The sequence below is a fragment of the Microcaecilia unicolor genome, chromosome 7, assembly GCF_901765095.1.
Source record: "Microcaecilia unicolor chromosome 7, aMicUni1.1, whole genome shotgun sequence".
Taxonomy (NCBI): Eukaryota; Metazoa; Chordata; class Amphibia; order Gymnophiona; family Siphonopidae; genus Microcaecilia; species Microcaecilia unicolor.
Window position 1 is genome coordinate 294,712,775 of NC_044037.1, and position 137,354 is coordinate 294,850,128.

Here is a 137,354-nt window from a genome sequence, read left to right on the forward strand (position 1 = left end):
AGTAGCAGGTAACTGTATCCTGCAGTTCACACTCTCTCGTGTGACATTGTTGATACCCTGACAGGCTTCCAAGTACCCCTTGCTGAAAACAACAGACTCAGTATACATTTTGGTTATGTGAAAAACTGAGAAATTTCTGGAGTAGAATTAACCATACAATAAAACAAACAATGGAACACTGCTCTCTGAAACAATCTGTCAAATAAAATAAAAAAACAGAGCTTAGTATCCTTATGAAATGTTTAATACAGGTAATTAAATGGAATTGGAACGTGTGACTGGAATTCAAGACACAAAATGCGTAAGCTACGAACAAAGCTTAAATAAATCATAAAACAAAATGAGTGATTTATGAAGAGTATAAACAAATCAGATTAGAATAAAATTTAAAATATTACTTGAACAGATGTGATCATATATATTGTTGTACCAATACACCACTTAGTAAGCCATTTACTAATGGTCAGCACAAAGCAATGCTGTTATCATGCATTATTACCACCACACGAAGGAGAAGAGGATGACCAAAAGACCTCCAGCAAACAGATCAGGATGATACAATTCTTTATTAAGCAAGCACCATGTAAACAACCCAACACAGGCCTATGTTTCAACGGAAGCACCACCTGCCTCATGGGTCACATGTACTATATACAAAACAAAATAAAAGCGATGTGATACCCGCAAGCGAGCCTTCTCTGGAGTAGACCCCACACTCTGGAATGCATTGCCTGAAAGGCTCCGCTTAACACAAGACTATCTCTACTTCAGGAAGCAGGTGAAAGCTTGGCTCTTCAACCAGGCCTTTAACGGAAGAAGTAACTAACTTATTAGTCTCACTCACACAAGGAGTGACTTGGGCTGCATATACTGCAGCAGGACATGTTTATCCACTCCTACTCTAGTTGAGATAATATTTAACCATCTATCTGACCTCATGTGCAACTTTCTTTAAATCAATCACCTTACTTTCCAACTCTTCCTACTTTTTTACCCATCTATATGTTACATCTTTGCCCTACCCTTCACTATCAATTATAATGTTCCATTAGGCATTGTGTTGACGTTGTAGGTAGTACACCATGCCATACTTTGTATTGTTAGTTGAATATTTTTACTACTGTAATTGCCTATTGCTCATATTTGATCTATTCTTACTGTACATCGCTTTGAGTGAATTCCTTCAAAAAGGCAGTAAATCATAATAAATAAATATCAAAGCATAAAAACTACATAATCTGATGACTACAAGTACATCACTAATATATAAACATAGATTTGTAAGTTTTAAAAAAAATTGAACGTATGAATATATAAAAATAAAATAGACCAAAATGTGCATTGCTAACAAATTCACACACTAAGATATATTGCCATTAAAAACTATATAGTACAAAAGTAAAATAAATACATATATATATATATATATATGCACTACCATCTGTGGTGAAATATATCATAATTGCTAATTTATTAAACACTGAAAGGACTACAACACAGATAAAATTATGCTGAAACCAGGTGTAAATGCCAGCACCTAAATTACACACAGATCAAGTGTATTCTATAAAAATGTGCATAACTCATAGGAACACCCCAAAATGCCTCTTAACAGTATGCACTATAGGAGTTACACAACACGATGTGAGCGTAACTCCCAATTAAGGCCCACTAACATCAATAATTGGTTGCTAGCAGTCAATTACTGGCACTGACTGGCTCATTTATTTGTGACATTTATATGCCACATTATCCCAAAGAACATAGTAACATAGTAGATGACGGCAGGAAAAGACCTGTACGGTCCACCCCCAGTCTGACCAACAAGATAAACTCATATGTGCTACATTTTGTGTATACCCTACTTTGATTTGTACCTCTCCTCTTCAGGGCACAGACCGTATAAGTCTGCCCAGCACTATCCCCGCCTCCCAACCACCAGCCCCGCCTCCCACCACCGGCCCTGGCACAGACCGTATAAGTCTGCCCAGCACTATCCCCGCCTCCCAACCACCAGCCCCGGGGACATCTGAAGTGCTACAGCAATTTGTTTGCTTTCTGAATTCATGTCACTCTAGGATAAAATTTGAAGTCACTAGTCATAAACAGCATGTAGCCTTTTTAGATGTATGGGTGCAGAAAGAAGGAGGGAGTTTCAATACCATAGTATTTTCTAAACCAACAGATCACAACTACCTGTTACATTATGGGAGTATGCACCCTCCTCACATGAAGAAGAAACATCCCATACGCCCAAATTTTGCGGCATAGGTGCATATGTTCTCAAGAGAGTGACTTTAAAGCAAGTACCAAAACACTGAGTGAAAAATTCTTACAACCAGGTTATCAGAAACAGCTGATCAAGAAGGCAGCGAAGAGAGCTAAATTTAACCCGAGGGAAGCGCTATTAGAGTACAAGTCTAAATGTCAAGAAGACGATATATTGCCTTTTGTTCTAAAATTTAATGCAGACACCGGGAAAATAAGTAAGACCATTAAAAGACACTTTGAGTTACTTAGAACACACCCCGTGTTTGCACAGTCTAACACCTTGTTCTCATACCAAAGAGGATGCAATCTGGGAGATTTGCTAAGTGTCAATGATGTATGGTCACCCAATAAACCACTGACAAAAGGGGGCCATCATAAAAAATGTGGACATTGTTCGGGATGCCACATAATGGCTGAAGGCATTTAATTTATCCAGCCTAGAACTGGACGCAAGTGCATCTTGAAAGTAAAAACCACCTGTGAATCCAGTGGGGTAATTTATGTCATCCAATGCCCTTGTGGATTATTATATATTGGGCAAACCGCCAGGAGTTTGAAAGTGAGGCTGATGGAACACCGATCATGCATGGAATTAGGTAAACAAGAAGCACCGATGGTGACACATAATGAAAGACATCAACACAAATTTGACGACTTGTTATGTATGGTATTAGAACAAATCAAACCTTCACAGAGACGGGGTGATTTGAGCAGAATGCTCCGTCAGAGAGAACAAAAATGGATTTTCTATTTCAGCACTGTTGAACCAGAAGGGTTAAATGTTAGAGTGGAGTGGTCGGCTTTCTTCTGACATAGCAGTGATTCAACATTTGAGAACTGGGAATGACATACTGAGTGGAGGAGTGGCCTAGTGGTTAGGGTGGTGGACTCTGGTCCTGGGGAACTGAGTTCGATTCCCACTTCAGGCACAGGCAGCTCCTTGTGACTCTGGGCAAGTCACTTAACCCTCCACTGCCCCAGGTACAAATAAGTACCTGTATATGTAAGCCGCATTGAGCCTGCCATGAGTGGGATGCGGGGTACAAATGTAACTAAAATAAATAAAAATACATGGTATGATCCGTAGTGGGTATACCCAGCTGGAGGAAGTGACGTTATCTTGGTCCGAAGAAGAGAAGGGCGGAGCCGAGGTTGCTTTAAAATGGCGTCTGTGATCATGAGGGATTTACCGTTTCACAGCAAACCTTAGGAGGAAACGGAGTGGAATGACAGTGGATGCAATTTTGTGAGGAAGAATCTTGGAAATTACCCCTGTCGCAGCATCAGCGAAACGGGGGCTCCCTGTCGGGTTATCAAGTGTGAAGTGCCGCCTGGAGAAGGACACTACAGCGATAGTGATAACATTGAGCTAAGTGGTTTCAAGCAACACTTTCTCAAAAGACTTGTTTGATTTGCATTCCATTTGATTTGGGTAGCTTAAGCAATTCCACTTAGACTATACAGTACATTGACAGAAGTTATAGTGGGCACATATAGTAGACAGCAAGCTACAGAGCTACACAGTGAAATTAGTAAATAGTTATTTAACACACAGGTAGTAGTGATTGGTTATTTAATACAACAGGTAGCAGTGGAGATTTTTTGAAGCTACATGATGGCACGCCGAGCTCAAGCCTTATAGTCTGCTGAGTTGGACTGGCTGGGCGGCGACTCTGAGGCTTTTTTTCTCCACGTTTATAATCTTTGATTAAGCTGACCACTGTGAGGGGTTCCACGATACATTTACACAGGGTGTGTGAGCCTGTGTTATGATTTTCATTTATTTTACAAAGCTTGAGTGTACAATTATTCATTAGACGATTTATACTATTTACCATTTCAACATAATCTGTAATAGAACATTATAATTGGTAGTGAAGGGTAAGGCAAAGTTGTATCGTATAGATGAGTAAGAAAGTAGGAAGAATTAGAAAGGTGACCGATTTGAAGAACGTTGCACATGAGGTCAGAGAGATGGTTAAATATCATCTCAGCTAGGGTAGGAGTGGATAAACATGTCCCGCTGCAGTATGTGCAGCCCGAGTCAATCCTCGTGTGTGTGAGTGAGACTAATAAGTTAGTTACTTCTTCCATTAAAGGCCTGGTTGAAGAGCCAAGCTTTCACCTGCTTTCTGAAGTACAGATAGTCTTGTGTTAAGTGGAGCCTTTCAGGCAATGCATTCCAGAGTGTAATGTCTTTTGGAGAAGGTGTAGTTAGTGAAAGTCCTCGGGAGGACCTTACTGTCCTTGGCAGTGTGTGGAAGATCATCCCATTTTTCCAGATACTCAGGGCCATTTCCTTTCAGAGCCTTGAAGATCAGAAATAGAGTTTTAAATTTAGCCCTGTATTGTACTGGTACCCAATGAAGGTTTTGTAAAAATGGTGTGATATGGTCACGTCGCTTGTAACCTTCTATGAGTCTTGCTGCTGCATTCTGAATCAACTGAAGTTGGTGCAGGCCCTTTGTAGTCAGACCATTGTATAGTGTATTGCAGTAATCCAATCTTGATGTTATCATGGCATGTACAACTGGAATAAGATTTACTTTCTCGATGTAAGGAGAGAGGCAATGTAGCTGTCACAAATAGTAGAAGCAGCTCTTGAGGGTTGGTTGGATTTGGGGAATCAGAGTAAGTGTTAAATCTAACTGTATCCCAAGGTTCCTGACTTGTGATTTGAGGGAGAGCTCGTACTTCACAAAAGAGATTTTGATGTCAGGTATGTATCCACTTGTGTTAGGAACCCAGAGAAGCTCGGTTTTACTTTGGTTCAGGCAAAGTTTGTTGTGTTTAGCCCATTCTTCAATTGATATTAGACATCAGTTTATTCAAGGGTGTAGGTAAGTCAGATTCAATGGGTATAAGTAGCTGCACATCATCCGCATAGATGTAGAACTGAGTGTCCATTGACCGAATCAGCTCAGCTAGCGGTTTGAGGTAGATATATATAATTTTTTTATTTTGAAAAGAGAAAATCTATATAAATAATTCTCACCTTGAACATTCTGAAGCTCACTCTGTGGCAGGGACATACTGAAGTCCTGCAGTGTTGGTAGGCTAGGCTGTCAGCACCACTCACCTCATGCACCATTCACTCACTCTCAGTCAGAGACCCACCCACAGCCATGCCCCTTCCGGACATAATTTGCAACCTCAACGTTCTAAATGAAGCTGCAACTTCCACTCTTGCATGGTGGTGTAGATCGAAATTTGGATTTTTTACACAGGACTGTCTGCCCCGCCCTCCCATCACGACGTCATGACGTGAAGGGCGGAGCTATGACAATCAACAAATCGCATCGCACAGCAGCCCCGCCCTCATGTCATGACATCGAGGGCGGGTCATGGAAAAAACTAACGTACTGCGCTCTGCAATGCCTGCCCCATGCCGTTCCTCCAGCCTGCCACCCACGGAACGACGACAGAGAGACACAGACGAAGCGACGCCCCTTCCAGGCTCCAAAACACTCTGCCCGCGCCCCCCGCCCCCCCCCCCCCCACAGCAACATCAACCCCCTCGCCACCCTTCCCTCGCTGTGCCGCCGCTGCAAAAAACAGACATAACCTAAAGGTGAGAGGGAGAGAGGCGAGCAGGCAGGCAGGCAGCCTGAATGTCTGAAGAAGGGAGGGAGAGAAGCAACCAAACAACCAGCCAGCCTGAATGTGGGTGGAACGGAGGGAGCCAGCTTGATCATCGCAGTGCCAGGGATGAAAACCTTGCTAGCGCCCGTTTCATTACTCTCTGAAACAGGCCTTTCTTACTAGTATACAATAATTCAAGAACAACTCTTGTTACAGAAAAGATGAAATATTTCTACTAGGAATTCCATAATATCAAAAACTAAAGCAATATCAAGAAAAACAGAAAAAAAATAAAAAAGATAAGTTATATATTTTCATATTACATTGTATTATTCATCTTTAGTCCACAATTGAATGGAGGCATACCACTATATCTGTGGATATAGAGATTAGCCTCCTATTTTTCTTTTTGATTGGTAGAGTTAGAGGGAGACCCAGGATTTCTCCTCTTAAATTACGGAGTCGATGTAATTACTGCTCTTGGTTGTACAGAAGGAGTCACAACCATCTTGGAATCTAAAAAAGAACTAAAAATTGTTTAGGATCAAAAAACACATTTAACAGAAATTAATTTCATTATACATTTGCAGGGGAAATTCAACAAGAAAAGACCACCCAATTGTATTGCTCTTGGGTGTAATTTAAGAAATTCTTGACGCCTCTTTTGGGTCGCTTTAAAAACATCCGGAAACATTCTAACTTTATAGTTCAAAAAAACTGATCTCTATGAAGGAAAAATTGTTAACCCAGTCTCTTGTCAGGTTGTAAAACAAATGTCACTATAAAAGTTGCTGGTATTAAGCCCAAGTTATTGTCTTCCAAGGCCTGAGTTAAATTCAGATTCAAAGTGTCAAAAGGTACTCCAGCCCCTTCATCAGCCAACTGGCCCGTCTCCTTTTTTGAATAAGGTAGTAAATAGTACATTTTTTAGACCAGGGGGTATGCTTGTTCAGGTATCTTCAGAACCTCTGTCATATCTTTTAAAAGTTATAAGTGGAGCAATAGAAACCTGTTTAGGAAAATTTATCAATCGCAGTATACTGGATCTCTGCTGATTTTCCAGAGTTTCTATTTTATTCTGAAGATACAACTTTTCTTTTATTAAGTTAACTTGGGTTTGTTGGAGAATTTGTATTAGTCTCCAGCATTTTATCCATAGTTAACATATTTTCCTCTAATGTTGGTATTTTTCCTGATAAGATCTGGGATTGTTGAATTAAAGGTGAGAGTTTTTGAGAGAAATTTTTCCAGACTCATAAGGGCTTCCCAACTTACTTCTAGGGTAATTTTGTCTGGTTTCTTAACAGTAAAAGTAACTTACTTGGTGAATCAAGGTCTACCAATGATTCTTTAGGAAGTAGTGTCACCTTTCTCAGATGGTTTTCAGCATGAGCGTTCTCTTCCTGTTGATTCGCATCTGCTTGTGCGGATATAGTCGACGGTATTCTCTCTGAGCTGGGTCCCGCACCAGGAAGCCCTACTGCCTCTCGGGTACCAAGGGTTTCCTGGCCCCTTCTGTGTGTCCGCCGGCATGGGAGGTGGAGCCCATACTTCAGGGCTTAACGATGTCTCTGCTTCTAAGCAGAGGATCCTTTCCCCGCTCCCTCCAGCTGTGAAGGTATAGCTCCCGATGCCATTCCTGGGGAAAGAAAGCGATCCAAAGACCCCACAATTGGCGAGATTTGCACTGCGGGACCAGCGCGTTGCCCGCCCCTCCTCTTAGGCATAGAGGAAAGAAAATTTCGAATCTCAAGGAAAATGAGGTAGGTGGGTTAGGAGCGACTTCTCAACACTCTCTCTCAGCCGCCACCTTGCCTCCATTTGAGGTAGATATTGAACAGAATAGGTGACAGTATCGATCCTTGTGGTACCCCGCAGGTCAGTGTCCATGGTGGAGATGAGCTGCTGCCAAACATTATGGATTGTTGCCTGTCTGATAGGTAGGATCTGAACCAAGCAAGTACTGTTCCATTGATACCTGTTTCTGTCAGTCATGCTAACATGATATCATGATCCACAGTGTCAAAAGCTGCTGAGAAGTCAAACAGTACTAACACTGAGGCAAATCCCTTGTCTTGGTTTCTGTGACGATCATCTAGTAGAGATACAAGGACCGTTTCATAACCGGATCTGAATCTAGATTGTGACACGGATCTAGCCAGTTTCTCTTTTCTAGCCAATCATTAAGTTGAACAGACTGTTCCTTCTATGCCTTTCCCTAGAAACGGGATGTTGGATACTGGCCTGTAGCTTTCAAGTTTGTCCTGGTCAAGGTTGTTTTTCTTCAGCAGAGGATAAACCATTGCCCTTTTTAATACTGTTGGTAGTTGCCCATTAGAAAGAGAGGTGTTCACAATTTTTGTGGCACCTTCTATAAGGCCCATACTTGCTTGCTGCATTATCTTTGATGGGCAGGGATCGAGGGAGCAGGTACTTGGTCAAAGGTCTCTTAGGATTTTGTCAAGGCTCTCCTCTGTCATTAGGTTAAAAGTGTGCCATCTGTCTGTCAGGAGGGGGCGAGTTTGTGTACACCTGGTTGGCTGGTTGGGGACTGGGTAGGACTGCCTGTGAATCCTGGCGGAGACTTTTAATTTTGTTGGCAAAGTATGCAGCAAAATCATTGCAGTTCAGTTCAGACTGGGCAGGCTGATTCTGTTGTGGGGGCTGCAGTAGGCTGTTTACTATACTGACCAGCTGCTTGGCTGAATTAATAGAATAACTGGATCTATATGAGCACGTGTTTAAGCACCAGCACTTACATCAGAGCTGGTGTTAATTCTTGTGTCTAGAATTGGAAGATTTGTGTATAATGCTAAAAAGCCCATAGGTATAAAATGGGCTTCTTAACATTTAGCACACCTTAGTAATAAGACCCTTCCATCAGTGTGAAATCTGGAACTGATGCCTACACTCTGCTTTTCAATATCAGGTTGAATGGTAGATAAATTCACATTAAATTGTCAACATCTAGGCAACCACTTAGAATATAAGCGTTGCCATACTGGGATAGGCCAAAGGTCCATCAAGCCCAGTATCCTGTTTCCAACAGTGTCCAATCCAGGTCACAGGTACCTAGCAAATTCCAAAAGAGTAAAACAGATTTTACGCGGCTTATCCTAGAAATAAGCAGTATATTTTCCCAAGTCCATTTTAATAATGGCTTCTGGACTTTTTTTTTTAGGAAATGATCCAAACCCTTTTAAACCCTAAGCTAACTGCTTTCACCACATTCTCTAGCAACACATTCCAGAGTTTAATAATACACTGAGTGAAGAAGTATTTTTTCCAGTTTGTTTTAAAATTTGCTACTTAGTAACTTCATTGTGTGCCCCCTAGTCCTAGTATTTTTAGAAAGAGTAAACATTCACGTCTACCCCTTCCACTCCACTCATTATTTTATAGACCTCTATCATATCTCCCCTCAGCCATCTCTTCTCCACGCTGACGAGCCCTATCCACTTCAGCCTTTCCTCATAGGGAAGCCATCCCATCCCCTTTATCATTTGTGTCATCATTCTCTGTACATTTTCTAATTCCACGATATCGTTTTTTTTAAGATGTGATGACCAGAACCACCACACAAGTACTGGAGGAGCAGTTGCACCATAGAGTGACAGAAGGGAAAATTAGGTTCTTACCATGATAATTTTCTTTCCTTTAGTCAAAGCAGATGAAGCCATTACATATGGGTTGTGTCCATCAACCAGCAGGGGGAGATAGAGAGCACTCAACTTTTCACAGTGCCTCATGGCCAGCTAGCTCCACTGCCTCTTCAGTATTTGAAGCTTCCAAAGCAGTATGGCAAACCGCAATGGGAATAACATGAACTTTCCTCACAGCGTTCATTTTTCAATTCTATCAGTACTCTAGGAAAAATACAATCTGGTTCAGGCAGTTTTCTACTCTTTGTCAAATTGCCCCATTACATCTTACAAAGATTTTTTTTTTTTTTTAAGTTTCTCTGACTCATCAGCATTGAATATCATTTCTGGCACAGGTATCTTCCCCCCACATCTTCCTCGGTGTAGACCGAAGCAAATAATTAATTTAATCTCTCCTTTAGGGCCTTGTCTTCCCTGAGTGTCCCTTTTACCCTGGGTCATCTAGCAGTCCAATCGATTCTTTTACCAGCTTCTAATATACCTAAAACAGGTTTTGATACATGTTTTTGCCTCCAACACAATCTTCTTTTCAAAGTCTCTCTTTGTCTTCCTTATATTCCTTATCAATTGGTTAAGAGACTTCATCACAACCAGGTCTTATCAAGTTAAAGGAACCACAAATATATCATCCCCATGGTCGCCTGAATGCGGAGTACCACAGGGATCTCCTCTCTCCCCAATACTCTTCAATATCATGATGATCCCCTTGGCCAGATTATTAGCCAAACATGACCTTAATCCCTTTATATATGCTGATGACGTCACCATTTTTATTCCCTTTAAATCAAATTTATCCGAAATCTCTGATAAAATCACTACTGGTATGTCCACCTTGATCTCATGGGCCAATGCCTTTAAGATGAAATTAAATAAAGAAAAAACTCAATGCCTAGTCCTCTCGTCTCAATACTCCCCATCTCTCCCGGCCACCCTCAATATCCCAGATGTAATCATCCCCATCTCCAGTAGTTTAAAGATCCTTGGAGTTACAATAGATAGTCATCTATCCTTCGATAACCACGCTAAGCTGATCACAAAGAAAACGTTTAATATGATGTGGATCCTGAAGCGAGTGAAATCCTATCTTCCATTGAACACTTTCCGGAACCTGGTTCAATCCACAGTCATCACTCAGGTTGATAATTGCAACAGTGTTTTCCTTGGATGTAAATCCCAAGTCCTGAAAAGTCTCCAGACTGCCCAGAACACAGCAGCCAGACTTATATTTGGAAAGTCAAGCTTTGAAAGCGCCTCACCCCTTCAAGAAAGGCTTCACTGGCTCCCCATCAAAGAGAGAATATATTTCAAGGTCCATACAATTATCCATAAGATCATATCAGGAGAATCCCCCATTTATATGAACAACCTGATTGACCTCCCAGTTAAAAATAGAACAATGTCATCGCGAACATACCTCAATCTACACCTCCCAAACTGCAAAGGTGTCAAGTACAAAACATACTATGCATCCAGTTTCTCCTTTCTGGGTAGTCAACTTTGGAATGCTCTCCCAAGACCCATCCGAGCTATTAATAATTATTTACCTTTCAGGAAAATGTTGAAGTCCCAATATTTTTCAAGCAAGTTTACCCTAATGGACCAGCTTCTTCCCTCCATCCTTTACCATTTCCCTCCCATTCTCCTTCCCTTTCACCTATCATATCCTTGTCTACCTTCCCTATTCTAGTTCATTACGTTCTTTTCACATGTCCTTTGAATTGCCTTTCATAATGTAAGTAGTTATGATCATCACAATTTATAATACTGTTCCTACATTTCCTTGTTTTTACTGTATTCTTTACCATGTAAGATGCTTTCTTTTACTATGTAAGCCGCACTGGACCTGCTGTATGTGGGAAAGAGCGGGGTACAAATGTAATAAATAAATATGCTGTTTCTTATTATTTTCAGTCAGGTGCTCCATCAATTTTTTGCAGGATTTTCTTTTAGTTCTAATAGCTTAGTTTACCTCATTTTTTTAACCATGCCAGCTATCATTTGGTCTTCCTACTTCTTTTTTTAATGTAATCTGGTCTGGGCTTCCAGAATGGTATTTTTGAATAATATCCGTGTCTGGTGTACATTTTTTACCTTTGCAGCTGCTCCTCTAAGTTTTTTTTTCTTCTCTTTAAATCATTCTCCTCATTTTATCTTAGTCTCCTTTTTGAAAGATAAATGCTAACATATTAGATTTCCTATGTGTACTTATTCCAGAGATGATCACTGTTACCAAGTGGCAAAAGCAACATTACCTCCTGCACTAGATCATGCACTCCACTAAGGACTAGGACAAGAATTGTTCCCCCTCGTTAGCTCCTCAATCAGCTGCTCCATAAAGCAGTCCTTGATTTCATCAAGGAACTTTACCTCCCTTACATGCCCTGATTTTACATTTACCCAGTCAATACTGGGGTAATTGAAATCACCCATTATTATTATGTTACCCAGCGGCCCTTTTACAGAGCAGAGGTAAGCTCCACGTGGGCTTAGCGCTCGCTCTTCCGGGACTACCACCAGCCCAACGAGGACACCAGAAGTAGTCCTACCCTGACCACCATTTCCTGGAGAAAAAGAAAATCCCCGGAAATGGCTTGCACAGCGATAATCCAGTAGTAATCGGGCATCACCAGAAGCTTCCGGGTTGCGCGGGAGCCCTTATCACCATCCCAATGGGTGGCAGTAACAGTTCTCTTATCGCATTGTCTGGGTGTGTCTGGGGGCTTTTTTACCCGCTGCGCTAAAAAGGGTCCTGCTGAACAAGGAAAAACAACCCCCGCAGCTAGCACAGGGCCCTTTTTCCCAGTGCTTGGTAAAAGGGTCCCCCCCCCCCCCCCAGTTTGTTAGTCTCCCTAATTTCTGCTTACATTTCTAATCTGTCTGTTCATTCTGGCCAGGTGGACGGTAGTACACTCCTAGCACTATCTTTTTCCCCTTTATACATGGATGTGTTGTATGTCTGTAGAATTTTTAGTCTATTCAATTCAAGGGCCTCTAAAGTAAAACGCTACCCCTTCCACCAATTCAGTCCACCCTATCACTGCAATATAATTTGTATCCTGGTATGACAGCGTCCCACTGGTTATCTTCCTTCCACCAGGTCTCAGAAATGCCTATTATATCTATCTTTTTATTTCGTGCAATATATTCTCTCTCATCTTATTTCTTAGGCTTCTGACATTTGCACACAGACATTTCAAACAATGCTGGTTGCTCCTATTTACAACTTGCTCAGCAGTTGACAGTCATAATTTGCTATCTTAAATCAGTCTGATCTTTATTTAAAGATGACTGATCTACTATGGTCTTTGTTGCAACCTCACTATCAGAATGCCCTATCTTCCCTGTTTTGGCAATATCTTTTAAAGATACCTGGTTCCAAACCATGCGCTTTTGAGCGACTGTGGGCCTTCCCCCAGATTCTAGTTGAAAAGCTGCTCGTCTTTTTAAATGTTGATGCCAGCAGCCTGGTTCCACCTTGGTTAAGGTGGAGCCCATCCTTCCAGAATAAGCTTCCCCTTCTCCAGAATATTGCCCAGTTCCTAACAAACCTAAAACCCTCCTCCCTGCACCATCACCTCAGCCACACATTGAGAGTCCGGAGTTCTGCCTGGCTCGAGTCCAGCAAATGGAACAAGGAGCACTTTTGAAAATGCTACCCTGGAGGTTCTGGGTTTCAGATTTCTAAGAGTCTAAATTTTACTTCCAGAACTTCCCTCTCACATTTTCCTATGTCATTGATACCCACATGTGCCAAGATAGCAGGCTCCTCCCCAAAAACATTAAATACAAATAAAACAAGAATATTGACTAGCTACTGGAATAAGCATATGATTTTTTTTTTTTAGTACGCAGCACAGAAGTTTATTGTAAATGTTATTTATACAAGCACTGTAGCACAAAACTAATTTGTTAAGCTATGAAGGTCTAGTTTTATAGTAGCTGGAGACCTAAAAGAAGAGTTCGAGTTCCTGATAATTCAATTCCCTTTGTAATCAAAACATTTGTCCATTTCCTTTTTTAAAGCACTTTTCTATATATTTCATACAACTCAATAAAATAAACCTATTCAACTACCTTACTATAACAGAATAATGCTTATGTTTAACATATAGTATGGAGTGTGTGAAAGACTACATTAATTTGGCCTCAAAACCACCTAGATGAACATGTAGAAACAAACGAGAGTTTGCAAGTACTAAAGAGGGAATAAGATCCTGAGAAGACAGAGAAATTTATTAGAGATCTTGGATGTTGTTTTTTTTTTTTTTTTTTTTAATTATTTATTTATTGAATTTTTTTTTATACTTAAACAGAGAACATCTGTCAAGTGAAATACAGCCAGAATTACAAAAAAAAAAAAAGAAGAAACATGGTGCTTATAAAACATCATTATCATTCAAAAGGAAATTATTTTAAGCTTCATTAGACCACAATAAATGGAAGCAAAAAAGGGGGGAGGAATTAGAGAAGATTATTGAGGAATTAAACATCACATAATAAGGCACCTTTCTTCCCAGTCTATAAACTAATTTTACTACTTTGATAATTTAGAGTCTAGAAAGGATCTTAGCTGTTCTGGTACATAAAAAATATATTTTATCTGAACTAGCCATATTATACATTTGCAAGGGTACGCTAGCATAAAGGAACCTCCTATATCCTTAATTTTAGATCTCATATTCAAAAATTCTTTTCTCCTTTGTTGTGTCGCTTTCGTGACATCAGGAAATAACCAAATTTTTTCCCCTCCAAACTGAGAATTTGTAGTTTTAAAGTATAATCTCATAATTGAGTTCATGTCCTGTTCAAAGACAAAGGAAACTACCAAGGTAGCTCTTTCAGTCACATTTTCTAATGATTGTTCCAAAATTTCTGAAATATTATTCACATCAATATCTTCTTTTCCTGTGTCCTTTCCTTCTCCTTCTGCTCCTTTAGATTTATTTGGAATATAATAAATTTTATTAATTGGTGGAATTGCTTCTGAAGGAATTTTTAAATTTTCTAAAAGATATCTCTTGAACAAATCGAGAGGAGTAAAACCCAGGAGCTTAGGAAAATTAAGTACTCGTAAATTCAATCTTCTATTGTAGTTTTCCATATATTCTATCTTCCTTCGTAATTCAGAATTATCTTTAACCACTACCGACTTGAACTCTTGCATTTGTAGTACTTCTTTCTGTAAATTCGTAACTTTTGGTGTTAAGTCCTGTTTAACTAGTTCTATTGATTCTTTAAGGCTTTCAATCTTATGGTTTAAAGTTTTTACCTCTTCAGACGAGTTCTGTAAAGTGGAATCCATTTGTACCAGTTTAAGCCAGATCCTGTCTAGCTTCATCTCCGTGGTTCCCTCCAAAGCTTGCGAGGTCTTCAATTCTTTGGGCTTCAGCGTCTCCAATGGCAGAGTCGTTTCCCCAACTGGCTTCCCTCCGAACGCACTTCCGGCAGACGTTTGGGTTGCTTCACGACTCGCCAGGGTCGCTGGACACGGAGGAATTATCGATGTTGGTGGAGGAGAAAGGGATGTTTCGATCTCCAGCAATGTTTCCGCTTCTCCGGATACCACTGCAGCGGGTCCTAGTCTCCGTTGTTCCTGGGAGGACACGGAGAAGAAGCGCTCCAGGCCTGTTTGTATCGGGGAAGAAGTTGAGGTAGGTTGGGGCACTATCCTCATCGCCCCTTTGCGTTTTGAATGTGGCATTTCAATTGTGAAAATCTTCAAAAACAAGCCGAGAGTGTCTTACACTACTCGCGTTCACGGCGCCATCTTGACACGCCCCCAATAAGACCAGAGATCTTGGATGTTTGAATGAAATACAATACTCCTCTCCTATAAGCCTAAGGACATAGCTTCATTACATTCAGTAGTACACATGGAGGGGCATAATCGAAACGGGTGCCCAAGTTTTCCTGAGGACGTCCTCGCAGGACGTCCCGGCGAAGGGGTGGGGAAACCCGTATTATCGAAACAAGATGGGCATCCATCTTTCGTTTCGATAATACGGTCGAGGACGCTCAAATCGTGAAATTTAGGTCGACCTTAAGAGATGGTTGTCCCCGATTTTCGGCGATAATGGAAACCGAGGACGCCCATCTCAGAAACGACCAAATGCAAACCATTTGGTCATGGGAGGGCGCCTGCATTCGTACTGCACTGGTCCCCCTCACATGCCAGGACACCAACCGGGCACCCTAGAGGGCACTGCAGTGGACTTCATAAATTGCTCCCAGGTGCATAGCTCCCTTACCTTGTGTGCTGAGCCCCCAAAACTGTACACCACTCCCATAGCCCTAAGGGGTGAAGGGGGGCACCTACATGTGGGTACAGTGGGTTTCTGGTGGGTTTTGAAGGGCTCACATTTACCACCACATGTGTAACAGGTAGGGGGGGATGGGCCTGGGTCCGCCTGCCTGAAGTGCACTGCACTCACTAAAACTGCTCCAGGGATCTGCATACTGCTGTCATGGAGCTGGGTATGATATTTGAGGCTGGCAAAAAATATTTAAAAAGTTTTTTTTTAGGGTGGGAGGGGGATGATGACCACTGGGGATGTAAGGGGAGGTGATCCCCAATTCCCTCTGGAGGTCATCTGGTCAGTTCGGGCACCTTTTGGAGGCTTGGTCGTGGCGAAAAATGAACCAAATAAAGTCGCCCAAGTGCTCGTCAGGGACGTCCTTCTTTTTTCCATTATCGGTCGAGGACGTCCATGTGTTAGGCATGCCCCAGTCCCACCTTCGCTACGCTTCCGACACGCCCCCATAAAGTTTGGTCGTCCCCGCGACGGAAAGCAGTTTAGGACGCCCCAAATCAGCTTTCGATTATGCCGATTTGGGCGACCCTGTGAGAAGGACGCCCATCTCCCAATTTGTGTCGAAAGATGGGCACCCTTCTCTTTTGAAAATAAGCCTAACAAACATAAATCTCTTATATTGTAAACGGGTTTGATTTGCTAAACAGCTCTGCAGAGGTTGTTTTCAGCATTTACTTATCACAGGAGACCCTAACACTAAGTTTAGATAGGTAGACAAAACAAATATAACAATGTTATTTGAATGTTCTAATTGTGTTCTCATTGAACGTTCCAATGCTATTATGCTTACATCGTATTACTTTTCTGTTATTTGAATTTCAGTGCTGTTGAATGTATATATTTTTGATCCTGTTTCATGGTAGTCCTATTATTAGATTTCAATTTGCTGCTTTCATCTTTCACTGTGTCTATGTCTATACTTGTTCATTTTACTAACGTTATGCTGTTAATAAAACTGTAAGTCTGATGTTAAACTGTACACCACCTTGGGTGAATCTCTTCATAAAGGTGGTTAATACCAATAAACATGCATGACCTGAATACAATTTATTTCTAAAGAATGTGTAAATACTGTAATATAGCATAGTAAATGACATCAGATACATTCCAGAATGGCCCATCTGTCTGCCCAATTATGTAGCTAAGGATATACCTGTTGCTCCATGCGAATTACACCCTCTTGTCTTTACTTCCTTGCCCTTGGTAGTTATCTGTAGTCTTAGTACATAAGTACATAAGTAGTGCCATACTGGGAAAGACCAAAGGTCCATCTAGCCCAGCATCCTGTCACCGACAGTGGCCAATCCAGGTCAAGGGCACCTGGCACGCTCCCCAAACGTAAAAACATTCCAGACAAGTTATACCTAAAAATGCGGAATTTTTCCAAGTCCATTTAATAGCGGTCTATGGACTTGTCCTTTAGGAATCTATCTAACCCCTTTTTAAACTCCGTCAAGCTAACCGCCCGTACCACGTTCTCCGGCAACGAATTCCAGAGTCTAATTACACGTTGGGTGAAGAAAAATTTTCTCCGATTCGTTTTAAATTTACCACACTGTAGCTTCAACTCATGCCCTCTAGTCCTAGTATTTTTGGATAGCGTGAACAGTCGCTTCACATCCACCCGATCCATTCCACTCATTATTTTATACACTTCTATCATATCGCCCCTTTAATCACTAATTGCACTAGTATTGAGAACTTCAATTTTTGAAAGGTTAAGCAACCATAAATACATTAAAATAAGTATGCAGATAGTTCTTCCCCAAATCAGAAAGCACACATACGTTTTTTGTGCATCCTTCAAGAACATAAATCTGAATACACAAAGATGTTACTGGTTGCTAATACATTCACTGAGTACATTTCATCGCACAACACTATAAAATCATTCCAGTGAACTATATATAAATATATATTTCTTATTGTCCAGAAAAAAAAGTATTTTTCACGCTGTTTTTCTGAATTCCATTTGCAAAAGGCAGAAAACAAAACTGATCAGGACCGTTCAAACAAGCACATCTCAAAATGTAGTTCACAAGTTGCATGTGAAAATACACGCCGTCGCCTCTTCTCGAGCAGCACACACCTCATTCCAAGGAATAAGCAATAATATCCCTCTGTTCTTTACCCTCAAAATGACATCACAAGAGTTTTCAAAATATTTCAAGTGAAACACACACACTCACAAACAAAAAGAAGACAATAAGACAAACCCACTAAGTACGACCATCTTAAGCATATGTAAATCTTATTTTATCATCCTCACTTTAATATTCCCTTATCTCATGTTTGTCTGTCATAATTAGATTATAAACTATGTCAAGCACTGACTGTCTCTTCATGTTCAAGTGTACAGCGCTGCGTACGTCTAGGAGCACTTTAGAAATGATAAGTAGTAGTAATAATAGTAGTCTTTGGGATTCCGGAATCTTGCTACTCTTTGGGATTCTACATGGAATTTTGCCACTCTTTGGGATTCTGGAATCTTGCTGCTCTTTGGGATTCTGCACGGAATCTTGGTATTCTTTGGGATTCCGGAATCTTGCTACTCTTTGTCTTTATCCCTTATTTGTCCTGTTTGTCTGTCCTAATTAGATTGTAAGCTCTGTGGAGCAGGGACTGTCTCTTCATGTTCAAATGTACAGCGCTGCGTACGTCTAGTAGCGTTTTAGAAATGATAAGTAGTAGTAATAATAGTAGTCTTTGGGATTCTGGAATCTTTCTACTCTTTGGGATTCTACATGGAATTTTGCCACTCTTTGGGATTACGGAATCTTGCTGCTCTTTGGTATTCTGCACAGAATCTTGTTACTCTTTGGGATTCCGGAATCTTGCTGCTCTTTGGGATTCTGCACAGAATCTTGGTACTCTTTGGGATTCCGGAATCTTGCTATTCTTTGGGATTCCGGAATCTTGCTATTCTTTGTCTTTATCCCTTATTTATCCTGTTTGTCTGCCCTAATTAGATTGTAAGCTCTGTCGAGCAGGACCCTCTCTTCATGTTCAAGTGTACAGCGCTGCTTACGTCTAGTAGTGCTACAGAAATGATAAGTAGTAGTAATAATAGTAGACTTTGGGATTCCGGAATATTTGTACTCTTTGGGATTGTACATGGAATTTTGCCACTCTTTGGGATTCCGCACTGAATCTTCATACTCTTTGGGATTCTGGACGGAATCTTCATACTCTTTGGGATTCCGGACGGAATCTTGCTACTCTTTGTCTTTATCCCTTGTTTGTCTGCCCTAATTAGATTGTAAGCTCTGTCGAGCAGGGACTGTCTCTTCATGTTCAAGTGTACAGCGCTGTGTACGTCTAGTAGCGTTTTAGAAATGATAAGTAGTAGTAGTAGTCTTTGGGATTCCGGAACCTTGCTACTCTTTGGGATTCTGCACAGAATCTTGTTACTCTTTGGGATTCCGGAATCTTGCTATTCTTTGGAATTCTGCACGGAATCTTGCTACTCTTTGTCCTTATCTCTTATTCGTCCTGTTTGTCTGTCCTAATTAGATTGTAAGCTCTGTTGAGCAGGGACTGTCTCTTCATGTTCAAGTGTACAGCGCTGCGTACGTCTAGTAGCGTTTTAGAAATGATAAGTAGTAATAGTATGTAAAGCCATAAACGTTTCTGTACCAACATACTTAAAAACCAACTTTTCAAATATTTTAGGGGGGTGCAACATGCAACCCAACACAGTGAAGGCACTGGCACCTACGCCAAAGTACTTTCAAACGCTTATGAGAGGCTCTCATCCCCGACATCTCCATCATCATCAACCTGCCAGAGCGGGGAGAAGAAGCCCGGCAGCCTCGGCTGATCTGACCCCCGGAGGCCCTGCGTCTGCACCGACCCTACAACAATCCGGAAGTTACCTACCCTCTTCCCGAGAGGAGACAGGCTTCCTTCCTGGTTCACCCAAAGAGGCCAAACGGCAAAGAAGCCGCGGCCCCCGACCTGGCACAGAGGAAGGAGCCAGCGGTGGAGGCGCGGAGTCGGCCCCAGTGGACGCCGAGGAGGCCGCGGAATGGATGGAGGAGGCCGCCGGCGCGCGCGCGCTACTCCCCCCCCTCCACTGCTCGCCGTTCCGCTCTCTCTCCTCACACAGACACAGTTCCGACTCCACAGGAGCTGCTGTGGCAAAGGGAAAAGCACCGAGTTACGCGGCCACGGCGGAAACAGAACGAACCGTAAATAAATACAAAAAAAAAAGGCCAAGTGAAAGTTGAGTGAAAGCGAAGGGGCTCCAGCAAGGGGGAGGGGACAAGTACACACAACAACGGTGGTGGTGGTGCCCCCGCGCACCACGCAAGTCTCGCGCTGACTGACGTTACGAAATGAGCAGCGCCGTTGTACGCCGGGGCTCGCGCCCGGACGATGACGCGTCTCGCTCCTCCTCCTCCTCCTCCTCCTCCTCCTCTTTGGACGGCACTTGTTGCGCGCCCCCTTCACGGCTTACGGTGTGTAGCGCATTCTCGGGCGACAGCTTTTTGACAGTCAGCAGGGTCTCCAAGAAGGTAAAGCCCAGATCCTCAGAGTACAAAAACGGATCTCTAGTTTGTTTAGAGTGCAGCAGTCCTTTGCCAAATAAGGGAGGGAGACTTCCTGCTCCAGCACTCATTCGCATTGCTTTCCAAATTACTTTCTTATGTATATGTATCCTATACTGTTTATTGTAAGCCACATTGAACTACAACTTGTTTGTGATAATGTGGGTTATTAATATCATAACCCCCCCCCCCCCCCCAAGAAGGCCTGCATCCTCCTAGATTGTGAGCTCTTTGAGCAGGGACTGTCTTTTCATTTATTGTGTGCAGCGCTGCGTATGACTTGTAGCGCTACAGAAGTGATAAGTAGTAGTAGTAGATCCAGCATGCATTACCCCCAAAACGGCTGTGTCATCTTGGATCCAGCACTTATTGCCCCCAGAAGAGCTCTTTCCGCCTGGATCCAGCACTCATTCACCTCCAAAACTGCTGTATCTACCTGCATCCAGCACTCGGGCTGCTTCCACCTGGATCCAGCACTCATTCCCCCCCCCAGAAGGGCCCTAATCCCCTGGATCCAGCACTGTTTTCTCCCAGAATGGCCGCATTCCCCTGGTTCCAGCACTCCCCCCCCCCCCCCCCCCCCGAAGGGCTGCACCTCCCTGGATCCAATACTCATTCCCCCCAAAAGGGCTGCATCCCCCCCCTGAATCCAACACTATTTTCTCCCAGAAGGTCTGCATACATCTGAATCCAGCACTTATAACCCCCCCCCCCCCCCCCCAAGAATAGCTCCTTCCCTCTGGATCTAGCTCCCATTCACCTCCACAACTGCTCAACTACCTGGATCCAGCACTGTTTTCACGCAGAAGAGCTTCATCCACCTGGATCCAGCACTTATTCCCCCCAGAAAAGCACCTTCACTCTGGATGCAGCACTCATTCCCCCCACAAGGGCCCTTTCCCCCCACAAGGGCCCTTTCCCCCTGAGTCCAGGACTCCTTCCTCCAAGGAGGGCTGCATCTACTTTAATCCAGGACTTCCAGAAGTGTTGCTGCCTCCCAGATGCAGCAATCATTTCCCCCAAAGGGGCTGCACCCACCTCGATCCAGCACTAATTATTACTTTTAGAAGGGCTGCTGACTCCTGGATCCAGCACCAATTCTCTTTAGATGGGTGCCTCCTACATAAGTATTGCCATACTGGGACAGACCAAGGGTCAATCAAGCCCAGGATCCTGTTTCCAGCAGTGGCCAATCCAGGTCACAAATACCTGGCAAGATCCCAAAAAACTTCAATACATTTTATACTGCTTATCCCAGAAATACTGCCAAACAACCCAGCTAAACTCATTTTATATCTCTGATAACAACACAAAAAAAGTAGAGTGCTATGGGAGAATCACAATGGTGGAGTTTACGGGCAAAGTCTCATATTCAAGTCGCAGCTGATTTTAAACTTGTTCACTGCTAACGATCTAATCATAGACAAATGTCCTCCCTCCTACCATTGATCTCAGCTAGCAACAACACTAATTTCTTTGTATCACTTTTTTTTGTTTTTTTTATATTATTCTAACATGCTGCTAGCTTTCATATTACTGTAGCAAACTTGCTAAAGATGGCTTTAATAACTTATAACTTACCTGCATGCCGTTAGACAAGCACACCCCAACAGGAGCCTGTTTCACCCTCCTGGCTTTCTCAAGGGGAACTTAACGTGCAGGCTGTCAGATATTTATTCGCCAATGGTTGACCGGCAGGAAAAAGAAGGTGATAGTGCCGTTGTATAAGTCTCTGGTGAGACTTATACAACGGCACTTCTACATTTAGACCTGCTACCTGGGACATCTAGGTGTTAGGAAAATGCTATGAATGAGCAGCACTCCACTGGAGGGATTAAGGGAAGTCACCCCTTTAATCCCTCAAGGATTGATGTCACCCCCAAAAGTGAAACTGGCAAGAGATACCAGGCTCTGTGACAGTTTCAGGAAAAAATGGACAGTTATGTTTCTAAACCAGCTCACATTGATGTTTAGTACTGTACATGAACTAGGTTACCATTTCATAACATGGACATTCATATTTATTTATTTTTGTTACATTTGTACCCCGTGCTTTCCCACTCATGGCAGGCTCAATGTGGCTTACATGGGGCAATGGAGGGTTAAGTGACTTGCCCAGAGTCACAAGGAGCTGCCTGTGCCTGAAGTGGTAATCGAGTTCCTCAGGACCAAAGTCCACCACCCTAACCACTAGGCCACTCCTCCACTGTTGCTACTATTTGAGATTCTACATGGAATGTTGCTATTTCACTAGCAACATTCCATGTAGAAGTCAGCCCTTGCAGATCACCAATGTGGCCGCGCAGGCTTCTACATGGAATGTTGCTAGTGGAATAGCAACATTCCATGTAGAATCTCCAATAGTAGCAACATTCCATGTAGAATGTCCAATAGTATCTATTTTATTTTTGTTACATTTGTACCCTGCGCTTTCCCACTCATGGCAGGCTCAATGGGGCAATGGAGGGTTAAGTGACTTGCCCAGAGTCACAAGGAGCTGCCTGTGCCTGAAGTGGTAATCGAGTTCCTCAGGACCAAAGTCCACCACCCTAACCACTAGGCCACTCCTCCACTGTTGCTACTATTTGAGATTCTACATGGAATGTTGCTATTTCACTAGCAACATTCCATGTAGAAGTCAGCCCTTGCAGATCACCAATGTGGCCGCGCAGGCTTCTACATGGAATGTTGCTAGTGGAATAGCAACATTCCATGTAGAATCTCCAATAGTAGCAACATTCCATGTAGAATGTCCAATAGTATCTATTTATTTTTGTTACATTTGTACCCTGCGCTTTCCCACTCATGGCAGGCTCAATGTGGCTTACATGGGGCAATGGAGGGTTAAGTGACTTGCCCAGAGTCACAAGGAGCTGCCTGTGCTGGGAATCAAACTCAGTTCCTCAGGACCAAAGTCCACCACCCTAACCACTAGGCCACTCCTCCACTATCCCACAGCTACATCCATCTACCTTTTTTGCCTCATTTACATTTGAGACACGTATTTTTCTAAGATGGATTTCCATGTCACACAGAACCAGCACATGAATGTCCATTTTTCCATGTATTTCAGAACAGGCTCTGTGTCTCCTAGCCACTACTCACTTGCCCTGTACCCCACCTCTTTAATTCCCTTACCTCTTAATTGTTCTGTTTACCTGTCTTATTTAGATTGTAAACTCTTTGAGCAGGGACTGTCTTTTCGTGTATGATGTACAGCGCTGTGTATGCCTTGTAGCGCTATAGAAGTGATAAGTAGTAGTAATGTAGAAGCCTGCCCTTGCAGATCAGCAACGCGGTCGCGCAGGCTTCTGTTTCTGTGAGTCTGACAGGACGTCAGACTCACAGAAACAGAAGCCTGCGCAGCTGCGTTGCTGATCTGCAAGGGCAGGCTTCTAGATGGAATGTTGCTAGTGGAGGAGTAGCCTAGTGGTTAGTGCAGTGGAACATGGAATGTTGCTACTAGTTGAGATTCTGGAATGTTGCTATTACTTGAGATTCTACATGGAATGTTGCTACTATTGGAGATTCTGTTGCTACTATTTGAGATTCTAGATGGAATGTTGCTATTCCACTAGCAACATTCCATTTTTAGATTGTGAGCTCTTTGAGCAAGGACTGTCTTTTCGTGTGTGATGTACAGCGTTGCGTATGCCTTGTAGCGCTATAGAAGTGATAAGTAGTAGTAGTAGTGTCTGTAGATCCAATTCTAAAATACTGCTGGAACTTCAGCTGTCCCAACTTGGACATCTAATTTCCAATCTGAATATGCTTTCTATAATGTCACTCTAAGGGGTTATCTAGGTCAATAGGGCAGGAAGGCACGTATTATATAAAGATAGATAGGTGCCTATGTGTTAATAGAAAATGCAATAACAAATCCTGCATAAATTGCACCTAGATTGAAAACATGGATATTAAGTAAATGTTAACATGTACTTTAGGCATATATGCATATATTTTATAAAATATGCATGTACACCGTGACTCTGCCCAAACTCTACCCTAACTCCTCCTCCCTAAAGCTTTTTAAGGGAGGACCCCTTCTTAACAGACACTTAAGGAACGCATCGCATTCAAGATGTGCACAATTGTACACAAAATCATCCATGCAGACGCCCCAACCTACATGCTAAACCTCGTGGGCCTGCCTCCCAGAAACGCCAAAAGATCAGCCCGCAAATTCCTCAATCTGCACTTCCCCAGCTGTAAAGGACTAAAATACAAGCTGATGCATGCTACTACCTTCTCTTACACGAGCACGCAACTGTGGAATGCATTACCTAATGATCTGAAAACTATCGACGAAATAACCAGCTTTCGTAAATCTCTGAAGACTTACCTCTTCAACAAGGCCTATAAAGAAAACCCATAACCTCACTCAACTACTTCGCCAACCCAATCCAGCTAAGATAATCTACCTTCTATACTCACCTAACTCTTTTCTGTTCCCTCACTTAACCTTGATACATCACTAATTGTATTTGATATCCTGGAATGTTAATGCCATAACAAGACTCTGTAAGCCACATTGAGCCTGCAAATAGGTGGGAAAATGTGGGATACAAATGCAATAAATAAAAATATGATACACTTGTACTCCCCTGGGAGGGTTCTACGTTCCATTAACCTCAGTAAGGGGTCATTTTACTAAGGCGCACCGAAAAATGGCCTGCGCTAGTGTAGTCGCATGTTTTGGATGCACGCAGGTCCATTTTCCAGCGCACCTGTAAAAAAAAAGGCCTTTTGGGGGGGGGGGGGGGCCCGAACATGGACATGCGGCAAAATACAAATTGTCGCGCGTCCATTTTGGGCCTCAGACCTTACCTCCACCCGTTGACTTAGCGGTAAGGTCTTACACATTAACCCGGGCGGTAATCATCAGTGTAACTGCCGATTACTGCCCCATTAGCGCTGTGCAGTAAAAAATAAAAAATATTTTCTGCCGTGTGTATCAGACGTGCAGAAAAAAATGGAATTACCTCTCGGCGCATGCAGTAGCCGGGCGGTAGTTCCAAATTGATGTGCATTGGATGCGCATAGGGACCTACGCGCCTTTGTAAAAATCTATTCCCGCTTTGTCCAGGGTTCACATGGTGGCAACGCAGGAGATGGCTATAAGCAGGATTATTTTATTTTCCTTATCTTGGATCATTTATTTGATGTAATATTGTGGACGATAGTAAAAGGGAACTTAGATATTAGTTGTTATTTATAAGTGAAGACATTTTCTTTTTGTGTATTAACACTCATATAATTCATTATGTTTGTTAAAAACTATAAATAAACATTAAAATAAGAACACAGGAGATGGCCTTTTTTTTGGTATGTCCCAGCCTTGTGGAATATGCTGCCTTTTGAAATGTGGGCAAAAGAATCCTACAAGAACTTCAAAGTTAAGTTAAGAACTTTTTTTTTTTTTTTTCAAAAGCGTTTGGGATTGAGGCTCTAGCTCAGCGATATGTGACTTCTGAAGAGATTTGGTTTATGTGCATTTCTAGTATATTTTGCTGACCTATACGAATTGGAGTTCTTTTCATTCTTTTTTTATTGCAAACTGCTTAGACCTAGTATATCAAGTTGTAATAAACTCTAAGCATGCCCGCTGTAAAAATCACTCCAGCCTGCATCACTTTGAGGGGCATAATCGAACAGAAACGCCTATCTCCATGGGCGTTTATCTCCGAGAACGGGTCCGTGAAGGGGCGGACCCAAGCGTATTTTCGAAAAAATTAGACGTCCATGTTTTATTCGCCAAGTTGTGAGCTGGGCGTTTTTGCTTTTCATCGATAATGGACAATGAAATCGCCCAGCTCAAAAACGAATAAATCCAAGGCATTTGTTCGTGGGAGGGGCCAGGAGTCGTAGTGCACTGGTCCCCCTAACATGCCAGGACACCAACCGGGCACCCTAGGGGGCACTTTTACAAAAACAGAACAAAAGGTAAAAGAGCTCCCAGGTGCATAGCACCCTTCCCTTGTGTGTAGAGCCCCCCAAATCCCCCTCAAAACCCACTGCCCACAAGTCTACACCATTACTATAGCCCTAAGTAGTGAAGGGGGGCACCTACATGTGGGTACAGTGGGTTCGGGGGGGGTTGGACGACTAAGCATTAAGCAGCACAATTGTAACAGGTAGGGGGGGGGATGGGCCTGGGTCCACCTGCCTGAAGTCCACTGTACCCCCTAACAACTGCTCCAGGGACCTGCATACTGCTGCCAGGGAGGTGGGTATGACATTTGAGGGTCAAAATAAAAAGTTGTGAAACATCATTTTTTGTGGTGGGAGGGGGTTTATGACCACTGGGGGAGTCAGGGGAGGTCATCCCCGATTCCCTCCAGTGGTCATCTGGTCATTTAGGGCACTTTTTGGGGCCTTATTCGTGAAAAAACAGGGTCCAGGAAAAGTGCCCTAAATTCTAGCTAAAAACGCATACTTTTGTCCCATTATCTGTGAAATGCGCCCATCTCTGTTCGGCAGATAACCACGCCCCAGTTCCGCCTTCGCCACACCTCTGACACGCCCCCATCAACTTTGTCCGCATCCGCGACGGAGTGCAGTTGAAAACGTCAAAAAATCGGCTTTCAATTATACCGCTTTATTCGTTTTTGTGAGATAAACGCCCATCTCCCGATTTAGGTCAGAACTTGGGCGTTTTTCTCGTTCGATTATAAGCTGGATACTGTATTTAATAAGAGCCAATTTACATGCTTAAAGCACTGTTTTAGACATTAAATTGGTTTATAAAACTACCCTCCACATTCTCTTGAACATATATTTTGGTTTTGTTTGTTTTACTAGGGTCTGGTTAATATATATATATATATATATATATCAAACCTCCTCCCCTCCCCCCTACCACCACCAGCAAAATTCTCCATGACCATCACAGCTGCTCGAACGCTGATAGACAGTGATTTTGTTTCATGCTGTTCCCTTGGAGAATAACTTCTCATATCGTTGGCAATGTTCTATAATAATCATTAACTTCAGTTTGGAGATTGTGTTATAAATTCCAGGTCAAATCCTTGTTATTGCTATTGGATGACAGACCCATAATGTTCAATGGTTCAGGAGATACTGATGGGGGTGGTAGTGCCCAGCCTGTGATTAAAGGACAAAGTGCAAATAACTCTTCAGTGAATCACTTGACAGCACAGGTTATTGACATGCCAGTACAGGCATCTGCATCAAGATGATTAGAGCCAGACGGGGGGCAGACTGACAGTGATCTGGGCCCCTAACCACCTATCAAAAGTAATTAAATTAGATGTTTGCACACAGTACGTTGCTGTGCTTTGTGACACAGGTAACCATCGGAGAGGCGGAGGTGTCAGACCATGCCCCGGTGTGGATGGACGTCGGTTGGGGGCAGGGGGTTAGGTCCCCGCGGTGGCGTATGAATCCGGCCCTCTATCAAAGCCCTGAATTTAAGTCATATCTTAAGAAATTTTGGTTAGAATACTTGGATGAGAATCGAGTGGAAGACGTGGGTCCCCGGGTTTTTTGGGAGGCGGCCAAGGTAGTGATTAGGGGTAGGATAATCGCTTTTACCTCAGCACTTTACAAGAAACGGGAACAAGCTATCTTAGAGAGGGCGGATAAGCTGAGGGGAGCACGACATCTTTTACTTTCCCAACCCTCAGAACAGCATCGACTTGCATATTTGGAGTACAAAAGGAAGCTGCAAAAGCTATTGGATGATCGAGCTTTATATAATGTTAAGTTGTATAAGTATAGACTACATAGGTGGGGAAACAAAACCGGGAAGCTACTGGCCTCTCTGATGAAGCCCTGCTCCGCTAAAAGTTATATTGCTAAGATCAAAGAATCAGAAGGGAAATATCACCATACTCAGCTTGCCATACAGCAAGAGTTCTCATGTTTCTATATATCATTATATGATAAGGGTTCTTCCTTAGCGCCGTCATGAGAGGAATTTTTTCGCCGTCTAGTTACCGAGTCTCACAGAGGAGCAAGTGGGTGTGCTCAACGCGCCGTTAACCGGGGAGGAAGTCCGAAGGGCAATTGAAAGGTTTTGCCCCTTCTGTTTGTGCTTTCTTTGGAACCTCTGGCAGCTAAGATTCGACAAGCGGGGAATCTAGAGGGCATGAGAATGTGAATATCGGGTGAACTTATTCCCTGATATGTTGCTGCTCTTGAGCAACGCTTCAGTTACACTGTCCCTTGTCATGAAGATTATAAGTGCTTTTGGAAACTTCGCGGGATTACGAATTAACTTTGGGAAATCGGAGGCTCTACCTATTAGTGACCCCTGTAGAAGTAATAATTGGGATAAAATACCTGGGGATTTATTTGCCAATTATGAATGGATTTACAGGAAGAATGTTATAGAATCGAGCACATACGTCAATTGTGCGCGCACTTGAACGACCTTTCAGTGAATTTCTTAGGTCGGGTAGCGCTGGTAAAAATGGTGCTTCTACCAAAATTATTGTACCCTCTGCAGATGATACCCATATGGGTTCGTCAGAAGGAGGAAAATTTATACCGTAGTATTATTAGCTCATTTATATGGCATTCTTAGCAACCCCGCATTGCTTTCACAAAACTAACGCAGGATAGATCTAAGGGGGGTGTACGTCTTCCAGACCTAAGGCATTACAATGTTGCATCGTTGATGAGATGGGTACATGAGATCCATACGCTGACTGCTAAATATGCTATGCCAGGTTTCTGGCAGAGTTGGTGCACCCCTCTTGATGCATTCTTTGTTTTGCTGGGTCGGGGACAACGGGAGGGAGGTAAAGTTAGAAGGAATCAGTTTGTATTAGCTTTAAGTAAGGCCTGGAATTGGTGGAGGATCACAGTGGGGGGGGGGGGGGGTCGTCCTTCCCTACCTTTTGATCAAATCAAGCGAGCATGGAGCCTCTCAATTTTTTCAAGTCAGAGACTACTTTAACTCTTGGTGGGCTTGGTGATGTAACGTCGTCGAGGGCAGGACACAGGCAGAGAAGAAGGAAGGACAGCAGCTCAGCAGAGCTGTGTGCTGCGTTCCCTCGCTGTTTCAATAGCGGAGCGAGGGCCTGGCCGGGTGGAGGGAGCGTTAGCGACGGCAGTTTCGTCCCTCGCAAATGCGCAGTAGAGACCCTCTCTGTTCCGCCCCCATCATAACGTATTGACGCGGGGGCGGGGCAGAGGGTCTCTACTGCGCATTTGCGAGTGAGTACGACACTTGCCATTTATATGTTTGATATTTATACTTGTCTGAGAATGCTCCCAATGTTTCTAAACTGATTTGTGTTGCAAACCTGTAATTGAATTACATATGTTAAATTTGCAAGTTGGTAAAATTTCATTAACATTTAAATATAATTCAACTAATAAAAAAATATTTTCTTTTTATTGTTAAACTCCCTGGTTGGTGTTGAGTCATTTGGGGGAAACACTGTGACATATTTGGTACCATCATTGTAATACCTTGCTCGGCCACCAGGGGGTCTACAATTGGCTCCAAAAATCTTCTCACGTTGAGGCTCTCTGGCCAACTATTCTACAGACCCCCGGACAATTGGCAAGACTCACAAACATCTTTGTCACCACCCAGAACCTCCTCATAGCAGGAGACATTAATCTTCACCTGGAAGGTAAGAGGGAAAGGAAAGAGAGGAGAAAAATTGCACATGGATGGAGAAAATAGGCAAATGCTGGATCCACGTTATACCTCCTCCAGTCAATTCCACAGACGAGGACACAGCTTTTACTCATGGATGTAGGGCAAGAAATGAAGAAGAAAGGAGGAAAGTAAAGAAATAAATGGAAAGGAAGCCCTGGAAATGGAGTTAAGAGAACAGATAGAGAGCAGCAGAATAAGAGACTGGGACCAATATGGATAGAAAAACAAAGTCACCAGACAACAATGGTAGAAAAAATCATTTTATTTTCATTTTAGTGTTTGGAATATGTCCAGTTTGAGAATTTACATCTGCTGTCTTATTTTGCACTGGGTATACTGGAGCTGTAACAGCTTACAGAAATGATTTATAATTTAAAGAAATCACGTTATTTTTTTCTCCGATACTAGTATATTATTTTCAATGATGTCTGTTTATATGCGCCATGGCTGGTATAAAGGGTGTGGCTAATGTGGGTGTGGCTATCATATGGGGTGGAGCCATACGTGGTGACCCCACCCATAATGAGTACCAGCACCTTTTTTCTACAAAAAAAAAAAAGCACTGTTAAAAATTATTATTCTGGTTTTAGGTTTTGCTTCAATAAATTGATAATTTCAAGGGTAATAATCAACACAAGTAAACCCACGTGTACCAATGTAAGCACTCGGCTGGATAACTGTTCTCTTATTAACAGTGACCGAGTGGGTTATTTCGCTGCATGTGCACTTTTACCTGTAGGAAGAAAAGGGAAGGGTTAGGTCAGAGAATTTGAAAATGCGCTCACTGCATGTACATCCTTCTGGCATGTACTCTGCCTCCACTTTTTATGGGCAGTATGTGTCCAGTAGGAACAGAGAAAGTACCTGCACAGAATACATAAATCACTTTGGTTGTACCACAGAAAGGTGGTATATCAAGTCTATTATTCCCTTTTACCCCCTCGTTTTCAAGGGAAACTGGAGGGTGTTTCCCAGTACGAGTGAGTTTGCAGTGGACCTCTCTGCTGTCTTTTTACCCTTGCAAAAACCACTTAGCTTTCTTTTTTTCAATGCATTTCGTGTTGGTTTCTGTTGTGGCCTGTACGTTCCAAAAGTTAATCCAGAATGGTTTTAAGCTAGTCCTCATTTTCTTTGATTGTTGATCTTTATTACTGTGGATTCAAAAGGGACTAGTATGGTATAAGCACAATACATTCTCCACGGTGGTTAGAGAAACTTCATTGTTCAGAAAAGGAAGATGAAAACTTTTGCAGCACTGTGTATCGGGTCAGATTTGGAGAGCTGATATTCATATTGACTTGAAATGACTGAAGATCAATTAAGTTGGCAACACTATCCCATTTGTGGCCTATTTGAATCTCTATGTTTACAGTTTTGATGGAGGCTTGTCGGACAACATTTGTTTCAAGGCTTTCAAATTATCGCATTCAGGTGGCGGGGGCCACTTGTTATGATCTGTTGAGGAAAAACATCTGCAAGTTTACATGGAAATTTTACATTATAGACGTTCTTTTAGTCTTTAAATTTCAGATTTACATCTACAAACACAAAACCAAATAAAAATGAAAGAAAAGTGTGAACAAAGTGATTGATATTATCAACATTAAACAGTGTAAACAAATTACTTTCCAGGTATTAAGTCCTTAACTGGTAGCATACTAAACGGGAACAACAGGACAATTCAATGTCCACAGGGACAGGTGTGATGCCTGTAATATTTTGGCCTCTACTAATCCTCTGCTTCTCTTTTTTTCTCCCACGACATCAGGAGCCAAAAGGAAGAAAACTCTGGACGTCGGCAGATTTTCCCTTCTTTGTCCCAACTGTACCCTGACAAGCTTTTGCTCCACCCCCCTTCATTGACGTTTAGAGACAGAAAATTCCAGGAGGAGGAAAAATGTGGGTAGTAAAAGAGGTCTTTCTGTGCCTCTGCGACTGATTCCCTGCCTGATCATTTGGGTGCTGGTTCATTTAACACTGCCCCAAGGATGTCAAATAGTAGACAATATTTGGCAGAACCCCACTGTATAGATGGGTCCTTCCAGAAGAAGCAAATCACCACTTCGGCATTACCAGAGGAGAAGTGGGATTCAGGGGTAGTTAATACATGGTTGTGGATTGGTTTGCTAGCAGTCTGATGGCATAATGGGTTGGGTTTCATTCTATATGAATCTGAGATTTTTGATGTTAGATTCCAATTGTAGAATTTGTAGCTTTGTCCATTCATAGTGAGACCAGGGTATGGTAAAGTTAGGTTCCAGAATTATTTTAATGTATTTTGTAGTTTATTGCAGGGTCACATTACAATTATTCAATTATCATAATTCTCTACTGATTACTGTATTTAACAGATGTAAACTGCTCTAGTTGTTCTTTAGTCCGGGAAAGATGGTCTATAAGTGGAAAATAGCATAACATAGTAGATGACGGCAGAAAAAGACCTGCACGGTCCATCCAGTCTGCCCAACAAGACAAACATATGTGTAAACCTTATCTTGATTTGTACCTGCCTTTTTCAGGGCACAGACCGTACAAGTCTGCGCAGCAGTACTTCCCGCCTCCCAACCACCAGTCCCGCCTCCCATCACTGGCTCTGGCACAGACTGTATAAGTCTGCCCTCCACTATCCTCGCCTCCCAACCACCAACCTCTCTTCCCCCACCTGCTCCGCCACCCAATTTCGGCTAAGCTTCTGGGGATCCATTCCTTCTTCACAGGATTCCTTTATGCATATCCCACGCATGTTTGAATTCTGTTACCGTTTTCATAACAACAGCGTATTGTCAAAGAGGTCAGTTTAATTCTGTATATACTATACTTATCAGTGTAGTGTTGCTTTTGTGCTCTTTTCCAAATAAATTATACCATGAAAACAGTAATACAAAAAAACTTAACTGGAAAGAGGTCCAACACTAATATTTCCAAAGCAAATCAATTGCATGGTCACTTTAGAGAGTATGTAGGGATGGTTCACGAAAGAATGAATCATTGGCAGAGGTACTTATGACAGTGGGACAACAACATTCCATTTGCAGAGAAGGCATGCAAGGCACCAGAAAAAAAACAAAACAAATGGACTAGGTAATGAGGCCAGATGGGATCCAGCCAGAGACCTTCTGGCAGTTCTACTGACGGCTCTGCTCCATCACTCTTTGGAGACAAAGTGTGGTTGCAGAGGACTGGAAAAAGGTGGGGAAGGGAAGCAGGTCAGTAACTACAGACCAGTTAAGTCTAACCAAAAATGAATGAAGGCACTAACAAAAGAGAGAACTCAGTATCAAACCTGATGGGTTGGAGGATTCAAAGCAGCAAAAGAGTTCACTGTGTAACAGTGGCGTAGCCAAGGGTGGGCCCAGGCCCACCCACTTTGGGCTCAGGCCCATCCAGTAGCAGCACACTGTGTGGCTGGCAGGGATTCCCATGCCCCACCAGCTTAAAACTCCCAACGACTGTCCCTCCTGCATACTTTGTAAATAGCAGATCTTCGCCTGCAGCAAGCAGCGACTGATACATACTGCTTGCACCGGCCCCACAGCCTTCCCTCTGATATAAACAGGAAGTTGCATCAGTGGGAAGGCTGTGGGGCCAACATGAGCAGTGTGTATTAGTTGCTGCTCGCTGCCAGTGAAAATCTGCTATTTAAAAGATATGCCGGAGAGGGGGGATGCTTGAGAGACCATATGGCTTGCAGGTGAGAGGAGGAGAGACCAAATCACCTGTAGAATGGGGCGGGATTCTTCTGCCCACCCATCTTGGTTCCACTAGAAGAAAATAAAAAAATAAATCAGAGACTAGTTAAATACTTGGCAGATCAGATTCAGTACTCGGAAGCGTAGCCTCATGAACCTATGATGCAGAGATCCATCGAATCTTTTGATAAGAGTGGAGGTACTGATATGTACCAACAAAACATACCTTGGACTTTGATCCAATAATCTAAAGGTTGCAAAAAAAGTGCAAAAAGCAATAGTCAGAGCCAGACAAATGCTATGGATATAAGGAAACTTGAGAAATGGTCTAGACTTATCCAGCTAAGATTTAATGCTGAAAATGCAAGATCAAGCATTTGGGCTGCACAAACTCAAGGGAGCAGTACAGTGGAGAGGGAGAAGTTTCTGTGACCAGCACTATCTTATCTAACGATCAAATAGGTAGGAGGTCACAGCAAAGCCCATAAGAATGCTTGGGTGCAAAGAAAGAGACGGCCAGCAGAAAAAAAAAAAAAAAGAGACAGTATCATCTCCGGATGTGAGATCTCCTTTGGAATTTTGTATACAATTCTGGGCAATGCACTTTCAAAAGAATAGAACATGATGGTCCAAACAGAAACTATCAAAATAGTCAGTGACCATCATAAATCATAATGGGACAAACTAAAGATCTAAATATGTAAATCCTGGAGGAAAGCTGGGACAAGGGAGATATGGCAGACAAGTCCATAAACCGCTACTAAATGGACTTGGGAAAAATCCACAATTCCAGGAATAACATGTATAGAATGTTTGTACGTTTGGGAAGTTGCCAGGTGCCCTTGGCCTGGATTGGCCGCTGTCGTGGACAGGATGCTGGGCTCGATGGACCCTTGGTCTTTTCCCAGTGTGGCATTACTTATGTACTTAGGTCCTCTACTTGGCTCACTTTTATTACATAGAGCAGTGATTTAACCTATTGTGATGTCATAGTGGCTCATTCCACCAATAAGAGCCAACCTCATTAGTGATGTCACAATGGCTTGATTGTATAGAATGTTTGTACGTTTGGGAAGCTTGCCAGGTGCCCTTGGCCTGGATTGGCCGCTGTCGTGGACAGGATGCTGGGCTCGATGGACCCTTGGTCTTTTCCCAGTGTGGCATTACTTATGTACTTAGGTCCTCTACTGGGCTCACTTTTATTACATAGAGCAGTGATTTAACCTATTGTGATGTCATAGTGGCTCATTCCACCAATAAGAGCCAACCTCATTAGTGATGTCACAATGGCTTGATTGTATAGAATGTTTGTACGTTTGGGAAGCTCGCCAGGTGCCCTTGGCCTGGATTGGCCGCTGTCGTGGACAGGATGCTGGGCTCGATGGACCCTTGGTCTTTTCCCAGTGTGGTATTACTTATGTACTTATTTAAATATCTTCAAGGTATGAATTTACTTTAACCGGTTATAAGAAGTGATATATAAATGATAGAAATAAATGCACTGAAGGCAAGCCTCTTTCAACAAAATGGAGACTTTGGAACAAGGAGCTATTTCTTTGCAGAATAGAGCATATCAGATGGGGCAACCTTACACCCTCCCCATGAAGGTGGTGGAGATAAGGAAAGTGTGTGAAAGAATCTCTGAGGGCGAGGGCGCTGAGTGATGTTTGGATGAAGCTGTGATGTACACATATAGGTTTACTTTTATTTATTTGGATTTTTGCTCAAATCTTTTTTCAGTAATGGCTCAAGGTGAGTTACATTCAGATACACTAGGTATTTCTAAAATGACGTGTGAACGCACAGATTTACACCCTCTCACCAACTATATATTTGTATGTGAATACGTGTGAACTACTGAGGTCAGGCACATAGGCTTAAAATAGGTATCATTTTTCTACTTTTGACATATGCACCCGGTTGTAAAATTACTCCTTAGTGCAGTCAGACAATTTAGCTAAGCTGTATGGCCTGTTCTGTATTTCTAAATCTGTTTATCTGAAATTAGTCAGCTAATATTTTCTAAGCCATAGTATAGCTGAGTGCAAGATAATAGCATAGGAAAGAAAGGATTATCTTAATCTGCATGTGATATATATTATAACGCACAAATTTTAGTGCATTTCAAAGAAAAGCACTCTTATTTTAATGTGAGCATCGGGATCTGACCAGAAGATGGTGCTGAACTGCAGTGAAACCTGCTTTAATAAACTTGCAGTCCTGCTCAGCAATATGTCCAGTCACCAGGAAGAGAGCTTGAATTTTCCTGTGCCCTGCTACAGCTCTGAAACCTTCTTAGGTTTCTTATTGCAGGATCAGCATAGAAATACAGGTCTCGAAGGCGACTGTAATTACATTACTGCTTTAACAAAAGCTGCAAGCACTGCTAACTGCAGAAAATGCTTGGAAAGCTGCTGAAAACTTACCTCTTCAAACAAGCTTACCCAAACAACCCAACTTAGAGGCAGATGCAGCAACCAAACGTAAAAAAATCTAAATCGTTAAAGTCCCTAACGATTTTAAAATAACGAAGAATGCACCAAAAAAAAAAGTCACACATGCTGAAATCGGTATCGAAACGCACAATGTATCAAAGAATCACAATACACATCGTTAATCGGCCCCCAAATCATGCGCAGAGCAGCCAAGCGTTATGTTAGCTGCTCTGCGCATGCCACAAACAGTCAAAACACAGTCAAAACACAAGCACATGGCTCCCAAATCAAAACAAAAATTAAAAAAGGGTCCGGAGGGGGCAAAGGCGCTCGTCAGGAGCGTCCTGTATGGCCGTCCTTGCCCCCCCCCCCACCCGAGGTCGCCGTTCCCCCCTGCCCCACTTCCCCCTGCATTCTAAATTAAAAAGCAAACGTACCTTTAGCAGCCCCGGCCCCCCTCCCTTCCTCACTACTCTGTCTCCCCTCAGCTCCGCCTCCTGACATCCTCCGCCCTGTGCCCCGCCCCCACTTGGGGTCGTCGCCGCCATTCCCCTCCTCCATCGGGCCCCCCTCCCTCTTACCGGGCCCGTGCAGCGCCTCTCTCCTCTGTCCGAAGGCGCTGCACGGGCAAGAAGAAAGCTGATGCCTGCCTTCGCACAGCTTCTGTCGCGCGTCTCTCTCCTCCTGGGCCCGCCCCTGTCTGACGTCGGTAACCTACGTAGGTTACTGATGTCAGACAGGGGCGGGCGCAGGAGGAGAGAGACGCGCGACCGAAGCTGTGTGAAGACAGGCATCAGCTTTTCTTCTTGCCCGTGCAGCGCCTTCGGACAGAGGAGAGAGGTGCTGCACGGGCCCGGTAAGAGGGAGGGGGGCCCGATGGAGGGGGGGAATGGCGGCGACGACCCCAAGAGGGAGCGGGGCACAGGGCAGAGGATGTCGGAAGGCGGAGCTGAAAGGAGACAGAGTACTGAGGAAGGGAGGGGGGCCGGGGCTGTGCGAAAACAGGGTTGAAAGATCTTGCAAAGAGTGGCATGAAGTTCTGGGGACCATTTCTTCCTCCTGCCCCTGGATTTATTGCCATGAAAAATGTTCTCTGTTGCTGATCGAGAGACAGATGATGAAGCCTTTATTTTTTCTCCTTCTAAGCAACGTGTGTTTTGTTTGCAGTCTGAGGACGGGGATGCATGCCTAGAAAAAAAATATTTTTGAACTCCTTGGGGTTTGTAGAGGCTTCTGTTTATGGATTGTGCCTTTCAGTTTCCTTTTGACCAATCACAGCGCTATTAGCTCTGCTAATGCGCTGGGATTGGCTCACAGTTTGTTTGTTTTTTCACTTTACTATTTTTCCTGGCACAGAGCTGTCCTAACGAGAGGTCCAGACCTCTCGTTAGATTTCCTGCCTTTTTCCTGCGTAAAGGCAATCGGAAAAGGTTAGTGCATCTCGTTTCAATGGGGTTTTCACACTAATTGCTCATCTCCATTCCGTTTTCGTCTGCTGCTGGCTTCCTCGGTAAAAGCCCTTTGATGCATGCAACGGATCAAATTTTCCTCGTTGGAGGGACATTAAAGGCTCATTAAGCTTTAGTGCATCTGCCTCTTAATTCTCCACCAGGAGAATTAAGTTGGGTTGAGTGGAGGAGTGGCCTAGTGGTTAGGGTGGTGAACTTTGGTCCTGGGGAACTGAGGAACTGAGTTCAATTCCCACTTCAGGCACCGGCAGCTCCTTGCGACTCTGGGCAAGTCACTTAACCCTCCATTGCCTCCATTGCCGCATTGAGCCTGCCATGAGTGGGAAAGCGCAGGGTAGAAATGTAACAAAAATAAAATAGATACTATTGGAGATTCTACATGGAATGTTGCTACTATTGGAGATTCTACATGGAATGTTGCTATTCCACTAGCAACATTCCATGTAGAAGGCTGCACAGGCTTCTGCTTCTGTGAGTCTGAGTCCTGCACGTACGTGCAGGACATCAGACTCACAGAAGCAGAAGCCTGCGCGGCCACATTGGTGATCTGCAAGGGCCGACTTCTACATGGAATGTTGCTAGTGGAATAGCAACATTCCATGTAGAATCTCAAATAGTAGCAACAGTGGAGGAGTGGCCTAGTGGTTAGGGTGGTGGACTTTGGTCCTGAGGAACTGAGTTCGATTCCCACTTCAGGCACGGGCAGCTCCTTGTGACTCTGGGCAAGTCACTTAACCCTCCATTGCCCCATGTAAGCCGCATTGAGCCTGCCATGAGTGGGAAAGCGCAGGCTACAAATGTAACAAAAATAAAATAATTCTAACCCAGCACTATCCTACCCTCTACTATCCTACTCCTACCCTCTCCCCCACGTCTCTACCTATTGTCCTACTCTTTATACCAGGGTTACCTCTGTGATACTTTGTACCATACTTTGTAAGCCACACTGAACCTGCTATCGAGCAGGAAAGAGCGGGGTATAAATGCTATAAATATAATATATATAATACTAGTAAAAAAGGCCCGTTTCTGACATAAATGAAACGGGCACTAGCAAGGTTTTCCTCGGAGTGTGTATGTTTGAGAGAGTGTGTGTGAGAGAGAAAGAGTGAATGTGCGAGTGTGTGTGACAGAGAGTGAGACTGGGTGCGAGTGTGTCTGTGAGAGATAGAAAGTGTGTGTTTGAGCATGAGTGTGTGTGCCAGGGCCCCCCTCCCTCCCAGTTCCAGGATCCCCCCTCCCTCCCGCCCTCTGAGTTCCAGTGTCGTCCCCCTTCCTCCCTCCGAGTTCCAGGGTTGTTGTCCCCCTCCCTCCCTCCGAGTTCCAGGGTTGTCCCCTCCCTCCCTCCCCTGCCTCAGAGTTCCAGCATTGTCCCCTCCCTGCCTCCCTCCGAGTTTCAGGGTCCCCTCCCTCCTCTGCATTATGCTCTCTCCCCTACATTCATCCATATGCAGGCAGCGTCCTCTGTGCCCTGCCCCCTCCATCCATCCATGTGCAGCATCTCTCCCCTGCCCCTCCACCTCCCTCCCTCCCCCCTCTGAGTTCCAGTGTCCCCCTCCCTCCCTCCCATTTCCAGGGTCCCCCCTCCCTCTGTTCCTCCGGTCCCTCCCTCCCAGTTCCAGGGTCCCATGGAACTTGGAGGGAGGGGGGACAGAGAACTTTGGAGGAGTGACGTCAGCAGGTGGTTACAATCCCAGTGAGACACATTGGAATGTTGGAGGAGCAAATTATTATATTAGATAATATATATACCTGGAACTTCCCACACAGAATGATACAAGCTTTGTCCACCATCAACTTTCACCGTTTCTCCAGTTATAAAAGAGGCAGCAGGGGAGAGTAGGAAGCACACCATAGGAGAGATCTAATCAAAATAACACAAAAATAAACATCATAAAGTACCTTGGTCATTTAAGAACTGCACACATGCATTTGGCAAATTTTCTGCTCTTTAGCACGCTCGCACTGTATGGGTTAATTTACACAACAAATTATGCATATAAATGCATTGGTCTTCCTAACCCCACCCTTGGGAATGCTTCTGTACTTACACATGCATAGGCTGTAAGTGGAAACGTTTATCCAAGTACAAGCAAGCTATGAAGTTCAGGTTCAATTTATTTGATATACTACAAAATTTTCCAAAAGAAACCTAAAGTCCTTCCCATTTGTAGAGGAATTAAATACAAGACCTACTACGCATCCAGTTTCTCCTTTTGGGCAGCCAGCTTTGGAACGCTCTACCCAGACCAATCCGATTAATAAACGACTTCTTGCCCTTTGGAAAAATGCTGAAAGCTCATCTCTTTAAGCAAGCCTACCCTAATGACCCAACATAATCTTACCAACCTTCACTCCCAATTCTGTTCTGACTTAGATACTGACCTCCCATCCTTCTCTTTCCATCTCTCCTTAATTCTATCCCTCCTTACCCCTTTTCTCCCAAATTACACTATCCTATCTTGTCTACCCTCTTTTATCCTAGTCATATATTATCTAGCTCAACTTACCATACACTACTAAGCCCAACTTTACGTTGTTTTACTACTGTCTCATTGAAAAGTAGTGGACTTTGGTCCTGGGGAACTGGGTTCAATTCCCACTTCAGGCACAGGCAGCTCTTTGTGACTCTGGGCAAGTCATTTAACCCTCCATTGCCCCATGTAAGCCGCATTGAGCCTGCCATGAATGGCAGCAACATTCCATGTAGAAGTTGGCCCTTGCAGATCACCAATGTGGCCGCGCAGGCTTCTGCTTCTGTGAGTCTGACGTCCTGCACATGCAGGACGTCAGACTCACAGAAATAGAAGCCTGTGCAGCCTTCTACATGGAATGTTGCTAGTGGAATAGCAACATTCCATGTAGAATCTCCAATAGTATCTATTTTATTTTTGTTACATTTGTACCCTGTGCTTTCCCACTCATGGCAGGCTCAATGTGGCTTACATGGGGCAATGGAGGGTTAAGTGACTTGCCCAGAGTCACAAGGAGCTGCCTGTGCCTGAAGTGGGAATCAAACTCAGTTCCTCAGGACCAAAGTCCACCACCCTAACCACTAGGCCACTCCTCCACTGTTGCTACTATTTGAGATTCTACATGGAATGTTGCTATTCCAACATTCCATGTAGAAGTCGGCCCTTGCAGATCACCAGGACGTCAGACTCACAGAAACAGAAGCCTGCGCAGCCTTCTACATGGAATGTTGTTAGTGGAATAGCAACATTCCATGTAGAATCTCCAATAGTAGCAACATTCCATGTAGAATCTCCAATAGTATCTATTTTATTTTTGTTACATTTGTACCCTGCGCTTTCCCACTCATGGCAGGCTCAATGCGGCTTACATGGGGCAATGGAGGGTTAAGTGACTTACCGAGAGTCACAAGGAGCTGCCTGTGCCTGAAGTGGGAATCAAACTCAGTTCCCCAGGACCAAAGTCCACCACCCTAACCACTAGGCCACTCCTCCACTTCACTCCTCCACTCCACTTTTCTTATTAACAGGTCTTTTGTGGTCTCTTTTGAGGGCACTGTCTTCTCTCCAGCCTTTGAGATGCGGGGGTCCTCCAGGTTTATGTCTTCTCCTCCCCCACACTTCTCTTCAATATTTATCTCAGCCCATCTTAATTCAAAGATTTGGGCCTAAAAGCATATTATGCTGATCACATCATTGTTATTCATCTTACTGACTTTACAACCTGATTTCAGTTCCCTTCGATCTGGCTTGGACAGAAATTTGTATCTGGCTACAGCTTAACAAGTTAGTAACTTTAACTCGTCAAAAATTACAGCTTGCAAGGTCATGTAAACTAAAACTGCCCCTTCCCTTTTCTCCCAATTTAAAAAGGTTCTTTGCAGAATCTAGTCTCTCAGTTTAAATACTTGGGTGTTGTTCTTGACCGTGAACTATCTTTTGCCCCCCTCAAGTGGCTGCCCTGACCAAATCCCGCTTCTTTACCTTACACCAATTTCATGCTGTCCGTTACTACCTAGACAAAGACTTACAGATGACCCTCCTCTACGCTACACTTTCACGTTTGGATTACTGCAAAGCTGTGAATTCTGGCATTACACAATTTCTCCCTTCAGAGACTACAATCCATCCAGAATGCGGCTTTAAGATTATTCGCTTGGGCCAAGAAATACAATCACATTACTCCTCTCCTTATCCAAAACCACTGGCTTCCAGTTAGTTTTCGCATTCAACACAAGATCCTGACCTTGACCCACAAATCCCTCTTCACAGGTATCCCATTATATTTGTCCTCAGTAATAATCCAATATGCATCCTCTAGACTTCTTAGATCATTGCACGATCGACGTCTTTTTACTCCCCCCACCTTCTTCCGCAAGGTTGGACTCTACGAGGCAATTGGCTTTTTACTGTGTGGCTCCAACATTATGGAATTCATTGCCGTCTTCACTTCATCTTGATCTCTCGTTCCCTAGGTTCAAGACAGCCCTTAAAACCTATTTAAGGCCGCTTTGGGAGACAGTTACTGAGTTTGCCTGTGTTGGGCATTGGCAACCTTGTTTGCACTGCCTGAATATGTCGTAGAGACCTTTGTTTCTCTTATCTTGAATGACTGGTCTCTTCTTTTTCTCTTCCTCTCTCCCTTTCCTGTTTAAAATTTGGAGTTCTTCTGTTTCAAATATTTGTATCTGTATTGTGAACCAATATGTTGTATTGTGTATAAATAAGGGTATATAATAACATGTTTTAAAACAATAAAAAAATAGAGCAGAATCCAATACAGCTGTAATTAGCTTATTTAAACAGTATCAATTAGTAATTGCCAAATCATAATAAAACCAGAACAGACCATACCAATAGCTACCATTAGCCTACATAAATACTAACATAATCAATTAGTAAACAATCGCATTGTAACCATTTTCTGGAATTTCCTTCATTCAGAAAAGACGAAGGGAATTTCATAAAGCTGCTCACAATTCCCTGAAGTTTCATGTGTCAGCCTATGTCATCTAGAGGACTTTGTAGCCATGAAGAGCATTAAAATAAAAAAGGCCTTTCCAGTTCTACTACTAATAATTTCTATAGTACTACTACATAAGTACATAAGTAATGCCATACTGGGAAAAGACCAAGGGTCCATCGAGCCCAGCATCTTGTCCACGACAGCGGCCAATCCAGGCCAAGGGCACCTGGCAAGCTTCCCAAACGTACAAACATTCTATACATGTTATTCCTGGGATTTTGGATTTTTCCAAGTCCATTTAGTAGCGGTTTATGGACTTGTCCTTTAGGAAACCGTCCAACCCCTTTTTAAACTCTGCTAAGCTAGCCGCCTTCACCACATTTTCCGGCAATGAATTCCAGAGTTTAATTACACGTTGGGTGAAGAAAAATTTTCTCCGATTTATTTTAAATATTTGTACTAGATGTACACATTATATAAAGGTACTTTTCTGTGTCCCTAGGGGGCTTACAATCTAAGTTTTTTTGTACATGAGGCAATGGAGGGTTAAGTGACTTGCCCAAGGTCACAAGGAGCTGCAGTGGGAATTGAACCCAGGTTGCCAGGGCCAAGGCCACCTGCACTAACCATTAGGCTACTCCTCCACACTGGATTGCACAAGATCCTTAGCTTTCTATTGGGAGGGGGACTAAAGCTCTTAAGACGATTCATCCATCTTTTTGTTTCTTTTGATCCCAAGACGCTTGGGCTTGCTGTAGTCAAGCACACAGTATCCAAATTGGCTAGCGGATTTCATCTCTTTTGCTTATGCCTAGGCAGGTTGAACCTGGAGGAGCTGCAATGTGGAACACTGTCCACATGTTAACGTCTCATTACTGTTTGGAGAGGGCCACTCAACATGACAGCAGATTTGGTCAATCTGTCCTGCAGAAACTGTGAGGTATAGAATTCAATTCTAATCTTTGATTTCAGGGTAATGAAAATATTGTTGTTCACAATGCAAGTTGGCCCCTGTTGGCACTTGTAGGGAGAGAGGGGCAGTTAAGGAATCAGAGCCAGGGCTGTGGAGTTGGCATACTAAGCCTTTTGACTCAGACTCCAGCTACGACTGATATTAGGCTTCAGATTTTTTTAAATACACACACACACAAACACAGGGTGAGAGGAAAAAAAAAAGGTCACTTCCTACAGTTTTTTTGTTGTTTTCTCAGCAACCGCTTGGAATTTCAATGTGAAATTTTACAGCTTTATTTGTTATTTTCAACGTTTATATGCTGAGTGGAATGAGATCATCTTTAAACACAGTGAAGTAACAGGCTTTTTAGCATGACCACCCAGATTTTCATGTGTTCAAAAATGTTTGCACTGTAAAACTACCATTATTTAAAAAAAAATAATAAGGGGTACCAGCATACTGTGAATGAGGTCACCAAGCTTGCCCTCTGACCATCAGTAGGCCCTTGCCAGGACTATCTTAACAAGTGCTGGTGGTCTAGTGGCCTCTTCTGGGTCAGGAAAGAACACTACTCTTTCCTGCCGGTTTAAAATGGCTGCCGAGACTGCTGTGGGAGGTCCCAGCAGCCATTTTGAGATTGCTCTTGCTTATGCCGGTGATAATCTCAATATGGCTGCGGAAGCTCCAGTGGCAGTCTCACAAGACTGCTGCAGAAAGTCTCGGAAGCTATTTTAAACTAGTAGCATCACCAAACAGGAAATAGTAGGGTTCTTTCCTGCCTCCAGAGAGGCCATTAGACCACCAGGGCTTGTTAACGTAGGCCTGGAGAGAGCCCAGTGATGCTCACTGGGGCTGGGAAGAGGGCGGCGGTGGCCTGGAGAGATCAGTAACCTGCCAGGGCAGGGGTTGGGGGGGGCAAGCATGGCATTTTCGGTTTTGGCTCTGGTTCCAGCCGAAACTGAGCAGCGAATTTCAGTCATGGGTCCAGTTTCAGTCTTCCTCTATGGGCCCTGTATACATTCCTTTCAGATGCAGAAAACTGAAAAGAAAAAACCCACAAACAAACAAACAAAAACAACCCAACTTAAGTCACCAGAACACATTTTGACCAGGTACCTCTTCAGGAAGCCCCAGTCTTTTGGCAGGAATCTTAGGGATGTAGTCTTTAAAGAGATGGTTTCCTAGTTCTTTATAATTTGCAACAGCGGTTTCTGAAAAGATAGTTCCCTGCAATACAAGAAAAAAATATACAGTTATTAATAAATTGTAATATAAATATAGACACTTGACTATTTGTAGGACACTATTTCATATCAAAGTCAGGTTTTGTAATCTTCCTCTTCAGGTCTCTACCACCCTGGTAAATGAACATCCAAGTTCTAAGCTCAACTGGCACCTTCGGCAGTCTGGGCAGCCAGGATCTCTCTCCAATGATGCAGTAGCAAACGAACAGACACATAAGAAGTGAGAAAGGCTCCTACTAGTGCTACAGTGGCAGTGTGGTGGTCCGATGCTACACACCGTAGGCTTCGTACTTCTTTCCCATGCTTAATCCAACACTGAGGCCTTCCCATGTCTTACCACATAGTTCTGTAATCTGAACAGCTAACAAAACAAGTAAGGCTGTTGTCCTAACATCTGGTCACTTATGTCCCCATGGCTTGCCAAACAGTACCATTTCCTATGACCTTGCTAAATAACACCTACCAGCATCAATCCAATGGGTTTCTAGAGCAATCCTGTGGCCTGCGGTGTAAATCACAATAGCTCGTGATTCTTTTATTAACATCTTATTTTCTCATCCTTCCCCCAAGAGAGTGAAGGAGAAATTAGATCTTACCTGATAATTTTCTTTCCTTTAGTCCTTCCCAATATTCCAGAAGCTGTGGGATAGTTGTGTCCATCAACCAGCAGCTGGAGATAAAGAACTGAAAGCTGAGCTGAGACATCTCTTTTAGCATCCAGTCCAGCTCCTCAGTATTCACATAGACAAGGTACTGCTCGGAACAAACACAAATAACCTTGAACAACTCACTAACCTAAACACTAACCAGATGAGCAAACATGTGTAAACCTCTCTTATCTCTGGACAACTTGTAGAGAACAAGAGATAAACAGGAAGCACCATGCAAAGTGAGTGTCGTTATTTGAGCTATTACTTTGCACCAAATAAATATCTTGGAAACCTTAGTTGGGCCTCTGAAAAAGTGGGAAGAACTAATAGAAAAAAAATTATCAGGTAAGACCTAATTTCTCCTTCAATTACATAGCTTCCCACTATTCCAGAACCTGTGAGATGTTCAAAAGCAATCCCTAGAGTGGGTGGGATCCTGGCTTCACTGCCCTGAGGACCAAAGCCCCAAAACTGGATTCTGAGCGTACCATAATGTCCACCCTGTATTGCTTGGCAAAGGTGTGCAGCGTCTACCACGTCACCGCCTTGCAAATATCCACCAGAGACAGTAAGGTAGTTTCTACACCTCGTAGAATGAGCCCACAAAGCTGATACAATCATCTCCTTCAACCATCTAACAATTGTAGGCTTGGAGGCCATGAGGTCAAGCCTCCATTTACCAAAAAGCCCAAACACTGTGTCCGATTTGCGAAATTCATTCATGACTTCCAGATAACTAATGAGGACTCTATGTATATCAAGAAGATTCAATGAAGAATACTGAGTCTCCTCGTCCTCTCTGCAAAAGGACAAAAGCTCCACAGATTGGTTGAGATAAAATGATCTTTCAAGGAGGCTTTGTGGAGTGGCTCAAAAGGAGGTTTCTGAAGAGCCTAAAGGACTAAATTAAGGTTCCACTCTGGATATGGAATACGAAAGGGAGGTCGCTAACGGCGCACTCCCCACAAGAATCAAACAATATCTGGGTGAGCCGCAAGAGACATCTTCTGTAGTCAGCTCCTGAAACAGGCCAAAGCTGCAACCTGAACTTTTAGAGAACCCAATACCAATCCTTTCTGAAGGTCTGCTTGGAGAAACACTAGGATGTGCGTGATCCAAGCAGATAAGGGAGATAGGCCGTGCTCAGAACATCAGCCCTCGAATGTTCCCCCACACCCTCACATACGCCATGGATATAGAGAGTTTCCAAACCTGAAGCAAGGTAACAATGACCGAATTAGAAATGACCTTCTCATCTCAACCAAGCCCTTTCAAAGGCCAAGCCGTAAAACCAAAGGGCACGGTTCCTCCATGAGTGCTAGACCTTACTTCAGTAGGCCATATACTTGCGGAAGACAGAGAGGAACCCCATCTAGCAGTTGAATCAGGTTCATGTACCACGGCCTCCCTAGTGCAATGCAATCTTTTTCAACACATGGCCTACCTTGGGCTAAGGAAGGAAGATATACAGTAGATGCCCTACTGCAGCTCTGGCTGGAGATACATCGATCCCCATGAGGCCCGGTTCTTTCTGATGGCTGAAGAACTTGGCTACTTTGGCATTCCTTTTAGTTGCCATCAAATCCAGAAGTGGAGAACCCCATCAGTCCAACATCAACTGAAACCCCTAGCTGGATAGTTCCCATTCTCCCAGGTCCAAGATGTGATGTGAGCTGCCGACAAGCACAGAAGATTTTTCTCCTTCCAACTCACGAGAGTGGCTGCCTCCTCCACCACTAGATGGACTGTGGGTCCCACCTTGCTTGCTGATATAAACCACCGCCATTGTATTGCCAGAGGAAATTGTACCTGGGCCTCCGCTAGAAAGGGAGCGAAATTGCATAAGACATTCCACACTGCCCTGAGTTCCAGGCGATTTATCCACCACTGAGACTCCTGTTACTGTCCAGGTGCCCTGTGCCAGATGAAACTTGTAATGAGCTCCCCAACCTGACTTGCTGCCATCCGTTGTCACCATCTCCCATTATATTATCAGAAAAGGAGCTCTGACTGTCAAATTCCTGGGCAACAACCACCGCTGCATACTCAGTCTGGCAACCAGCATCCAAGGAAAATGGAAGGTTGAACTTCTGTGACGGTGGAGACCAGCAGCTGAGAAGAGATTTTTGTAAAGGCTGCATATGAGCCCTTGCCCGTGGCACCACTTCCATCGCTGCCATCACAGACTGCAGAACCTGAAAACAGTCCCAGAGCCTGGGACTGCCTTGACTGAGAAGATCACAAAGTCTACTGAACCAGCTTTAACCCATTAGTGCCCAATGTTCCCATATTTGTTAACACTGGGCACTAATGTGTTTATTTATTTATGGCATTTATATTCCACAATATTCCCGCCCACGCGCTGTATTAAATAGAACACCCACATAATCCTGCGTCTGCAGTGGAGTTAACTCTGCTCTTCTCAAAGCTGATCACTCAACCCAATGATTGCAGATATGGGTGAAATCTGATTCCCTGGTACTGAAGGAAGGACGCCACCACCACCACCATAACATCGGTAAACCTTTTCAGAGATGTGTCAAGACCAAAGGGCAAAGCCCTGAACTTCCTGACCACATGAAAGATTGGCGTGCCTGAAAGCGGGACTTCTGATCATATTGCTGATGACCAGGCCGTACCATCTGCAGACGAAAACGCAAGAGGCCCCTGAAGACGGATAACCAGAGGCTTTCAGCTTATTCTCCAGCAACTGTTGTGGCTTAGTTTCCCCCCAGTTCTTTCACCAAGCTAGTGAGCTCTTCTCCAAATAGTCACTTGCACCGAAAGGGCAGTTTAACTAGATGTGACTTTGACGATGCATCCACTGCCCAATGTCGCAACTAGAGTTGCTGTAACCTGTAACATATCATAAATAACATTTATAAATAGCATCTGCCAAGTAGGCCGACCTTGCTTACAGCTGGGTGTTATGGCGCCCGTCTTATGTTGCAGACTGCTGAAGCCACTTCAGGCATGCCCTTGCCACGAACGAACTGCCAGTTCAAAGGCTTGTTCCAGCTACTCTCCTAGCTTCCTATCCTGTAGGTCTTTTAGGGCAATGCTTCCTTACACTGGCAAGGTTGTCTTCTTAGTCACCGCTGTAACCAGGGAGTCCACCCTGGGAAGCTGCAATTTATTTTTCTCCTCTTGAACTAATGGGTAGAGGCAAGCCATGGCTCTTCCCACTCTCAGCCTCGTGTCTGGCGAGACCCATTCTGTTGTTAATTAGGTCCTGAATGACTGGATGCATTGAGAAGGCCTTAGAAGGACCTCCAAGCTCCCTCTTGATCAACAAGATGGAACTCCTGACGCCAAAGCAGAAGGTTCCTCAATGGAAAATACAGCCAGTGCCTCAGAAATAAGAATACTGATCTTCATCAAGCTCCTTCAATGATGGCTCCTCTGAATAGACCAAAGCCACAACAGATAAGGAGGGAGAAGCAGAAATAGCCTGAAGTCTAAACAAGATCTCTTAGGACCCGGAGGGGCAGTGGGGTGAGAAACTGAAGCACTTTGCAGCAACTCTGACTGTCCCTGCTTTGAAACATTCCATGTGCTGGACAATAATACTGCTAAGTGTTTAATGTTATTTTATTCTTAATTGCTCACATTTCTGGATAGAGGTTTAACTATATGATATATGTATTCTTTAGACTTTATTGCTTAATTAATTTATCCTGTGAATCTGTATTGTGGTGTACTTCTATATCTTCTAACCCAGACTCTAAAAAACAAACAAACAAACAAAAAAACACACCACACCCCAAAAAACAAACCTTTCCCTTTCTGCCTAGCTCTGACAGTAGAGAGGATAGGCTTTTCAAACTGTTTCTTATCTTTCACCCTGCTAACTCTATCTGTAGTATTCTAACTTTGGCTACTATACTGTAGACTAGATCTGCCAGGTTTATTTTCCAGTCAGTCCCAGGTTAAAAAAAAAAAAGCAGCTTTAGTCTTACAACTGGTTTCATTTGCATTTACACTGATGAAACTGCTATAATTCTTGGGAATACTTAGATTTGAAGGAGAAAAGTTAGTTTCTTGCTGAATTTGATTGTTGTATCAAACTGAATTTAATTGTTTTTAATCAAACTGCGTCATTGCTTGCCCCTCCCAGAGAACATTTTGATAGAGAATTTGGCTGACTCCCTGAGACTTATGCCACCCCACCCTCCCCAGGGTTTGCTACTCATATATAGACAACCCTAAAATCAATAACATTACTCCTCAGTCATGCACAGTCAATCTTGCAAGACTGTTAACCCTTTCATACCCATTCCAACCAATCAAGACGACTTTTATTCTGTGCAATAATTGTGGTGCTTTAGTTCCAAGGCACACCATCTGGAGGCTTAAGGCTTGTCCTAACTGTCTTCAGCTTGCTACTCTAAAACAGGAGTTCTGCATACTAAAGCAGGAACTGGATGCAATTAAAGCAGCTTCTGTCACTGACCAGAATCATACCAAGTTCTCACCAATGCCTCAGAGAATAAAACCAATGCCTCAAAGAATAAAATCACCTAAGAACAGATGGATCACAGTAGGCTCGGGCAGACTACGACATATGGCACAGAAGCATCCACCCTCTCAATTGTTGCCCCTACAAAATTCCTTTGCTCCATTACAGCACTGTGATGCTCTAGAAAATAGAACTGAGGTAGAACAAAAAGCAATGAAAGTGTCCCAACAGAAAAAAAAAAAAAAAGACCCCCCCCCCCCCCAAAGCACTAATAAAGAATATCGAGTGGGAAAGCGCGGGGTACAAATGTAACAAAAATAAATACCAGAAAACTGTTGCTGCTAGGGGATTCCATTATCAGAGGCATTAACTCTGGAACACAGTTCAAGGGGCTCATCAAAGTGAAATGCCTTCCAGGCTCCTCAGCTACCAGGAGTACTAGGCAAATACTGACTACACTCAGAGAAGAAACTAAGGAGTCCAACACTGATGTTGGTATCCACCTGGGAACAAATGACCTGGCCAATAATACCCCACTTGAAGCGCAGAGAGATTTTCAGGAGTTGAGGAAGGGGTTAAAGCCTTTGGTACAAACAGTAGTTTTTTCTGAAGTACTACCTACTTTTGGAAAGGGAGAGAAAAGTTTACAAGATACTGAGAATTTCAATAGGTGGCTCAAAGCCTGGTGTCATCAAGAAGGTTTTAGGTACATAGGAGGCTGGGGCAATACATGTAATGATGGGCTGCATCTCACTATGGCAGGAAAACAATTTCGTGAGAAATTCAGACAATAAGTTTCTAGGCATTTAACTAGAAGGCAGGGGTGGCATACAGAGGAAGGTCACTTCGAGTGGTCACCCCCAGCTAAAGACAAAATGTGACAGTAGTAAAGAAAGCAATGAAAACAACGACAATTTCAGCAAATCACTTCCTACCAACACAGCAGAAAGCAAGAGCAAACAAAAAAAACTAAACAGAAGATGAGACTGCCAGTGAAATGTAGCTGGAAAGCGATGACCACAAATGCTTGCAGTCTAAGCAACAAAGTTCATGATCTGCAAACCCTGATATTAGAGGCAGACTTAGACATTGTTGCTATCATGGAGACATGGGTCAATGATTCCCATTAATGGGATGCAAACATACCAGGCTATAATCTATTTAGGAAGGATAGAGATGGTCGTAAAGTTGGAGGAGTAGATCTATATGTGAGAAATGATATTGCAGCGACTGAAATGCCAAGGGTCTGGGGAAAAGAAGAAGCGAAATGGATCGCCTTGAAAAGAAATGATGGAACCTCTGTCCACATGGGTGTTTACAGGTCTCCAACACAATCTGAGGAACTAGATAAAGATCTGGTTACAGATATTCAAAAGTTGGGAAAGAAAAGAGAGCTACTGTTTGCTGGGAGATTTCAACCTGCCAGATGCGGATTGGAAAGTTCCACCTGCAGAATCGGAAAGACGCAGAGAGATTGTGGATGCCTTTCGAAATGCTCTGCTCAGACAAATGGTGACGGAACACATGGAGGGGGTGACGATGGATCTGGTGCTCACAAATGAGGAAAGTGAGTGGAGGAGTAGCCTAGCGGTTAGTGCAGCGGACTTTGATCCTGGGGAACTGGGTTTGATTCCCACTGCAGCTCCTTGTGACTCTGAGCAAGTCACTTAACCCTCCATTGCCCCAGGTACAAATAAGTACCTGTATATACTATGTAAACCACTTTGAATGTAGTTGCAAAAAAAAAAAAAAAAAAACACAGAAAGGCAGTATATCAAATCCCATTCCCTTTCCCTCTAATGTCCAAGTGGGTGCCCACCTGGGCAGCACTGATCATCAAACAGTTTGATTTGATATAACAGCTAAAATGAAGGGCAGCCACTCAAAACTCAAAGTCCTGGATTTCAAACATGCCGACGTTAGTGAAATGGGGGAATTCCTGAAGAATGAGCTGGTGGGCTGGGAGAATATACGAGAAGTGGAAAGGCAGTGGTCCAGACAGAAAGCAGCTGTAAATATGGCTACTAACCTTTATGTAAGGAGAGTAAATAAAAGCAAGAGAAAAAGGAAACAGATATGGTTCTCCAAGCAAGTGGATGAAAAAAGACTAAAGAGTTGACATTCATAGAATACAGAAAAACTCTAGAAGATGAATACAGAGAGGAATACTGGATTTTTTTTTTGTTACATTTGTACCCCGCGTTTTTCCCACTCATGGCAGGCTCAATGCGGGTTACATGGGGCAATGGAGGGTTAAGTGACTTGCCCAGAGTCACAAGGAGCTGCCTGTGCCTGAAGTGGGAATCGAACTCAGTTCCTCAGTTCTCCAGGACCAAAGTCCACCACCCTAACCACTAGGCCACTCCTCCACTGTTGCTACTATTTGAGATTCTACATGGAATTTTGCTTGGAAATGTAAAGGCGGACAAAGCCACGGGACCGGACGGGATCCAAAGCAGGATATTGAGGGAGCTCAAAAAGGTTCTGGCCGGTCTTCTTAAAGATTTGTTTATTAAATCCTTTGAGATGGGGAACGTTCTGTGGGATTGGAGAAGAGTGGATGTGGTCCCTCTTCACAAAAGTGAAACAACAAAGACCACGATCAAGTATATAATATCACGTTCATTCAGCAATAGGCAATTACAGCAGTAAAAATATTCAAATAACAATACAAAGTATGGCATGGTATACTACTTGCAATGACAACACAATATGTACTTGAACATTATAATTGGTAACATAGTAGATGATGGCAGAAAAAGACTTGCACGGTCCATCCAGTCTGCCCAACAAGATAACTCATATGTGCTAATTTTTGTGTATACCCTACTTTGATCTGTACCTGTGTTCTTCAGGGCACAGACCGTATAAGTCTGCCCAGCACTATCTCCGCCTCCCAACCACCAGTCCCGCTTCCCACCACCGGCTCTGGCACAGACCGTATAAGTCTGCCCAGCACTATCCCCGCCTCCCAACCACCAGCCCCGCCTCCCGATCTTGACTAAGCTCCTGAGGATCCATTCCTTCTGCACAGGATTCCTTTATGCTTATCCCACGCATGATTGAATTCCGTTATCGTTTTCATTTCCACCACCTCCCGCGGGAGAGCATTCCAAGCATCCACTACTCTCTCTGTGAAAAAATACTTCCTGACATTTTTCTTGAGTCTGCCCCCCTTCAATCTCATTTCATGTCCTCTCGTTCTACCACCTTCCCATCTCCGGAAAAGGTTCGTTTGCGGATTAATACCTTTCAAATATTTGAACGTCTGTATCATATCACCCCTGTTTCTCCTTTCCTCCAGGGTATACATGTTCAGGTCAGTAAGTCTCTCCTCATAAGCAAAGATGGAACATATAGATAGGTAAGAGAGTAAGAAGAGTTAGAAAGTAAGGCGACTGATTTAAAGAAAGTTGTACATGAGGTCAGAGAGATGGTTAAATATTATCTCAGCTAGGGTAGGAGTATGTGCAGCCCATGTCACTCCTTGTGTGTGTGAGTGAGACAAGTTAGTTACTTCTTCCTTTAAAGGCCAGGTTGATCCCAGGGGCTATCAGAATACAAGCCCATGGGGATCTTTGGGGAGATACGGGGGAGGTAATGGAGGGGGGGGGGGATCTTGGGAGGTGGTGGGTTGGTTGAGTTGTTGATATGATCGGTTAACAGGTATTTCTTAATTAGGATAAGGACAGTAGTTTTGTTCTTAGTCAGTTGGTGGTTAAGGGTTGGGTAGGGTGGATAGATATCAATAGGACAACTGATGACGCTCTCTTGAAATGTTTTGGAATAAGTGGTTACTATAAGTGTGTTACATGGGTGATTCTACACCGGTGATAAGGGTGTTGTCAATAAATAATTGCTGGAACTATAGAGAAGGTAGAGGTAGGTGGATATAACTGTTAAAAGTTTGATGACTGCCTTCATCATTCTGTCTTTATTGTATACTAGTAAATAAGGCCCGTTTCTCACACAAATTAAACGGGTGCTAGCAAGGTTTTCCTCGGAGTGTGTATGTTTGAGAAAGTGTGTGTGAGATTGTAAGCTCTTTTGAGCAGGGTCTGTCTCTCTTCAAGTTTGACTGTACAGCGCTGTGTAAGTCTGGTAGCGCTTTAGAAATGTTGAGTAGTAGTAGTAGTAATAGAGTGACTGTGTGAGAGAGAGTGAATGTGCGAGTGTGTGTGTGAGAGTGAGTCTGGGTGCGAGTGTGTCTGTGAGAGAGAGAGAAGAGAGATTGTGTGTGATTGTCCTCTCTCCCCTGCCCCCCTCCAGCCACCCAGCGATTCTAGTCTCCCCTGCCCCCCTCCAGCCACCCAGCGATTCTCCTCTATCCCCTGCCCCCCCCCTCGAGCCATCCAGCGATTCTCCTGTCTCCCCTGCCTCCCCCTCCAGCCACCCAGCGATTATGCTCTCTCAGAACGTTGGAGGCGAGTTCGTTCCCTCAGTCCTGCCTTCTGATTACCCGCCCTCCATGTCATCACGTTTTGATGCGAGGGCGGGGCAGAGAGAGAGGTTACACACCTACGAACCCTTCACTGAAGCCACAGAGTCAGCTTCAGAACGTTGGAGGTGCTTTTTATTATAGTAGATAATTTGTTTTCTTGATACTCGAAGTAAATCCACATTGCTTCTTTTGATTTGTCCTCAATAAAAAAATGTTGAAACATAAAGGTCAGGTTGAAGAGCCAAGCTTTCACCTGCTTCCTGAAGTACAGATAGCCTTGTGTTAAGCGTAGCCTTTCAGGCAATGCATTCCAGAGTGTGGGGGCTACTCCGGAGAAGGCTCGCTTGCGGGTATCACATCATGTAATGTCTTTTGGAGAGGGTGTGGTTAGTGATAGTTACTTTTTTTTTTTTTTTTTATTTATAGTTTTAATCAAATTAAACAAATTATTAAATTTGAACAGGTAATACAGATAAGAAAAAAATTTTTAAGCAAAGCATAATTTTCTCCCTAAAAGGGGAGGAAATTTAACAAAAGAGGAAAATTCTTAACTCTTCTTTAGACCACAATAAATGAGGGGGAGGGTCATAAACCAATATTCCAGGTAATTAAATAACAAAATATGCATAGCATGCAACCTAACTCACTTATTTTACATTATCTTCAAGTGGATTAACGGCTGGCCAATTTCTTTGCACTTTTTTTTTTTGGCTGCCACCAGCAGTATTCCCCAGTAACTCAATGCTAGGCCATATCTGGGCACCAGCAGTGAGTATCGAGGGATATGCAGCCGGATAATGCTGATCTGGTTAAGTGCAATATTCAACACTTAACTGGATAAGTTAAACCGGATAAAGACAGGACTGTGTTTTAAATGGCCCTATTTATTCAGTTAAGCAGTGAATATCGGCACTTAACTAGAAAAGTGCCGACTCCGCCCCCTATCTGCCCATAAAATAGCTGGTTTTGGCTTGGACGCTAACCAGGTATATTCGGCGGTGATAAGCCATTGAATATGCACAGTAAGTCCCAGACAAAAAATTTTAACAGCCAGGAGCCTCACTTCTGGCTGTTTAAATTGCTTTGGAATATCGACCTTTATGTTGTACGTTCACTCAGGTTCCCTTTGTCTACTACTATATTTTGTATAAAGATCAGAATCCATTCAATGTAACATTTATGCAATAACGGGAGGAAACTCAAGAAGGGAGCAAATACTTTTTCACATCACTGTAGTCAGTATCAACAATCTGTGCATGCTAATTCAGCACTGCTGTATACCAGTGTCTGCCTTCTGAGCTCCCTACAATCCTGATAGGGCAGCAGACATACTCCATGTGTTATAACAAACAAGAGGTATATACATAAAAAGGCTGCAGGCATGCATGCGTGCATAAATTGTATAGTGTGTGACCGACATAATATTGTTAATAAAAGAAAAAGGTCTTAGATAAGCATAAGTCAGATGACATGACAGCTCTCTAGGCTAACTCAGAATGCAGAACAGGCCAATGAGCTTTCAAGATCGGTGCTGGGGCCCATTATATTCAATATATTTGTGAGTGATATTGCCGAAGGCTTACAAGGTAAAGTTTGCCTTTTTGCGGATGACACCAAGATTTGCAACAGAGTGGACACCCCGGAGGGAGTGGAAAGCATGAAAGAAGATCTGCGGAAGCTAGAAGAATGGTCTAATGTTTGGCAATTAAAATTCGATGCGAAGAAATGCAAAGTGATGCACTTAGGGAGTAGAAATCCAAGGAAGACGTATGTGTTAGGCGGGGAGAGTCTGATAGGCACGGACGGGGAGAGGGATCTTGGGGTGATAATATCTGAGGACCTGAAGGCGACGAAACAGTGTGACAAGGTGGTGGCCGTAGCTAGAAGGTTGCTAGGCTGTATAGAGAGAGGTGTGACCAGCAGAAGAAAAAAGGTTTTAATACCCCTGTATAAGACATTGGTGAGGCCCCACCTGGAGTATTGTGTTCAGTTTTGGAGGCCGTATCTTGCGAAGGATGTTAAAAAAATGGAAGCGGTGCAAAGAAAAGCTACGAGAATGGTATGGGATTTGCGTTGCAAGACGTATGAGGAGAGACTTGTTGACCTGAACATGTATACCCTGGAGGAAAGGAGAAACAGGGGTGATATGATACAGACGTTCAAATATTTGAAAGGTATTAATCCGCAAACGAACCTTTTCCGGAGATGGGAAGGCGGTAGAACTAGAGGACATGAAATGAGAATGAAGGGGGGAAGACTCAAGAAAAATGTCAGGAAGTATTTTTTCACAGAGAGAGTGATGGATGCTTGGAATGCCCTCCTGTGGGAGGTGGTGGAGAGGAAAACGGTAACGGAATTCAAACATGCGTGGGATAAACATAAAGGAATCCTGCTCAGAAGGAAGGGATCCCCAGAAGCTTATCCGGTAGTGGGAGGCAGGGCTGGTGGTTGGGAGGTGGGGATAGTGCTGGGCAGACTTATACGGTCTGTGCCAGAGCCAGTGGTGGGAGGCGGGACTGGTGGTTGGGAGGCGGGGATAGTGCTGGGCAGACTTATATGGTCTGTGCCAGAACCGATGGTGGGAAATGGGGCTGGTGTTTGGGAGGCAGGGATAGTGCTGGGCAGACTTATACGGTCTGTGCCAGAGCCGGTGGTGGGAGGCGGGACTGGTGGTTGGGAGGTGGGGATAGTGCTGGGCAGACTTATACGGTCTGTGCCAGAGCCGGTGGTGGGAGGCGGGGATAGTGCTGGGCAGACTTATACGGTCTGTGCCCTGAAAAAGACAAGTAGAAATCAAGGTAAGGTATACACAAAAAATGGCACATGTGAGTTTATCTTGTTGGGCAGACTGGGTGGACCGTGCAGGTCTTTTTCTGCCGTCATCTACTATGTTACCAGGAAAAGCAGCACTAGCCCATTAAAGGCAGCTGCTATAGGAACTCTTAAAGACAAGGCAAGAATTTTGCTCTGCACCTGCAACCTTGGAACTAGCTGTGATGCCTGTCATTCTTACTTACTGTCTTTACTTAAGGAGTGATCAGAACCCTCTGACAAACAAGAATGGGGCCGTGCTATCTGACAAGAGTTCACCACGTTTATTCAGAAAGGTTTTCCATTTTCCTCCATCGACTGTCACAACTGCTCCCGCTGAAAGGAGAGCTGTGCAACTGTAGCAGTGATCCAGGCTCCTCAGGCAGAAGTACTGTATTTTTACACACACGACACAGATATGCCTATAATGCTTGCTATACCAGTGTATTTTTCTAAGGCACACTAATTTGTTTTTTTAAGGGCTTTTATTTTTAGGTTCCTGCAGGCATTATTAGTGCACAAAACCTGTTTTAAAAAAAAATCTAAAAAGCGAAAGCCTCAAAAAACCCAAACATGCAAATTTTCAATTTGTGCATCTTAGTAAAAATACACCGGTATAGCGAACCCCATGCATATAAGTTATTCATGTATTTGGGTTTATGGACGATTATGGGCAGAATGAAGGACGTTAACAAAGCATATAGGATTATCCAAATTGTATCTCTGCTGCTACAAATACCAAATGTTTACAAATTCACAGGTTACCAACCTAATGAACCTAAAGCAGCACATCCTGCTTGCCTATCATTCACCCTTCTGCCAAATACTATGGAATATTATAATAACTGTTCATATTACTAATCTAAAATCAACACAGTTCACTTTATTCCACATCAAATACTGAAGAATAACCCATCCGAGGAACTCAAACTCAATGTTCATCCAATTCACTGTTACCTACCGGAGAAACAGAATTGATTCTCACTCCACTGTGGGCCCACTCTACAGCCAAGCTCTTGGTCATGTTATCCACGGCTGCTCTTGCTGCTCCAGTGTGCCTTTCAAACAGCGGAAAACAAGAGCAAAGACTTATTAATTCCGTTACAGAAAAGGTACTGAGAAAGCCAAGTAGAATGAAAATTTGATTCTCTGCATACAAGCCACCGACACCCACTACGCTGTGGTATAATCACATTTTCCTTTTGGAATAAACGCTCTCAAGAAAAAAAGTAAACTGGTATACAGCTATCCAGTGGCATCTCTAGACAGAAATATCTGGGGTGGCAACAGAGAGGCAAATCATAGTGACATTTTCATACATCAATCATCCTCCACAATTTTAAACAAGCTATGAAAGGCGCTAACTCCCAAGGGGCTTCTATGCATAAAGAATCCCACCAGCTAGTTTCGGCCACCCCAAAACTACCGTTGTAACGGTCAGTATTATTTCACAAATCTTTCTATATGGGAGTGAAATCTGGATTCTAGTCTAAATTACCTAGTTCCAGCAGGGAGACATGGCCAATCCTGGATTTGAACTTAGAGCCTGAAGCAGTGTGGGAGTTGCAGTCTTCGATTACACCCTTGAAACCCGTGCTGCAAGTTCCATAATGCCTCAGTATAGGGTTGTCAGAAAGATAGAAATAACCTAAAATCGCTCTGTTTGTTGAACCATATCGGTTTCCCTTTTCTCTTGCTTTTATTTACTCTCCTTACATAAATGCTTGTGGCTCTATTTATAGCTTCTTTCAGCCTGGACCACTGTCCTTCCACTTCTTGTTCGTTCTCCCAGCCCATCAGCTCCTTCCTCAGGTATTCCCCCATTTTAATAAAATCAGCACGCTTGAAATCTAAGACTTCAACAAGGCCTGCCACGAGAATCCATAGCTTAATTATAACACTTCACTACTCTCCCCTTCTCTGAACGTCTTCCTTCTACACTGTTTGCCTAGCTCTTTTTGTCATCCTCGATCTCTTTGTAACACCAATTGTATTTCTACCCTGGAATGGCAATGCCATAACAGATCTTTGTAAGCCACATTGAGCCTGCAAATAGGTGGGGAAATGTGGGATACAAGTGCAATAAATAAATAAAATAAATAAATACCCTGATTGTGACCTCCTCTGCCCTGCTGTCCCCTCTGCCACCATTTTACCCCCCCCCCCCCCCGCCACCTTTGACTCCCTCCTCTTTCTGCCATCGCCGTGTCCTACTAACTTACTTGTCTAAGCCTTGCTTTCAGCTGCTTTCGTTACCTCCCGCGAGTCCTGTCGTCAGTTCGCCTCCATCGCTGCGTCCGTTTCCCTTTCAGTTCCGTCCCCACCTTCCCTCCCTCCTCCTCCGATTTCCACGCCCATGTCCAAGACTTCCTCCCTATTGGCTGAGTGCAAGTGCTACTGCCCTCCCTCTTTGGGCGCAGTATTCCACGCCCCCTCCTGCCCCACTTCCTCCCTCCCCTTCCGAGTTCCATGTTTGTGAGAGAGACAATGTTTGCATTAAGTTCGGACTGTTTTCTGTACTCTCCGCCCCTCTCCCCGCCTCTGACTCCTCCTACTTTCTGGTACAGGAGCTGGTGGAGGCGGGGCTTGGACTTTTGCTTTTCCAACATTCGGGCTCTACTGCTGGTGGAGGCGGGGCTTGGACTTTTGCTTTCTCAACGTTCGGTCTCTACTGCGCATTTGCTGGTGAGTCAGTCACTTCTCATTTATATAGACTGATGGACTCGGAGAAAATCCACTACTTGATAAGCAGAATAAAATGTATTGTACTGTTTTGGGAACTTTCCAGGTACTTGTGATCTGGATTGGCCACTGTTGGAAACAGGATGCTGGGCTTGATAGACCTACCGTCTGTCCCAGTATGGCAATGCTTATATTCTTATGTAATTTGTATGTACTGTAATACGTATGACAGATTACATAGAGGATGGTGCAAGATGTATGACAATTGCAGGGAAGGAGATACATACATTGACTTACAGTAGAGCTGACTGGTTGATAAGAATTTCACAAAAAAAATACAAAATCACAAAAACACACAAAGGTAAAATTATGTATCATACCTGATAATTTTCTTTCCATTAATCATAGCTGATCAATCCATAGACTGGTGGGTTGTGTCCATCTACCAGCAGGTGGAGATAGAGAGCAAACTTTTGCCTCCCTATATGTGGTCATGTGCTGCCGGAAACTCCTCAGTATGTCGATATCAAAGCTCCATCCGCAGGACTCAGCACTTAGAGAATTACACCCACAAAGGGACACTCTGCCCAGCTCACCACCGCCGAAACGGGGGAGGGGAAGTAACCCAGCTCATCCCCACACAAGTGGGGGAGGGGAATCCGTCCAGCTCATCCCCGCGGAGCGGGGGAGGGACACCACCCCGCCGATGCGGGGGGATCTGGCTTATCCTGCAACCGCAACCGCGGGAGGAGCTGACTGACCCTAACACCGCCGAAGCGGGAGGGGTACAAAGCTGCCCTACAGCCGCACGAAGCGGGAGGGAGTGCCGGCAGAATTTAAGTCTCAATCCAGCCCCGTAAAACGGGGGGGAGAGGAATGCAGCAGCTCACTGTAACACAAACTCGTCTCAACTCTTGAAGAATCCAAGTGAAAAAACTTGAACACGAAGTCCTCCTGAAGTAACTGAAGACTAAACTTGAACCTAAAATTCAACCAGAATATAAACAGTACAGATATCTGGGAGGGGCTATGGATTGATCAGCTATGATTAATGGAAAGAAAATTATCAGGTATGATACATAATTTTACCTTCCATATCATCAAGCTGATCAATCCATAGACTGGTGGGATGTACCGAAGCAGTACTCACCCAGGGTGGGACATAGAAATCCCTGACCGCAACACTGAAGCTCCAAACCGGGCCTCCGCCCGAGCAGCCACAGTCAAGCGGTAATGCTTGGAGAATGTATGGGCCGATGCCCAAGTTGCCGCCTTGCATATCTCTTCCAAGGAGACGGACCCGGCCTCTGCCATCGAGGCCGCCTGAGCTCTAGTGGAGTGAGCCTTCAGCTGGATAGGCGGCACCTTCCCTGCGGCCACATAAGCCGCTGCAATGGCTTCCTTGACCCATCTTGCCACTGTAGGCTTAGCAGCCTGCAGACCCTTACGAGGACCTGCAAACAGGACAAACAGATGATCCGATTTCCGGAAATCATTGGTCACTTCCAAGTATCTGATGATGACTCGTCTCACATCCAGATATTTAAGAGCAGAGTATTCCTCTGGGTAGTCCTCCCTACGAAAGGAAGGGAGACAGAGCTGCTGATTCACATGGAAGCGAGAAACAATCTTGGGCAGGAAGGAAGGCACTGTGCAAATAGTCACTCCTGCCTCAGTGAACTGCAGAAAAGGCTCTCGACATGAGAGCGCCTGGAGCTCGGAAACTCTTCTGGCTGAAGTGATAGCCACCAAAAAGACTGCTTTCAACGTCAGGTCTTTCAGAGATGCCCTCGACAAGGGTTCAAAAGGCGGCTTCTGTAATGCTCTTAGCACCAGATTGAGATTCCACGCAGGCACCACCGAGTGCAGAGGAGGGCGCAGGTGATTAACTCCCTTGAGAAAACGCACCACATCCGGCTGCGAAGCCAGGGAAGCACCCTTCAGGCGGCCCCTGAAACAAGCCAGGGCCGCTACCTGGACTTTAAGGGAACTGAGCGACAGGCCTTTCTCCAGACCTTCTTGCAGGAATGCCAACACTGAAGAAATTGGAGCAGTGAATGGAGAAAATGAGCCTGCTTCACACCACGCTGCAAATGTACGCCAAACCCTGGCGTAAGCAGTAGAAGTAGAGCGCTTCCTCGCTCTCAGCATAGTGGCGATGACCTTGTCTGAGAAGCCCTTCTTCCTCAGACGCTGCCGCTCAATAGCCAGGCTGTAAGACCAAAGGGGGAGGGATCCTCCCTCACCACGGGACCCTGATGCAACAGGCCCTGCTCCACTGGCAGCCGCAGAGGATCGTCGACTGAGAGCCTGATCAAGTCCGCATACCAGGGATGTCTGGGCCAATCCGGACCCACCAGGATTATCCGGCCTGGATGCTTTGCCACCCGGTCTAGCACCCTGCCCAGCATGGGCCAGGGCGGGAACACATAGAGAAGCTCTTGTGTCGGCCACTGTTGGAGAAGAGCATCTACTCCCAGGGATCGAGGGTCCCGTCCTCTGCTGAAAAAGCGCGGCACTTGGCAATTGGCCGATGACGCCATCAGATCTAGGCTCGGCTGGCCCCAGCGCTTCGTGATGTCCAAGAACGCCTGAGCAGATAGCTGCCACTCTCCGGGCTCCAAGGTATGGCGACTGAGAAAGTCCGCCTTGACATTCATGACTCCGGCAATGTGGGCCGCTGACAGCTGTTCCAGGTTCGCTTCCGCCCACTGGCATAGACTCATAGCCTCCTTGGCTAGAGGGGCGCTCTTGGTACCTCCCTGGCGGTTGACATAGGCCACAGCCGTGGCATTGTCCGACAGGACCCGTACTGGCTTCAACGCCAGTACCGGGATGAACTCCAAAAGCGCCAACCGAATGGCTCTGAGTTCCAGGAGGTTGATAGACCACTTTGCCTCTGCAGGAGACCAGAGCCCCTGCGCTGTCCTTCCCAAGCAGTGGGCTCCCCAGCCCGACAAAGAGGCGTCCGTCGTGACAACAATCCACTCCGGGGTCACCAGAGGCATTCCCGCAGACAACTTGTCTGTCTGCATCCACCAGCTCAGCGCCTTGCGCACTGCTGGGTCCAAGGGAAGGCGCACAGCATAATCCTCCGACATCGGAGTCCAGCGCTGCAGCAGAGAGTGTTGTAGTGGTCTCATATGAGCCCTGGCCCAGGGCACTACTTCCATCGTGGCCGTCATAGAGCCCAACAGCTGCACATAGTCCCAAGCCCGAAGAGGAGAGGCTACTAGGAACTGGTCCATCTGAGCCTGAAGTTTGACAATCCGATTGTCTGGCAGGAACACTCTGCCCACTTGGGTGTCGAATCCAACTCCCAGATACTCCAGGGACTGAGTCGGGCGCAGCTGGCTTTTCTCCCAGTTGATGATCCACCCCAGGGAGCTCAAAAGAGCAACCACCCGGTTCACAGCTTTGCCGCACTCTGCATAAGAGGGGGCTCGGATCAACCAGTCGTCCAGATAAGGATGGACTTGTACTCCTTCCTTCCTCAGGAAGGCCGCGATGACCACCATTACTTTGGAGAAGGTCCGCGGAGCAGTAGCCAACCCGAACGGGAGGGCTCTGAACTGGAAGTGTCGGCCCAGGACTGCAAAACGTAGAAAGCGTTGATGGGGAGGCCAGATGGGAATATGCAAGTACGCTTCCTTGATGTCCAAGGATGCCAGGTACTCCCCTGCCTTCACTGCCGCTATAACAGAGCGGAGAGTCTCCATGCGAAAGTGCCGAACTTTCAAGGCCCGATTGACCCCTTTGAGGTCGAGGATAGGCCGTACAGAACCTCCTTTCTTTGGTACCACAAAGTAAATGGAGTAACGTCCCTTGCCAAGCTGATTTTCTGGCACCGGAACGACCGCACCCAGGCGGATCAGATTGTCCAAGGTCTGCTGCACTGCCACAGCTTTGACCGGAGACTTGCAGGGAGAGAGTACAAACCCGTCTTTTAAGGGTCGGCAGAACTCTAGCTTGTAGCCGTCTTTGATGACTTCCAGCACCCAAGCGTCTGAAGTTATTGTGGTCCACTCGCCCAGAAACGAGGACAGCCGTCCTCCAATCTGCACTGGGGTGTGGACCAAGGCCCCGTCATTGGGTACGAGACCCTGGGGGAGGACCGGATGGAGCACCTCCGGGATGGCGGTCTCTGCGAAAGGAATGCTGCTTGGGGGAGAAGTTCCTCTTGAAGGAAGAGTAGGCAGAAGAGCCCGACCTGCCCGGGCGGAACCGACGGGCTTCCTGAAACCGTCCTCTGGAGGTACCGGGACAAGTACTAGCCCGAGCCCTGACCTCTGGTAACTTCTTGCCCTTAGACGTGCCGAGATCGGTCACGATTTTGTCCAGCTCGACCCCAAAGAGCAGCTTGCCTTTAAAAGGCAATTTAGCTAGGCGGGATTTAGAGGCGTGGTCAGCAGACCAATGCTTCAGCCAAAGCCACCGCCGCGCAGAGATTGTCTGAGCCATGCCTTTAGCTGAGGCCCTCAAGACATCATACAGCAAGTCTGCCAAATAGGCCAAGCCCGATTCCAGGGCCGGCCAATCAGCCCTCAAGGAATGATCCAAGGGGGAAGCCCGCTGCACCAAAGTCAGGCACGCCCTGGCCATATAGGAGCCACAAACTGAGGCCTGCAAACTTAAAGCAGCCGCCTCAAAGGACGACCTTAAGGCCGCCTCCAATCTTCTGTCTTGGGCGTCCTTTAGGGCCGTGCCACCTTCCACCGGCAACGCCGTTTTCTTAGTCACCGCAGTGATTAAAGAATCCACGGTAGGCCACAGATAGGCCTCACGTTCACTTTCAGGCAAAGGATAGAGGCGGGACATAGCCCTAGCCACTTTAAGGCTCGCTTCCGGGACATCCCATTGAGCCGAAATTAAGGTGTGCATGGCATCATGCACGTGGAAGGTTTTAGGCGGGCGCTTCGTCCCCAGCATAATGGCAGAGCCAACAGGGGCTGAGGGAGAGACGTCCTCCGGAGAGGAAATCTTCAAAATGCCCATGGCCTGCACTAACAGGTTGGGCAAATCCTCTGAGCTAAAGAGCCGCGCTGCAGAGGGGTCATCCGCTCCATCCGAGCGGGGATCTATCTCCTCCAAGGAATCCGCAAAGGACCGTTGGGAGACCTCAGACACGCTGCCCTCATCTACATCGGAGGAGACAAAGTCCTCCAAGGCCTGGAAATCAACCCGAGGGCGTTTACCTCTGGGAACCTCAACCTCTTTATCAGAAGAGGGAGCAGGGGCAGCGTTTTGCATGAGGAAAGCCTGATGCAGCAGCAAAACAAACTCGGGGGAGAAACCCCCCAGACAGTGCACTTCCGCAGCCTGGGCAACAGCCCTAGACGCACTCTCAACCGGCGCTCGCAATAGCGGGGGAGAGACATGCTGCGCATCCAAAATGGCGTCCGGCGCGAAACTCCGCGAAGGAGCCGCGCGGGAAGAACGGCGCTTAACTTTAGCCGCTTTGTGCCGTCGCCCAAATTAAGGGCGTTCATGGCATTAATGTCTCCAACCTCAAGGGCGGCCCACGAAGAAGCCGTCCGAGCCGCGTGGCCGGCCAAGATGGCGGAGGCGAGGAGCGGGGGATGGGCGTTTATGGCGGGAAAAAACCGCCACGCCGGAGGAACGACCGGGACATTCATCGGTCACTAAACTGTCACCCATCAAGGGCGAATCAGGTTGTAAAACCCCCGCATCCCCTCTAGAAGCGCTCCAGCGATCCGGGGAGCGACCCTTTGCGCCCTCGCCCTCCGAAGCCATATGCCACGAGGAGAAGAATCGGGGAACCCCCTGCCCGCTATAAAAAGGTAAAATTACCTGCTTGCCGCTCCGAGCTGTAACGAACTGGTGTCCCAGTGAGTAGCTGCAATGAACGTTTAAAGAAACGTCGAATTAAACGCCTTTAAAGACGTTTAAAAATTTTTTTTTTTTTTTTTAAACGGAGCCAGCGGGAGGGGGGAGAAAAGGAGGGACCTGGCACCACCAGGTTTGCACTTGCTCAAAAGAGCCCTCAACCCCAGGCCTCAACAAAACCTAAGGATTAGGCTTGGAGGCCTAGCCAGAGCTGCTGCTGTGTGTGACCACCACCTGCTGAGATAGAGAACATACTGAGGAGTTTCCGGCAGCACATGACCACATATAGGGAGGCAAAAGTTTGCTCTCTATCTCCACCTGCTGGTAGATGGACACAACCCACCAGTCTATGGATTGATCAGCTTGATGATATGGAATTAAGGGTTTTTGTTTTAATACTCCTAAATATACAAGGATCAAATTCATACGACTGCCTTGCTCTAAAGCTTTCCTCCGACAACCCAAAGGCAGAATTTCTTTAAGAAAAAAAACAGTAACAGAAAAACTGAGCAATTATAAAGCGCTTCTCCGTGATTTTGTTTTCCGAATTGAACAATACAAATTCTGTACTGATCCTTACGTCATGCCAGGGAATCCTTTCCATACGTCTGCCACAATGTTTACAATTACTCCTCCATGTTCCTTCATCCAAGCGTTGTAGACTGGAAAAGAAGGAGGGGGGAGAAAGGATTTGATATCTGCTTGAACTATTTTTTTTAATGACTATCTTTCAAAGTTTACAGCACTGCATAACGCAAACTTTTGTCCCTGTACATTTCCATATCATCTATCTGACACAATTATCTACTCGTTAATGTATTCTTTATCATGAAGGGGTCCATTTGTGTTACAAGACGTATGAGGAGAGACTTGCGGACCTGAACATGTACACTCTGGAGGAAAGGAGAAACAGGGATGATGTGATACAGACGTTCAAATATCTGAAAGGTATTAGTCCGCATATGAACCTTTTCCGGAGATGGGAAGGTGGTAGAACGAGAGGACATGAAATGAGATTGAAGGGGGGCAGACTCAAGAAAAATATCAGGAAGTATTTTTTCACGGAGAGAGTAGTGGATGCTTGGAATGCCCTCCCGCGGGAGGTGGTGCAAACGAAAACGGTAACGGAATTCAAACATGCGTGAGATAAACATAAAGGAATCCTGTTCAGAAGGAATAGATCCTAAGGACCTTAGCCGAGATTGGGTGGCAGAGCCGGTGGCGGGAGGCGGAGATGGTGCTAGGCAGACTTATACGGTCTGTGCCAGAACCGGTGGTGGGAGGCGGGGCTGGTGGTTGGGAGGCGGGGATGCTGCTGGGCAGATTTGTACGTTCTGTGCCCGGAAGGGGACGGGTACGAATCATGGTGGGGTGTACACAGGGGATGGCACATGTGGGCTTGTCTTGTTGGGCAGACTGGATGGACCGTGCGGGTCTTTTTCTGCCATCATCTACTATGTATTTGCCTTCAGTGAGGTTCCTTTTGGAACAGTAATAGACCGCTACTAGATGGACTTGGGAAAAATCCACAATTCCAGGAATAACATGTATAGAATGTTTGTACGTTTGGGAAGCTTGCCAGGTGCCCTTGGCCTGGATTGGCCGCTGTCGTGGACAGGATGCTGGGCTCGATGGAGCCATGGTCTTTTCCCAGTATGGCATTACTTATGTACTTAATTGTTTTCTTATTACCAGCTCTGTCTGGACTGGACTGCCAGAACCAACATAGACCTTTTTCTCTTCAATGTTGAACTGAAACAGTTGTGCAGTGACAGGCTCCATTCTTCCCTCCCCATTCCGAGTTCTTCCTCAATATATAGACAACAAAACTCAAATGATATACAATTATTAATCAAAGAAACCAAATCTGAATATTTAAGAACTACATGAAGGTAAAAAGACAGGAGGCAAGACTTGGTCCAGTTCATCTTGCAAGCAGATAGAAGGGGATTAGATAAAATTCTTACACACAGTCAGTCATTCTATGCTATGAGTTTATCTTGTTGGGCAGACTGGATGGACCTGTACAGGTCTTTGTTGCCATCATCTACTATGTTACTATATATCAGGGATTGGTAGCATGGAATGTTACTACTAACTGGGTTTCTGCCAGGTACTTGTGACCTGGATCAGCCACTGTTTGGAAAACAGGATACTGGGCTAGATGGACCATTGGTCTGACCCAGTATGGCTACTCTTATGTTCTTATCATGAGGAAAAGGTACTTTTTTTTACATGCACTCCGATAATAAGTACTACTACTACTACTTAACATTTCTAGAGCGCTACTAGGGTTACGCAGCACTGTACAAATCAACAAAGAGAGACAGTCCCTGCTCAAAGAGCTTACAATCTAATAGATAAGAGTGAGACAAATATAGGACAATCAAGCCATTGTGACATCACTGATGAGGTTGGCTCTTAGGCATTGGTGGAATGAGGCATTATGACATCACAATCTCAGCTCTGGTTAAATCACTGCTATATGTAATACTACTACTACTACTTAACATTTCTAGAGCGCTACTAGGGTTACGCAGCGCTGTACAATTTAACAAAGAGAGACAGTCCCTGCTCAAAGAGCTTACAATCTAATAGATAAGAGTGAGACAAATATAGGACAATCAAGCCATTGTGACATCACTGATGAGGTTGGCTCTTAGGCATTGGTGGAATGAGGCATTATGACATCACAATCTCAGCTCTGGTTAAATCACTGCTATATGTAATACTACTACTACTACTTAACATTTCTAGAGCGCTACTAGGGTTACGCAGCGCTGTACAAATCAACAAAGAAGGCCGGTCCCTGCTCAAAGGAGCTTACAATCTAAAGGGGATACTGGGTGGAAATGATGAGATACTTGACCGAGTTAAGTGCATTTAAACTTAGACATTTAAATGTTTCCACGGTATAAATGCGCTGCAGGCAAGTCTCTCAACTGAAAAGATGAAGTTGATGGGGAAGGAAACACTTCTTTATGGAAAGGGTGGTGAATGCATGGAACAATCTGCTGGTGGAAGTAGTGGAGAAGAGGACGGTACCTGAATTCAAGAAAACTTGGGACAGGCATGTGGGATCTCTTAGGGGGAGGAAAAGATAGCGGATGAAATGGATGGGCAGATCAAATATTAATAGTTATTAAATAATATACGGTGCTCCATACGCCCTTATTGTGTGAATGATTGTACACTGGATTTCCATTCCACAAACTTAATTCTATTTTTGTGTGTGTTTTTCCCCCAATTTCTCTTATTGGCATTTTTCTTTTGGGGGGGGGGGGGGGGGGGGGGAGGAGAGATAGAAGATGAGATTGCTTGGTAAATGGGATTGTGCTGTTTCATTGTATAAGTTTGTGAATGGGATTTTTGTATTGTTCTTAAGTTTAATTAAAAATAAATCATCTTTATAAATAATTCTCACCTCAAACATTCTGAAGCTCACTCTGTGGCAGGGAAACACTGGAGCCCTGCACTTGGGCTGTCACCACTCACTGATAGACCCGCCCTCAGCCACGCCCCTTCCGCACATGATTCGCTACCTCAACGTTCTAATGAAGCTGCAACTTCCGGTTTGTGAGGCGGCATAGATCGGAATTTATCCCCGTTACTGTTTGCCCCGCCCTCGTGTCAAACGTGATGACGTCGAGGGCGGAGCAATGACGACCAATCGCATCGCTCCGCCGACGTCATCATGTTTGACGCGAGGGCGGGGCATACATCGATCTACTACGTGACGACGAACGGAGGGAGTGTGAGGCAGGCAGGCTGTAGGTCACACGCAGCGAGGGAGCCAACCAGCCACTCTGTATGTTGCGGGGCGAGGCAACCACGACCACCCTCAAGCACGGAGGGTAAGTCCACCAACAAGGGGAGGGGGATGATAACCAACCTCCCCCTGCCTACGATTAATCAGACAATGCCCGCCCCACGGACCTTAAAACTAGCCCCTCCACCAAAACCACATAACTCCCCAGCCCACGCTGCCCAATACGGAGTCATCCTTCGCATTTGTCAGCCTTCGTATTTCGCATGTCGTTCTCCGCAAAAGGACTCACGTTGGACCACAAAAAACGGAGCATGCGCACACTCACAAAAGGACCAACACCATGTGCTGCGCCGCCGCTATCACAGCCCAAGAAAGGCTCGAACAGGGGCATGCACAGCTTCACGCCCACAACCGAACAAAATCCAGATTTACAGCAACGGAGCACGCCCATCTGCCGGCCCAAAACACAGAATTCAGTATAGACGCTGCAAAAGACAAACAGCTCTCCCAAACCTGCCAAAAATAACGACACTATCTCCAGGACCATCCAAGAACAGCTCAATCACGAACATGACTGGGTGAGACAAAGAACAGGGAGAAAGAGGGGGGAAGGGTCCTGCAACCACACAGAGGGAGGGGGGAGGTATCTCTGGCACACACACAGTGTCAGAACAGGGAGGAGGGGTCCTGTAACCACACAGAGAGGGGGGGAGGGGTCCTGCAACCACACAGAGGGAGGGGGAAGGTATCTCTGGCACACACACAGTGTCAGAACAGGGAGGAGGGGGGAAGGTTCCAGAGGGGGAAAGGGGAGGGGGCCAGAAGGGAGGAGGGGTCCTGTAACCACACACAGGGAGGGGGGAGGTATCTCTGGCACACACACACAGTGTCTCTCTCAATCTCATACACTGACCACCACACACACTGTCTCACACTGTGTCACATTCGCACACACTCTCATTCTCACACACACAGCCTCACAGACACGCTCGCACCCACACTCACATTTATTTATTTATTGCATTTGTATCCCACATTTTCGCGGGCTCAGTGTGGCTTACAATACGATATGAATGATGGAAATACAATTTGTTACAACTTAGTTATGGATTACATTGTGAAGAGTTATGCGAGACAATCAAAGTGTTGTTAAGGAATATAAACACTGGAACAAAACCTTGAAACATTAGAAGGAGACTGCGGGAAGCTAAAAGGGCATTATGTATGGTATACATATTTCTGTGAGTCAAGGTATGAGTGAGGTGAGATTACGGGGGATGAGAGTTCAGAAGTGGATGTATTGATGCATTAGTGAACAGTGAGTGTGGACTTTATGTGTTTTGGTTCTTTCCGTAAATTTTTTCAAAAAGATGGGTCTTCACTTTCATTCTCTCTCACACACACTCTCACCCAGGAAACCCTTCCTAGTGCCCATTTCATTTCTGTCAGAAACGGGCCTTTATTACTAGTAGTTGATAATGGAAGGGCAGACTGAATGGGCCATATGGCTTTTATCTGCACTGATTTTCTCTGTTTCTATCTATAGAAACAATTTTACTTGACAAAGTGGAAACCTTAGGTGTAAAGGGTAAGAGGCCAAGGTTGCTAGTTTGGAAAGCTAACTTAGTTTTTTTTGTTTTTTTTTTTGGGGGGGGGGGGTGGAGGGAAAGCAATTATTAAACACTGCATGGACAACAGTCCACCCTCATATTGGCAGTGGAGGACAAATGTACATATTCTTATGGGGTGGGAACAACAAATTGAAGAGCACTTTTCCAAATGTCGCTCAGTCCATCAGCAACAGTTTGGAGAAAATTAGGTAGCACCTCTTGAACACAGTGAGTTTTGTAAAGAACATTCAAGATAAGTCATTAAAATACCATAACTTAGTGAGGTTCGGCACAGGAATAAGCTACGGTAAATAAATCTTGCCTTGATAAACACAATTAATTGCATAACTCAATACTGACAAAAGATGAACTGAGTTCTGGAAAAGTGATCATCAATTGAAAAGGCCATCCTAAAATGGAAGAAGATGTTCCTTTTAATTTGAGATCCATGTATTAGGGAATTACCCACCAGAGTGTGCAGTTGCATCTTGAATACATGAGAAGGGCCCTGTACACGCTAGAGAGGTACAAGAGTGAAAGTTAAATAACATAAAAAGAAGGGCAGAGGGGGTGGGATAGAGAGTTGGCAGCACTTCAGGGATACAAGAGGACAAAGATAAAATAGTACCATTAACATTACTATCACAACTAGATTAATGCAACGCTGGATGTAAGGAAAGCGCCCTGAAATCGCTGCAAACCATTCAAAAGAAATCGGAATATGAATGAGCTACCCCACTACTCGAAACACTACGCTGGCTGCCAATCAAGGCAAGACTGATCTTCAAAGCGTGCGCCATTATCTATAAAATACTATTTGTTTGTCTCCAGAATACATGCTAAAAATGACAGAACTATCCCCAAGAAATACAAGCCCAGGAACCAGAAGATCTCCTTCTTCACCTACCCAACTGCAGAAACATAACCTACAAATCGATCCACATGGCAGGATTTAACTACCTGGTAAACCATCACAATAAGTCTACACCAATCTGTGGTGTAAAAGCAATATCAACTCTGGAGAAAACAAAGATCTCGATGCAGGCGAATGTGCCCTCGGGCTCCGAGGCTGTAAAATAGTGGCTCTGCTCCACGTGTGATCAGCCAGAGGCTGCTACTTACTGCCAGTTGGCCCAGACAAACTGGTGCCCGCTCCTTCGCTCTCCTGCATCAAACTGCGCAATGGCCCTGCCGGAGAGCCTGAAGACCCCGGCATATTCAGATGCTATGCCTAATCTGAAGATGTTTTCCCCACAGGATTTCTGGCTTCCATGCACTGCAATGCCCTGATGACAGCCGGCAGGTCTCACAGCAGGAACACAGCTTATCTGCCTCCAAGGGAGTCACCATTCACTCCATAAGTACATAAGTATTTCTATACTGAGTTAGACCGAAGGTCCATCAAGCCCAGCATCCTGTTTCCAACAGTAGCCAATCCAGGTCACAAGATCTCAAAACAGTAAAAAGGATTTTATGTTGCGTATCCTTCTCACCCTTTACTCTTCATCACCTATTATTACTTGTAAGCTCTTTTGAGCAGGGACTGTCTCTTTGTGTCGGGTGTTCAGCGCTGCATGCGTCTGGTAGCGCTATACAAATGCTAATAATAATAATAATTATCCTAGAAATAAGCAGTGGATTTTCCCCCAAGTCCATTTTAATAATGGTCTATGGACTTTTCCTTTAGGAAGCCAGCCAAGTCTTTTTTAAACCCCCCCAAGCTAACTGTTTTTACCACATTCTCCGGCAACGAATTCCACAGTTTAATTGCACGTCGAGTGAAGAAAACTTTTCTATGATTCGTTTTAAAATTTACTACTTTGTGGTGGTGGTGGAGATGAAAACGGTAACGGAATTCAAACATGCGTGGGATATGCATAAAGGAATCCTGTGCAGTAGGAATGGATCCTCAGAAGCTTAACCGAAATTGGGTGGCGGAGCAGGTGGGGGAAGAGAGGTTGGTGGTTGGGAGGCAACGATAGTGGAGGGCAGACTTATACGGTCTGTGCCAGAGCCGGTGATGGGAGGCGGGACTGGTGGTTGGGAGGCGGGAAATACTGCTGGCCAGACTTGTACGGTCTGTGCCCTGAAAAAGGCAGGTACAAATCAAGGTAAGGTATACACATATGAGTTTATCTTGTTGGGCAGACTGGATGGACTGTGCAGGTCTTTTTCTGCCGTCATCTACTATGTTACTATGTATATTCATCGCGTGCCCTCTAGTCCTAGCATTTTTGGAAAGAGTAAAAAAGCAATTCACATCTACCTGTTCCACTCCACTCATTATAGACCTCTATCATATCTCCCCTCAGCCACCTTTTCTCCAAGCTGAAGAGCCCTAGCCACTTCGGCCTTTCCTCATAGGGAAGTCTTCCCATCTCCTTTATCATTTTCGTCACCCTTCTCTGCACCTTTTCTAATTCCACTATATCTTTATTGAGATGCAGCAACCAGAATTGAACACATATTCGAGAAGCAGTCACACCATGGAACGATACAAAGGCATTATAATGTTCTCATTTCCGTCTTTCATTCCTTTCCTAATAATACCTAACATTCTATTTGCTTTCTTAGCTACTGCCACACACTGAGCAGAGGGTTTCTACATATCATCGACGACGACGCCTAGATCCCTTTCCTGGTCGGTGACTCCTAACGTGGAACCTTGCATCACGTAGCTATAATCCGGGTTCCTCTTTCCCACATGCATCACTTTGCATTTGCTCACATTAAACGCCATCTGTCATTTAGATGCCCAGTCTCCCAGTCTCGTAAGGTCCTCTTGTAATTTTTCACAATCCTCTCACGATTTAACAACTTTGAATAACTTTGTGTCATCAGCAAATTTAATTACCTCACTAGTTACTAGTCTGCACATTGCTATACATTGGGCAGAGATACTGGATGCCACATCAAAAGTCTCATATGCGCCCCTGGCCAAGAACTTACAACATGCCTTCTGCTGCTTGGCCAACTTGTGCAGTGACTCAGCCTGCTCCAGTGGGAGTCGGTCAAGTCTTGTGCACCGAGTACCACAAGTAGACGCTCCTGTGCACATCATGGCTCCAGCATAGGCAGCAGTGAGAATGGGAACTCAGAGAAGGTTTCTGCATGGGATTTAAGGCCTTCGCGCACAGCCTGGTTCCACATTTGTGCTCTCTGTCTGGTGTTGATGCTGCTCTCATTGAAGCCACAAGGTCCACAATGTTTTGTACTGTACACCGCTTTGACCTTCTGTAAGACAAGGCAGTAAATCAAAACCCTAAGAAACAAGAGGAATGGAGGGATTGCAGGTCTACAGCAGGGGAACAGGAGAAAAGAAAACATGGGCATAGTGGATGGACTACTGCTGAATTTAATTCACATTTTTGCAAGAGGACTTACAAGGGAGGTAAAAGTGACAGCAGAGTACCCCATTTGATTTGATTTATTCACTTTATATACCGCTTAATGCAACCAGGGTTTTAAAGCAGTTTACGATGAATACAAACAAATAAAACACTAATACAGTGATACTTCCTAAAAACCTGTATCAAACAGTAACAGAAAACTTACTTTTTTTTTTTTTTAACCATTTATTTTATTATTTTCATGTACAAACATGGCAACAAGGAAAACATTTCTAATACAACCAAATCGCTAACCAAAAATTTTTTCCATAACTGTTTCCCCCTCACCATGTCCGAACGTGTTCTTTTAATCTCACCCTCTCCCCGTCCCTCCCTCCCTACTTCAGTGTCTCATAATTCTATCTCAGCATTGTATTTTCTCCGCTAATGTCCAGAGATGCGTTGTGAGGATTGCCATTGTTCATAAGATTTCCAGATTTTTTGGTGCTGCATCAATCTACCTGTCCGCAGCGCAGTGAGTTTAGCCATCAGGCCAATGTAGTCCAGTTTCTGCAGGACTCTCGAAAGACCCGGTAGCACGGGCTGTTTCCAAGCTGCTGCCAGGACCAGCCTGCCGGCCACAAACACCTGGCCGGCAAATTGATGTATTGAATTTCGAACTCCTGCAGGTTTGAAATGCAGCATGCAGTGGTCCATTTTCATTGGGTAGCTCACCCCAGTGACCTCATGTAGGAATCTCAGTATCTCTCCCCAGTAGGCCTGGGCATGTCTACAGGTCCACCAGATGCGAGTCATATCACCTGTAGCGTCGCACTGTCGCCAGCATTTAGCTGAGCCCAGTGCGAAACATTTTTACAATGCGATGTGGAGTGTAATACCAACTATATAATAATTTATGGCCATTTTCGACCATAGCGCTAGACACTGAAACTCTGAGCAGAGATCTAATTGCTAATTTCCATGGCATCACCCCATTTATTTAGATAGTGTTCTATTGGGTTGGTGTACAGAAGTAACGCTGCATAAAGTCGTGATATGCTACCCCTGCCTCCCCCCTTCATTAATCCATTTTCTACCTTTGTTTCTGCTAGGCTAAGTTCTCCTTTTGCCCGCCGGGTTAGAAAGTCTCGTACTTGGTAGTACTGGAAAGCCTGCAGGGGGGACAGCCCATGCTCTCTACGAAGCACTTCAAAAGATAGCGTCTCACCTTCCTCCCACATTTGGCCTAGTGTACGTAATCCCATGTTCTCCCAACTGCAATAAGAAAACTTACTTCTAGTAACTCAGTCCCCAACATTTATCCCTTACTGAAACTACTGGCCAGCATTTAGCTCATAGCTTTTTTTTTTTTTTTCAAAAAGCCAGGTTTTTATTGCTTTACAAAATGCTGAGTAACTAGGAATGCTACTCAACTTGGTCGGCAATGGGTTCGAAAATTAAGATCCTGCGTAACAAAAAAAAAAACCACATTTCTAGTAATTATCAACTTGATAGAATTTAAAGAAGGTAACTGAAGCAAGCTTTTTGAGAAGGGTGCAATGAAAGTACAGACTTTTCTTCATGTTAAATTGTGAAGCGCTGCGTACAACTGGTAGCGCTATAGAAATGATTTATAGTAGTAGTAGTAATAGTAGTATGTTCTTGCAACTTAACAGAAAGATTACTTAATCTGTTTAGTGCACGTGTCCTCAAGTTCTACATACTAACCTGGTCGTCAAACTCTCCACAATGAACACTCAGATATATTTACACACCTTTGTATTAGTAGCCCCTGTTGATCTGTGGAGGAGTGGCCTAGTGGTTAGTGCAGTGGAACATGGAATGTTGCTACTATTTGAGATTCTACATGGAATGTTGCTAATGGAGGAGTAGCCTAGTGGTTAGTGCAGTGGAACATGGAATGTTGCTACTATTTGAGATTCTACATGGAATGTTGCTAGTGGAGGAGTAGCCTAGTGGTTAGTGCAGTGGAACATGGAATGTTGCTACTATTTGAGATTCTACATGGAATGTTGCTAGTGGAGGAGTGGCCTAGTGGTTAGAGCACCGGTCTTGCAATCCAGAGGTGGCCGGTTCAAATCCCACTGCTGCTCCTTGTGATCTTGGGCAAGTCACTTAACCCTCTGTTGCCTCAGGTACAAACTTAGATTGTGTGTCCTCCAGGGACAGGGAACTACCTAGTGTACCTAAAATGTAACTCACCTTGAGCTACCACTGAAAAGGTGTGAGCAAAATGAAAACCAAATACGCAGAAAACCAGACAAGTACATGGCCCTGGTCTGGTGGAGTTTACCTGCTTTGGAACAGTAAAAGGTCCCAGTGAGATTGGTTTCGATCACTGCATGCCAGCCTTTGGCACTGATGGCTTCAGCAGGGGAGGGAAACTGACCTCCTCCATTATTCACCATAAAATCAATCCTGCCATGGAGTTCCACTGTTGATCTTACCAAGCTTTCCACCTATTAGAAACAAACATATTGAGTGAAAGAAGAATGTGCTTGATATGCTAGCATTGTCATCTACCTTTCATCTTACTGTTTTCAAACAGAATTCAATAGAAAACGATGTATTTATAAAATTTAACCATAACATATAAAACTTCACTCTAAACCTCGTTACTCCTTTACTTTGATCCTAAGTCAGTTCGTCTTCATGCTCATAAAGAAATAAATACAGAAACTGGGAAGGAAAAAAGCCTCATAGGGCTTAATGAACCAACTAGTACTGGTTCTTATCTAGCCAAAAAAAAACTTATCACGGGCATAAAAAAACGCTTTCCAAAAATACTATGACTAGGGGGCATGTGATGAAGCTACAATGTAGTAAATTTAAAACAAATCGGAGAAAATATTTCTTCACTCTACGTGTAATTAAACTCTGGAATTCGTTGCCAGAGAATGTGGTAAAGGCGGTTAGCTTAGCGGAGTTTTAAAAAGGTTTGGACGGCTTCCTAAAGGAAAAGTCCATAGACCGTTATTAAATGGACTTGGGGAAAATCCACTATTTCTGGGATAAGCAGTATAAAATGTTTTGTACTTTTTTGGGATCTTGCCAGGTATTTGTGACCTGGATTGGCCACTGTTGGAAACAGGATGCTGGCCTTGATGGACCTTTGGTCTTTCCCAGTATGGCAATACTTATGCAGGGGGCCTGGCTGTTGTGGGGTGGGTCCCTCAGTGATCACCCCACTCCTGAAGGGTGGCCTGGCATTTGAGTTCTGGCACCTTTTTTGCTAGAAAAAACACACTGAAACCTATGGAACTTTGGAAGGCTAAGTGCTTTGAAAATATGCCTCACTGAGAACCAGTAACTAGTTAAGTTGGTTCATGAAGCCCTGAGGCTTTTTCTTTCTGGTTTCTGTATTTATTTCTTACAGTGTGAAGACAGACTCAGGATTAAAGTAAAAGGAATGACAAGGTTTAAATTAAGTAGTGTACTATGCCATACTTTGTATTGTTATTTGAATAGTTTTACTTTTGTAATTGTCTATTGCTTATGTTTGATTTATTCTTTCTGTACACTGCCTTCAGTGAATTCCTTCAAAAACGTGGTAAAGAATCCTAATAAATAAAGTGAAGATTTATACATGTTTTGGTGATGTTGTTCGCTTCCACTTCCTACTTTTTGAGTTTAGATGTTTCTAAATATTTCAAACAGCTGAAGACACGGCTTTTAAAGCAATTATCTGGATGAGAAACGCTGTCATCCGGAGAGGATGTGGGTGGGTGAAAAATGTTTAGTGTAATTTTAAATTGTATTTTAATATTTTAAATTGTACCATATGGCTTCTGCTTTTTGATTATAGCTGAAAAGCCACGATTAGAGACACCCCTGAAAACTCCCCCAAATCTGTCCCTTCCTCAGCTCTGACCTCACCTGGCAGCTGCCAGAACAGCTGGGTGACAGAGTCAGCTGCTGAGGCAAAGTCCCTTGATGACGGTGGTGGAAGCGTCTCCTTGCTCTCTGCTATTTCACCATCTCTGCTGCTAGCACTAGAAAGGCTTTGTAACACAAGAACAGCACATTCTTTGAATGAGTTTTACTGACACAAATGGTATAAACATTAATGCACTGATAAATCTTCTCACTGTGCTGGCTACAGAGCCAGTGAAGCAAAAGAGCGGAGCTGATACAAGGGCTAGGAAAACAGGGGACTGATGCTTCTTCTGTTGGGGCTCTAGAATAGGGAAGGGGAGATGCAGGGCACGAGGTGGAAGGCCTTGAGCTGCTCTGGGGGATGGGCACAGCCGAAGGTTTGTCTAGTGCAGAAGACATCTTTGGGCCAGTCCTGCTTGTGCCTGTAAAAGTTAATTTGTTGACGCCTCTCTATGTTCACTAAAGAGTGAATAGTGAATGTCTGAGAGAGTTTATGATTTTGTGAACCACGATTTTTTTTTCATCAGTTTGGTATCTGGATTCGTGGTCAGATTTCATATTTTTGTTTGGTAGAATGTTGATAATCCCTTGGTGACTTCAACCAGTTGCACTCAGTCTCCGAAGATGTGTCATATCCCACCAGAATGGATTGTCTAGAGTGACTTCCTAGCAACAAAAAACAGGCTTTTCCCTAATCTACTCATTTTTGATTGGAGGCAGGATGGCCGATAGGCGATTGGTCGTCTCTTTCCCCCGTCCCATCTTGATCTATTCTTTTCTATTCTGAAGTGTGTGATTTCTTCTGTCTTATTTTTCCTTTCTTAATCCTTTTATTTTTTTAATTATTGTACACCGCCTTGATTGTTTGTGAAAGATGCTATATCAAGTCTGCAATAAACATATTAGCAAAGCCAGAATAGGACAGGTCAGAAGCTGAGGCAGCCAAATCACAGATCAGGGATTTGTCCTGCTAATAAAGAAGTAGTCACAGCCCAGGGCACATTACCATCAAAAGGTTGATCCTTGTTCTTTCTACCTGGCAACAGCTGGACTTATCTGATACCCAAGTGAAAGGGCAAGATATTAAATAATGAATGGAAATATGATGTATTCTGCAAGTTATTTGCACTGTAAATTTTGGCATCACATATCAAAATAAAGCAGGAATTCCTAACCTTGCCCATGGAAATCTGTTGCTCGTCTGGTAGTCAGGATATCCCTAATAAAAATGCATCTTATAAAACTGAATTGGCCAAATCAACATCAATACTCTAAACACTTGACTAATTTAACAATTCAACCTCTTTTAAAATAAGAATATTTATGAAATTGTGATTAAAGTGCTCGGTACATCAGAGAGAAGGCTGCAGGGTTGGCGCAAGCAGGCTGTATGAAACCGCTGCTCAATGCCACCGACCACTAGAGACAAGGAAAAAAAAATGTTTAAAGGTACACCCCATTCCAGCACAAATTAAAGCTGGTCCTAAATGACCCTCAAATCCCATGGCACACCCGAGGACCTGCCACAGCACACCAATGTGCTAAGGCATACCAGTTGAAAAACGCTGCACTAGAACCTGCACGACTCATTTTCCGCCAAAGTCGCCATGCTCACATTAGCCCTCTCCTTAAGTCACTTCATTGGCTCCCTATCCATTCCCGCATTCAATTCAAACTTCTCTCACTGACCTATAAGTGCATTGACTCTGCTGCTCCCCAGTACCTCTCCACTCTTGTCTCTCCCTACGACTCCCCTCGGGTACTCCGTTCTGTCCCCTTCTCCTCTACTGCTAATTTCAGACTCCGCTCCTTTTATCTCGCTGCACCTCACGCCTGGAATAGACTTCCTGAGCTGCCGGTCTTGGCTCCCTCATGGCATAAGCAGTGCAAACTGCTACTCTGGGCACAGGCACACTTCCAGCTCTAAGGGTGTTGATGGTCACCTTCCTCCATCAAAATCCCCTGCAAGCTGCCTGGAGTTGAAGCTGCCACCTTGCATCGGTGAACAAACCCATCCATCGGGCTGGAATCTACTTGCGCAGTAGACTCCAAAAAAAACCACTGCTGCATTCCCTTACGCTTCTTATCCACACGGTAAGTCAGGAAACAAGTAAAACTTAAAACAGGCAATTGCACTGAAGTGGAGCCCAATGCTACACGTCAGCCATCTTGGATCTTTTGTTCAATTTCATATAAAAGTTTTGAGTGAAGAGAGAACAACCTCCAAATCAAAATGTCAGCAAGAAAGGGTTTGTGTGAATATTTATTTGCTGTCTTAAGTAAACGGGTCCTACGTATAGGCAACTCAGAGCTTAGTGGCTACAGGAGCAGGCAGAGAACCGAGGAAGCCTGCTTTTCTCACGGATGCATCACGTAATCTGGGGTAAATCACTTCACTCTCCACTGCATCAGATAAATCTTGGATTATAAATCCACTTGGACAGGGAAATAAACTATTCACAGATATACAAGTTAACTTAAGCCTGGATTTGGAAAAGACAAGTAATTACATCTATAAATCCAAATCAAAATAGTTGACCGAGTTATACACATGAGACTACCAAGTTAAGGGTTATATTCAATAAACTAAAAAAAGAAGAACACCGATAACTACTTTGAGAAGAAAGTACTTTTGTGGTGGAAAAGAAAAATGTGTCAGGGAAAGCAACCCCGACTTTCAAACTGTGCCCAGGGGATGAAGAAGGGTTGTGGGAGAGATTCCATATATGGCCTAAAAAAATCCACACAGAAAACATTTCTGCCTAAGCATCATGGGCGTAGTTTGAAACAAGCTGTCACCCCATCCTCCAATGCCCTGAGCCGCCGGCAACCTCTGCGAGAAAGCAGCACGCACGCTGCTTTAGATCTGCCCCCGGAAGCCTTTCTCCTTCAACTTCCTGTTCCCGTGCCTCCAGGGAAGGTGGGAAGCAGCGTGCGTGCTGCTTTCGCTGAGGCTGCCAGTGGCTCGGGGGATTGGAAGACGGTGGAGGGTCAAACTACACCCATGCTAAGCGTATTCTATAAGTGGCACCCAGATTTAGGCTCGGTACACAGAACACGCTTAGTTGATATCCCAGCGCCTAAAACTATGCTTATCCCTTCTTTTTGAATTATTTAGACATATTCCCTTGTACACAAAATTCTCTATGGATAAATCCCTGACTACATGATTAAGTTAATCAACCTACCACCAAGGAATGCATTGAGACTATCCCGTTCATATCTAAATCTTCATTGCCCAAACTGCAACAGGCTTAACTATAAATCCACATATGCTTCATCCTTCTTCATCAGCTCACATTTATGGAATTCTTTACCAAAAACTATAAAAATCATCCACAACCATCTGAGTTTCAGGAAATCTCTTAAGACTATTATTCAGAAAAGCCTACTCCAAGGACTCAACATATGTCTCCACTGCCTGATTCACTTCAATCTACTGACAACTTTATACATACCATCCTTCCCCCCTTCTCCCCTGGTTCCCCTGTTCCTTTCATTCCCTCCCCTTCCTCCCTATTATTTCAATTGTAGATTTATTATTGTATTAGATTTGATGTAAGCCACATTGAGCCTGAGAAGGTTGGGAAAATGTGGGGTATAAATGAGATAATACATAAATAAATATTCTGAAATTGGAATCTATATTGTAAATGAAAGCAGCACAACGAGCTTTCTATAATAAAGCATACAGTAAGTAGTTTCAGAAACTAACAATTATATGGACCCATGATTACCATTTAATTTTGGAGGACCATATTCTCCAATAACCTTGTTTATATGAGGGTCCATTACAAAAGGAGAACAATATATATTAGAACATTCTTTTGAGAACCTTTTGTATTTATGTATTGAGATACCTAAAAATGCTACATCTCCACACAGTGGTGTGCTGGAGCAGGCTCTCACAGGCTCGCGAGAGCCGGTTGTTAAGTTTTTAAGAAATTTGGGAGCCGGTTGTTAAAGTAGGGCCCTCCATGGCTACTTTAACAACTGGCTCCCAAATTGTGGGCTTGGGCCCCCTGCTGAATTCTCTTTTATTGCTGGTGGGGATGCTGAGCCCTGCCAGCCAAGTAAATAGACTACTGCTGCTCCCCGCTCCTTGTTTCCAGCTCTGGGCAGCAGGCTGGGACTTCTCCAGCATATGTGAGATGTTTCAGCATGCTACTCAGAGCAAGACGTTGGGAGTGGTGGCAGTCCATTTATTGGTTGCCAGCAAAGGTATGCCTAGCGTGCCCACACAAAGGGAGGGAGGAGAGAGAGGCAAGTGTTGCTCCCCCCCCCCCTTCCACCCGGCCACCCCTGGCCCTTCCAACTGCAGAGCTGGCTACGTCCGGAGAAAGAGCCTGTTAAAAATTTACCAGCACACCCCTGTCTCCACACCAATGAGCCCTATATCCCTCCAGGAAAGGCCAGAAGATTTGCGTTGTGTGTCTCACCCTCATCTGTTTTTTTGGTTTTTTTTTTAAGTTTATATCTTTGAGCTCATTTACCTCTTCTTCTTTGCGGATGTTACACTGTATGGGAGTCAGCACAGCTGAACGTGGAGAGATTTTAGCCATCAGCTCTTTAGCCGTTTCTTTCAACCTTTCAAGCTTGCGGGAGGCAATGACGACATTACATTCTGTATTTAAAACCAGCCAGAAAAAAAAGAAATTGTGTCAGAATTGTCTATTCGTACTTCTCTATAAACGGTTAAAATTTAAAAGAGGAAAGTTTCAAAATAGCTCCTTTGCTGTCAAGTCCACAGGCCCTTTTCAGCCAGAGACTTCGTATCAAATTTCAAAGAGAAAGCACGAACATAGTTTACGATTAAAACCTGCCAAAGGTACAAAGTCCTTGCAAACTTTTGCCCCAGTTTTTTGTGCAGGTAGATTTTCATGGAAAGTGGCACTTAGACCTGAAAATATAATGTAATTGTATTTTCCAATCCTATCCAAAACATGTTTTCCAGGAACACCTCCCCTCAAATGTGGTTTAAAGCATGCCTGGTGTAACAAACACCCTTTGTATGCTCTTAGGAAGACTAAAGGCGAGCAATTTTTAGAACAATTTATGTAGACAAAATACACTGTTTACCTGTGATGGGATTTGAAAATTGCTCACTGTTGAATATTATTAACTTGTATAATATTTTATACTTATACATGGTAGATGTAAATCATTTGTTTACTCTTTCCAAAAATACTAGGACTAGGGGGCATGCGATGAAGCTACAAAGTAGTAAATTTAATACGAATCGGACACAATTTTTCTTCATTCAACGTGTAATTAAACTCTGGAATTCGTTGCCAGAGAATGTGGTAAAGGCAGTTAGCTTAGCGGGGTTTAAAAAAGGTCTGGACAGCTTCCTAAAGGAAAAGTCCATAGACTATTAGACTGCTTATTTCTGGGATAAGAAGCATAAAATGTATTGAACTTTTTCAGGATCTTGCCAGGTATCTGCAACCTGGATTGGCCACTGTTGGAAACAGGACACTGGGCTTGATGGACCTTTGGTCTGTCCCAGTGTGGCAATACTTATGTACTTAAGTCCATAACCAGGATACCCGGGAGTCAAGAAAGTATAATATCCCAAAAGATCTCTTTTCTCCAAACCACTTGGAACCTCAAGTAATCATGGGGGATCACGTGTTACTTGTGATTTTGTAATTGAAAATTTTATAAATAAATAATAATTAAAGAAAAAAAAAACAATGTGTCAATACCCTTTCGATTATGCCCCTCTGTGTATTGCAACCAAATACGTCAGCAATTTAATTCAGGTATTAAAAAGATAAAAAAAATAAATAAGCATAAAAGGTCAGGGGTAAAAATCCACACACAAACCATTAAAGCTCTCGGAGATAAGAGGTGGTGGCAGCAACATTGAAATGGCATTATTTAAAACAAAAGGTAAAAGCAGCACTTAGCCAAGAAGCAAAAAAATAGAAACCAGATTTAGGGCAGCATTATAGGCGCGTTAACCATGTCTGTGCCTACAATATCCCTATAGGCGCCTACATGGTTAGTGCGCGCTAAGTGTAGGTACGCTAAAAACACTAATGCACCTTAGTAAACAAAGGTCCCCAGAAAGAACCTCCCGTTATTTCCACCCTGGTAAAAATTACTGAGGTGGAAATAGCGGGCTGTTCTCAAAAGTAAATGACAGGATAAAGTTAGGAATGCAAAAGGGCTGTCTTAACTTTATCCAGTATTATCTTATTAGAACCTAACGGTGCACTTCGCATATCATGTATGTTAACTGGATGAAAAAGCCTCAACAGACTCCGTATTTTTGGTTATACAGCTCTATAAATTGTTGGGGTTCTAGAAGTCATCATAGGCAAAAAAAACTCAGGGTGATAAAGTTTATGCTCAATCTTAAATACACTCAGGTAAAACACCACTTATCTTGTTACTCAGATTGCTGTCCCATGATCTGTTGCCTACTCTGTCAATTCCACAGCCTAACTTTATCGAGGTCTGAACTTTATCTAGCTACTGGTCTGAGGACATGAAATGAGATTGAAGGGGGGCAGACTCAAAAAAGATGTCAGGAAGTATTTTTTCACGGAGAGGGTGGTGGATGCTTGGAATGCCCTCCCCCGGGAGGTGGTGGAGATGAAAACGGTAACGGAATTCAAACATGCGTGGGATATGCATAAAGGAATCCTGTGCAGCAGGAATGGATCCTCAGAAGCTTAGCTGAAATTGGGTGGCGGAGCAGGTGGGGGAAGAGGGGTTGGTGGTTGGGAGGCGGGAAATACTGCTGGGCAGACTTATACGGTCTGTGCCCTGAAAAAGACAGGTACAAATTCAAGATATGAGTTTAACTTGGGCAGACTAGATGGACCATGCAGGTCTTTTTCTGCCGTCATCTACTATGTTACTATGTTCAGTGCTGGTACCTGGATTAGGACCAACATTGAATATTCAGGTCACATTATGCCCATGACAGTCAGCGTCTTAGAAGATCACTGACCACCACAGGTTGTATATTGGGCCTAATGCTTTTTTTTTTTTTTTAAAGACTGCAGCTGAGATAAAGGAATTTTGAACAAACTCCTAGAGCATTAAGGCAAAAACATTGTTAACAGCGGCATACATATATGCTACTTATTTATTAGGATTTATTTACTGCTTTTTTTAAAAGAGTTCACTCAAAGTGGTGTACTGTAAGAATACATCAAACGTAAGCTTATGGAAGTCCATATACAGGTCAGAATTTACTTATCTTTATATACCTATATAACAAACAAACCCCACAACCACATCAAAACTACCCCTTCCACAGATTAACAGCAACTTATGAAAACATCTCTATTAAACTAAATGCTGAAAAGCCACATTTTCAATAGCCTCTTAAATTTTCTCGCATTGTTCTCCAGTTACTACTACTACTACTACTATTTAGCATTTCTATAGCGCTACAAGGCCTACGCAGCGCTGCACAAACATAGAAGAAAGACAGTCCCTGCTCAAAGAGCTTACAATCTAATAGACAATAAATAAAGTAAGCAAATCAAATCAATTAATGTGTACAGGAAGGAGGAGAGGAGGGTAGGTGGAGGCGAGTGGTTACAAGTGGTTACGAGTCAAAAGCAATGTTAAAGAGGTGGGCTTTCAGTCTAGATTTAAAGGTGGCCAAGGATGGGGCAAGACGTAGGGGCTCAGGAAGTTTATTCCAGGCGTAGGGTGCAGCAAAGCTTCCTTGGTAGACTACTCTGCCAAATAGGAGCCACAACCAAAAACATTCTTGATCTCATCCTTTCACTTCCTTAATTTATTTGTTGCATTTGTACCCCACATTTTCCCACCTATTTGCAGGCTCAATGTGGCTTACATAGTACCAAAGGCATTTGCCCAGTCGATGGTTTAACAAATACAAGTGGTATAAGTGGAGGGTCAGAATGGATGAAGATTGCGTGTTGTCCTGTTCGAATATAGTCATGCTGTGTTGGTAGGTGAAGAGGGTTACGTGGGGTCGTTGGGGTAGGCCTTTTTGAAGAGGTTGGTTTTTAGTGATTTCCTGAAGTTCAAGTGGTCGTAGATTGTGGTTGGGACCTCCAATAAGTCTTGACTCAGTCTCAAAGGTCACCTTGGAATATGCCTTTTGAACTTCCCAAGTTTTAATGAAAGAGCTCAGGCTCTACACACCAATTCTGCTTTGTCATAGATTCTGTGACTAGTTGCAGGGGGCCTGGCTATTGTGGGGCAGGTCCCTCAGTGATCACCCCACCCCTGAAGGGTGGCCTGGCATTTGAGTACCAGCACCTTTTTTGCTAGAAAAACAACATACTTTCTTTAGGATTCCAGAATCTTGCTATTCTTTGGGGTTCTATATGGAATGTTGCTACTCTTTGAAATTCTGCATGGAATCTTGCCACTCTTTAGGATTCCAGAATCTTGCTATTCTTTGGGGTTCTATGTTGAATGTTGCTTCTTTGAAATTCTGCATGGAATCTTGCCACTCTTTAGGACTCCAGAATCTTGCTATTCTTTGGGGTTCTATGTGGAATGTTGCTACTCTTTGAAATTCTGCATGGAATCTTGTCACTCAACCACAAACAAAACTATTAATGACCTCCTGTCTGTCTAAAGAGAGGTGAAAGTAGAATCTACGGCCGTTGTGGGGGGGGGGGGGGGGGGGGGAAGAGGTATGTAAGCTTGTATAAAGTGTCCACCGACAATCCACCAGCACACACACTTAAAAATGTACAGGTCCACAGGCAGCACAACTTCATAGGTGCCCCATCCTTAACCCCTGTTCCCTCCTCCACTTCTACTCCGCACAACCAACCTAAGCTGAGCAGCTCGGCACTGATAGCCTTGCCGATTCCAGAGCCGCCGCCGGTGACTATAGCCACTTTCCCACTGAAAAGTCCCGGAGCCAGCAAACTGCGAACCGCCATCATAGCAAGGGCAAAGTGCACATGACAGCTGAGCTGAGCGGCGCGCGCGTCAGCAGAGAGAGGTCTCAGGCCAGGCAGCCAATAACCAGTCAGCAGAGAAGCCAATCACTACACCACAAATCTAAAAAAAAAAACAAAAATGCCTGAGACAGCAAGAGGCGGGGGCAGACCAAGGCACCGGAAAGGTAGTGGGGCAACCAATAGGATGCGTTGGCTAGAGTGAGGGGCGGGGCAGAAGGTGGCTATTAAATAACAGGAGCAATCGTCTAGACGAAGTTGATACGGGATGACGTCAAACAGTTGAAGCCAACTCTGTTTCCCCTTCCACGCACAACCGTCATCCACACAATAAAGCAAACAAACCTATGAACGGAGGGAGAGGGGGAAAATGGGACTTCATATACCGCCTTTCTGAGGTTTTTGCAACTACATTGAATTCAATTGAATTCAAAGCGGTTTACATATATTCAGGTACTTATTTTGTACCAGGGGCAATGGAGGGTTAAGTGACCTGCCCAGAGTCACAAGGAGCTGCAGTGGGAATTGAATGCAGTTCCCCACTAACCACTAGGCTACTCCTCCACTAGCAACATTTCATGTAGAAGCCTGCCCTTGCAGATTACCAATGCAATGCGGCCGTGCAGGCAGAAGCCTGCGCAGCATTGCTGATCTGCAAGGGCAGGCTTCTACATGGAATGTTGCTAGTGGAATCTCAAACAGTAGCAACAGAATCTCAAATAGTAGCTCACGTAGAATCTGAAATAGGGAAATGGGACTTGATATACTGCCTTTCTGAGGTTTTTGCAACTACATTCAAAGCGGTTTACATATATTCAGGTACTTATTTTGTACCAGGGGCAATGGAGGGTTAAGTGACTTGCCCAGAGTCACAAGGAGCTGCAGTGGGAATGGAACTCAGTTCCCCAGGATCAAAATCCACTGCACTAACCACTAGGCTACGCCTCCACTCATTCCACCAATAAGAGCCAACCTCATCAGTGATGTCACAATGGCATGATTGCCCGATACTTGGCTCACTTCTGATATTATGATGTCATAATGGAAAGGGAAATGGGACTTGATATACTGCCTTTCTGAAGTTTTTGCAACTACATTCAAAGCGGTTTACATATATTCAGGTACTTATTTTGTACCAGGGGCAATGGAGGGTTAAGTGACTTGCCCAGTTCCCTGAGGTGATTTGTTGCTGGCGAGATAATCCTAGCCCCTATAATGGGGAAAAGGAAGGGGAAACCCAGGGATGTGTCCTCCTCGATACCTGGAAAGATTCCCACTCCTCGGCAACTCACCTTGGAGCAAGTCGGTCTCCTCCCGCAGGCTGTGCAATTACTCTCTTCAGATCGACCCGCTGAGGTTTCGGTGGGTCACAGCGATGGAGCGGTCTCCTTGAGCCCGCCAGAAAATCCAGCGCCTCCGCAACCCGGAAGTAGTATTCTTGCCGAGGCAGGAACGGTTGTTCCCGAAGAGGGGAGAAACAACTCGTCCCAAGGAGGTGCCTCGACTGTTTCTACCCCGATAGCAGGAAAATCGACTTGGAGGGTTACTGCCACCTCGACCCCCATGCTTTCGGGGTCTACATCCGTAGAACATGCGGAGATTTTAAGACCAGCTGTGGTGACCCTGGAATCCCTATGGGACGCGATTCAGGGGATGAATTCCCTACTCACTAAGGTAACTAATTCCTTTTCTATAGAAATTACCGATTTGAAACAATCACAACAAAATATAATGGAAAAAATACAGGGTCAAGAGAATCAAATTGGAAGCTTAAAGGTGGAACTTTCTAATCTACAGTCGTTTGCGAGTGAAGTCTCCAAACAGAGAGAAATACTGAGAAGAAAACTTGAATTTTTTGATAATCAGGGGAGGAAAAATAACTTACGTTTTACAAATTTTCCTAAAGCACCCCTGACTTTACCTATAGATATGGTTCGTAAATACTTTCTGGAAATATTAAAAATCCCAACTGAAGTTTTCCCTCCTATTAATAAACTTCAATATCTAACTGGGATTAAGAGACCAACTCAACAGGCTGCTCAGAATCCGCTTGAAAACCTGACGGACTTTCTGGAGAATTCATTAGACACTGTTACAGAAAGAACAACCCTTTTGGTTTCATTTGCGATGGAACTTGATAGAAATAATGTTTTCAAACTGTATTTTAGACATTTAAATGAAAACTTTCTTGGGGAACAAGTTCGTATTTACCCGGATTTAAATAAAGAGACTCAATTGCGGAGACGAGAATTTATGAGGCTTAGGCCTAGAGTAGTGGCTTTAGGTGCTTTATTTGTGTTAAAATTTCCATGTCGCTGCATTGTATCTCTTGATTCAGTAACTTACTGTATATGTTTCTTGATCCCCTCAAAATGAAACTTTTCATTAGCTCTAGAGAGAATAGTGGAACTCAAACCTGAATGTTCAATAGGTTTATCGCTGATATCAGGCTGTGAGTATATTGCGTGCTACTGCTCTTAGGACATTATTTGTTATGTATATTCCTTAAAAATTTTTCCTTGTATCTTGCCTCGACTTTATATTGTGGTCTAAAAGAATATGATTTATTTCCTTAAATTGTGAATTCACTTATGATATTTGCTTTTTTCTGACATTTTAGTTGTAACGACTGAATGTAAAATAAAAGTTAATACAAATAAAAAAAATAAAAAAGTGACTTGCCCAGAGTCACAAGGAGCTGCAGTGGGAATGGAACTCAGTTCCCCAGGATCAAAGTCCACTGCACTAACCACTAGGCTACTCCTCCAGCTCCACGTTGTTGTTCTTTATTGTTCATAGCATTTTTATGTAATTTCACTTATATAATTTAATTTTCACTTTTATTTCATTTCACTTATATATTTTCAAACATGTCAGCTTGTGCAGCATACAGATATACACAGAGGAAGTATAATAACGGAATACTTTTTCATAGGTAGAGTAGTAATTTGTTTTATAAATCGTAATCAGTGTGTCATTTGGAGGGGCTGGTTATAGGGACACCCATCTCGTGTCATATTCGTGCAGAGATGTTTTTTTTCTTCCTGGAAAAGAGCCATTAAAACAGACATCATGTTATGAGAATCAGGTGCTCAACATTCAGAGTTTCTATTTATTTAGTTACTTACGGGGTTGTTTACTAAAGCTTAATTCGAGATAAGCTTTAGTAAACAAACATATTACTTACTTAGAGGCTCTTTTACTAAGGCACACTGGCGTTTTTAGCTCATGCTAAAAATAGACACTCGCTAAACGCTAAAGACACCCGTAGGAATACATTGGCATCTCTAGCGTTTAGCGCACACCTATTTTTAGCATGTGCTAAAAATGCCAGCGCACCTTTGTAAAAGACCCCCTTACTTATGACATTTACTGTATATTCCACATTAAACATTAATTAGATTGAAAGCTTGGAGCATTTAAAATCTATTTTTTTTTCCTGTGCTTTGATCAAAAGAAGAAGATGGCACTGGGAATTTGCTCCTTATATTTTGTGGATTGTAGTAGTATATTATAAAAATGCACTTGATATTTTTATTACTACTATTTAAAATACAGATATTGAATAATAAGGGCAGAGCTTCCTTCATGCAGAAGTCCAGAGTCAGTCTAAGGGGTATGTTTACTAAGGTGCATTAGCGTTTTTAACGCGCCTTTAAAGTTAAGGCACGTTAAACACTAATGCACCTATACATTTCTATGGGCATGGTAGCATTTAACGCACGTAAACCATTAGCGCATGTTAAAACCACTACCGCGCTTATAGCGCACCTTAGTAAGCATAGGCGTAAATGTTCCAACATTGTCCAGTTCAGCACACTATTAGCAGCCAAGTTCATACAAACTTAATTATGTTCAATTAAAAATATATCTGTTGGCTCAAACTGCTTGATATGTGAATATTCCATCACTGTTTAATTATTGCTACCAACTATTACATATTAAGGGCATTTGCTTTATACTTTGTTTTCATTCCTTTATCCAGACCTTACATGCACATGGTATTGCTTTTTAAACCCAAAGGTGAATCCTAAGGGGGGTTGAACAATTAGGCATAAACTGTGTTGTTTTGGACTGCTTTGGTTCCTGCTGATCTGTACAGCTGCTGTCTGGAATTTTGGAAATCAGAAAATACAAATTAAATCTTGGACGTACTCTGTAGAAGTTGTTGTTTACGTTTGCAACGTGTGTATGCATGTAATAATATTTGAATAATTATTAAGAATAAAATTGCAGAGCATATACAAAAACATGGACTGATGAGACAAAGTCAGCACGGATTTAGTGAAGGGAAGTCTTGCCTCACCAATCTAATGCATTTTTTTGAGGGGGTAAGCAAACATGTGGACAATGGGGAGCCGGTTGATATTGTATATCTGGATTTTCAGAAGGCGTTTGACAAAGTGCCGCACGAAAGACTCCTGAAGAAATTGCAGAGTCATGGAATCGGAGGTAGGGTATTATTATGGATTAAGAACTGGTTGAAAGATAGGAAGCAGAGAGTAGGATTGCGTGGCCAGTATTCTCAGTGGAGGAGGGTAGTTAGTGGGGTCCCGCAGGGGTCTGTGCTGGGTCCGTTGCTTTTTAATGTATTTATAAATGACCTAGAGATGGGAATAACTAGTGAGGTAATTAAATTCGCCGATGACACAAAATTATTCAGGGTCGTCAAGTCGCAGGAGGAATGTGAACGATTACAGGAGGACCTTGCGAGACTGGGAGAATGGGCGTGCAAGTGGCAGATGAAGTTCAATGTTGACAAGTGCAAAGTGATGCATGTGGGTAAGAGGAACCCGAATTATAGCTACGTCTTGCAAGGTTCCGCGTTAGGAGTTACGGATCAAGAAAGGGATCTGGGTGTCGTCGTCGATGATACGCTGAAACCTTCTGCTCAGTGTGCTGCTGCGGCTAGGAAAGCGAATAGAATGTTGGGTGTTATTAGGAAGGGTATGGAGTCCAGGTGTGCGGATGTTATAATGCCGTTGTATCGCTCCATGGTGCGACCGCACCTGGAGTATTGTGTTCAGTACTGGTCTCCGTATCTCAAAAAAGATATAGTAGAATTGGAAAAGGTACAGCGAAGGGCGACGAAAATGATAGTGGGGATGGGACGACTTTCCTATGAAGAGAGGCTGAGAAGACTAGGGCTTTTCAGCTTGGAGAAGAGACGGCTGAGGGGAGATATGATAGAAGTGTATAAAATAATGAGTGGAATGGATCGGGTGGATGTGAAGCGACTGTTCACGCTATCCAAAAATACTAGGACTAGAGGGCATGAGTTGAAGCTACAGTGTGGTAAATTTAAAACGAATCGGAGAAAATTTTTCTTCACCCAACGTGTAATTAGACTCTGGAATTTGTTGCCGGAGAACGTGGTACGGGCGGTTAGCTTGACGGAGTTTAAAAAGGGGTTAGATAGATTCCTAAAGGACAAGTCCATAGACCGCTATTAAATGGACTTGGAAAAATTCCGCATTTTTAGGTATAACTTGTCTGGAATGTTTTTACGTTTGGGGAGCGTGCCAGGTGCCCTTGACCTGGATTGGCCACTGTCGGTGACAGGATGCTGGGCTAGATGGACCTTTGGTCTTTCCCAGTATGGCACTACTTATGTACTTATGTACTTATCTATACTTATGGCTATGATTTCTGAACATGTGGCATCATTAAAGAATAGACTTTTAAATGCCCAGATGGGCATATATGCTAATCTCAACTTTGTTAAATGTTTCAGACATATCCATCTATTTGCTCCCATTATATAAGTGAATTCTATTATTCTACCTCACTGTATTTTCAAATGTAAGTCACATTGAACCCAACTTTGCTTGGGATAATGTGTGATATAAATGTTAAAAAAAAATCCGTTATCCTCCACCTTTTAAGACACTGCAAAAGAATGATGGCAAAAGGAAAACAAGTTTGGTCCAGTGAAGACTAACTCTAAATAATCTGCTCCTTAGCTGGGCCCTAGTATTACCATATTGAAAATACAACCATACCATGCCTCTGTGGTTATGTTTCACTATTAAGTTCAACGATTAACTGGATTTCTTGAAAGGTTTATATTAACTTTGGATGCGTGACTAGGTTCACAAACATACACTTATTTGTTCAAGATCAGAATTCTTCATATACAGCCACAAAACAACTTTTTAGGTGGAAGGTGTTCACAATGAGCGCCTTTTATTATCAACCAGACAGAGATAAGAGTTTTCAGTTTTGGCACAGTATAAGTCATCACAAGAACAAAATATAAGAAAACCAATGGCCTGCATTAGGGGCTTATAGCCCATTTAGTTACGTTTAAATAAAAGAGATCTGCATGAGACAACATATTTTTTGTTATTTTGACTTATAAAACCACTTGCTCCTGAAACATGCTCAAAACAGAATAATCCATTTGTGTATTTAAAAGGTAAACTTCTACAAAACAGATGAAGATGTGTTTCCATGTGCCCCAATGAAAGGAGAGTTTCATTCTATTTTCATTTAATGTTAATATATTCCATCATCTTTATAACACCAGGCTTTCCAAGGCAGATTACAACAACAGTTAAGATGAACCCAAAACAAGCAAAGCAAACAAACCTACCAGCTGCTGTATCCATGTTGTCGTTCTTTAATGTTGGTGTAGCATTTGTATTTGATCTCACTTAGGGGTATGTTTACTAAGGTGCATTAGCATTTTTAACACGCCTTTAAAGTTAAGGCGCGTTAAACACTAACACACCTATATATTTCTCTGGGCGTGTTAGCTTTTAATGTATGTAAACCATTAACATGCATTAAAACCACTAATGCGCCTATAGCGCATCTTAGTAAACATAGGCGTTATATTTTTAAACATGCCGTCTTGTGCAGCATATGGATGTACACAGAGGAAGTATCGGTTTCATCGATTAGAGTAGTAATTAGTTCTAAATTGTAATCATTGTGTCATTTGGAGGAGCTGGTTAAAGGGACTCCCTGTATTCATGCAGAGAGATGTTTTCACCAAAACAGACATGTTATGAGAATCAGGTGCTCAACAATCAGAGTTATTATATAGTCCACACACATAAATGAAATTTCAATAATTGTAAACTGTAAGCCACTTTGAACTGAAACTTGCTTTTGGATAATAGTGGGATACAGGAATTAATAAAATAAATAAATAAATAAATAAATAAATTACATACATACATACATAAAGTACAAATAACAAACATAAAGTACAAAGGTTTTTTTTTTTACATTAATAGGTTGAAACCTGGGAGCATTTAATTTCTTTTTTTTCCTGTGCATACATCAAAAGAAAAAGGTGGTATGTGGGAACTTGCTTCTTTTGTTTTGTGGAATGCAGTGGTATATTATAAAAACACACTTGCTTTTTTTATTACTACTATTGCAAAGACAGGTATTGAATAATGAGGGAAGAGCTTCCTTCATGCAGAAATTCTGTCCAGAGTCAGTCTAAATGTGCCAACATTTTTCAGTTCTGTTGTATGTATTTATTTCTTCTTCAAATCTATGTGGTTATAAAAGGCACTTTTTTTATATTTGCCGCCTGGCTGTGTGTTTGTATATAGAAGAGTGTGATTTTATTATGAAGGCAAACAAAACACCATTAAAATATAGTAGCCAGTAGCACACTATTACATAGTACCATAGTACGTGACGGCAGAAAAAGACCTGTATGGTCCATCCAGTCTGCCCAACAAGATAAACTCATATGTGCTACTTTATACGTATACCTGACCTTGATTTGTATCTGCCATTTTCAGGGCACAGACCATAGAAGTCTGCCCAGCACTAGCCCCACCTCCCAACCACTAACCCCGCTTCCTAACCACCGGTGCTGCCAACCAATCTCTGCTAAGCTTCTGATGATCCATTTCTTCTGAACAGGATTCCTGTATGTTTATCCTACATTTTTTTTTAATTCCGTTACTGATTTCATCTCCACTACCTCCCTCGGGAGGGCATTGCAAGTATCCACTAGTCTCTCTGTGAAAAAATTCTTGCTGACATTTTTCTTGAGTCTGCCGCCCTTTAACCTCATTTCATGTCCTCTAGTTCTACCGCCTTCCCCTCTCCAGAAAAGTTTCGTTTGCGGATTACCTTTCAAATATTTGAATGTCATGTATACCCTGTTTCTCCTTTCCTCCAGGGTATACATGTTCAGGTCAGCAAGTCTCTCTTCATACGTCTTGTAACACAAATCCCATACCATTTTTGTAGCTTTTCTTTGCACCGCTTCAATTCTTTTTACATCTTTAGCAAGATATGGCCTCCAAAACTGAACACAATACTCCACGTGGGGCCTCACCAACTACTTGTACAGGGGCATCAACACCTCCTTTCTTCTACTGGTCACACCTCTCTCTATACAGCCTAGCAACCTTCTGGCTACGGCCACCGCCTTGTCACACTGTTTCATCGCCTTCAGATCCTCAGATACTATCACCCCAAGATCCCTCTCCCTGCCTGTACATATCAGATTCTCACCGCCTAACACATACGTCTCCCATGGATTTCTACTCCCTAAGTAGCATTTCTTCGCATTGAATTTTAATTGCCAAACATTAGACCATTCTTCTAGCTTCTGCAGATCCTTTTTCATGTTTTACACTCCCTCCCGGATGTCCACTCTGTTACAAATCTTGGTATCATCCGCAAAAAGCCAAACTTTACCTTCTAACCCTTCGGCAATGTCACTCATAAATATATTGAACAGAATCGGCCCCAGCACCGATCCCTGAGGCACTCCACTACTCACCTTTCCCTCATCCGAGTGAATTCTATTAACCACCACCCTCTGGCGTCTGTCCGTCAATCAGTTCCTAATTGAGTTCACCATGTCGGGTCCTATCTTCAGCCTGTCCAGTTTATTCAAGAGCCTCCTATGGGGAACCGTGTCGAAAGCTTTGCTGAAGTCTACGTAGATTACATCTATAGCACGTCCTTGATTCAATTCTCTGGTGACCCAGTCAAAGAATTCAATGAGGTTCGTTTGGCACGATTTCTCTTTGGTAAAACCATGTTGTCTCGGATCTTGCAATTTATTGGCTTCCATGAAATTCACTATCCTTTCCTTCAACATCGCTTCCATTACTTTTCCAATATCCGAAGTGAGGCTTACCGGCCTGTAGTTTCCAGCTCCTTCACTATCACCACTTTTGTGAAGAGGGACCACATCCGCTCTTCTCCAATCCCTCGGAACCTCTCCCGTCTCCAAGGATTTAATAAACACATTTTTAAGAGGACCCGCCAGAACCTCTCTGAGCTCCCTCAATATCCTGGGGTGGATCCCATCCGGTCCCATGGCTTTGTCCACCTTTAGATTTTCAAGTTTTCATATACACTCTCTTCTATGAACGGTGCTACCATATCCACTTCATTCTCAAATGTACTTTTGCCAGTCAATCGTGGTCCTTCTCCAAGATTTTCTTCAGTGAAAACTTAACAAAAGTATTCATTTAGCAAATTTGCTTTTTCTTCATCATTGTCCACATAGCGGTTCGCAGCATCTTTCAGTCTCACAATTCCATTTTTGTCTTCCTCCTTTCACTAATATACCTGAAAATATTTTTGTCGCCCTCCTTACATTTCTAGCCATTTGTTCTTCCGCTTGCGCTTTTGCCAGACGTATCTATCTCTCTCTTGCATTCTTTCAGTTTAATCCGGTATTCCTCTCCGTGTTCCTCTTCTTGAGTTTTTCTGTATTTCATGAACGCCAAATCTTTAGCCTTTATTTTCTCAGCCACTTGCTTGGAGAACCATATCGGTTTCCTTTTTCTCTTGTTTTTATTTACTCTCCTTAAATAAAGGTTTGTGGCCATATTTATAACTTCTTTCAGCCTGGACCACTGTCCTTCCACTTCTCGTATGTCCTCCCAGCCTATCAGCAACTTCCTCAGGTATTCCTCATTTTACTAAAGTCAGCATGCTTGAAATCTACGACTTTGAGTTTTGAATGGCTGCCCTCCACTTCAGCTGTTATATCAAACCAAACTGTTTGATGGTCACTGCTGCCCAGGTGGGCACCCACTTGGACATTTGACACACCATGTGTGAGCACCAGATCCAGCGTCGCTCCCTCCCTCATGGGTTCCGTCACCATTTGAGCAGAGCACTTTGAAAAGCATCCACGATCTCTCTACTTCTTTCCAAATCCGCAGATGGAACTTTCCAATCTACATCTGGCAGATTTAAATCACCCAGCAACAGCACCTCTCTTTTCTTTCCCAACTTTTCGATATCTGTAATCAGATCTTTATCTAGTTCCTCCGATTGTGTCAGAGGTCTGTAGATAACACCCATGTGGACAGAGAAATTAGATGCCAATTTCATACAAAGTTCAGAGTCAGTCTGAATGTGCCAACATTGTCCAGTTCAGCACACTATTAAACGCCAAGTCCATACAAAGTTAATTATGTTCAGTGGAAAAGAAATCTGTTGGCTGCCTGTTATGTGAATATTCCATCACTGTTTCATTATTGCTTTCAAGTATTACATATTATGGGCATTTGCTTTAAACTTTGATTGTTTTAATTAATTTATCTAGACCTTACAAGCACATGATATTGCTTGTTAAACCCAAAGGTGAAACCTAAGAGTGGTTAAACAATCAAACATATAAACGGCAAGTGACCGACTCACCTGCAAATGCGCAGAAGAGTCGGAACGCTGAGAGTGTGGAAGTCCGAGCCCCGCCTCCACCAGCAGTACAGCCCAATAGGGAGGAGGGCTTGGACATGGGCGTGGAAATCGGAGGAGGAGGGAGCAGGGAGGGAAGGAGGGGGCGGAACTAAGGGAAACAGACACTGGGGGGAGGGCAGGGGAGAGAGCAGGGTTGGTCTGGGGGGGGGGAGGCCATAGGAAAATAAAAAACTAGCCCGTTGTTACAGGCTTAACGGCTAGTTTAGAATAAACTGTGTTGTGCTTTAGAAGTTGTTGTTTACTTTTGCATTGTATGTATGGATGATTGTCCTGGTGTGTGCATGTGATAATGTTTGAATAATTGTGTATCATTAAAGGACAGACTTTTATGTTTCAAAGTTTTTATTGATGATTCCACAGATTAACACAATCATTTGATTAAGTACATAACAGTTTTAACTTTGTCAGTCATATGTACACTAATCCGCGGTCGTTATCATCAAGTTTTATTGTTACAATTTCTTTCCCAATTCCCCCCTTCCCCCCCTTAGTACTGTCTTTAACATATTCCTTGTACCAAAATAGAACAATAAACAACAATGAATATTACACGCTATCTGCACTTTCCAAGAATAATATCTTGTATTTGTATTGTGGTAAACCCCTTTAAAGGACAGACTTTTAAATGCCCAGCTGGGTATATATGGTACAGACACATCCATCGACTTGCTCCCATGATGTTACTGAATTCTATTATTCTGTCTCACTGTATTTTCAAATATAAGTCACGTTGAACCAGAGTTTGCTTTAGACAATGTGGGATGTAAATGTCAATTACAAAATTAATTATCTTCCATCTTTTAAGTTTCAACAATTTTTTTTATTGATGACAAAGCCATGAAACCAACCAACAATATACATGTGCAACAGAACAAATCGGCAAACCAAACAACCAACAACACGAAAAGGGATCCAAGCTGTCATCAACTTTTGTGTCAGAAATAATCCCCCCTCCCCAACCCCCCATTCCAAAATGCAAAACAACTAGGGCTAAACATTTAACACTTTAATAATGCAATTAATGCATTAAATGTTTAACACATTAAACTACGCCTACTTCATTCAATCAAATCACTAATATATCCAGCAGCTCTTCATACATTGATACATGCTTTTCTAATGCTTTATTATATCGGATGAAGGATCTTAGATGTTTGCATCTCATACAAAATGAACCAATTAAATCATTGATCGGTTCTAAGAGCTAGACCATTTGACTCTTTTACTTAAAGAAGCTCATTGGCTTCCCATCAATCGTAGAGTTACTTTCAAAATGTTGATTCTTGTTCATAAAGTAAACCACATTGAGCCTGCAAATAGGTGGGAAAATGTGGGATACAAATGCAATAAATAATAAATAATAATAATCCGTTGTATTTTTCTTGTTTGCTTATACCATACACTCCAATTCACACGCTTCACTCCTTTCCTCAAAATCAGCTGGTTATACTGTCTCTTTGGCAGATTGTATTTCATTGTGTGCATGCAACAATCTTCAGTGTTGTAGGCCCAATGCTCTGGAATACCCGTCCTGCTTCGTTACAGTTAGAACCTTCACGTTCTAATTTTAAGGCCCGTCTTAAAACATATCTGTTTTATGATGCTTTAAATTTATCACAATCTCAAGCCTGATTTGCCATAATTTTGAGGCACTGCTATTACAGAGCCAGGTTGGGATCTATGTGACCCGGCACGTTACCATTTTTATTTTCTTCTTTGGAATTGTTAACTTTTTTTCAGACTTTTCTGGTAGTGTTTAGATGTTTTGATGTACGCTGTTTAGAAGGTCTTTCCTTCAGGAGGGGTATTAAATGAAAATAAACTTAGAACACTGGAGCTAAAATTATTTTTGGACAAAAGAGCTCAGATCATGGTGCACCCAATGTGATAAAACTTCACTGGTTGCTCATTAAGGGCCACATTATTTTTTTTATTTTCATGTTGGGTTTATAAGATGTTTATAGGCATATGCTCAGAATATCTATTTTATTTGTTTTCCTTCTCATTGTCCCCTTCTTCACGAGCCAGAGACTCTTGTCTTATTTGTTTTTAATGTTTGTTAGAGTTAAATACAAAAAAATGGAATGAATTTCATTTCCTTATTGTCACGAAATGCCTAGCCACCTGCCTGGGGTTACCCCGCAGCCACTTAGAGGGTCTATCCCTAGCACAGCTCAGATCTGCCTGCACTTGCTGCTTGTGATCTACACTAGCACCCTCCTCCCACCGACTGGGTCACAACCGCCTCTGGGTGAGTCTCCTGCTCTCAAATTATCCTCAGTGATTTCTAGGTTACTGGGGCCACACTCTCAGTGGTCCCACAGTTCCTAGAAAGCACTCCCAGACCCAACATACAAACCACCAGGATTCTTTATCAGTCGAGACAAAGAGGCAATAAACTAAATAATGTTTATTGTCATGCAAATAGCAAACAATAACAGGTAACTGAAATATGGATTAATTATAACACTCAATAGACATTTGTATACTGTCTAAACAGTACCTGGGGATATCAGGACATAGATCTTTTCAGAGTGCTTAGCAAAGCTCTCTCTTCTCCTGGGCTAAGACTGAATCAATAGCCAGCAACTGCTGCTGGGTAATTTAAAACTGCAGGTCAATCAGAGCCCAGAACAGTCAAGTTTTAAATAAAAAACGGTTACATCACTATACAGGCACTTCGTATTATCTGTGTGCTAACTAAAAGAAAGCGAAGTCAATCCTCTGTAATAGCTTTAAGCATAAACATATACCATCTGCTGGCCAAACTAGAGAAATACTCTTCAGAATTAATTTAGGCAGGAAAATTTATCCAATAGAATTTACAGGCTTAAAACACACTGGGGCCCTTTTACTAAGCCGTGTGTCTATGCGCGCCCAATGCATGCCAAAATGGAGTTACCACCTGACTACCGCATAGCTCTTGCGGTAATTTCATTTTTGTGTGTGTACAATATGCGCAGCCAAAAAATAATGTTTATTTTCGGATGTGCGTAGGTCATTACTGCCAGGTTACCACGTGAGACTTGGTAGATCAATGGCTGGCGGTAATGTCGCAGACCCAAAATGGATGTGCGGCAATTTTGATTTTGCCGCATGTCCATTTTTAGCAAACATAAAAGGCCTTTTTTACAGGCACGCTGAAAAATGGATCGGTGCGCGCCCAAAACCCGCGCCTACACTACCGCAAGCCATTTTTCAGGGCACCTTAGTAAAAGGACCCCCACTGTTTCTTCACACTTATCAAGCAGTCTCATCTTGGTGTTGTCTGCCTGCTAAACAGAATGATTTCTCCTTACATACTATTTTGTAAACAATTTGTTTAAAAAATTGTCTTGATTAGGTTTGTATCGCATGTAGAATTTTCTTGAATTTGATGTTATCTGCTTTCAACCTGTATGTGAGTTAGCAGACTATAAGCATCATTAACATCAAGTTTCATTGAAAATTTTCTATCTCACCCAACAGAACTATCTGGGCGACATACAATCTAAAAAAAGAAAGAGTGGGAAACGACTAACAAACATAAACCATACAAAAGGAATAAGGTGGAACTACAATGCAATAATAGTAAAGTAGATTGTTTACTCTTTCAGGAAGCACTAGGCTCGGTGACACTCATGTGGTAATACTTTAAAAACAAGTAGGAAGAGATATTTTTTCATGTAGCCAATAGTTAAGCTTTAGAAGTCATTACGCGCTACCACTTTATTTCTCATGCTGGAATTTGAACTTTCTATAGTTGATTATTTAACTTACTAGTAAAAAAAGGCTCGTTTCTGACACAAATGAAACGGGCGCCAGCAAGGTTTTCCTCGGAGTGTGTATGTTTAAGAGAGTGTATGTGAGAGTGACTGTGAGAGAGAGAGATAGTGAATGTGCGAGTGTGTGACAGAGAGAGAGAGTGAGTTTGGGTGCGAGTGTGTCTGTGAGAGAGAGAGTGTGTGTGTGAGAATGAGAGTGTGTGCAAGTGCATATGTGAGACACAGTGAGTGTGAGAGAGAGAGAGTGTGTTTCACACAGATACAGTGTGTGTGAGTCAGACTCTCTGTGAGACCGAGTGTATGAGACCGAGAGTGTGTGAGTGACTGTGTGACACATAGAGAGTGAATGTGATACAGTGTGAGACATAGTGTGAGAGACAGTGTGTGAGAGTGAGAGAGAGAAAGACACTGAGTGTGTGAGAGATAGAGTGTGTATGACAGATACCTCCCCCCCCCCCTCTGGTGTCCGGCCCTCCCTCCCTCTCTCTCTCCCTCCCTCTCTCTCTGGTGTCAGGCCCTCCCTCTCTGGTGTCAGGCCCCCCCTCCCTCCCTCTCTCTTTCTGGTGCCGTGGAGAGCGAGTTGTGAGGGTGTGCTTGGCTCCGCGTGCATGCGTTGTTGTGGTGTCTCGCGTGGCAAGAGAATGAGCGCTGGACCCGTGGAGAGTGGCGCTGGCAGCGGGAAGAGTCTGCCTCAGTGTCGCGTCGATCAGCGCCGTGGAGAGCGAGTTGCAGGTGGGCAGCGAAAAAGGAGACCCCACGGAAAGGCAGCTGAGCGTTACTGTGCAGGATGCTGAGCTCTGGCTGTGCTTCAAGGAATTGACCAATCCTATTTAATTAGAATGCACCTCCAACATTCTGAAGCCGAGAAACCTCGTGTGGTTGGTCACTTCTGCTTGTGACGAACCCGGAAGTACAGATGGATACAGAGAGCACGGATGCTTCAGGCTTCACTTTCTCGGCTTCAGAATGTTGGAGGTGCTTTTTATTATATAGGATGTTACTTATTACTCAGGAACTTCAATGCAATACCACTTTGAATTCTACTTTACCATTTATGCGCCTTAATGCATTACCACTTGTAATTCTCTATCTGGAAATGGCGATCGCCATTATGGCATAATGTAAGCCACATTGAACCTGCAAATTGGTGGGAAAATGTGGGATACAAATGCAACGAATAAATAAATAAATTACCAGAGGATTGGTAACAGCGATTAGCATATCTGGTTTTAAAAATGGTTTGGACAAGTTTCTAGAGGAAAAGTCCATAGTCCGCTATTGAGATAGAAATGGGGGAAGCCACTATTGTCCCCGGGGCTTGGTAGCATGGAATCTTGCTATTATCTGGGATTCTGCTGGGGATTGGCCACTGCTGGGAAGCAGGATACTGGACTAGATGGACCATTGGTCTACCCCGGTATGGTTATTCTTACGTTCTTAAGGAATGGGGGCAGGGAGGCCGAATTGTAGAAAGAGGGAAGATGAGGAGGGTCTGAGGTGAAAGAACCAGGAAGGAAGGTTGGAAACCTGGAGTGGGAAGATGGCAAGAATGGGGATATTTGGGGCTGAGGTTAGAAACAAAAAAAGGGGAAACTGAGTCGGGTAGGGTGAATGTTAGAAAGAGGAAATGGGAACAGGAAAAGGTGATTGTGAGAATGAGGGAGATGGGGCACCTGAGATGGGAGCAGATGGGGTCAGAGAGGAAGGATGAAAGCATAGGATGGCGGGGTCCTGAAAAGGTTGCTCCTCTACGTCACCTCTCAGGGCTACTGTGTGACTAGTGAAGCCCCCCATCCCCCCCAGACTAGGAGCTGGAGCCAGTACCCCTCCTCCCGGCTGGACTGCGGCTTGTGGGCGGGGCCGGGCGTGAATGAGGTCACGAGCTGGGCGGGGCTGGGTGGCCGAGCTCCGGGGAGTCTCCTTTGTACTGGCAGCGGTGCAGGGATCGTCGTGGGTCTGACTGTGGCCAGCCGAGGGGATTCCCCTCCCTCCCGGCAGCCGGGATAGCGCAGGTGAGGCGGAGGTTGCAGCTCTTCATCCAGAATGGGCAGCTTGGGGGCTTTTCAGGCGCGACTGCATGTTTTTAGGCTAAGCTCACCTCTTTAAGCTGTGCATGCCTAGGACTGAGAGAAGGATTTGCAGACCGATGACTTGCTACGTTTGGTAGGGGAGGATGATGGAGAGAAAACCAGCGCGGAGACTGCGGAATGCAGCTGCCTAAATCCAGCTCTCGCTTTTTGCACCTAATCCGTTTCAGCCGGCCAGGGGTGAGATCCCCCCCCCCCCCCCCTACCTAATCTTATTCCGAGATGTCTTCTTGTGTAAGATGAATGGTGCCCGATCCGCTCCTAGCAGCTGGCAGTAACTGGTTGTGGCTTTTCTCTCCCCCCCTCTTTGGCGCTCATCATTTCCTGGTAAAATGCTGCATTCCCAATTTCCTGCGACTGACACAAATAAATCCGAGGCTATCTAAACGTTCTTTGATAGCCGTGCAAAGCCTGTGCTTGTTTGTGATTGAGATCGAGGGATTCGTGCTGTGCGTGTATATTGAAATATTACATTAATTGATTGATATGTTCTTTGCGCTCTGACATTTCCAGCCCATGAATAAATTATAGGCATTCCCAGTCTCCTGTTACGGTACTAATTGGCTTAGCTGTGACTGAGGATCTAATTTATTTTAGCTCTGACGTGAACAGCCTTTTTATTTCAGAAAAAGAAGACGGCCCCTCCAGTTGGTTGTGGATATTTTGTTGTTAAATTTGTAGGGGGCTTTATTTCAATCAAAATAAAAAAAAAGTCGAATAATGCAGATAGTGCAAATGCAATCAATATATTGTCTGGCAGTATTTATTAAAAATGCATTTAGTAAACAAGTGCAATGCTTGGAATATCCATAAAGTATATTAGTTTGTAGGGCTGAGAAATGCAAAGCTCTCTTCATGACAGATGTGTTTCTTGAGTATACACAGCTGACTATGGCTTTGTCTTTTTTGTTTTTTCTCTCTTCTGCTTGTGAATTCGGCACTTTGATCAATACATTGTTTCCTGCATGCAGCTGAAGGCTTTGTTCTTGATCTGTGAACTGGCGCTTGTGTGGTTTAGCAGGCCCTATTTTAATGTTTTACCTTCAATAAAATATAATTTTACAGGCAGAATCTGATGCCTTGCTGCAGTGGGGCTAGAACAGTGGAAACTTTAATGCAATTTAAAGCTAAATCTTGTTATACCTGCACTGCCTCATTAAGGGCTCCTTTCAGTAAGCTGCAGCAAAAAAATGGACTTAGCGCATCCTTCCATGGGTTTTCCCCATGTGCTAAGGCCATTTTTACTGCAACCCTAAAGGGACTGCAAAATTTTTTTTTTGTATTAATATTGCCATTAGCACCTGGGTATTTGGAGAATAAAACTGGTGCAGAGAGGCACAGACAAATCAAATTCTGATATACATATAAAGTATTACATACCATGTAAAATTAGTTTATCTTGTTGGGCAGACTGGATGGACCGTACAGGTCATTTATCTGCCGTCATTTACTATGTTACTATGTTGTTATGTAAAATTACCACGTAAGCACTTACTGCCACCCATTTTGTAAGTGGTAAGGGGCTCACACAGTAACCCTGCACTAACCAGTTAGCATGTAATAATGTACCTGCATTAACTGCACCGCCTTGGGTGAATCTCTTCATAAGGGCAGTTAATAAATTCTAATCAATCAATAGCTAGCTAGCTGTTCTGTGCAGGAACACCCACTCAGAAAAAAATAAAAAATCCTTTTTTAGTGTGTGGTTAGTATATGCAGGTTTGGCAGGGTCCACAGGACACCTGAGCACATTCTGCAGCATGCCATTTTAAGCTGCATTACGTGCGCACTAGCGCTAAATGCAGCTTAGTAAATGGCCCCATAGATAGCATTGGTGTGGCTCTAGGGTTGTTAGTTTAAGATTCATATTTTATCAACCTTGACAGTGCATAAGTATTGCCATACTGGGAAAGACCAAAGGTCCATCAAGCCCAGCATCCTGTTTCCAACAGTGGCCAATCCAGGTCACAAATACCCGGCAAGATCCCAAAAATGTACAAAACATTTTATACTGCTTATCCCAGAAATAGTGGATTTTCCCCAAGTCCATTTAATAAAGGTCTACGGACTTTTACTTTAGGAAGCCGTCCAAACCTTTTTTTTTTAATTCTGCTAAGCTAACCGCCTTTACCACATTCTCTGGCAATGAATTCCAGAGTTTAATTACACGTTGAGTGAAGAAATATTTTCTCAGATTCCTTTTAAATTTACTACATTGTAGCTTCATCGCATGCCCCCTAGTCCTAGTATTTTTGGAAAGTGTGAACAGGCAGTAGTCGGGTCCACAGTTACCTCTTAGGAGGAGCCATAGCTGCCCTGGAATCAGATTTCCAGCAGCTGAATATCTGTTATGGGTAGTTTGGGATCCTGGATGTGATATGTGTCCCCAGAATAGTAATTTTGGGTCCCATGGGTTTTCTGTTATAGATCCCCAGGATCTGTGCTACAGCTCTGAATCCCAGATCAGGTGTCTAGATTGCTTAAGGATCCAGTTTTCATGCACATCTGTAGAAAGTCTATTATATGCTGTCACTATTGTTTCTGTACTGGCTAACGGAGGGGAACCTCAGAAACCAGCAGCAGCTCTGAGGACAGTGGAATGAAGATCAGACAGCTGTTAAAAGTACCTCAAGAAGCTCAGCTTTTGCAGAATACTGCAGCTAGGATGATTTTCAGGTTAAGTAGATCCCATAGGATTACTCCTTTATTAATTCAACTTCATTTGTTACCTGTTGGGGGAGGTCTTCTATTGCTGAGGGGAGGGGGCAGCAGGGGGATTGGATTTAAGGGGGGAGGTAGGAGACCTGATATCCTTTTATGTGGCAGGGGGATAGGCAGAACAGACTTAATTGTAGATGGTCTCTAGCTGTGGATTGGGGAGGGGCCAAGCATTTTATTTTTTTTTTCCTCCTCCTCCCCCCCCCAGCTGCTGCCACTGTCATATCATACCTTTGCTGGTGGGGATGCTCAAGCCCTACCAGCTGAACAAATTCCATCGCTGGAGCCCCCACCTGTGCTGCCTGAGGAGCTAGGAAGCTGGCGGGTGCTCTAGTATCTGATGCCAACACATCGACAGTGCTCAAACTTTCAGTTTCCAGACAGTTGAAAACGCTGGGTCTGATATTTAGCCAGCATCAAGCAGCGTTTTGTTGATCGCCGCTGACATTAAACCTGGAAACTCGCTGGCACTGATTTTCTGGAGCTGGCTAATGCATAGCCGGTTAAGTGCAATATTTTAAATGCTTACCATCACCAACTAAATCAGTATTGGTATTGGATATTCAATGTCAGGCTGTCTCTGGGCACTGGCATTGAATATTCGGCTCTCACTGAATCCCAGACTCACAGCTGATATTCATCCAAGACCTGTGTAAGGAGATATGATACTGAGTAGTTTTGACAAGTAAATATGATTGGGGCATTTCTGGATATATGTATAGAGTTCATGTTTGTTGTTCATTGTTGTATGACGTGTTGAAGAGGTGGGTCTTCAGTAGACTTCGGAAGTTAACTTGTTCATAGGTCGTTTTTAGGTTTCGCGGCAACGCATTCCAGAATTGTGTGCTCAGGTAGGAAATCTCACCTGCAAGTCCCTTCTTCTTCTACCCTCTTCGACCTTTTACTATCTCTACACACGCCACTGAGGGATTCTGATTATGCACATGGCTTACACCGACGGTCGGCAGTGGGTTGAGATCCTTGGGAACCAGGTTCAATTCCCTCTGCAGCTCCGTGTGACCTTGGGCAAGTCACTTAACCCTCCATTTCCCCAGATACAATATATAACTTAGATTGTGAGCTCTGGCCTCTCAGGGTATGAGGGTTTCTCAAGAGTGCTGCTCACACCCAACCCTGGACAGAGTGATTCTGCAACAACTGATTTCCCTTTGGTTGGTTCTGATTTGATTACTGTTCCTTTTTGTCCCCGTAGGCTAAGAATAGAATGCTGCATTAGATCTCATGGCTAACCAGAAACAGCAGCAGATCCCTGTGAACCAGGGCTTGTCAGCAGCACACACAGAGCACAATACCCGAGACCTCGGACCTGTGGAGTGAAACTCGTCAGACCGATATGGCGATGGAGGAATCAGCACAGAATGAAATCAAGAGCGCCCCACAGAGCCCCTTCCAAGGCTCTGGGCGCAAAGCTACACCAGCTACTGCAACAGTGTCTTTCGAAGGCGAAGCCACGGTAGAGAGGAGAAAGAGAAAAAAGAAGGAGCCCCGGCCAGAGTCCATCATAGTCTACCGGACTGAGAGTGACAAATTAGAGGAGGAACAAACAGAGCAGGAAGGAGGCGAAAGAAGCATGGAGGAGGGTTCAAAATTCTTGGGCAATGAAGGAGCAGAAGGTAGGTGTCTGTGTTGAAGAGTGAGCCAAAAGAAATATGTTGTGTACAGCAGAAAGTGTAGGCATAGAAATAAAGGTGAGACCCCCCCCCCCCCCCCAAGTTAAAGTGATACCCTTTTTTGGATTAACTTAATACCTTTGTGATGAACTTTTCAAGCTCCACTTTCTTTATCAGGATGTTGCTGTCTGAATGTACAAGCTGTTTAATTTACATCTCTATAACCTGCATTTATATGTATATGAAAAAAGAAACTGGTATTAGGTTTGTGCAATTGAAAGATAGCTTTTATGTTTAGGTGGCCAAGAAGACTAGCACAGAAACAACGCTGCTTTCTTCAGGTTTAAAGAATAACTTCTGATATCGCTCACACTTACTACTACTACTAGATTGTAAGCTCTTTGAGCAGGGACTGTCTTTCTTCTATGTTTGTGCAGCGCTGCGTATGCCTTGTAGCGCTATAGAAATGCTAAATAGTAGTAGTAGTAGTATTAAACATTTCTATAGCGCTATTAGACTTACGCAGCGCTGTACAAATTAACATGAAAAGACAGTCCCTGCTCAACAGAGCTTACAATCTAAATTGGACAGACGAACAGACAGCTAGGGGTGGGGAAATTGCAGTGGTAGGGGTGATAAGTGAGGGTGTTGAGTAAGAGAGTCATGGTTAGGAGTCGAAAGCAGTAGCAAAGAGGTGGGCTTTAAGCCTAGACTTGAAGACAGCCAGAGACTGAGCCTGACGTACTTCACACTTCAGTCCAGTAGAGGGTTTTCTGCTCTACTGCAGACCGAGTTTTGAGCCTTGGTGCTAAAGTAACCCCCCTCTGTTCTCAGCCCCAGTGTGAAAACTTTGGGAGGGTGCTGAAGCAATGCCTTTTGTGATAGACTGACCCCCTAGTAGAGTGGTCACGTGCCGCCATTTTGGAAGATGACGGCACTGGAGGCAGGAGCAACTAGGCATTACTGCTACCTTCCAATGTTTAGAGGTGGAGAGTCAGGGGTCCAGAGGAGGGTTCACTTGGCCCACCAGGGAATATTTTTGGGTTGGGGTCTGGGAGGTGGGAGTTGGAATGGGGGGTAGGTGGGATTAGGGTGTCTGGCAGGCTTGGGATTTTTTTTTCCTTTTAATGTCTCCCTTCCAGTAAGTGTGTGAGTCAGTTCCTAGTCATGAACTGACAGGAAGGGAGAAATTTTACTTTTGATGCAGCAAATGACTGCATATTAACACATCGGTGTGTGCATTTCCCCCCCCCCCCCCCCCCCCCCGACAGCTCACACTTTGTACCATAGAGAGAGTCTACATGTTTTTAATTTATTTAATTAGAAGCGCAAGATTTGTTGAGTGTGTGTACTGGAACGCTGAAGGTTAAGTAAGCGTTCTAACACATCTTACTGCATCAAGGCCTGAGATGCTTATCTGTTATATATCATTAAGCACAAGTAGGGTGCATCGGTACAATCCAAGAGATCGTGCACTGACTGATGCCAGAATGAAAGTTAAAGATGTCAGGACTGGAAATGTCCTACCAGTGGAGGTGTGGGAGGTCAGCATTTTTAAACAGATCTGGGCTTGCTGCTTGGGATGCATGTGAAGGGCAGAGGTTGGTAAAGGAGTGAGAGGTCTGTAATCCTTTATTAGCTACTGCAGAATAGAGAGGGAGGAGAGTTGGCATTGGGATACATTAGGGAAGAATCTCAGCTGGCAGGGATGTATGTTATGGTTTGCAAGTTTCAGATCAGAAAATTTGTGTGTGTAAAGAACATGCAGGAGTTGACTTTACTCTCAATAAGTTCTCTGAATTAGTGCATGCAAATTGAATTTTAAATTCACAGGCATTTGTATCCCAATCCAAAAACATGCCTGAAAATTGGCCAAAATATCTGAAAAGTGATCTGAAAATAACCAATTTCTTTTTCCTATGCACATTCCTACCTGCTGGGAAGAGTGGATGGGCCAGTGATGTGGTATTTGTTGCCATTTTCCACTATGTCACTCTGCATCGGGCAGTGGTCATGCAAAAATATAAATTATTTTACAAAAAATAAAGGGAAGTATGCATGAAACCCTGTTTTACATACAACACTGAGATGGGAACTCAAACATCCAAGTGTGCATGTGCTCATTTCCCTCAGCCTTCTACAAAAGGTTTTGCCAAATATAGAAGTTTTTGTAAAATGTTAATCCTGGGGGAATTCTGTGCACAGCGTTTTAAAATGCTGTGTACTGTATTGGATACAAGACCACTGTCTCTGAGTAGTAATTACATTTAAACTCAGACTGAAAAGTTCTTACTGAAAAATGCAAACTTTTAAAGCTTTTGGTGCACATTTACCACGGAAGTACAGTCATGGAGCACCATAGCTAAAACTTCTGGCTCTTAGTGGTTTTTATTTCAGCAGTTCATTGTGTCCAAAGGGAGCTCTGAGCTTCAGATGGTGCCAAGTTCTTCATGGTTGTTGGCCAAGTACGTCCAGCATTTGAGAAAAATTGGTGCTACCTGCAAGTCCTCTTGGGTTTTGCAGATTGCTAAATGAAAATACAGGAAATCCAGCTTATCTTCCCTCATCCCCCCCCCCCTCCCATGCACTGATGCTTATCTCCTCTAGCGTACCAAAGGCGGTCCGCCCCGGATGCTGGCAGCAAGGGGGTGCACTGAGCAGTTGTGCGGCTGTTGGCTCTATCAGTCCCTGTTCTCTCCGACATCAACTTCCTGTTCCAGGGCAGGGGACCGGCAGAGCCAACAGCCTCGTAGCTGCTCAGCAGACCCCTTTGCTTAGAGGAGGGAGGTGCTTCGCTCCAGGTGGCATCCAAGGTAGGTATGCCACTGCTTACCTCTCCCAGTTCTTTATCCTACGTGACATGTCCCATTACCTAATTTCTCCTTCCATACATGTCACTTTATCCTGTGCTGTCACTTACTACTCCTTCATATACATACACATCCCCTATTTCCTTGTCTCCCCTTCCACACATGTCCCTTTAATCTCTGTTGTTCCCAGCACCCCTCCCTGAACACACATCCCCCTAACCCCTTCTCCTCCATTTCATCTATCCTTCCACACATGGCTGTTATCCACTGACTCATTCTACTGATCATCCATGTGAACCACTATAGTACTAAGGTTCTTCTCTTTTGAGGCCTAGCTGTCAGGATAATCAAAATAATCAAGTTAACCTGGTTCTTAAATTAAATATATCTCGCATATTGATTGGCAGACTTCCTGAGTCCCTTTGGAACTGAGAACCAGAATCTTGCAATTGGGAAGCAAAACCAGTGATGGGCAGACTTCCATGGTCTGTGCCCTGATCGTGACTGAATAGATATGGATGGGCTGGAGTGTAAATTGTAATGGGCTTCAACGTTAACTTTAGAACTTTAAGTACAAGAACAGTGCTGGGCAGACTTCTAGTCTGTGCCCTGAAAATGGAAAAGACAAATAAAACTCAGGTATATAGATAAAGTATCGTATACCATGTATAATGAGTTTTATCTTGTTGAGCAGACTGGATGGACCATACAGGTCTTTCTCTGCCATCATTTACTACATTACTATGAGGCATATTTTCAAAGCACTTAGCCTTCCAAAGTTCCATAGGTTTCTATGGAACTTTGGAAGGCTAAGTGCTTTGAAAATATGCCTCTTTGTATCAGTTAGAGAGGCCCTACCAAACTAGTTATTAGCCAGCAATAACCTGTCATCAGTTTTTGCCTAAACTAGTTAACAGTGATTTAGCAATCAAAGAACATGAAATTCCAACCAATCAATATATGGAAAATCTACAAACTGCCAAAACTCAAAAGGGAGACTCGTAGGAGAACAATTTTGAGTAATCTATATAGTTATAAAGTATGCACAGTACAGACATTGCATGCCCTCTGTAGCTAATTTTCAAAGAAAAGCTACTTGGTACATTTTTATTTTGAAAATTAGTTTGCTAAAAGTGATAGCATCCTTTGTTCCTGCCGTTTGTGTGGAGTGGGAGTGGAGGAGTATCCTAGGTAGTTAGAGCACCGGTCTTGACATCTAGAGGTGGCTGGTTCAGATCCCGCTGCTGCTTTTTGTGATCTTGGGCACGTCATTTAACCCTCCATTGCCTCAGGTACAAAATTAGATTGAGCCCTCCAGGGATAGAGAATTACCCAGTGTACCTGAATATAACTCACCTTGAGCTACTACTGAAAAAAAGGTGTGTGCAAAAATGCTCCCAGGCTCCCTGCATAGGATCCAAGAGTCAGACAGTCTCAATGCATGGTGAGACGATGGTGCAAGGATGAGGGATTTAGATTTGTTAGGAACTGGACAACATTCTGGGGAAGAGGGAGCCTGTTCCGAAAGGATGGACTCCACCTTAACCAGGATAGAACCGGGCTCCTTTGAAAAAAGGAGATAGAGCAGCTTTTAAACTAAAATGGGGGGGGGGGGGGGGGGGGGAAGCCAACAGTCACCCAGGAGCACAGGGTTCGATGTGGAGTATCCTTAAAGGATACTATTGAAACAGGACATTTAGGGAATCCCAATAAAGAGGTTTCAATAATGGTGAAAGAAAGCCAGGATTTTCAGAAAGTTTTGACAAAGTTCCTCATGAGATACTCCTGAGAAAATTAGAGAGTCATGGGATAGGAGACAAAGTCCTTCTGTGGATTAGGAATTGGCTATTGTACAGAAACCAGAGGGTAGGGTTAAATGACCATTTTTCTCAAAAGAGGAGGGTGAAAAGAGGAGTACTGCAGGGATCTGTACTGGGACCGGTACTATTTAACTTATTTATAAATGATCTGGAAAACGGGATAAGTGAAGTGATTAAATTTGCAGATGACAGAAAACTATTCAAAGTTGTCAAAACATATGCGGATTGTGGAAAATTGCAGAAAGACCCTAGGAAACTGGAAGACTGGGCATCCAAATGGCAGATGAAATTTAATGTGGACAAATGCAAAGTGATGCACATTAGGAATAATCTAGATCATAGTTACCTGATGCTAAGGTCCACCTTAGGAGTCAGTACTCAAGAAAAAGATCTAGGTGCCATTGTGGACAATATGCTGAAATCTTCTGCCTAGTATGTGGTTGAAGGATAGGAAACAGAGAGTGGGGTTAAATGGGAGTATTCACAATGGAGAAGGGTAGTTAGTGGGGTTCCTCAGGGGTCTGTGCTAGGACCGCTGCTTTTTAATATATTTATAAATGATTTAGAGATGGGAGTAACTAGCGAGGTAATTAAATTTGCTGATGACACAAAGTTATTCAAAGTCGTTAACTCGCGACATGATTGTGAAAAATTACAAGAGGACCTTACGAGACTGGGAGACTGGGCGGCTAAATGGCAGATGACGTTTAATGTGAGCAAGTGCAAGGTGATGCATGTGGGAAAAAAGAATCCGAATTATAGCTACATCATGCAAGGTTCCACGTTAGGAGTTACGGACCAAGAAAGGGATCTGGGTGTCGTCGTCGATAACACACTGAAACCTTCTGCTCAGTGTGCTGCTGCGGCTAGGAAAGCGAATAGAATGTTGGGTATTATTAGGAAAGGTATGGAAAACAGGTGTGAGGATGTTATAATGCCGTTGTATCGCTCCATGGTGCGACCGCACCTTGAGTATTGTGTTCAATTCTGGTCGCCGCATCTCAAGAAAGATATAGTACAATTGGAAAAGGTGCAGCGAAGGGCGACTAAAATGATAGCGGGGATGGGACGACTTCCCTATGAAGAAAGACTAGGGCTATTCAGCTTGGAGAAGAGACGGCTGAGGGGAGACATGATAGAGGTATATAAAATAATGAGTGGAGTGGAACAGGTGGATGTGAAGCGTCTGTTCACGCTTTCCAAAAATACTAGGACTAGGGGGCATGCGATTAAACTACAGTGTAGTAAATTTAGAACAAATCGGAGAAAATGTTTCTTCACCCAACGTGTAATTAAACTCTGGAATTCATTGCCGGAAAATGTGATGAAGGCGGTTAGCTTAGCAGAGTTTAAAAAGGGGTTGGACAGTTTCCTAAAGGACAAGTCCATAAACCGCTACTAAACGGACTTGGAAAAATCCAAAATCCCAAGAATAACATGTATAGAATGTTTGTACGTTTGGGAAGCTTGCCAGGTGCCCTTGGCCTGGATTTGTCTGCTGTCGTGGACAAGATGCTGGGCTCGATGGACCCTTGGTCTTTTCCCAGTATGGCATTACTTATGTACTTATAAACTTATGTCTATAAAATCCTGAGTGGTGTAGAACGGGCAGAAGTGAATCGATTTTTCACTCTTTCAAAAAGTACAAAGACCAGGGTACATGGAAATACTTTTAAAACAAATAGGAGGAAATATTTTTTTTTCATTCAAAGAATAGTTAAGCTCTGGAACTCGCTGCCAGAGGATGTAGTAACAGTGGTTGGCATATCTGGATTTAAAAAAGGTTTGGACAAGATCCTGAAGGAAAAGTCCATAGTCTGTTATTGAGACAGACATGGGGAAAGCCACTGCTTGCCTCAGGATTGGTAACATGGAATGCTGCTACTACCGTAATTGGGTTTCTGCCAGGTACTTGTGACCTGGATTGGCCACTGCTGGAAGCAGGATACTGGGCTAGATGGACCACTGGTGTGACCCAGTATGGCTATTCTTGTGTTTTACACCCCCATGAAGGCCCTGGCTAAGTGTATGAAATATAGAAACTCACCCTTATTTCAGCCAGGCAGAAGAATGCATTTTTAAAGCCCATTTACCTGGTTACAACTCTATTTACTCTGGTGAATGGCTTTGAAAGTTTTACTCGAAATAAGCAAAATAACCTTTACACAGAAGTATCATAATTCTTGGTATACTTAGGAGTCTTAAGTACAGACAAGTTTCAAATGTATCATTGCAAATACAGTATAATTAGACTCAGATTTTCTTTTTGAAAATTTGCAGTGAAAAATAACTAGTCACAGGTTGGAGGAGTTGCATGGTTACACACAAGGGTAAATGATAGGGCTGTAGGGCAAGCATTACAGATGGGTATATTAGGCTTTATGTTTTTTTTTTTAATCACGTTCTGCTTCTATTTTGTTTTTTTGTTCATTGGATTTAGAATGGGGTTTTATGGTTTGTATTTGTGTACATTTTTGTAAACTGCTCTGTTTTGTATTAAAAGGGCAGTAAATTAAATTTGATAGACATGCATAAACCTCATAAAATATATTTATAAATATGTTTATAAATTTGCAAAATCCTACCGTACTTCCTATTTTAAAATTTCCCAGTATGGTTCACTTTTCATCACACATCTGCTAGGAGGAAGGGTGTGTGTCACATGCCTCTCTTGTTAATCAATAGCGCCTTTGTCTTTAAATATTTTTCAGAGTAAAGAGCCTATCAGTCACCAGTGATCTGTGTCTTCCATCTGTGACAGCGTATCATTATGTTGAGACTGGTACACATGCATTTTCTATTGCTGGGAATAAACTCCCAAGAAATGTTAAGACTTACCCCTCTGTTTACTAAGCTGCGCTTAATGTCGACACAGCCCATTCATTTTGAAAAGGTTGTGTCGGCATTGCCATGTGGTTTCGTAAATGGGGGGGGGGGGGGTTGTGTAAACATTCAACAACTTAAAAGGTATTTAAAAGCACACTTTTGTGAAGGCTTTTCTGGAAAGATTAAATTTATTGATTGGACCCAAATATGAAAACTCAGATGATGATTGATACGTTTTTTTTTCTTTGAAATTATGTATGTTTTATTGTAACCCACTTTTGTTAAAGAGGGATATAAATGCAGAAAAAATGTAGAAAAAGTTATTTAAGACACTGTGAGCTGATGGCACATGAACACTAGTTAGACAAGACCATAGTCGTTAAGCAAAGTGACTTCACAGTAATGAGACTTCTTCTGAATCTGCAGGTGGATGGAACATACCATTGGATGGCCGCTATGTAACCTTAACTGGGACCATCACGAGGGGGAAGAAGAAAGGTCAGATGGTTGACATTCACGTAACATTAACCGAGAAGGAACTGCAAGAACTCACGAAATCCAAAGACTCCTGTAAAAGCGAATTGGCTGGGGGAAAAAAGACTTGTGAGGTTGGCTTGGAGAAGGGTCCCCATGTCTTGCTGTGGAGCCTTTTTTGTATCCCTGTTGTTTTTGTACTGTCCTTCATAATGTCATTTTACTATGGAACCATTACTTGGTATAATATCTTCCTGGTTTACAACGAAGAGAGGACTTTCTGGCACAAGATCATTGTGTGCCCCTTTCTGATCATTTTCTACCCAGTTATCATCATGGCGTTGTCGCTGTCCCTAGGTCTGTACACTGCGGTTACCCAGATCTCCTGGTCCTTCATGGAGTGGTGGCCAACTGTGAGGGATATGGAGAAGGGCTTCTGTGGCTGGCTGTGTAGCAAGCTGGGCTTGGAAGACTGTTCCCCGTATAGCATTGTTGAGCTCCTGGATTCGGACAATGTCTCTGGCAGTCTCTCCGGAAAAGGTTCTGCCCAGGGGGTGGAGACATCTGCTGTCTGATTCTTCAGCTCAGCTGCTAATTTTTCCACCCAGATATATCACTAGGACCACAACACAATCGCCTTTTTCAAATGTGGATTTACAAATATAGCCAGAAGCCTCAGTCTACAGACAAATCTTCCACTGCTCATATAGAAATTCCTACATGTAGCTTGTATAAGCATTTGGTATGCATACTCCTTTTATGGATTTCTATATGAGTCATGGAGGGAGAGGAAGGCCAATGTGATCTTTTTAAAAATGTAATTGCATTTTTTAAATAACATGAGATGCTGCTGATCTCTTACAATGTTGGGTGTTAAGAAAATTGCATCTTGATGCTGTGTTGTGGCAGGTGAAACAGAGAGACTTTTGCACAGGGGACAAAGCTGCCCTATTAAAATATGAGTGTATGCGTGCATACCAAAACAAGGAGAGTTTCTGCAGGCTAGGATTGATTGTCTTGTTATAAAGAAGGAATGCAGCTTGCTAAAGAGAGGGAGGTAAGACTTAAAGCAGGTTTGAGGGTGAAAATGTTTCAGTGTAAAGCAATTGCTGATGGTCATTCCTATATATCATCTTCTACATTCACCCTCTTCTCGCGCCCACTCAATCCTGTCTAATGCTGTTGCATACACTCTTTGCCTCCTATCAGGGCTCCAATTTTTGGACCTTGCTAAAACTTCCAAATATGAAAAGATGGAATGTAGTTGCTTTATAAAAATTGTACCTTAATTTTCTTAGCTAGTGTTGTTACGGTGACTTTGAAAAGCATTGGATTGCTTCCAAACTTAGTTGGTGGAAATGTATTTGACAGGTAAACATTTAAACTTAACTGAAGTGCTGCTTGCAAATTCATCCTTGAAAGGCCTGAGTGGGAAGCCAATGGCCTAAAACCATTCCAACTGCTTGAGCAGAACTGGAGGTGAACCTGAATTTAGAGAGCTTTGTAGTAACTACGGTAAGATCCATTAGGGCAATCAAAACTTCATTTTTTTTAGATTGTGAGTGAAATAAAAGTGCAATTGTTAGCAAGGTGTTCTCAAAACATTGTTCAGCTTTGCTTTTTATGTTTCAACATTTTTATTGATGAATTGATACATCATACACAACCATTGCATTAAATATACAACACAACATGTTGCCAGCCTCACGTTTCCAGCAAAGGATAATATTTTTGAAACAGTACTTTCACCAACATTACCCCCCCTCCCCCCCCCCCCGTCAGCTTTGCTTTTTAATGGGGAGTTAAAGGCATTGTTACCTCTGCCTAACCCCAGCAAAGTGTTTGCTTTCATATCGCATACATTTTATCAAACTGGAACCTCCCTCCTGCTCCTTTTGCTTTCCAGATCAATTGGATTCTGTCTCTGTTGGGCTATGATGCCATCAGCCTTCATTCATAGACGGGGCCGCCGAGACACACAGCCGGCCCCGGGGCAGGACTAGACTGCCGTGAGCGCCCGCCCCCACACCTTTCTGTCTCGGAGTTACTGCTGCTCTGCTCCCTCTCTCTGTCCTCGCCTGCTCCAGTGTGCCGGGACCTGGATGACTGCATTAACGCGATATTGCATTAATGCAATCATCTGGGTCCTGGCCTGAGCCTGCCCCCCCCCCCCACTCCTTGGTGGCCCTGTTCATAGACTGTAGAGAGTTTCTCCCATTTATTTTCCTTTCCTGTCCAAGTCTAGCACAACCATTGAGGCTCCCTCTGGAACCGAGTATCTCTCTAATTCTATAAACGTGCATGCACAATTTTACTCTTAGCACACAAAGGTGCACACACACAAGTTATAGAATAGTGTCAGTTGCACTTGTAACTTTATATTAGCTGCTAATTGGCATTAGCTCAGTGCCTGTAATTGGTGTCTAACTGGCACTAATTAGCAGTTATGTATGTAATTGCTCTGAGGGGATGCTGCCAATTGTGCACATGAAATCAGTTATGTGCAACTGCAAAGGGGGTGTGGATGTGGGAGGGGCATGGGCGGGTCACGGGCATGCCTATCATTTATGCTGGTTATGGAATACTAGCAGTTAGGTGCAAGCATTTACACGGGCCTTTCGGCTAAAGTTAGGTGCACAACTGTGGATTTGCGCTAGTATTATATAACGGCTGTCACCATAGTAGAACTTGTACTTGGGGGGGAGAGAAATTCTATAAATGGTGCTCAAAAATGCTGGAAAAGATCGGCGCTAAAGGACGCACATCCTTTATAGAATAGCACTTAGTGCTAATTCTCTGGGTGCTAGACTTACGCCTGCTGGAACCTAGTGTAAATCCTGGCGCCCAAGTTGGGTGTGCTAACTCCTTATTTTATAGCACTGCATGCAACTTTTTGGAATGCTCGTGTGATCCACCCATGCCCCTCCTGTGCCACACCCCCTTTTGGGTTGCACGCTGTGGGATTTAGGCATCCTGCGTTGCAGAATAGCATGCAACCAAATGTGTGTGCAGATCTTAATCAGTGCAATGTAGCACCAAGAATTAGTTTTTGGCATCCAAATATTGATAATAACAGCTCGTTACCCCAATTAAGTTGCATGCTCATCTTGGGACCATGCACCTATAAAGAACTACCCCCTCCATGTGTGTTCTCCAAAACGGACCACTAGGTTTCATCATTGTGCAGTGTTTGAGACCCCTATCTGCCCTCTCCCCCTCACTACTGTTACACAGCAACATCACCATTCCCCGCTGACCTGAGGATCTGAAGCTAAGGCTTCAGAATTCATCCCCAATCTCATATTGCTGCTGTGCTTTCAGGCCAGCAGATGTGTCTGTTACCATGAATACCTCCTACTGTCAACTGTGCCACACTTTAGACTGTTGGTACCAGAGCCCAAAGTAGCATTTATAGCTACTACTATTGGTAGTCATATTGTACAACACTCAGATGATCCTATGTTCATAACTGATGCTCTCTAGTAAGGTAATAATGTCAGATGCCCGACTCTTCACATCTCCTAAACTCAGAAACCGTTTCCATCAGTGCTCCAGGAGAAATCAGGTCAACCAGATGGAAAAGAGTATGGTGGTTGTGTTACTCACCTCAGCACTTCCTTGTGGCGCCTCACAGCTCTCTCTTTTTTTTCAGGCCATTGAACTGGCCCAGATCTATTCCTGTCTGTCTTCTCTGCAAAGACCATGTTCATTGTCAAGGAAACTGCACTCAGAAATGAGCTATTGTACTGAGTAGGCAAGTTTTGCGGCTTGCTGATTGAAAGCCGGCTGCTGCATTTGTAGCCAGGTGGACACCATATAGATATGGACTTGTAGCACAATTTTCCACTAAAATTGCACAGATAAGGGTGACAAAGAACGTTATCCTGAAGGATGTAAGGAAATGCATTTGGCATGTGTGTTTGCTTTTGTATGGCAGTAATAAATAACATATAGAGTGCTACCTTGTGTTGGATGACCTCTGTTTTTTGTTTTTTTTTTGCTTATGTCGTCTTGGGTTCTTTTCTTCGGTATTTGCCAGAGGAACGCTACATTGGAACAGCTCCATAAAGTAGGCCATGGAGAGAGGTACCAAACTGCCTCTGGGTGTGATGGGAAGATGCCTAAACAGCGGTCTGCTTTCCTATAGAAATCCTCTGTGCTACTGTACACTTCCCTTGTAAAGTCTTGACTGGTGGGCCAAGAGTTTATCATCTGTTGAAAACTTTTATTAGGGTTAGAAAACATTTATTGATATGAAGGTATTGAAAATCCAAATCAAATACACTGAGTTACAACAGATCCAGTAACAGGGTAATTTAATTATAAGAAAACACACACATATAAATAGTACACGGATACTTTTCACTGTGTTTTTTTTCAAAAGTGTGGACCAGGGAAGTGAAACTTTTTTTTTCTTTGTATTGAGGGGCCCAAGCTCCACCCCAACTCCAGCATTTCCCCTTACCTACCATCCCATAACCCCTATGGGGTGGGGGAAGGGAGAGAAGAAAAATTATGGAGTGAGGTGGCACCTATGGCTCCCCCTGTTCTGGTGCATACGGGGTGGATAGTTTTATATTTTGAACTTCCCTAGAGAATTTATGCACAAAGCCTCCCAGGGGCGTAGCCAGAATTCCATTTTTGGAGGTTCCCAAAGGCGGACTGAGGGGGCCTGGTATTCTTTCCTAATTGTCACTGCCACCACAATAAAATATTACCTTTGCTGGCGGGGATGCCAAGCCCCACCAGCCAAAGACGTCTCTTGCACGAGTCCTGTCTGTACTGAACGAGCAGCACTTAATTCAGCAGGCGTGCTTCGGCTGCTAATGCCAGCTCTCCTGCGCATGCTCAGTTCAGTCTGCATCCCCACCAGCCCTGAAAGCAGAGGGAGCCCAAGCCGAAGGTGAGGGGGCCTATGCCCTTGAGGCCTGCCTGTGGCTACGCTACTGCTCTGTACAGGGGAAACTTTACATGCATCTCAGATAACTCACTTTATAAATGCCTATTTCTGTGCTTTTATAATTGTTCTCTTAAGGCTATAGTGCATCACCCATCACACTCAGCCAGCAACATTGGGTGGACTGGGTCTGCCAGAGGAAGCTAGCACTGGGGGATGTGAGCACTTATTTATTTATATTGTGACTACAGTGTGGAAGTGCAACGGGATGAAGTTCAAATCTTTAGCAGGGTCAATAAATTGCAAAGAGGTATTTTTCATTAAAATCAATTTAAAGACAAGAACTAAATGACTACTACTACTATTTAGCATTTCTATAGCGCTACAAAGCGTACGCAGCAAGGAATTATGAGAAGAGGCTCCTTTAAGGGAGGATAGCAGATGCCTGCAACAGTTTACCGACAACAAGCGCAAAAACCAGGACACAATGCCACCGAATCAATACTGGTGTCCTGGTTTTTGCGCTTGTTATTGGATGTTACCAGAAACAACAATATTGTTTATTCGTTTTCCCTTGGTGCAACAGTTTACCAGCAGAAGTAAAAGTAAGGAAACCATGAGTGATTTTAAGGACACCTAGGTGTGACATCATCTGCCTAGTGACACCCAACTGATTGTCAGGATTCTGGGCTGTAATTGAGATTTTTCTGCCCTATCTTGAGGCAAAGTGCATTTGTAACACATGACCACTCTGCTGCTACAGTTTATTCTGGGAAAGGCATTCTCATGCTAGAAAAGCATCTGGCATTTCATTTGGTTTATTTGTGATTCTAACCCCTAACTCGCTAATAGGTGTGTTGTTACCTTGTCTTGTACTTCTGTCGCTTACACTGTTGCTACTTGGCTCTTCTTGGTTGTTCTTGACTGGGAGTCAAAGGTTTGTTATAAAGAAAATTGGATGCATCGTCAAGTGATTAACTCCCCCCCCCCCCCCCAAAAAAAAAGCCCAGCATACAGATTTGATTAGAGGGCAAGATTTCCGTTCCTTTAAAACCAAAACATGTTGTAAAGGACAACTGTATCTTTCAATCTGTGTTTTTTTTTTCCCAGCTGCCGTCCATCAGGACTTTGTCTCCCCAGAGGAATCTCATGCCACCAGTGTCAGGCCCCAGCTACAAATCTCTTGCCACTGCAAGGTCCTGGCTGTGACTCTTGCTAATGCTGCCCCTGGCCCTGTTATTGCTGTATAAGCATTCAGATAGGATCATCAAACAAGAAATTTTCAGCGCTGAGGCATAGTCTCTGGTACTCTTGGGTCTTCTGAGAGCAGAGTTCGCCACCATGGAATCATGAGGTAGTTGGGCCTTCACCATTACTGGTTCTCCATGGACTCTGTGCTGGGACTCAGTTTTTTGGGGGGACCACTGGATTAGATAGAGGGAACGACCAGTTTCGCATAAGAACTTCCCTGAATGTGTTATGCAAGGGGGCCGTTGCAACCTCTGTGGGCGGAGAAGGATAGTCCAAGACCTCAAGCATTTCGGCCCTGGGCTCATCCACAACCTCCATAGGGAAGGGAATATCCTTAGACATTTCCTAAACAAAGAAGGAAAAAGACTCTCAGGGGGAGACATCCTTCTTTCGATAGGCAGAGTAGGATCAGAGGGAACCCCATAGGACTCTTCTTCAGAAAAGTATCTGGGATCTTCCTCTTCCACGAGCACTGATCAGCGGACAAAAGCTCTCTAAGAGCAGCCTGAACCCGAGCCTGTCTTGACGTCGAGGAACGACGGCCTCGAGGGGGATGTCGAGAAGTCGACTCCTGCCTGGACTGCGGCGAAGCTTCCTCCACTGATGTTGAGGGAGAATTGACCCGGGTGGCGGCCGAAGCCGATGCCGCAAGCAGCTCCGAGGACGGGACCTCACCACAGATGAAGGCCCAGATGCCGCTTCCATAGTTGATGCAGAAGGCGCAAGCACCCCTTGCACCGAAGCAGACTGGCGCAGCAATCCCTCCAGAAGCTGTGGAAGGGCCCTGTTGTGCTCGTCAAGAGCCTCCATCGGAAAAGGCTGCGGGGCCGGTGCAAGAGCCGGTGGCAGAATCTGAGGGGGCTCGAGAGCCGGTACCAAGCTGCCAGAAGACCGACGCATAGGCACCTCCTGTATAGAGGGTGAGCAGTCCTCTCGGCGCCGACACTTCTCGGGTGCCGAATCCCTCAGTACCGTGCATGGAAGGAGAATGACAGTGCTTCTTAGCCTTCACTCGACGCCCGTCATCGAGACTCCTCGGTACCGAAGAGGATGTGGAATCCTCACGCCTCCTCGGGCCGGGTCCAACGAAGGTCCTGGGGGGCCTGCATAGCAGTAGGCCTCGAGACAGGTGGAGACCCACTCGATGCCTCGCTGCTCCCAGCGCGATGTGGTCATTTGGCAGCCATTATCTGCGCTATCGAAGTTGATGCTTCCCTTGACGTCAACGCCACCGACCTCGGTACCGATGTTGATGCTGATGTCGAAGAACTGGACCGATCAGCAAAATGTCTTTCACATTGAGCCTACCGAGACACTTGGGTCCGCTTTTTCATTAAAGAGCACAGCTTACAAGCAGCTGGCAAATGTTCGGGCCCAAGGCACTGGAGACACCACGCGTGGGGGTCGGTACCTGAGATGGTCCGGTTGCAGCGACTGGGATTGAAGCTTGAAGCAGCTGGGATTCCTCGATGACATGGATGGAAAAATGGCGGCTCTGAAATTAAAGGACTCGATCGTGCCAATTAAAAAGGCACAAAAAAGGAAAAGAAAACCCGGCCAAGCAGCCTAAAAGGCGGCCGCGATGAAAAAAAAGAAGGAAACTTAAAGAAGTGAAGAAAAACTAATAAAATAAGGGAAAAACGCTAAACTAAGTCTCCTGAGCCGAAATTGAGCACAGTCGGAAAAAACGTGCCACTCAAGACACGGATCAAAAGAAACTGAGAGGGCACGCTCGCACCGGGGAGCGGGAAGCCATTCGCGCATGCGCGGTTCGCTCTGCCCACGCGCTGGTGCGTTCTAGAAGTTTTTGTTTTTCTTATGGATTTGCCGGTCTCCTGGGCCGTCGCGGACGACGACCCAATCGTGAGAACAAGCAGCCTGCTTGTCCTCGGAGAACCCTCCATTGCCCCAGGTATAAATAAGTACCTGTATATACTATATAAACTGCTTTGAATGTAGTTGCCACAGAAAGGCAGTATATCAAGTCCCATTTTCCTGCCCTCCCTCTAGGATACATGCTGGCTACGAAAGAGAACAGAGTTCTATAAACTGCATATTAAGCTGAGAAGTGCTAATGTGTATGTAGGGAGAGGTTTGAAATGGGCAGAGATGCTAAGTCTCACTCATTAGGAGTGTGTCACATTCATTTGAAAGCATTTGCACTCTCACACTCATTGAGCCCTATTTTTCATTCATGAGAGATTGTGTACCAATGCACTGATCTTGATCACTGCTTTTATGAGAGACAAGCCTTAGAGAAGTAAACCAAGTGGTCCAACCAGTAGGAAGAAATCTGAGCACACTTTATGCCTATTATTTCTCCTTACCCTGTGCCTTTTCCTTTTACTGCAAGTATATGTGCTCTGAATCCAATGTACATACTTTCAGCTACTGAGCAGAAGACAAATTTCTGCTTGGTTCACCCTTTGCATCTCTGGATGGGGGAGGCGGGAAGGATCAGGAATGCGTCTTCGAAACTGGGATGAATCATGCTAAGCTGAAAAACTGGGCCAAAGCATTTGTAAGGAAAACTGGCATAAAGATTTTTTTTCAGTTCAAGTATTTTATTAAGGTATAACAAATATAACAATATACAAATAGAACATTATAAATAGGAAAGCAACTAGTATCAAATACAGCAAATTCAGGGAGATGCATAATTGTGTATCAGAGAGGAAAGAGATGCACCCATGTGGCATAAAGATTTATGTGCAAGGAGGCATGAAGTACTCCAGGCTAAGGCACAAAATGACCCTTTCACTGCATAAATGAATAGAAACACTGTCCAGTAATTTGTACCACACTCACAGTGGTTGGAAATAATCCAGAAGAATTTGGCTGCAAAGGAGTCTCATCTATATTTGCTGTTGAATTTTATTGCGGTATTTTCCAATTTCTCTTCCATCTTTCTTAAAACAGGACAGATGCACTGACTGCTATTAAGCTGTGGTTCCTAAACTGTGGATCAGGACCCCAAATGGGGTCACATCAGTAGGTGAGATTGAAACAGGTGGGAAATCAGGAGACGAAAGGCAAATTTTGGTTCCAAACAAGGCAACTTTATTGCTAGCAAGTGAACAGCACCGAGTAGCCTCGGGACACTGTGTGTCATAAATCATCTGACGCTTACATTTATACTTCCCTACTGGGCCTGCGCATTTGGCCCCTTACACGTCATACCTGTCATGCGCAGTAAACATTTGTAGTTCTTACAGTACAAAATTGTAGTCCCAGTACGTACACACGTCATAACACTGAAATGATACTGGCAAGAAAAACGAAACTTAGCAGCTTATTCTGTACACACACAATGCTCCTTTCTAGCACAGGAGATAAGGTGCGGCTCAGGAATGCAGGGGGGTGTTAGCACCCTCCAAGGTCGCCTACTCAGATGGCGTTGCTACGTGCAAGCTGGTCTTGTATAGGCCTTGCAAACTACTGTTACAAGCTATATGTCTAATAGCCCCTGCATTCTGTCTGTACGTTAGTAAACAGCAAACTTCTTGTGTTAGTAAACAGTAAAACTGGATAAGGCACAAATGTCCAGTGCAGTAATAAGGTGAGGCCAAATAGCCAAAGGCAGAGGTAGAGTGCATAAGTAAAAGTCCATCAGTAGGCACAAAACATGAGGTTGTCCTGTTGCTCAGTAGTATTCAGGTAGTACCGGCGTTCCACTCCTTCATTCCCCCCTTTTGATACTTGAACATCCATTCTGGTGGAGAGTATCACCTCCATGACCCCTGAAAAGGAAAGAAAGGACAAGGATAGTTAGCGAGGGAGGCAACAAGCGAGCCCTAAGCCCTTGCGCAGCCGTTGGTTGCTTCGCCGGGGTTGAGACGGAGGGCCCCTAGTGGAATCCCCCCCCCTTTGTAGCCGGTCTTTTGCTGGCACAAGGGTGATGGCCCATTGAGTGACTCAGGGGGTTCAAAGTGCACATCAGCCACAAGGTGCTTCATCGTCAGCTTCATCAGACTGGGGAATGGGGGAGTACATCTGGAGAGCCATAAGTTGGGCAGCAGCACGGCGGTCAGCGATGCTTTCCATGGTGGAGCGGAGACACCTGAAAACTAAGGGGAGAGACAAAGGTATTAATAAGCAGGACAGCAAAAACAGGCCACCCATGACGAGGAGGCCCTGCAGGCTCCCGGAAGTTGGGAGCCAGCTGGTGAGGGAGGAAGTCCAATCCCACGCACTGTTCCAGGTCTGGACGGGGACGTGGGCCAGTTTGACCATCCGGTCAGTTATTTCCCTGATGACATGGCTCTGGTCATCAATCTGTAAGCAGCAATTACTGAGGTTAAACTTGCCACACACCCCGCCCTCCTGGGCTAAGAGGTAGTCAAGAGCCAAGCGATTTTGGTAGACGGCGGTAATGAGCTTAGTGTTCTGTCGGGCTAGGATATTGAGGGCCAGGGCCGAATCGTTAGTAAGGATTTCGAGTACGGCCTGTAGGCGAATAATGCGATTCAGCATATAGATAGGGGTACGGTACCCGTATGTACCATCTTCAGCCCACGTGGCCGGTCCATAGTAATGAATGATGCGTTCAGGCGGCCACTCGTTGTCTTTCCAGTCTCCAATTTGGACCTTGGGCTTGACGGGTGGGAAAGACCGTTTGAGTCTGGCCGGGTTATCAGGCCCCTTTTCCACGTATAGGGGAATACCCAGGGTTTCGCCGACTTGTATGGGCAGAAGGAAAAAACTAGGCCGGACCGTGCCCAAGAGACAGGTACCGTACCAGCGGGCCGGGAGCTGTTCGTAGGCCCTGCGGCCGCAGATATAGTAGTAGCCCGCCGGGGCTACCCACTTGAGGGAGGCATTACCTCCGTATGTCCATGTCGTGTTCAAGGTGGGTTCTGTCCAGATAGGTTCCGGGGCGGGCAGGTCGTCCGTTTGCCACCAGGTCGTCCGGCTGCCATTATACTGAAGAACCCCCGTACACGCAGAGTCTCCCACTGGCACAGAGTAACGCTTCGATGGCGCTCGACTAGCGCAGAGGGTACCTATGATATTTGTTCTCAGGGCCCATTCGTACGGCTTCGGCCGTTGGGGAAAGGTAATGTTAGTGGTGTTGAGTGCATCCCATGTGTGTTGTCGGATCTCTCTCGCTTCCCAGGGCCATTGTTCACCCATGTCGGTGCCTCCACAGACGAAACAGTTGGCAATTCCGAGGGAGAGGGCGATGTTTTCAGCCAAATTGAGGAACATATTTCGGGCTTCTGGGGAAATGGGGAATTTAGTCTCGGTCTGCTCAGCACGAGCAATTTCATCAAATACGTCTTGGTAGCCGACAACAGTAGTCTGGTAGTGCGTAGGAGGCTTCGTTTCGAGAGTCTGATATATGGTAATATATGTCAACGGATCCATTCCTCCGCCGTCAATGCCGAGGCCCCACGTTCCTCTCCAGGGCAGGTCGTGTCCTCGGATGGGCCAGTCTAGGGACACATAGTTACCAGAACCTCGACGAAATTCGCCCAGGCCGGCGCACCCGGCATATCCTCCTCCCGTATAAGCACATACTCAGTCCCAGCCCGAGGCTCGAGTGTCGCCGGCGCATGGGAGCCACACCCACGGGGAGCAGCATCTCATGTCTGGACTGAAGGGGCAGACATACTTGTGGTCCTTAACGTACGCCTCTCGCCAACTCTGGCTACCACACTTGCGAGACCAAGGGTGCTTGTCCATGGCGGCACAGACGTCGAAGGTGAGGGTTGCTACAGTTTGGATGCCACCGACAAGGATACGAGTGGAATTAATGTAATACAGAATGCCATCTCCCTCGACTCCCGGGAGTCCGGCCACATACGCAGGGAGTCCTACGCTGAGGGTGACATTGTAGTATCTTGGTTTGGTAGGGCTGTGGCAGATAGTGAGATTTCCTTGGAGGCATCTGTGGAACTGTTGGAGGCCATTCGGAGTGATGAGGGCACAAGTCGGGAGAAGCTGGCAATCGCCTTCCGGGGGCTGCGTCTGGTGAATGAGGGTAGTGACTAGGTGATATCCTCCCTCTATACGGTGGCGCACGAGGCGCAAACATTCAGTGCAATTCAGGCTCAGGGTGGCAGGATAGCTCGGAACTGCACACAGGAGAAGGAAGATGATCAGCATTATATATGTGGTGGGAGGTATCCGAGCTTTTGCAGCAAGAAGATAATGAGGCCCACGATAAAGGCTGCGATAAACAGAGAGCCAAAGACGCAGTGGGTCCAGAAGCTGGATTCCTGTTGTTGGACAGGCATGAATCTGATGATGGTTCACGTATTTCTTAGAGTCAGCCGTAATGGGGCGTCAGGATGTAGGTGCGCACGCCAACGCTTCAGGGTGCTGCTAGTAGGAGCAGCAGGTTTCAGTCGGGTCCAATGTATCCACACTGGGCTTCCTGCAATTTTAACAGCGGTTGAGGTCGTTAGGAGAACAAGGGAGGGCCCCTTCCATTTGGGCTTTAGACAGTCAGATTCATCCCACTCTTTTACCCATACCTCGTCTCCCACCCTGAACCTGTGCGTTGGATTGGTGAGGACCAAGGGAGCTACTCTTTCAGTGTACTGCTGGATGTCTTGCACTACCTGGTGTAAGGCTCTCATCTGTTTCACTAAGGAACTCTCACCCTGTATCTGCAAGGAGTCGGGAAAGGAGGGTAGTGGTGGTGGCCTCGCATACATCATCTCGTAGGGAGTAAGGCCGGTAGCCTTGGGGGTACACCTAAGATGCAGCAAGGCCAGTGGAAGCAGGTCGGGCCATTTGGCTTTTGCTTCTTGGCATAGCTTGGCTAACTGGTTCTTCAGGGATCGGTTAGCCCTCTCCACTACTCCACTGCTTTGGGGTCTCCAGGCACAATGCAACTTCCAATCGAGGCCCAGTCTGGTACTGAGCTGTTGTGTTACTTCGCTAGCGAAGGCGGGACCGTTGTCAGAGTTTATTTGCTTGGGGAGGCCGTATCTGGGTAGGATTTGATGAAGCAGTAGGGAGGTAACTTCTTTAGCCATTTCCGTTCTAGTGGGCTGGGCTTCAATCCATCCGGTATAGGTACACACGGCGACGAGGATAGCTTTGTAGCCGCGCGCCGGGGGCATGTGTGTGAAGTCAATCTGGCACACGTGGAAAGGGCTGGTGCCTCGGAGAACATGTCCTGGCATAGGGCCGGGCCCCGTTCGAGGGTTGTTCCGGGCACAAGTCGCGCATCGGCTGGAAGCGTTTTTGGTCCACAGGGATAGTTTGTTGATGTAGTAGGTCTTCTCAAGTAAGCGCCCCAGGGCGTCCCTTCCCAAGTGGGTGCGGTCGTGAGCCTCCTTGGCCACCGTCCAGGCCAAGGCTTCGGGTATCCATATGCGCCCATCCTGTAGTATCCACCAGCCATTGCGTGACTGTAGACCCTCCTGTTGGGCCCATTCCGTTTCTTGGGGGGTGTAAATAGGGGTCTCCGTAGGGAGCTGGACGACGAGTACGGGGTCAGAAGGGTGAGAGGAGTAGGGGAGCTGACTTGCCCTTTTTGCAGCGTCGTCTGCCCGCTGATTTCCCCGGGCGATAGGGTCCGTTCTTCCAGTGTGGGCCCTGCAGTGCATCACAGCCACCTTCTTCGGCTTCCATACCGACTCGAGTAATTGGCAGATCTCAGCGGCATTTGCAAGTCCTTTCCCTTCAGCTGTCAGATATCCCCTCTCCTTGTACAAGGCTCCGTGCACCTGGAGGGTGAGGAAAGCGTATTTGGAGTCGGTGTAAATGTTGACAACTTTTCCTTCAGCCCACAGGAGGGCTCTGGTGAGGGCGATCAGCTCCGCCTTCTGGGCTGATGTTCCGGGTGTCAGAGCCATAGCCTCGATCACATGGTCCTCATACACCACCGCATAGCCAGCTCTTCGAATTCTCTCTACCACCTGGCTGCTTCCATCGGTAAAAAGGGTGATGCCCCCTTGCCAGGGTTGATCCTTCAGGTCAGGTCTGCTCGAGTGCACAGTGGCCATTACCTCTTCACAGTCGTGGAGTGGTGGTTCAGGGGCCGGAAGGAGGGTGGCAGGATTGAGGTTGGTCGTGTCCAGGATTCGCACCTCCGGATTTTCGCACAGGAGGGCTTGGTATTTGACCAATCGGGAGTTGGTCATCCATCTGGGTCCGTGGCTCTCGAGTAGGCCGCGGATGGTGTGGGGTGTGGTCACAAAAAGTGTTTGGCCGAACGTGAGTTTATTGGCCTCGTGTATCAGGAGACAAGCAGCCGCAATGCTTCGTAGGCAGCCCGGCCATCCTCGTGCCACGTTGTCCATGCTCTTGGAGAGGTATGCTACAGGGCGTTGCCAGGTACCGACCAGTTGGGTAAGGACTCCAAGTGCCAATCCCTTCTTTTCGTCGATGAACAAGTAGAACGGCTTAGTCACATCTGGCAGTCCGAGCGCTGGTGGGGCCACAAGGGCCTCCTTGAGGTCCTGAAGGGCTTTCAGTTCGTGTTTCTCCCACTGGAGATTTTGGCCCTCGAGTTCAGGTCCTTTCAGTTTGGCGTACAAACTGTGGGTCAGGATGGCAAAATTGATAATCCAAATGCGGCAATATCCAGCGGCTCCGAGGAGTGCCCGTAGTTCCTTCTTATTTGCAGGAGTGGGTTGGTTGCGGATGGCTTGGGTTCGGGGGATACCGAGCCTTCGGGTTCCTTCTCGGAGGCGAAACCCCAGATACTCGACTTCGATCTCGCATATCTGTGCCTTCTTGCGACTGGCCCGGTACCCCTGGGCTTCCAGGGTCTTCAAGAGGTAAAGGGTAGCTTCTGCACAGTCCGTGTACGTTTCACGGGCCACCAACAGGTCATCCACGTATTGGACAACCGGCCCATACTCGTCCTGATACGTCCTCAAGTCCTGGGCGAGTTGGTCGCCGAAGAGGGTAGGCGAGTTCTTGAACCCCTGAGGAAGACGGGTCCATGTATATTGCTGCTTGGTTCCCGTCTGCAAGTCTTCCCACGTGAAGGCAAACAATTTCTGGCTGTCGGCGGCGAGGGGGATGGAGAAGAAGGCGTCCTTCAAATCAATGACACTGTACCACTTGGTCTGAGATGGCACTTGGGCTAGGATGGAGTATGGGTTTGGTACGAGGGCAACTATGTCGGCTACCTGGTTGTTGACTTTCCTCAGGTCCTGGACGGGTCTGTACTCGGATGTTCCTGGCTTCTTAACGGGCAACAATGGGGTGTTCCATGCGGATCTGATTGGTTTAAGGACTCCCTGTTGGAGGAGTTTCTGTAGATGTGTGTGCATACTATGCCGGGCTGCATAGGGGATGTGGTATTGTCCTTGGTTGACAACTTGAGCATTTGGTTTGAGCTCAATCCAGATGGGGATAGCGTTAACGGCCAGTCCGCCGGGGTTCAATTCCGCCCATACATCAGGCACTTCATCCATTATGGCCCGCCTCTGCTGGGCGAAAGGGGTGTTCTGGTCGTAACGGCAGTCGCCGGGTCCCACAGTTGGGGGAACATGTAGTCTCCATTCTTCTCTTACTGGACAGATAAGTGTTACTGGCCGATCTTCAAAGCGAGCTTCCACTTCACCCGTAGTCTTGAACTTCAAGGTGGCCTGGAGCTTACAGAGTAGGTCTCGACCAATCAAGGGGACCGGGCATCCAGGGATGTGTATGAACTGATGGGACACCATCGTCCCTCCGATCTGGACTTGGCGCTCTTTGAGGAGGGGGCCGCAAGGGATTTCCCGGAGGCTCCCACAATTGGTATAGTTTCTTTCGTGGCTGGGGCTATGGCAGTGGTGATAACAGATCGCTGGGCCCCTGTGTCTAGTAAGGCCTTCATAGATTCTGTCCCCACCCGAATTTCCACCAGAGGGTCAGTGGGGACTCTGCCCTCCCGGTTTCCTCATGCTGTGCCGTCTCGGGTAGCGTCCACAGCCATCTGCCATTCCTTCCGGTCATCCCGTCCTCTCTCTCTTCGGCCCCTCCCACGGCCTCGCCTAGGGGCCCCCGTACGGTCGCCGGTCTCCTCCCTCTCTCTGCCGGTCCCATGATTCCTCTTCTCTCGGGTTGTCCCGTATCTCCTCTGGACATCAGCCCACCAGTGTCCTTCTTGTCGGCAATTTGCACACTGGTTACGCCCTATGGGGGACCGCGTTCCTCTTGTTCTCCTGCCCCTCCCCTTTGGTCTAGACCTCATTCGTTCTTCCAGCACCGTAGCCAACACATCTGCCTTCTCCCGCATCCGTCTGGTCGATTCCTTCCGGGGCCTCCACCTTTTCCTCCTGGTCGCGATATCCGAACACGCGATCAGCTATAGCTTTCAGTTGGCTGAGGCTCATCCCTTCGAACCCCTCTGTTCTCTGTAGCTTTCTTCGTATATCCGGTGCCGACTGGCTAACAAAACTCATAACCACGGTTGGGAGGTTCTTAGGGTCCTCGGGATTTATCGGGCTGTGCCTCCTAAATGCTTCCATAAGTCGTTCAAGGAAGTCCCCTGGACTCTCGTCCTTTTGTTGGACCACACTGTGGATTTTTCCCATGTTGGTACCTTCTGCTTCCCTTCTTTAAGGCGGCCAGGTACGCCTGCTGGTATCGGCGGATAAAGGTTTGGCCTTCGGCGGTTCGGTAATCCACGTGGGGGCAGCGATGGGCGCCTCCGTTCTAGTAGGTTCTGTAAATTGGCATGGGCCGGATTCGCATCCCGGATGGCTTGCTCCATATTTTGTTGTAAAAGGCGGCGTTCTTCAGAGGTCAGGATGTGGGCGCTCAACTGCCTAAGGTCGGCCCAAGTTGGATTGTAGCTGTATATAATGCCTTCCACCAGCTCTATCAGCTGCTCGGGTTCTGGTCGTAGGACGGCCCATGGAATTTCCAGTTATACAAATCGGCACTTGAGAAGGGAACGTGGCTATAGACTGTTGATTCGATGGGCTGGCCCCCCCCTTCTGCCGGGTTAGGGGTATAGGTGGTGGACTGTCGGACTGGGAATAAGTGAGAGGTTCCCCCTTTTCGGCTGGACGGAAGGGCCTGTTGCGGACTCGATTGGGGGAACCGAGTAATATTCTTCACAACCCGTTTACTCTTCCGTGTGGTTGCGAGGCCAGGTGACTCAGGTGAGGCTGGGCGGGACGTCTCCCCCGGCATCCGACTCTGACCCGGAAGTCCCGGCGTCAGCGGGGCCTTCTGCTAGGCCCGTAAGGTCAGGGTACATAGGAGCATAGGGCGGCGGCGCAATGTCGTCTTCGTATGCTTCCGCCGTAGCAAGTATCGGGGCTTTTGGAGGCTTCTTCTCGGCCGAACCCTGACTTTCCCTGCGGTTTTCTTTGGGGGTTTTTTCCTAGAAAGTGTGTTGGTAGTACTGGGCGTAGTTCCTGCCTTAACTCTGGTAGCAGGGGGCGTGGCCTCAGTGGCTTCAGTGCTAGGGGCGGTAGGCCGTATGGGAGCGGTCCCTGCGGCCTTCGGGACGGCAGCGGTTGCCGAGCTTTGGAGAGCGAAGGCATGGGTCGGCAGGGTTCTAAGTTTGGTTTTCGGCCTTTTCTCTGCTTTACCAACATAAGGGCGGCCTTTTCTACCTTCCGTTGGGCCCAAGCCGGCGGATCCCGGACTACATCCAACCACGCTTCTATGTATGGAATGTCCTCGGGGCAAGCCTGGGTTTCCCTCAATTATAACAATATTCATGACCGCCGCCACTTTTTCATACTCGAATGACCCTTCCGGGGGCCATCCAGCAATTCCTAGCCCTGGCCACATAAATTGACATCTCTGTATCATCCCGGCCCTGCTACATTTAATCTAGGTCGAACACTTCGCTAAAGTGTTCCGTCATTAAATCTAACGGTGAAGACCCACCCCCGCCCATTCCTACCTGAGTGCCAAAGGACAGGTGACGGACAAAGGGGAAAGGGGAGGTGGAGGAGTAAGGGGTCTCGTTCCACCAGACACAGAAGGGTCAACAACTCGGCCTGACCAGGACGCGGTCGCCCGGCCTGGAACTGCAAGCCCACTCACACACTTTCATACGCCACAAGAAACCCCCCCGTTCGTTCGCGCTCGGTTTCGTCGCCGGAGCCTAGTGAGTTTCGGGACCTAGTCGGATACCAATAGTCCGTATTAGTCACTGGCTAAAAGAGGGTGATCACGCCTCTTCTTCGTCCTTACTGGGCCGGTCACTACGTAGAGTATACTCGCCTGTCCGCCGGGGTCGCAGGCTGCGCCGTCGTACGCTTCTCTCTGAAATGGAAAAAGGTGCCTTGTCGGAACCACACAGCCCCCTCTACAGTCAGGCGGAGTGGATCGGCCCTCCTCCGGGAGATGGACGCTGAAATCAGCGGTGGCCACTCACCACCTTCTCAGGTGGGGGTCGATGACCCGATCCGACCGCAGTGGGGGAGGGGAAGAATATAATCCGATTCCCCTTTCTACTTCTGTCCCATCTGGGTCGCCAATGAAACAGGTGGGAAATCAGGAGACGAAAGGCAAATTTTGGTTCCAAACAAGGCAACTTTATTGCTAGCAAGTGAACAGCACCGAGTAGCCTCGGGACACTGTGTGTCATAAATCATCTGACGCTTACATTTATACTTCCTACTGGGCCTGCGCATTATGGGCCCCTTACACGTCATACCTGTCATGCGCAGTAAACATTGGTAGTTCTTACAGTACAAATTGTAGTCCCAGTACGTACACACGTCTATAACACTGAAATGATACTGGCAAGAAAAACGAAACTTAGCAGCTTATTCTGTACACACACAATGCTCCTTTCTAGCACAGGAGATAAGGGGCGGCTCCAGGAATGCAGGGGGGGTGTTAGCACCCTCCAAGGTCGCCTACTCAGATGGCGTTGCTACGTGCAAGCTGGTCTTGTATAGGCCTTGCAAACTACTGTTACAAGCTATATGTCTAATAGCCCCTGCATTCTGTCTGTACGTTAGTAAACAGCAAACTTCTTGTGTTAGTAAACAGTAAAACTGGATAAGGCACAAATGTCCAGTGCAGTAATAAGGTGAGGCAAATAGCCAAAGGCAGAGGTAGAGTGCATAAGTAAAAGTCCATCAGTAGGCACAAAACATGAGGTTGTCCTGTTGCTCAGTAGTATTCAGGTAGTACCGGCGTTCCACTCCTTCAGATCAGAAAAAGAGAACAGCTCCCCTTCCTCTGGACCTCCACTATGGCCTATGCCTGGTAATGGCAGTCAGTATAGGTAGGGCATGATTAATCTTTGGGGAGGGGGGCGGGCCTAGGCAAATGAGTGCATTGGTCCCCTCACCACCCCCGTAATGTGTGAACAGTGGCATGTTATCCTCTGCATCTAATTATGTCACTTACTGTACCCTAATAAACACTCTACCTTCTACGTCCATCAGATCCCAGCAAGCACTCTCTCAGCCCTCTCAGATTCCAGCAAGCACTCTCTCTCTTGCTCCTTCTTTGATTAACATTATCAATAAAAGTTATATTCCGCCATATACATTTTGGTTCAATCCAGATCACATTAGCAAAGAAGCTGGGCATTTCCAGGAAGTACAAAAACATATCAATACTCTAAAATAAAAATACAGAATATACCAATAAATGTAACAACTTCGATAATCATTATTTTTTTTTAATCATTTTTGAGTTTTCAAGAAAATTTAAACCAATATAACATACAACAAAACCAAATGCATTACATATAGATAAATGTGACAAGTATAAATATAAAAATCTAATCTCTAGGAGATGCTGATGTTTTGATGTAATGATCAAAAGGAGCCCAATGCTTCTTAAAAGTAGGTAACTGATGAAATTTAAAAGCTGCAGATTCTTCATAGTTTCTAATAGTACAAAGATGACTCCACCATTCACAGAAGTTCAAATGCAAATTATTTTTCCAATGAAATACTATAAGATGCATGGCTAGAGCCATCATTGTATCAAAAAGATTTTGATATTGATCCTCAAGTGTAAGTTTAAGGGTTGAAGAACGAAGTATTATCACATCATATGTCAAACCAACAGGCGAGGAGAAAGAAATTATTGAACACTAGTAAAAAAGGCCCGTTTCCGAAACAAATGAAACGGGCGCTAGCATGTAGTTTTTTTTTTCTCCTGTAGTTTTTCCTTTGAAGAGAAAAGCACTGTATGAAACGGCGCTGTCTTTTCCCGGGGTGATTGAGGTCGGGGAATCCTTGAGGTAGGTTAGGGGTTGCCTTATGCCGGGGTGTTTTTTGTTGGTTGGCGGGAGAGCAGCACTGTCTGGGGCCGTCGGTTTTAACGGTATTTTTGGTCCTTGTGGCAAGCAGCGGCGTCTTGTTTTGGGTGGTGTGGTTTGCGGAAGGGAGAGTACGCCACTCTTTCGGTTTGTTATAGGGCAGCAGCGTAGGAACGATGCAGGAGCAATGCAGGACGAATGCGCAGCAGGAAGCAGCGCGGTGTGTGCATCCTCGAGGTGGATGATGGGTTTTTTGAGGCGGGGGATGGCTTTGCACGTCCTGGGTTGCTTGGTTCGTGAGAAGGTGAAGGTGGGGGAGGTGTTCCAGTTATGTGCACGTGCGTGATAATGTTTTTTTTTTCTTTGTTGCCTCCGGTTTTGTATATTGAAGGAATTAGCGGTTTTGTATATTCAAGCAGTTTGCCAGCCAGTCTGTACCGAATCCTAGGCTGGGGAGGAGTAGGGAAGTTTCCCTACTCCTCCCCCTGCCTGGGTCAGTCTGTGATGCAGGCTAGGTCGGGTTTAATTTTTGCAGGTGGTGGCGCACGTTGCAGATGGTGAGGGGCACGCTGTACTCCTGTTTCCCCGGGTCCAACAACAATAGTTGTGTACATACCCAGTGCTGGGATATTCTCTGTTTCCAGCGGCGTTCGTCTGCTCTCTGTGCTGCTCAGACAATGAGGCGTTCTACAGCTGAATGCTCCTCCCTTCTTCTGTTTTTTTCTTCTGATAGGTGAGTTCTATGTCGCATTCCGTTGCCTGGTAACAGTTCTGCTTTGTTAGTGGGCAAGTCCCTTCTGATAGGTCCGTGTTATGTCGGATGGCTTCACCACCATGAAACCATGAACCCTTTATCGTGTGCTGTGACTTCAGAATCTTTGTCCTCAGAATGTTCACGGTGCATTTTATTATATTAGATATTCTTTGATAATCATTATTGTCTAGAACAAAATAAACAGGTTATTTGCTTATGAAACCGACTGTAATTAGTTACAGAAAGAAACAAATCATGAACATATTTAACCACACGAGCTGCTTGAAATGAAAAAAATAATTTCTAATAACCTTGTTCTTTTACA

The 137,354-nt window shown here is 44.6% G+C and overlaps 2 protein-coding genes across 4 annotated transcripts; one reads left to right on the forward strand and one right to left on the reverse strand.

Moving 5' to 3' along the window:
• Nucleotides 1-30,508: 30,508 nt before the first annotated feature.
• On the reverse strand, nucleotides 30,509-87,174 carry LOC115474712 (peroxisomal trans-2-enoyl-CoA reductase-like). Its single transcript, XM_030210336.1, has 8 exons — nucleotides 87,021-87,174; nucleotides 82,732-82,862; nucleotides 76,656-76,821; nucleotides 66,214-66,295; nucleotides 58,066-58,162; nucleotides 44,616-44,726; nucleotides 39,359-39,470; nucleotides 30,509-31,468 (listed from the first exon to the last, which is right to left on the reverse strand). Exons 1-8 carry the CDS (start codon nucleotides 87,133-87,135, stop codon nucleotides 31,380-31,382), a joined length of 903 nt encoding a protein of 300 aa, XP_030066196.1. The 5' UTR covers nucleotides 87,136-87,174; the 3' UTR covers nucleotides 30,509-31,379.
• A 16,371-nt stretch (nucleotides 87,175-103,545) lies between these two features.
• LOC115474900 (transmembrane protein 169-like) lies at nucleotides 103,546-119,915 on the forward strand. 3 transcript variants are annotated; one of them, XR_003942931.1, is made up of 4 exons: nucleotides 103,546-103,630; nucleotides 107,637-108,057; nucleotides 115,937-117,041; nucleotides 119,637-119,915. XR_003942931.1 is itself a non-coding variant. In XM_030210593.1 (3 exons), exons 2-3 carry the CDS (start codon nucleotides 107,778-107,780, stop codon nucleotides 116,557-116,559), a joined length of 903 nt encoding a protein of 300 aa, XP_030066453.1. In that variant the 5' UTR covers nucleotides 103,546-103,630; nucleotides 107,637-107,777; the 3' UTR covers nucleotides 116,560-118,530. The 3 variants fall into 3 exon arrangements, 2 of the variants coding, with proteins under 2 accessions (XP_030066453.1, XP_030066454.1); XM_030210593.1 differs by lacking the exon at nucleotides 119,637-119,915 and having other exon boundaries at nucleotides 115,937-118,530; XM_030210594.1 differs by lacking the exons at nucleotides 103,546-103,630; nucleotides 119,637-119,915 and adding an exon at nucleotides 103,835-103,885 and having other exon boundaries at nucleotides 115,937-118,530.
• The last annotated feature ends 17,439 nt before the right edge of the window (nucleotides 119,916-137,354 follow it).

What these genes read in the sequence shown, in the direction of transcription:
- LOC115474712 (XM_030210336.1), bottom strand. Translation starts at nt 87,135, where the DNA reads ATGATGGCGGTTCGCAGTTTGCTGGCTCCGGGACTTTTCAGTGGGAAA. An exon ending in AAAGGATTCCCTGGCATGAC is followed by an intron (nt 58,163 to 66,213) that starts GTAAGGATCAGT and finishes GCTGTTTGAAAG; the next exon opens with GCACACTGGAGCAGCAAGAG. An exon ending in GAATCAATTCTGTTTCTCCG is followed by an intron (nt 44,727 to 58,065) that starts GTAGGTAACAGT and finishes CTTGTATTGCAG; the next exon opens with GGAACTATCTTTTCAGAAAC.
- LOC115474900 (XM_030210593.1), top strand. Translation starts at nt 107,778, where the DNA reads ATGGCGATGGAGGAATCAGCACAGAATGAAATCAAGAGCGCCCCACAG. An exon ending in GGGCAATGAAGGAGCAGAAG is followed by an intron (nt 108,058 to 115,936) that starts GTAGGTGTCTGT and finishes CTGAATCTGCAG; the next exon opens with GTGGATGGAACATACCATTG.